The following is a 111,190-nucleotide window of genomic DNA, read 5'->3' as shown; positions in this document are numbered from 1 at the left end:
AGTTGTTATATTCATTTAAGAAACACTTGCCATGGGCCAACAGGGTACTTATGGACATAAAGTTTTAAGAGGTGTCACACACAGCGCTCACTACAGGTCAAGCCCTGCTCCGGATTCATTGGTTCCTCCCAGAAACCCATGATCTCTGCACAAAGTGTCCCCGATTTACAAGCACACAGAGGGTAACGAGCCCAAGATCACGCAGTAGGAACTGGCAGAGCTGGGATTTGAGCCCAGTCACATGGGTGCAGGACCTTAAACTCTGATTGGCATTGATTTGTACCTTATATTCCAGAAAGATAAAGCATCAATATTTTTTGAACACCAACAGTCTGACAAGGTGTCTTATTACCTCTGTTTCATTCCATCTTCAGAGATACTATTACTGTCATCCCCATTTCACAGATGATGAAACTGAAGCACAGAGAGTACATTATATTTTTAACTCAGAGCCACACAGTTACTCCCTGACAGAGTCTGGATTTCAACACGGATCTGTCTCCCCCAGAGTTCAGTAGCTAAAAGAACCTCAGGAAATGCTGAGCCCCTTCCCTCTTCTCTCAGATCCAGAAACCAACCACACAGACAAGGGTCACACGGGTCAGCCATCTGCACCGGCACCCAAGGGAGATAGCCAGGTGCCTGAGACCGCAGGAGGGAATGGCCCCAACTCTCCCCACTCAGAGGACTGAGGAAAGGCAATCCCTGATGTTTCCAAGAAGCTGGTCTAGGAACACAGAATGGAAATATCTGTGTCCCAGGCTCTGTTCTGGATGCGGCTCAGGCCACAGTCTGGAGGGCATCAGCTGGAGTCGTCGTGTGCAGAGGAGCCTCTGGCCACTGCCCCAGGAGACAGGGAGCCCAGGCCAGGCAGGGAGAAAGCAAAGGGCCTGAGGCTTTGGCATCGAAGGGGGCGGCTTCTCCATCACCTGTGTGTGCTAAAGGGCTAGGGGAGGCCCTGGACACTAGGTAGGTTGGTTTGGGAAACACAGCTCACCCTCCCCATCCAAGCTGATTGCATAGCATCACTGACGCAATGGACATGAACTTGAGCAAGCTCCGAGAGTTGGTGATAGACAGGAAAACCTGGCGTGCTGCAGTCCATGGGGGTCTCAAAGAGTCAGACCCCTGAGCCCAAGGTGCCTCCCTTCTCTCTGCCTTTGGAGACAGGGCTGTGTGGGCATCTCTCAGCTCCTCCCCCAGCCTGTCTGCTTTGGAGGCAGAGCAGATGTGACTGTGAATCCAGTCGCAGACCCAGACCTGCCTCCCTTCACTCTGGGCTTCTGTTTCATCTTCCCCTGCTTATGGTCAGCTCTCTGTATGTCCAGCAGGAAGGAATTTACTTTTCCTAATGGAAACACAAGCTCCCTAAATAAGGCAAGAGTATTCTGGCTGCTCAGCTGAATTCTGAAGAAGTGAAAGTCAAGAATGTGCGGAAACAGGGAATCTGGGAGACCTCAGATATGGCCGTGCCTGGAAGCAGTTTGTGTTTTGCATTGAATTGCAGCAACTAGTCACTTGATTCTTATAGAACTGGGTGGTGGGCAACATTCTTTATCACACAATCTATTTGTTTCCATCGTAATTCCAATCAACGTTTGCAGGACTTCCCCACGTCAGGTGAGAATGTCATTCATACGCCGCTCAGTGTGCAACTATTCATCTAGTCCTGGTGACAGCAGCCGAAATCCTCTGGAACAATTGTCTTATTTGTCTGTCAGGCTCTTGGAAATGGCCCCTACCTGTTGCTTCTTCCCATATCTTGAGTCACCTTATTATACTCATGGATCTTATAAAACATATTAGGTCACCTGGTCATTATTGTTTTTATCAGAGGCTCAATGCCACATTTCTTAATGCAGGAAACAATGTTCTTGTAAAATGGCAGACTACAAGTAATACAGCTAGCGACATTACTAAAGTCATAGGGAGACAGTGTCATATAAAGTCACAAGGCTGGGCTTAGAAGAACGAAAATCGATCTTTCTATTGGGTCAGGTATCTGCCCTTCTGAAGGTCTGGTTAACACATACTGCAGACACACACTGCACACTTCAGGGCAGGGTGGAGGTCAAAATAGGCAGAGAGAAACTTTGTTTAAAGTTTTCTTGTCTTGTCTTAAAATATGAATTTTATTTCATTGCTTCTTAAGATTTGCCGGTCATGGGAACCACCTCCTGGAGCCCTGTCCATCCACCCCACCCACCCGCGAGTGAAGAACTCATGCTTCATCCAATATAGGAGCGAGGGGCAGCAGCGGGGGGCCTTCCCTTCCCCTCCCCCACAGCTCTGCTTGCCTGGGGCCCCTCTGGTCCTGCTGACACCATGATGCTGGGCTTTGAGGCTTTGCGGCTGGAAACAGGAGACTGAGAATAGTATTGGTGACTTCCTGGCCGCCAGTTATTATAAAGGCTGCTGGTCCCAATACATGTGTGACCACAGACATACAGGCACACACACAGGCACACGCACACACTGGGCATACACGCAGCGACACACCTTTAAATACAGTTCCGGGGTCAGGTCCTTTAAGAGCTAAAGGGACAGAAAGTCTAGTGTTGGGACACAACTGCTAGTTGTCTTGGGCTGGGCCATGCCCCCAGGACCCAGGGAAAGGTGCGAGTGTGGAGACATTGGGAAGGGATCCCAGAGATGGGGGCTTTCATGAATCTGCTCCATCCTCCCCAGCTCGGAGAAAATTTGAGGCAATTAGCGTATGTCAGGTTTGAGGGTTTTCCCTTTTATCTTTGTGTTGAGGTTAAAAAAGAGCATTACAGTTGTAGGAGAAAGGGCAAGGCTTCATCTATGACTGATAACAGGGTTGATGGTATCCAGAAATTCCAGAGAATCAAAAAATCCATGTATATTTACATTTATCTAGATCATATTATGTGTGGGTCCTGGAGAAGCAGGCACCAGCATTAAAAACAGCTGACACATAGAAACACATGTCTGTGCAGCGCAAATTCAAGCAACACAGTTTCCTCGACTGTGGCATCAGCAATACCCACCCATCCAACACCACCCATCAACAAAGTTTTGAAAAGAAACTTTCCATGTAAAAATATAGTCACCCAGTAATTTTTGTCCTTGAGACAATAAAAATAAAGAAAAATAAAACACCCAGACTAACATCCCCTTTAATGCTGGCAGTGGCGATGCCCTTCTCCCTGCAGAGGCAGGACCTGCTGTTTTGATCATTAAGGCAGGAGGGTCACACCACTGCCCCTCACCAACACTGCAGACAGCAGTCTTCAAGACTCTTAGTCCCTACAATAGCCTACAATAGCCTCACAGGCCAGGTGCTCAGTGTCGGCCTCATCAAGCAGCAGCTGGATAGGACGGCCACAGCCAGCCGCTGGTCCCAGGCGCCCACCGAGCAGGTACGTCTGTTGCTGCAGCTCACGTCACTGGACCGCTGGGGCTGCCCATCCAGCTTCTTGTTGAACTGGTGGAGCTGACAGAGGATCAGAGCACTAGGGCAGAGGAGCACAGAGAGCACCGTCTGCTCAGACAGGATACAGGTAGGGAACAGAGCTTTTTGTCTTTGACTCGATCAAACCCCTTCACTATGAAGTTCACAGCTCCTTCCAGCAGGAAGCATACGAAGTACACAACCACGAATGTAGTGCTGGCTGTTGCTGACACTGGTGGGGGGTGCTGATGAAGGCGATGATGAGCCAGTCAGCATAGTTCTCTGGCCTCCTGAGCAGGCCTGGGAAGGCTGGCTTGAACCGACCATGCCTCCAGGCTGGATATGATGCAGAACGCTTCAGTGGCATAGAGTACAGCTGCCACGAAGGCAAATGCAGTGGCAGTGATGACCCTGTTTCCAGTGGAGCCTGGAGACAAGAACTTGATGTAGGTGGTGCCAATGATGATGGACGTTCAGAGGCAGGAGATGGAGAAGTACAAAGCGTGGGTGCAGAGAAAGCCATCTCAGGAGAAGGGGAGGCGGGAGTGGAGCCCACAAATATCCCCTATGAAGATGGTGAGGGTCACGCTGAAGCAGATGCACCAGATGAACATGCGCCGGTTAATTCTGCCCCCCTCACTGGCCCCCAGCGAGAAGGGCACACTGTGGAGAGCAGCTGCCCCAGTGGAGGCAGAAGCCTCGATGGGCTTGGTGCCCAGGCCTGAGGACGGGCACATGGTGAGCATGGTGGTCAGGCAGGTCACCGGCACCGGATTGTAACCTTGCCTGTTTCTCAACCAAAGGCGTATGAATCCTTACACAGAGTCTGCTGTTCTGGTTTCAGTTTTACTTGGCCAGTTAAGCTCTGTTTCTGCCTCAATTCTTTTTTCTCTAGAAAATATACAACCACTGATCCCTCGAACTGATGTGCTGATCTGAACAAAGTAAGGACCACATTTACGTTCTCACCCTAGAAAGGCTTCTGGTGGTTACTGCAAGGTCCCTCAAAACAAAAGCACAATGCACCCCTGGCATGCAGCCTGCAGCCGTTTCCTGCTTCCCTCCTTGTATTAATTCCGGCTGAGCCTTGCTGTGCTGGGAGTTGAATCTTCTGGGCAGTAAAACACCCTCTTGCCAGCTTCCGTAAGATAAAGCTGCTTTTCTTACACCCAAGACTTAGCTGTCTGTATTGGCTTCTTCAGCAACAAGCAGCTGGGCCTGACTTGAGGGACAATGTTGAGCGTCCAGGCAGGAGTCAGGTCCCCACGTCTCCAGCCCATCCCTCTCTTCCTGGAGAAAGGAGCAGAGTGCCACTGGGAAGATATGGTGGAGTGCCAGCTAGTCCCAGCGAGGATCTATAGGTCTTTTCCAGCAGCTGCCGAACTGCTGGTTTCAGGAACTTGCCCTGTCCCTCCCCACGCCTTGCTACCAGTGTGCTTTCACTTTCTGTTAAAAGATAAAAACTGGCCTCTGAAGGAGCACCGAGCTCTTGACTGAGTGAGTAGAGGGGTGTGGGTCCCTGGAGCCCCCCTTCCCACCTGTTAGTGTATATTCTTTGCTGTTTGGAACTCTGGGGCCAGTTGGAGACTGCAGAAGTGGGAATGGCTTGTTTGTGACTCTGTACCACTCTCTTCCCAAGGAAGAATTGCTTGTTTGTTTTTAAATCTGTTCTGGGGGAGCCACTGAAGTGGGGGGAGGGGACCTACATCCATCCCTTCTACAAGTCCACTGGCACGCGTCTTGGCAGATGGGCAAAACTAGAGGCATTGTTGCAGGAAGAGGGACCCTTTCCAGGGCCCCAAACTGGGCTCTTGTCTAACACTCAGAAATGAATTGCCGAGGAGACACATGTGCTGAGAAAGGAAGAGATTTTTATCGGGAAAGGGTGCCGGGGCGGAGAGCAGGAGGGTAACGGGACCCAGGAGAATAGCTCTGCCACATGGCTCACAGTCTTGGGTTTTATGGTGATGGGATTAGTTTCCCGGTTGTCCGTAGCCAATCAATCTGACTCAGAGTCCTTCCTGGTGGTACACGCCTTGTTCAGCCAAGATGAATGCCACAGAGAAGGATTGCCAAATGTAGTCGGACACGTGGTATCTCCTTTTGACCTTTCACTAACTCTTCTGGTTGGTGGTGGCCTATTAGTTCCGTATTTCTTACCGGGACCTCCTGTCGTAAGACAGCTCATACAAGGGGTTACCGGGGTTCCTGGCCAGGGTGGGTGGTTGTGTCAGTGAGCTTCCCCTAACAGTATGACCCTGGAATCAAGAAAAAAAATGGTTTTCTACTCTTAAACAACCTCACCCGTGTATGCTTTCAGTTGTAAAGACATTGGTTCCTGCATCGATCTCTAAATGATTCCAGTATTTTGCAGTTGGAGCTCTTTTGTCAAGATCTGGTAAGTGGGAGGGAACTCCATGCGCAGGTCTTCCTGTTACTCCATAATAAGGATTCTTCCAACAAGGGCACTAAATTAAAGGCAAAAAGGAAACAAAACTGTGAAAAGCCTGCCGCGTTCACAGAGGAGTCTGCAGGCAAGGGAGGGGGTAGAGGGGGTCAGCTTTCTAGGGAACTGAATCCGCCCCAGCTCTGGGTTCCAGTCCTGATGCCCGAGGCAGGCGCTGCCAGGGCATCTGTGCCCCTCCCCCCACTCCAGTCCCCGGAAGGAGGAGGGGTTCTAGTGTGTTGGGGGACACAGCCTTAGCGTCACCACAGTGTGAGGAAGAAAGAAGGTCTGAAGCAGTCTCTCCTTTTAAGACGCGACAGATCACTGGATTTGGCCAGAGTGTGTCGCCTGGGAGCTGGGTGGGGAGGGGATGCCCCAGGGGTGCATTTCCACTGAGAAGATTCCCTGCAAGAGGTTTCAGTGCAGGAGAAGAGTCAGTGGCTGACTCTTCATACAATCTTTTTCTCACCTCAGACCTACTAAACTGGAAAAAAACAAATCCTCCAAGTTGATCCACAAAAAAAGGTGGAACTGTTCATTAGTATTATTTTCAAACCACCGTCCAACATGGGCTGATGCACAGACGTGAGTGATGATTGTGTTCACAGTGGAGGAGCGGCACCTCGTCCCAGACAAAGCCCAGCACTCATCTCTCGGTATTTGGCTTCTTGAGGGATGACCGGACAAGCCAGAATTCAGTAACATGGGACAAGCTAAAGGGCCTCCAGAAGCTAAAGAGGCAAAGTGGGACGCTCCCCTAGGGCATCAGAGACAGCACTGCCCTGCTGACACCTTGTTTCAAAACGCTGACCTCCAGAACTGTGAGAGAACACATTTCTGCTGTTTTAAGCCACCAGGCTTGTGAGAATTGGTTGCAGATCTAGGAAACCAGATTTAGTTTCCAGATATGAAAAATATATTCTTTGTCATATTTTTTTAAAAAATTCTCAGAAAAACTTGCTGACCTCCTGCCCTAGAGCATGGTGGTCACATGAACCCCAGGATCCATTGTCACATCCTGTGTCCCCCAGTGTCTGAGACTAACAGGAGAGGGTCCACTGATGCCCAGGGAGCCAGGAGGGAGGGAAATAAGGGATTGGAGAGCACCAGGATCCCTGGAGAGGACCAGCTGCACCTGTCTGGGGGGTGGAAAAGCAAGATGCTCTGGGAAGACGTGGTCTCATGTTTACAAAACAGGAAAAACGGTACAGATACTCCCGACAAACATGTATGCATGTATGTACACACATGTATGCATGTGTGTATACACATGTTGACATGTGATTTTACAGCATTTGAAATGAATCGAAGGCTGAGGTTGAGGACATGGATGCTCCCTGCATGGAGGTGTGGACGCTCCTGTGAGTAGGCAGGAAGCTTGGCCATGTCGAAGATGGGAAACCAGTCACAGGAGAGATGATCATAGTCCTGCTTTATGTCAATTATCCATGAGAATGAGAGAAATACAGAGAATATTAAACAGAGATGAGAATGGAAAACAATATAAAGAAAAGAGGCTAGCAGCTGATTATCTCCAGCAACCCCACTGCCAAGGGAACCAAAACAGGCGACAGTGTATCTCAGAGGCTTGAAAAGGAGCTGTAATCCGAATTTTCACGTGAAATTAAAACCATGTGCAGCCACCAAACACTCAGGAGAGAAACAGTAATGCTAGTGATTCTCCATCATTTTTTCATGAAGACACTGATGGAAAACTGAGCACATCGAGAGTCCCCCTGCAGTGCACACTGGCTTGCAGCCCCTGATCTGCAGCAAATCAAGCTGCTCGTGCTGATGTCCAGAGTGCGGCAGGGCCTTTTGGGTCCTCTGTGAGGGGGGCGGTGAGGTAGCTGGCAGGGATTGAGGGTTCCATGTGACAGGCCCTCTGATGAACCCGGCACATGCTTTTATTCATTTAATTGACCCAGAGTAGGTATAGAGACATTGAACAGGGGGGAAACTGAGGTTCTACTGAGTAGCTTGCCATGATCACCCAGCTATGAAGGCTCTACTTCTTGTCACTCTGAGTGTCCATCTCATCTCACCCTTCTCTGCCCTTCTGGCCCCTCGTCCTTCCTTCCTCTGTTCCGGCCATGACCTTCCCGGCTCACCGTCTTCCAGTCCACATGCCTGGCTGCTGGGCAGGCAGGGCTTAGCCACATCCAGGCTGTGCTCTGACAGGGGCACCACGTCCAGGCTCACAGAGAGGAGGAGGGGCTTCTGGGAGACTCAGACAAACTTCCACTTCCTGCTTTCCAGGTGGGGGAACTGAGGCCCAGAGAGGGCACAGGCCTGACCCAGGGTCACGTGGTTGGAACCCCCATGCCTCCTCTTCTCCATATCCTCTCTCTGATGCATTCAATGGGTTCAAAGCATTCAAGTTGTCTCTTAGTCTTAGGTGGAATCTCAGGGTGAGTTCAAGTCATTAAACTGGGATCAAACTAGGGTATAGAGAGCATGACACTCCCTCCCTCCCTCACAGCAGTGCCCCTCCCCACCCTGGCAGTGCCCACTGGGAGGCCCACAGGCTCCAGGGCTCCACTGACAACTGGGGCTCAAGGAGCTTTGTGAGTCCAGGGAGGGTCTCAGGTTTGCTCTGTGCTTCTCTTTCAGCCTCATCTTGTCCCAGGATTTATTACAGCAAAGGTGACAAGGCCCCTGATGGCAGGAAGCTGGCTGGGGCTCAGGGTGCTGGCCCTTCCGCCCTGGGGACCTCTCAGCAAATAGTCCCTTGGAAACAGGGCAGCTGTCCTTGAGGAGGGGGCGGGCTGGGAGAGGCCTCACTCCCCCACACTGGACCCTGGAGGAGCCCCTGAGTGAGCAGGACTTCAGCCCTGGCTGGCGGGACTGTCTTGGGCAGGTGACCTGGGCAATTCCATGGTCTCCAGGGTCCCTGCCACTCTGGCCACGTGTCCCTGTCACAGCCCTGAAGCCCCTTCAGGCCCCTGTTCTCCTGTCTCAGTTCCAGTCCAGGCCCCTCCTCCGTGGGAAGGTTGGCTCCATGCCTGCATCCCTTCTGGGTCAGAAGACCTGTACTGGGCTGCCTCAGGGCCACTGGGACTCTGGAATCCCCGCCCCCCCTGCCCCACTGTCATCTCCACTCTGCCCACCCCACCCAGTCCCGGGAGCATTCTCAGGTCTATCCCCTCCCAGGGGTCCTGCAGGGGCCTCCTCTTTCAGCTCCTGCCCTTAAAAGGGAGCCGATCACCCGTGCATCCTCACCCCCTCCCCGGGATACCCTGCAAGGCCCCCATCAGCATCAAACACAGCATCCTTGTTCATTTCCAATCCCTTGGTTCCCAGGTTGGAAGCTGCTAACCAGTCTCCCAGGCCAGGAAAATCCTCACTCAGGTAGGACTACTTTGTAGATTTTTCTGGCCTCTTACCTGGATGGCAGCTTTGAAGCTAAAAAAAATCAAACATGATGTCATCAGCTTATTCTGTGGTTCTTCATGATACCACCCCAGAGTCATGTTGGGTGAGGGTCTCCTTTCCGCAGTGGGAAAGGGTCACATGTTAAGGCAATATGGGGAGGAGGGGTGGGAATTCAGAACACTTCCTACTTCCCACGTCATCTGGTCCCCACGGCCTTGCTCTCACCCCATGGCTCCTCCCTGTTCACCCTGGAGCTGCCCTCCTCTGGGTGGGGCTGTGTCCCTCAGACGGCAGCTCCTGCTAGTGATGCTGCACGGAGGACAGGCCGGGACTCGCGTGTCTTCAGATGCTGTGGAAGGAGACTGAGGGCCGTGAGGGTGGATCCTGGGTCCCAGAGCCCCAAGCCTTGGTCCTGGCCTCCAACCCATGGACCCTGCTGACATGTGGGCTGTAGAGCAAAGTGCTCAAACCCACAGCTTTAGCTGTGTTTTCTGAGTTCCCTCTTCCTAGTCATGCATGGATCAAATGAAAGCATTTGATTCCTTGAGCCTTAGTTTTCTCATCTATAAAATGGGGTTAACACCAAATCCACAGTCTCTTTTCTGAAACCCTTGGGTCAGATATGCTCCAGAATTCTACATTTTTCAGTTTCAGACAAGTGACATGGAGCATCTATTCTATATGACACAATATCCCACTGGGGTCTCGAAGTTCCTTGTAATCAAATACATTAGTTTTTCTACACTTGCACTTTTGAGCACTCATAATACATAAAATAAATGAAGATCATAAATTATCCCAGATATGTTCAGGTCAAATTCTGCTACCAAATGAATTTTTAAAAATTTTTGTTCAGTTTTCAGAGGCTTGAAGGTTTGGGGTTGCAGATAAGGACCATCCTACCTTGCGTCTCTATGGATAATGGGACACAGCCCAAAGAGATGTAAAAAATGCTCATGGTTGAGGCCTGACCCAACCCAGCTGTGAGGTTTGGGATAAGAGAAGTCTCCTGACAAGGCCAAGGGTGATGGATGGAGAGAACCATTTGGAGCGGCTGTTCTGTTACCCAAGTGTCTGAGCCTTCCAACTCCACAGATCCTGAGCCTCAGCCCTCATGGGGCCCTGAGCCTTTTCCAGGCGTCTGACACAGTCCACCTGCGGAACTGGATCTTTCTCTGGTGGGTCCTCAGGGAAGACCACTGCTGGACTGGTGACCGTGACCTGCCTGACCATCACAGCACCATGTCCACCCGGTGGACATCCCCAGTCGGTGACTTCGTGATTGCCATGTGCTGCCTCTTCCGCCTGCCGCAGCTCTTCTGCACCTGCGTGGCCTTCTCGCTTGTGGCCGACATGGGCTTTCTGAGAGGGGCCATAGGTAACTGGGCCATGTCCTTCTGGTGCGTCTGTTTCGCCGTGACCTTCATGATTGCCGTAGTTCAGTATTGCAGGCGCAGGTCCGGCTTTCCTTTCTTCTGGTACAACATCTGCGTCACCTTCGCCTGCTACGCTGCCCTCATCTGCCTCTCAGCCTCCATCATCTACTCCATCACCTACGTCCAGTTCGTGCCTTATGGTCCTTACCGGGACCGGGCAATCGCCGCCACTGCTTTCTCCTGCATCGCGTCTGTGCTGTATGTTGTAGAAGTGGCCGGGTTGTGGGCTTGGTATGATCTCAAGGAGATCTTCTTCTATGAGCACACCATGCGGGCCCTGCTGAAGGTGCTGGAGACCTTCGTGGCTGGTGTCATCTTCGCCTTCCTCAGCAACACCTCCCTGTACTTGCACCAGCTGGCCCTGGAGTGGTGTGTGGCCATGTACTCCATCTGCTTCATCCTGGCAGCTGTGGTCCTCCTGCTGGACCTGGCTGAATGGGAATACGTGCCACCCAGGCCCTTCTCCATTTTCCAGCTAGTGCTCACCCTGCTCTCCATCCTCCTCTACGTCAGCGCTCTGGTCCTCTGGCCGCTCTATCAGTTCAGCGAGGAGTTCGGCGGACTGCCCCAGCGGTTCATGGACGAGAGCTGCGTTGATGGGCTGTCCTACGACATGTGCGCCTGGGACCAGCGCCTGGCTGTGGCCGTCCTGACAGCCATCAACCTGCTGGTTTACGTGGCCGACCTGGGGTACTGGGCCCGCCAGGTTTCTGTAGGGACTGAGGGTGTCTCCAGTGCTCCTGATTCTGTCCAGTCCCATCCGGTGTCTTCACAGAGTGAAGACATCCTGTGACGTCCTCTTCCTGGCTCCCCTCTCTCCCTCCTCATATCCTTCCCCATTCATCCCACTCTCTTTATGTTTCCTTCCCTCCTTCTGCTGTGTCTCCTTCTTCTTTTGTTGCCCACGTCCTGTTTTGCCTCTTTCTCTTGCTTTTCTCATCTTTTTTATATTTTTTGTTTTTTGCCCCTCTTCCATTTATCTTTGGCTTTCTCATCTCCTGCGTCCTTGCCACCTCCTCGCATCTTCCTTCTTCTGATCCATCAGGACCTGAGACTCCTTCCTTCTCTGCCCACCACCCCCTCTCACCTCCTAAGGTGCTGACTCCGCAGTGCACAGCCCTCTGTGCAGCTGTTCACACCCTGAGCCTCCGGAGGGGCCTCATTGCCAAAGCATGTCTGTCCCCCTGGCAGTGCCTTACTGGTGTGGTTGGGGGAGTTTACGGGGTGTGGGCGGGTAGGAAGGGATTGGGCTTTTTTTCTCCCAGTGGAGCAACTGTATAGCGCACCTCCCCTTTGAGTTAAAAAAAGATCTCTGAAGGTCAATAATCTCTAGTGCGTGAGATTCTTGCATGAGATACTCTGGGTTCCTGGGCCCCACTTGGTGCTCTGTCCTCCAAGAGATTGGCTCCAGGATTTTTGTAAGCTCACAAAACATCCATTGCTTAGAGGGCATCTTAGAGGAAGCCAGGGGTAAATGCCTTCCATCGCAAATACTCTCTGGAAAAAAAAAAAAAAAGAGCTGGTGAGGAACCCCAGGGTCTTGAAGACCCTTGTCTGCAGTGTTTGGGTGGCAGTGATGTGGTCCCCCTGACTCAGGGATCAAAACAGCAGATCCGGCCTCTGCAGGGAGAAGAGCATGGACGCTGCCAACCTTAACGCTGTAGTTTGTCTGGATGTTTTGTTTTCCATTTTTTTCTTCTGGTCTGGACGCCACAAATTACTGAGAGACTGTTCTTCAAGAGAAAGTTTCAAATTTTCTTGGGCAGGTGGTTTGTAGGGGATGGGGTTGCTGCTTCCATTGTCAAAGAAACTATATTGTTTGAACGTGAGGGGACACATACGTGTGTTTTTCTATGTCAGTTGCTTTTTGATGTTGCTTCCTGCTTCTCTGGGACTCAGGCATCATTTGAACTATATAAATGTGCACAATTTAAAAAGATTTTCTGAAGCTTCTTATTCCTATCAGCACTGCTGACAATCATAGAGAATGGCTTTTTCTATTCTCCCACATTCATACTAACCTTTTCAACCTCAATATAAACAGGAAAGAAAAGAAAGCAAGAAAACAAAAGAAAATCCTCATACTCTACTTGCTGCAAATTTGCCTAGAGCTCAGAGGAGTCCAAGTCAATTCCCCCCCTCACCCAAACAGAGGTCTCTGGGCGCCCCTCCCACTGACTCCCCCACCCAGGCCTGGACTAGAGCCTGGGGGTGTGGCCCAGCCTGTGACCCTAGATGTTGGGCACCACCCCAGTGCCCAGTATCCTGTCCCCTAGCTGTTAAAGGGGCCGTGACAGCATCTGGATGCCTCGCTATAAAGGTGTGTGCTTGTGTGCATGCTCAGTGCACATGTGTGTACATGTGTGTGTGCCCTTGTGCTCCCTTGCATTGAGATCAGCAGGCCTTCACAGTAACTGGTGGCTGTGACAGTCCCACAAGTCTCCTGTCATCAATTGCAAAGCTTCAGAGCCCAGCATCCTAGCGTCACCAGGACCAGAGGGCTGGCAAGCAGAGCTGCGGGGGAGGGGAAGGGAAGGAGCCCCTCTGCTGCCACTCACTCCTGTCCTGGGATGAAGCCTGTGACCTTCACCCACTGGTGGTGGGGTGGAGGGGAGGGCTCCCAGAAGGTCATCTTATGGCAGGCAAATCTTAAGAGGGAATGAAATAAAATTCATATTTTAAGGCAAGAGAAGAAAAGTTTGCAAATAAAATGTTTCTCTGTCCATTGGGGCCTCTTCCTTCCTTGCTAGTGTGCATTGTGCATTAATCTGACCTCCTAAAGAGCAGAAATATCTGCTCCACCATAGAGATCAATTTTTCTAGCCCAAACCATGGAACTTCTTAGATGATAACACTGCTTACTTACTTACGACCTTATTAGGGTCACTAGACGTATTGCTTGTGTTCTGCCTATTTTACAAGACTCTTGTTTCTTGAGTCAATGATGAAAAAAATAAGATAACTAGGCTACTTGAACCCGCCTGCAGTGCAGGAAACCCTGGTTCGATTCCTGCGGCGGGAAGACCCCCTGGAGAAGGGAGAGGCTCCCACTCCAGTGCTCTCGGGCTTCCCTGGAGGCTCAGTCGGTAGAGAGTCCACCCGCAATGCGGGAGACCTGGGCTCCATCTCTGGATTGGGAAGATCCCCTGGAGGAGGGCATGGCAACCCACTCCAGGATTCTTGCCTGGAGAATCCCCATGGACAGAGGAGACTGGAGGGCTGCAGTCCATGAGGTCTCAAAGAGCTGGACACAAGTGAGCGACTAAGCATACATGAGCACAGGCTACTTGAAATGAAATGTATAGTTCTCCAAGATCCATGATTGTAGTAGTGTGATTCTAGATATGAGAAGAAGCAACAAGTGGAAACCATCTCCTGGAACTGAGAGACTTGTAAGACAGGTGGTCCAGCCGTCTTTGAGCTACTGTTGCCAGGACAGGGTAATAGCATGGGAGTGGCCTATCAGTGAAATCCCCAGCTGACCTGGGAATGAGCATTCCTAGCACCCTGGGACAAATTGGTGAAAAATGTCTCCTAAACCTTGGCTGAAATTAAGACAGAAATAAAGGGAATTGTGTAATAAAGAACGTTGTCAACTACCCAGTTCTACAAGAATCAAGCCAGGACTTCCTTGGTGATCCATTGCCTAAGACTCTGCACTCCCAACGCAGGGACCCCGGGTTTGATCCCTGGTTGGGCAACTAGATCCCACATACTGCAACTAGGACCCAGCCTAGCCACGTACATACATAAAAATATATGCTTTTGAAAAAGAGAAACAAGTTATTAGCCACTGCAGTCTCTGATCTACAATCCACCCTGGAAGGAATTCAGGGTGAAAATCAGGGTAAAGTACTTTGTGCTCTGGGACAAGTGTGAGAACCAGACCTCAGATAGTTAGATATTTTTAGGAGAAACTTTTTTTTTTTTTACTCTGCCTATTCATTTTATTTATTTATTTTTTTAATTTTTATTTTTACTTTATTTTACTTTACAATACTGTATTGGTTTTGCCATACACTGACATGAATCCACCACGGATGTACATGCGTTCCCAAACATGAATGCCCCTCCCACCACCCTCCCCATAACATCTCTCTGGGTCATCACCGTGCACCAGCCCCAAGCATGGTGTATCCTGCGTCAGAGATAGACTGGTGATTCGATTCTTACATAATAGTATACATGTTTCAATGCCATTCTCCCTAATCATCTCACCCTCTCAGGAGAATTATTTTATGAGCCCAGTTTTTGCATCTTCCCATATTCAGAAAGGCACTAAAACCATTACCATAGATATCTGGTCCTCATGAAGAGCAATAACCTATACCAAGCTGTGTGTCCCCAGATCACATACATCCTGCCCTCCTTCGTACTTCTCCACGACAGGTCTCAGAGCTTCCTGAGAGACTGTCTCCCCAGTTACACTTCTCAGATTGGCTCCAATGAAACATGAGCATGGATGAGTCTCATCACTGATCTGAGCTCCAGTTTCCCATTTATAAAATAGGGAAATTAGGCTAAAGTCATGGTTTTTAAGCTATGTCCTCTGGAGACCTTGGTTTCTAGAGATGGTAGGGTTGCAAGTAGGGTGTTGGCCCACCCCGCATTTCCTCTAACCAGAGCAATCTGGCTTGAATCAAACTCCCGCTCAAGATCTCATTTGAAAATAAGACTGGAAAGATTGGAAGTGGTTCATATGCTCATCTTTAGGGTGGTGGTTAATAAACTATGGTGTAGACAGAAGAAGGAATACTAAACAGCTGGAAAAAAATGAGGATGCTCTCAAATAATGATAAGGAAATAGCTCCAGTATATACAGAATATAAACAGTAAGATATACAGTATGCTATTTTAAAATGTATAATCAGTTCAGTTCACTCGCTCAGTCGTGTCTGACTCTTTGCGACCCCATGAATCGCAGCACGCCAGGCCTCCTTGTCCATCACCAACTCCCGGAGTCCGCTCAGACTCATGTCCATCGAGTCTGTGATGCCATCCAGCCATCTCATCCTCGGTCATCCCCTTCTCCTCCTGCCCCCAATCCCTCCCAGCATCAGAGTCTTTTCCAATGAGTCAACTCTTCGCATGAGGTGGCCAAAGTACTGGAGTTTCAGCTTTAGCATCATTCCTTCCAAAGAAATCCCAGGGTTGATCTTCAGAATGGACTGGTTGGATCTCCTTGCAGTCCAAGGGACTCTCAAGAGTCTTCTCCAACACCACAGTTCAAAAGCATCAATTCTTTGGCGCTCAGCCTTCTTCACAGTCCAAAGCTCACATCCATACATGACCACTGGAAAAACCATAGCCTTGACTAGATGGCCCTTGGTCAGCAAAGTAATGTCTCTGTTTTTGAATATACTCTCTAGGTTGGTCATAACTTTTCTTCCAAGGAGTAAGCATCTTTTAATTTAATGGCTGCAATCACCATCTGCAGTGATTTTGGAGCCCAAAAATATAAAGTCTGACACTGTTTCCCCATCTATTTCCCATGAAGTGATGGGACCGGATGCCATGATCTTCATTTTCTGAATGTTGAGCTTTAACCCAACTTTTTCATTCTCCTCTTTCACTTTCATCAAGAGGCTTTTTAGTTCCTCTTCACTTTCTGCCATAAGGGTGGTGTCATCTGCATATCTGAGGTTATTGAGATTTCTCCCGCCAATCTTGATTCCAGCTTATGTTTCTTCCAGCCCAGCGTTTCTATGATGTACTCTGCATAGAAGTTAAATAAGCAGGGTGACAATATACAGCCTTGACGTACTCCTTTTCCTATTTGGAACCAGTCTGTTGTTCCATGTCCAGTTCTAAGTGTTGCTTCCTGACCTGCATACAGATTTCTCAAGAGGCAGGTTAGGTTGTCTAGTATTCCCGTCTCTTTCAGAATTTTCCACAATTGATTGTGATCCACACAGTCAAGGGCTTTGGCATAGTCAATAAAGCAGAAAGTGATGTATTTCTGGAACTCTCTTGCTTTTTCCATGATCCAGCAGATGTTGGCAATTTGATCTCTGATTCCTCTGCCTTTTCTAAATGCAGCTTGAACATCAGGGAGTTCAGAGAAATACAATACAAATAAAAGTATCTGTAGATGATTGGTTTGCTTCAAGAAACACAGAAAGGACCCCCATGAGTTCAGTGGAGCAGATGCCTGGTCTTAATCAGGAAGAGGAACTGAAGAGAGAGTAGATGGAGCCACAGATAGAAGTGAGGTTTCTCAATCATGGCTTTTAAAAGAATACTTTTATTCTGAACCATATAAATGTATTACCTTTTCAAGAAAATAAAATTTAAGTTAGAAAAATATACCAACTGGAGAAGAAGGGTCAGGGGAGGGATGGTTGGCAGATGGTTTCCATGTTCCCTGCAATTTTGATGGACAGGCTGGGGGAGGAGCTGAGAGACGCCCCCACAAGCCTGCCTCCAAAGGCAGAGGGAAGGGAGGTGCCTTGGGTCCAGGGGCTGGGGAGGGGGAGCTCTGGCCCCCAAGCCCACCTGCTATGATCAGGACTCCCCCAGCCCTTTAGCTCTTGGGCACTGTGGATTCATTTGTTCCTCCCAAATCCAACCCCACCATCTCATAAGAAACCCTTTAGTTGATGGAGAAGCCCCACAGTGCCCAAGCCTCAGGCCCTCCTTGCTCCCTGCCTGGCCTGGGCTCTCTGTCTCCTGAGGCAGTGGCCACAGGCTCCCTCCCCAGCCGGCTGGCCAGAGCCTCCTCCAGGCAGCGTGACTCCAGCTGACGCCCCCACTCCCCAAGACTGTGGCCTGAGCCGCATCCAGAATAGAGCCTGGGGCACAGATGTTCCCATTCTCTGGCTCTGGAGCAGCTTCCTGGAATAATCATGGAGATAGCCTTCCCTAATTTATCTTGGCCTTGGAAATGAAGAGTGATCATTCTGTCGTTTTTGATATTACGTCCAAGTACTGCATTTCAGACTCTTTTGTTGACCATGATGGCTACTCCATTTCTTCTGAGGGATTCCTGCCCGCAGTAGTAGATATAATGGTCATCTGAGTTTAATTCAGCCATTCCAGTCCATTTTAGTTTGCTGATTCCTAGACTGTCAACGTTCATCCTTGCCATCTCCTGTTTGACCACTTCCAATTTGCCTTGATTCATGGACCTGACATTACAGGTTCCTATGCAATATTGCTCTTTACAGCATCGGACCTTGCTTCTATCACCAGTCACATCCACAGCTGGGTATTGTTTTTTCTTTGGCTCCATCCTTTCATTCTTTCTGGAGTTATTTCTCCACTGACCTCCAGTAGCATATTGGACACCTACTGACCTGGGGCATACCTCTTTCAGTATCCTATCATTTTGCCTTTTCATACTGTTCATGGGGCTCTCAAGGCAAGAATACTGAAGTGGTTTGCCATTCCCTTCTCCAGTGGACCACGTTCTGTCAGATCTCTCCACCGTGACCCGCCTGTCTTGGGTTGCCCCGCAGGCATGGCTTAGTTCCATTGAGTTGGACAAGGCCTAACAGAAGCAGAAGATATTAAGAAGAGGTGGCAAGAATACACAGAAGAACTGTACAAAAAAGATCTCCACGACCCAGATAACCATGATGGTGTGATCATTCATCTAGAGCCAGACATCTTGGAATGTGAAGTCAAGTGGGCCTTAGAAAGCATCACTACGAACAAAGCTAGTGGAGGTGATGGAATTCCAGTGGAGCTGTTTCAAATCCTGAAAGATGATGCTGTGAAAGTGCTACATTCAATATACCAGCAAATTTGGAAAACTCAGCAGTGGCCACAGGACTGGAAAAGGTCAGTTTTCATTTCAATCCCAAAGAAAGGCGATGCCAAAGAATGCTCAAACTACCGCACAATTGCACTCATCTCACACACTAGTAAAGTAATGCTCAAAAGTCTCCAAGCCAGGCTTCAACAATATGTGAACCGTGAATTTCCTGATGTTCAAGCTGGTTTTAGAAAAGGCAGAGGAACCAGAGATCAAATTGCCAACATCTGCTGGATCATGGAAAAAGCAAGAGAATTCCAGAAATACATCTCTTTCTGCTTTATTGACTATGCCATCACAATCAACTGTGGAAAATTCTGAAAGAGATGGGAATACCAGACCACCTGACCTGCTTCTTGAGATCTCTGTATGCAGGTCAGGAAGCAACACTTAGAACTGGACATGGAACAACAGACTGGTTCCAAATAGGAAAAGGAGTGCATCAAGGCTGTATATTGTCACCCTGCTTAGATAATTTCTATGTAGAGTACATCATGAGAAATGCTGGACTGGAAGAAACACAAGCTGCAATCAAGATTGGCAGGGGAAATATCAATAACCTCAGATATGCAGACGACACCACCCTTATGGCAGAAAGTGAAGAGGAACTAAAAAGCCTCTTGATGAAAGTGAAAGTGGAGAGTGAAAAAGTTGGGTTAAAGCTCAACATTCAGAAAATGAAGATCATGGCGTCCGGTCCCATCACTTCATGGCAAATAGATGGGGAAACAGTGGACACAGTGTCAGACTTTATTTTTTTGGGCTTCAAAATCACTGCAGATGGTGATTGCAGCCATTAAATTAAAAGATGCTTACTCCTTGGAAGAAAAGTTATGACCAACCTAGAGAGTATATTCAAAAGCAGAGACATTACTTTGCTGACTAAGGTCCATCTAGTCAAGGCTATGGTTTTTCCAGTGGTCATGTATGGATGTGAGCTTTGGACTGTGAAGAAGGCTGAGCGCCAAAGAATTGATGCTTTTGAACCATGGTGTTGGAGAAGACTCTTGAGAGTCCCTTGAACTGCAAGGAGATCCAACCAGTCCATTCTGAAGGAGATCAACCCTGGGATCTCTTTGGGAGGAATGATGCTAAAGCTGAACTCCAGTACTTTGGCCACCTCATGCGAAGAGCTGACTCATTGGAAAAGACTCTGAGCTGGGAGGGATTGGGGGCAGGAGGAGAAGGGGACGACCGAGGATGAGATGGCTGGATGGCATCGCTAACTCAATGGACGTGAGTCTGTGTGAACTTGGGAGTTGGTGATGGACAGGGAGGCCTGGCATGCTGCGATTCATGGTGATGCAAAGATTCAGACACGACTGACCGAGTGAAATGAACTGAACTTAATTTACCTTTGAGTGGAGAGAGGAGGATTTCTTCTCTCCTGGGGCATCAGGCACCTGGTATCTGCCCTGGGAACCAGTGCAGGATGCCAGTCCATGTGGCCCTTGCCTGTGTGTTTTTGTCTCCTGTCTCAAGGTGGCTGTAGGGAGGCACATGAACTGAGGAGAAGGCAGTCTCTAAGGTCTCCATGCTCTCTCTGGCATTTTCTGGCTGGCTTGTCAATAGGAAGTGGTCTGGCTGAGATGAGGGCACTGCTGCAGGACCTCTGCCTGGGGCACTGCAGTTAGACCAGGACAGACAGGAACCCAGAGATTATTCCTGGGCCCAAAAGAAGAGGGAAGGGGCTCAGCCTTTCCTGAGGTTCTAGTACCCGCTGAGTTTTGCAGGAAGCCAAACTTGAATTCCAGGCTCTGACAAGAAGAAACTGTGTAACCTTGAGCAAAAGATATAACGTAGTTTTGGGGCCTCAGTTCAACATCAATAAAATGGGGATGACAATAACTATATCTTTGAAGATGAAATAGAAATAAGTCACCTAGTCAGATTGTTGTTGCTGAAGAAATGGCTATTCCATTCCTCTTGGGTCTAAGGTACAATGCCAAATCCAGGGAGAGTTTAAGATCTTGAACCAAGTATCTAGGTTCAAATCCCAGCTCTGCCACTTCCTCTCTGTGTGATCTTGGCCAGTTGACCTTTCTGTGCCTGTGAAAATGAGGACACTGAGTGCAGAGTTCAGGGGCTGCTGGGAGGAGCAAATGAATCCACAGCAGAGCTCGACCTGCAGTGAGCACGACACATGTGACCTCTTGTACCTGTTGTGTCCACAGCAGCCCCACTGCAGCCCAAGTCCTCAGGGCCCCTTTCTCAGCCGACAGAACCTGAGCTGTAACCTGAAGTCTCTTGTGGAGCCGGGCTGGGCTGGTGAGGGTTTGCTCCAGTTGCTCTTTTCTGAATCTGCTTCTGACCGGGGCTTGGGCAGTGATGACAGGAGCTCCGTTCAAGCCCATCTCCTCACCCCTAATCCAACCAGCGTCTGTTTCCATAAATCTCTCCAGTGCTTTGTCTGGAAGAAGAGTGAGCTTCCTCAGGCAACAAAGTTCTCAGAAACCATCTATCTGGGCAGCTCACGGAGCGGGGCTCCCTCTGGGCCTCCTCCCCTCCCTACATTGGCCCTGACAAACCTTAGGACAAATGACACCCTCTCAGCACTACAGCCAAGGGAAGGCAGTCCCCTGGCCCCAGCTGCAGCCCACCTGCCCCTCCAGCTCCCAGTTGCCCACTGATGCCAGCAGCTCGCCATCCCTCAGGCCACCTGGTGACCGCAGTGGTGCACGTCCCTGCTGAGCCAGGGCCAGCTGCCCATCAGCCCAGACCACCGCCCCCAGTAACACTCTCATTGCTAGTCTGGGACCACTCCTTATGCTAATCCCTAAGAAGAAGGAGCTTGTGTTTCTTTCTGGTGCTTCAGGAGGAAGGAGGGATTCCAGGATATTCTGTTCCTGGACCCTGCAGAGGCTGGCAGAGACCCAGATCCCTCCATCATCTGAATCTCTTCCCCCCACCACAGGACCCTGGCACCCTTGCTTTCTCCTCTTCCTGCTCCACAAACTTCTCTTAAGCTTTGTTCTTGGTGCCAAGAAGTTGCTCCTTATAGGCATGTAAGGAAACAGTATTCTGCATCATCAAGCAAATAGGGGGACAGAGTCCCTAGTCCATTTGTAAGAAGCTATTATTCTTTTGTGGAAACAGGGCTAACATGTTATGTGTATACTATTATGACCTATTGTAAAATAGAATGCAAAACTCTACATTCAGCTTCAAGTAAACTATGAGGCTTCAAACATAAACATTACAATATAGACGCACCAGGTAGAGCATTTGCCTCTTTCACTCATGAGTATATTCCCAGCACTGAACTGGGCTGACACAAGCGGGTATTTGTTGAATGAATATGACTTTATAATATAGCCTTATGAATATTACCTTACAGCCTCACAATCCAGGTTGAACCTCCTGACCAGGTTACATTCTGTCTTTAGTGGAAATGTTACAGGATCACTGGGTTTTGTGTTATCTCATTTAATCTCCTAACAACATCATGGTCATGTATAATGGACTTCTCTGTGAAGGAGAATCACTGAGAATGTGAACTCCCCCCATATTGAGTCTTGGGGGGAGACTGGGCCTGAACTTTAATAAGAAACATAAAAGGGCAGGTAAATAATTAACCTGACACACCTGGGCTTGGACACACACCTAAGGAGCAAGTGACAAACAGACACAGGTCAAATCATCTTCTGCGGGGCCTGCAGCAGCATCCAGCGTGTGCTTCCAATGGCCACGGTGCCTGGTCCAGCTGCCTTTGGCTGTGCCCTAGCTGCCTAGCTCCTGCCTTCCTGGTCTGAGCCTATTTCTGACCTGGTCCCACCCAAATAATTCTCTAAGCTAACCAGGAGCTCTCTAGTACAGTTGTTCTCTGCTTAAGTTTCCAGAGATGTTCTCTGCAGGTCTAATCAAGAGCCCATCATGTCTAAAAGCAGGAGCTAATTATTTCTATTTTCTGGATGATGGAACTGAGACTTAGTGTATCATTGACTGAGCACATGACTGCCATATTCCAGAGCTCTAGTCTCAGTTCAGGGTTGGGGAACGTGTAGACATGTCAGTGGAAAGGCCTTGAGATGACCAAGAGGAATTAGGAGAAGTTTTCAGCAGCTGGAGGGAGGGAGGCAAAGAGGCAGGAGAGGTGAAAGAGGTGTGAGCTTGCAGGGCTTTGGAGGTGATATTTTGGAATGTGTGTTTCATCCTGAGGGAACAAAGAGAAGCCTGAAAAGTGTTCTTAGTTAAGTTCACTCCAAAGCAGACATTGGGGTAAAGAATGGAAACGGAGTCATTAGCAGGAAGCTTATGGCAGAGCAGGTAAGGGGATGGATGGGTCTGGACCAGGTGGTGACTCTAGAGATGAAGAAGAGAGAGGATGGATTCACAAGTATTTTGTGAAGAGCATCTGTGAAGGTACTGCCATTGACTGAATGAGAAAGATGAGGAAGGATCAGCGTGTTTTAGGGGTGGGAGGTTTAAGAGGTGGGATTGGACATGTTGAGTGTGAGGTACCATGCATGATTCAGAGGGAGAATTCAGGAGGTAGCTGGATAAGACTCTAGCACTCAGCAGAGATTAGCTCTGGAGGCAGGAATGAGGAGTTGTCATCATTCAGCCTATTTACTTCATTCAGCATCTTCTTAAATGTCACATCCACGGAGCAGTCTTATCCACTCCCCACATTCCAATAACTGCCTCTTCACCTGTTTTCCCCTTGTCATTATATTTATTACCAGATAACATGCGATTATGTATTGGTTTGCATATTATCCATCTAGATAAGTAGGATTCGTGAGGGAAGAATCTATTGGTTCCATTCTCTGCTCTCTGTCCAGGGCCTAGAACACTTAAAGCCATCTGACTGGATAAGGACTAGAAGGTGCACGGAGAAGAGGTGGTCAAGCCTGGAGTCCTGAGGACCTGAGCCCCTCAGACAATGGGAGAGGAGGAGGAGGAGGGAGAAAAGGAGGGATGGGAGGCTGAGGAGCAGGGGGACCATCACTCCAGAGAACAGGTCCTGACGCAGGTGAATTGCGGGGAGAGATCCATTTCTTAATAAACTTCCTCCCTCTAGAAGCGCACGAGCCGGGCCTCAGGTGCAGGTGGAGGAACAGCACGTGTATCTGGAGGGGCCTCAAGGAAACGAGGAGGCAGGAGCCCAGGCCGCCTCCCTGAGCTCCGGCTGGCTCCCCCTTTCTTAGCCTCCCTTCCCAGAGCTCTCAGTGGGTGGTGCCCAGAGGGAGGGGCGGGGCGCGGGGAGCAGCTGGGACAGAGCCTGAGAGGTCAAGGGAGCAGAAGGGAGAGGTGAGATCACAGCTGCCCCCGGGGCATCGAGTGTCAGTCATCGTGGCCCCTCCCCTCATCAGGACCAGTTGAATGTTTGCTCTCAACTATTTCATAAATCTGCCCCTGCCCTCCACCCCTGAAGTGTCTTTGCTCAAGGCCCATCACCACATACCTGGACTGTGGAATCAACCTCCAAACTGGCCACCCAGCTTCTTGGCCAGCCGCCATTCCATTTTCCTCCTACAGCCAGCGTGTCAGATCCAGGGTAGGTCTCTGATGGATCAGCCCCTCCTTAGAGAATGTCAGTGAGGCCTCCTCACTCACAGCTAAGATCCTACTTGTGTCTCTGGTGTCCAGCTCCATCTACACGGAGCCCTGTCTGCTGCTCCTGCAACACCTCCCTCCCTCCCACCTCACCTGTTGTGCTCACGTGAGACCCAGGAGCTGCCCACTTCAGATTACTTCACAGAAGTGTCACTCTGGAAGCAATCAGAGATGGAGTTGGTGGAATCAAGGAAGACCTCCTGGAGGAGGTGATTAAAAGTCAAGTCTTAAAGGACATAAAAAAGGTTAACAAAGCAAAGAAGTGAGGAGGAGTTTTGGGTTATATGATTTGCTCGAGGATCTCATGAAGTTTCAATGGCAGAGTGGATGTGACTGCTGCTTGTGTGTGGGAGGAGGGAGAAGAGAGAATTGAGCCTGGCCAACTGGAGGCTGGTCTATATGCCCACTTGGGTCAGGAATGAGGTTTGGGGTGGCAGAAAGTAAGGAGTTGGAGCTGAGACACTTCCCTAAAGCCAGGACCACACTGTTCACAACCTCAGAGCTAGAGTAGACAAGGAAAACCATGCCCTTCCGCAAGAGGAAAGGTCAAGGCTAATACCCACCTTGACAGGACTTTTGGATATTTTTTTTAAGTCTCCACAAGAGAAGCAAAATCTAAGTCTTCATTTCTGGTGAAATGGGCCCAAATATACATGACCTCTGAGGTCAAACAATGCCAACCTGGAAATTAACATAATTGGCACCCAACAGGGGTTTGGCCTGGAGGGTCCTGAGCAGAAGCAAATGCAGTTATTCTGGGTGAAGCTTCCAACTAAGGTGTCAGGACCCTCCCAGAAAAGCGAGTCCTGTAAAAGAGGCAGGGGGGTCACAGTTTAGTGACAAAGTACATGAGGGATCAACCTGCTGTGAGTCCCAGGAACTCCAGTGAATACACACCAATATGAAATACTCAGCAAATCAATACACTTTGATAAACAAATACACTAATGATAAACACATTAGAAAAAGACACTGTGAAAAAAAGACAGGAAGATAGGAAAGAGAACTGTAATGGGTTGAAGAGGGTCCTCCTGAAACTCACGTCTACTCAGAACCTCAGAATGTGGCCTTAGATAGAAGCATGGTGAGGCAAACATACTTAATTAAAGATTTGGGGATGGAGATCATCCTGGATGGAGGGTGGGACCACAGTCCAGTGACTGGTGTCTTTACAAGAGAAAGGACGCAGAGATTTACACACACAGAGTTGAGAGAAGATGAGCACAGGAAGACAGAGATGGAGTTAAGCAGGGGCTACCAGACAAGGGGCCTCCAGAAGCTAAAGGAGGCAAGGACGGACCCTCTTGGAGCATCACAGGCAGCACAGCCCTGCTGGCACCTTGATTTCAGACTTCTGACCTCCAGAACTATGAGAGAAGAAATCTCTCTTGTGTTAAACCACCAAGCTCATGGTAACTTTATGCAACAGCCCTAGGAAATAAAAATAAATAAAAAATTGGAGAATATATTCTCTCATATTTTTATAAATTACCAGAAAAGCTAGCTGACCTACTCTAGAGCATGCTGGTCACATGGATTCCAGGTCCCCTTGTCATTTCCTGTGTCCCCCAGTGTCTGAGACTCACAGGGGAGGGTCCACTGATCTAGAGAAGGGGAGTCAGTCCAAATGCCCACAGGAGCCGGGAGGGAAGGAAATAAGTAAAGCGGATGGAGAGGACCAGGGCCCCTGGAGAGGACCAGCTGCACCTGTCGGGGGTGGTGGAAAAGAAGGAGGCCCTGTGCAAGACACACTCTCATGTGTATAAAATGGAAAAACAATACAGATATGCCCTACAAACATGTGCATTTATGTACGCACATGTCTACATATTTCAGAACATGTGAAATGTGTTGAAGACTGTACATGAGGTTGAGGACACAGATGCTCCCTGGATGGAGGGGTGGATGTTCCTGTGAGCAGGCAGGAAGCCTGGTCATGCCCAAGAGAAGAAATCAGGACATGTGGGATGATCATAGACTTGCTTTATGTCAGTCATACAGGAGAATAAGAGAAATATAGAAAACTACACGAAGATATGAATGGAAAACAATATAGAGGGCATAGCCACATCAGCTCCAGCCACCCCCAGCCCCTCAAGGACACACAGCCCAGTGACACCAGACCTCCTGAGGCTTCCAAAGGAGCTGGGAGTCTCAATTTTCATGCGAAATTGAAACACTGCCGCTTCCAAGCCCTTAGGGAAAGAAATAGTAATGCTAGTGATTCTACATCATTTTTTCATGAAAACACTGTGATGGAAAACTGAGCACATCAAGAGTCCACCTGCAGTGCAAACTGGCTTGCAGCCCCTGATCTGGAGCAAATCAAGCTGCATGTGCTGATGTCCAGGTGGGGCAGGGCCTTCGGGATCCTCTGTGAGGTAGAAGGGGAAAGAACAGGTAGGGGACATGGATTGAGAGTGCCCTGTCAGAGACCCTCTGAGGAGCCCTTCACGTGCTTTTATTCATTTAATTGACACATAGTAGGTTATAAGCCCATTGCACAGATGGGGAACCTGAGGCTCTGATGAGTAAATGGTCAGGATCATCCAGTTATGAAATGTCTTATCCTTGTCACTCTGGTGTCCATCATCCCTCTTCCTTCTCTGTCCATCTGGCACCTTACTCCTTCTGGCACCTCCTCCTTCCTTCTTCTGTCCCGGCCATGACCTTCCCGGCTCCCTGTCTTCCAGTCCACACTCCTGGCTGCTGGGCAGGCAGGGCTCAGCCACATCCAGGCTGTGATCTCTCTGGGGCACCATGTCCAGACTCACAGATGAGAGTGGAGGAGGGGCTGCTGGGAGACTCATGCAAACCTCTTGCTTTCCAGGTGGGGAAACACAGGCCAAGAGAAGCACAGGCCTTATCCAGGATCACGCAACAGGAACCTCATCCTCTCCTTCCCCAAGTCCTCTCTCTGTGCTATTAAATGGATCTAAAGAGATGGGAATACCAGGCCACCTGCCCTGCCTCTTGAGTAACCTATATGCAGGTCAGGAAGAAACAGTTAGAACTGAACATGGAACAACAGACTGGTTCCAAATAGGAAAAAGAGTACATCAAGGCTGTATATTGTCACCCTGCATATTTAACTTCTATGCAGAGTACATCATGAGAAACGCTGGGCTGGAGGAAGCACAAGCTGAAATCAAGATTGCTGGGAAAATATCAATAACCTCAGATATGTAGATGACAGCAACCTTATGGCAGAAAGTGAAGAGGAACTAAAAAGCCTCTTGATGAAAGTGGAAGAGGAGAGTGAAAAAGTCGGTTTGAAGCTCAACATTTAGAAAACTAAGATCATGGCATCTGGTCCCATCACTTCATGGGAAATAGATGGGGAAACAGTGGAAACAGTGTCAGACTTTATATTTTTGGGCCCCAAAATCACTGCAGATGGTGATTGCAGCCATGAAATTAAAAGATGCTTACTCCTTGGAAAGAAAATTATGAGCAAATTAGATAGCATATTAAAAAGCAGAGACATTACTTTGCCAACAAAGGTCCATCTATTCAAGGCTATGGTTTTTCCAGTAGTCGTGTATGGATGTGAGAGTTGGACTGTGAAGAAGGCAGAGCGCCGAAAAATTGATGCTTTTGAACTGTGGTGTTGGAGAAGACTCTTGAGAGTCCCTTGGACTGCAAGGAGATCCAACCAGTCCATCCTAAAGGATATCAGCCCTGGGTGTTTTTTGGAAGGACTGATGCTAAAGCTGAAACTCCAATATTTTGGCCACCTCATGTGAAGAGTTGACTCATTGGAAAAAACTCTGATGCTGGGAGGGGATTAGGGGCAGGAGGAGAAGGGGACAACAGAGGATGAGATGGCTGGATGGCATCACCGACTCGATGGGCATGAGTTTGAGTGAACTCCGGGAGTTGGTGATGGACAGGGAGGCCTGGTGTGCTGCGATTCATGAGGTTGCAAAGAGTCGGACATGACTGAGCGACTGAACTGAACTTAAAGTTGTCTTTTAGCCTTAGATGTAAATTGCAGGGTCATTTTGATGAGGTAAGTTGGGAACAGCTTTAAGGACAGATACCCCCATCAGCCCTCACCCCAGTGCCCCTCTCCACCCTGGCAGTGCCCAATGGGAGGCCCGCAGGCTCTGGGCTCCACTGGCAATTGGGGCTCAAGGAGCTTTGTGAGTCCAGGGAGGGTCTCAGTTTTGCTGTGTTTCTCTTTCCGCCTCAGGGTTTATAATCAGCGAAGGTGATATAATAATCCCCTGATGGCAGGAAGCTGGCTGGAGCTCAGGGTGCTGGCCCTTCCACCCTGGGGGCCTCTCAGCAAATAGTCCCTTGGAAACAGGGCAGCTGTCCCTGAGGAGGGGGCGGGCTGGGAGGGGCCTCACTCCCCCACACACTGGACCCTGGAGGAGCCCCTCTGTGAGCAGGACTGCAGCCCTGGCTGGCCGAACTGTCTTGGGCAGGTGACCTGGGCAATTCCATGGTCTCCAGGGTCCCTGCCACTCTGGCCACGTGTCCCTGTCACAGCCTTGAAACCCCTTCAGGCCCCTGTTCTCCTGTCTCAGTTCCAGCCCAGGCCCCTCCTCCATGGGAAGCTTGGCTCCATGCCTGCATCCCTTCTGGGTCAGAAGACCTCTACTGGGCTGCCTCAGGGCCACTGGGACCCTGGAATCCCCCCAGTCATCTCCAGTCTGCCACCCCAGCCCCCACTCCAGTCCATCACCCCAGCTCCCACTCCAGTCCTGGTTGCCCTCTCAGGGCTCTCCCCTCCTAGTGGTCCAGCAGGTGCCTCCTCTTTCAGCTCCTGCCCTTAAAAGGAGGCCAGTCATCCGTCCATCCTCACCCCCTCCCTGGGATGCCCTGAAGGACTTCGCATCAGAATCAGATATCGCATCCTTGTTCATTTCCAATCCCTTCTTCCCAGCTTGGAAGCTGCTCACCAGTCTCCCAGGCCAGGAGAATCCTCACTCAGGTAGGGCTACTTCTAGATATTTCCAGACTCGCCTCTGGATGACAGTTTTGGAGCTTAAAAGCTAAACATTATGTTAGTTTATTCTGTGGTTCCTCCAGGACACTCCACCTTGGAGTCATGCTGGGTTGGAGTCTCCTGCCTCAGTGGGGAAGAGTCACATGGGAAGGCAATATGCAGGGGAGGGGATTCAGAGCAGTTCCTGTTTTCCTTGTCATCTTGTCCCCACACCCCCAGGGCCTTGCTCTCACCCCATGGCTCCTCCCTGTTAAGCTCTCAAGCTGCCCTCGTCCAGGTGGAGCTGTGTCTCCTCAGATGGCAGCTCCTTCTAGTGATGGCTCCTGGGAGGACAGGCCAGCACACGTGTGTCTCCAGGGTGCTGTGGAAGGAGGCCATGGCCCTGAAGGTGTGTCCTGGGTCTCAGAGCCACGAGCTTTCGATCTGGACTCCCACCCACGGCCTGGCTGACCTACTGAACTGTAGAGCAAAGCGCTCAAACCTACAGCTTTGGCATTTTCATCTGATTTCCCACTCCTATCTACGGGGCAACCTCCGGGAAATATTTAACCACCCAGCTTCAGTTTTCTCATCTGTAAAATGTGGTTAGCAGTACAATCCAACATCCCATTTCTGAAACCTTAGGGTCTGCTCCAGAATTCAGAATTTTTCAGCTCCAGATAGGTGGCATGGTGCATCTACTGTGTACGATGTCACATTCACTGGGGTCTGAAAGCACCTTGTAATCAGATACATTAGTGTTTCTGCAACTGAACTTTTGAACGTAAATTGTCGGATGTTTGTTCAGGTCAAAATTTGTTACCAAATTAATTTTTTCAGACTTCTTTTTTCAATTTTCATAGCTTTGAAGGGATGGGATTGCACATAAGGACCAGCCTAACTTCTGTCTCCGTAGATAAAGGTACACAGCTCAGAGAGATAAAATATTCATGGTTTGAGGCCAGACCAAGCATGGCTGTAAGGTTTGGGATAACACAAGTCCCCTGAGAAGGCCAAGGCTGGTAGGCGGGGAGAGTAACTGCAGAGCAGCTGTGCTGTTACCAGGTGTCTGAGTCATTGGTTCACACTGCAAGGATCCTGAGCCTCAGTCCTCACAGGGCCCTGAGCCTCTTCTCGGCATCTAACTCAATCCACCTCTGCAGCTGGATCATTCTCTGGGTGGTCCCAGTGAAGATCACTACCTTACCAGTGTCCGTGAGCTGCCTGACCGGCATAACACCATTCCACCAGGCTGACATCCCCAGACCTTGGACCCCACGTTCCACTTCCTCCGCCTGCTGCACCTGTTCTCCACCAGTGTGGCCTTCTCACTGGGGACCAGCATGGGCACTGGGAAGCGGGGGCCATGGGTAACTGGCCCGTGGCCACCTGGTGCTTTTGTTTGGCCCTGACTCTCATTATCTCCATTGTTGACTTATGTAAGCTCCGGTCCCAGCTTCCTGTCTCTGGTACCACCTCCCCGACACCTACACCAGCTACGTCGCCCTCCTCTGCCTCTCAGCCTGCATCATCTGCTCCATCACCTGCGCCCAGTTCCTGCCTTGTGTCCCTTATCTGGACCAGCTGTCACTGCAGCTCGTTTTTCCTGTCTCGCATCCCTGCTGTATACCATAGATGTGGCTTGGACGTGGGTCTGCTATGCGTCCACGGAGATTTCCAGCTCCGTTCACACTGTGCCAGGCCTGCGGAAGGTGCTGGAGACCTTCGTGGCCTGTATCATCTTCGCCTTCCTCAGCAACACCTCCCTGTACCTGCGCCAGCCGGCCCTGGAGTGGCCGTTTCTCCATCTGCTTCATCCCAGCAGCCGTGGCCACGCTGCTGAAGCTGGATGATGGGAGGACATCTACTCACCCCCTCCGCACCTTCCAGGCTGTGGTGACCCTGCTCTGTCCTTTTCTACATTAGCGCTCTCATCCTCTGGCTGCTCTGTCAGTTCAGTGAGGAGTCTGACGGGCGTGCTCATTGGTCCAGTGACGAGGACGGCACTGATGGCCTCCCCTACAGTCTCCATGCGCTCCTGAGACCAGTGCCTGGCTGTGGCCATCCTGACAGCCGTCAGCCTGCTGGGTTACGTGGCTGAGCTGCTGTACTGGGCCCGCCAGCTTTCTGTAGGGACTGAGGATATCTCCAGGGCTCCAGACTCTGTTTGGTCCCATTCCGTATCTTCACAGAGTTTGGATTCCTCTGGTGCCCTCTTCCTGGCTCCCGCTCTCCCTCCTCACATCCTTCCCCTTTCATCTCACTCTCCTTTCTGTTTCCTTCCCTCCTTCTGCTCTGTCTCCTTCCTGGTTTCTTTGGTTGCCCATATTCTGTTTTGTCTCTTTCTCATCTTTTCTACATTTTCTGCTTTTTGCCCCTTTTCTGGTCATCCTTGGTTTCTCATCTCCTGTGTCCTGACCACCTCTCCCCATTTTCCTTCTTCTGATCCATCAGGACCTGGGACTCCTTTGTCCTCTACCCACTGCCCCCTCCCACCTCCTGAGGTGCTGACTCCACAGCACACAGCCCTCTCTGCAGCTGTTCCCACCCTGGGCCTCTGGAGGGGCCTCCTTGCCAAAGTGTGTCTGTCTCCTAGTGGTGCCATAGTTGTATATGCATTTGGGTGGGAGTGGGTAGCTAGTCATTGGGCCCAGTTTCTCCAGTGGAGAGGGATATATACGCTATATCCCCATTACGTTGAAAAAATTCTCTGGAGGTCAATAATTTCCAGTGGGCAAAAGTCTTGAAGCAGAGAACCTGGATCCCTGGGCCCCACCTGGTGCTAAGCCCCACGTGAGATTGGCTCCAGGATTTTTGCAGGCTCACTGAACACCCACTGCATAGACGGCATCTTAGAGGAAGTCAGGGGTGAATGCCTTCAATCCCAGCTACTGTCTGGGGAATTTAAAAAAAGGAGCTGAGAGAACTGTATGGTCGTGAAGACACCTGTCTGCAGTGCTTGTGAGGGGCAATGATGTGACCTGCTTGCCTCAGTGATAAAACAGCATTTGATCACTGCAGGAACAAGGGCATGGCCACTACCAGCCTCACAGTGATGTTAGCCTCAGTGTTTTATTTATTTACTCCTTTTTACTGTGTTCTGTTCAGGAGAGCAAAAATTACTGAGTGACCCTGTTTTGGGGTCTCTTTGATTAAAGACATTTTTTACATTGGTTTCTTTTTGTAAGGTGTTTTTCTATTGTGGTAAAAGTCACATAGCATAAAACGTGTGACTTTAACCATATTTAACTGTACAGTCCATTGGCACAAGTGCATTCACTGTGCCACCCTCACGATCATCTCTCTCCCAAATTTTTCACCTGCTTAAACTGAAACTCTCCCCCTTAAGCACTAACTCCCATCCGCCTCCTGCTCCTGGCATCTACCTGTACACTTTCTGACTCTAGGAATTTGACTCTTCTAGGTACCAAGTATGAGTGGAATAAAATAGTATTTGTCCGCACCTATTGTACACTGGAAGGCATTTTTAAAGTTAATACATGTGAGTGACTTTGTTTTTAAAGAGGAAGTTTCTTTTCAAATTTTCTTGGGCAGGTGTTCTGGGATGAGATGGTGTTGCTGGTCTCACTGTCCCAGGAAGTGCATTGCCTGAGTGTGTGAGGACACACTCATGTATGTGTGTTTCTGTGTGCCAGTTGCTTTCTGTTGCTGCTTCTTGATTCTCTGGGACTCAGACACAATGTAATCTAATCTACGTACATAATTTAAAAAAAAATTTGTGGGGCTTCTGGTTCCTATTAGTCCCTGCTGTCAATCATAGAGAAGACGGTTCAACATTCTCCACATTGATGTCCTTTTCAATCTCAATTCAAAGATGAAAGAAAAGAAAGAAAGAAACAAACACCCAAAACAAAGTCCACATATTCTAATTGCCCCAATTTGCCTAGCACTCAGGAGAGTCCTCGTCAATTTCCACCCTCACCCAAACCTAGGTTTCTGGGAACCCCTTCCACTGACCCCAATCACACCTGGACCAGAGCCTGGGGGTGCGGCCCAGCCTATGATGCAAGATGTTGGGCACCACCCCAATGCCGGCCTCACAGGATGCTGCAGCCTGCTGCACAGAATGCGCAGGCCATGACAGCACCTGGATGCCTCTCTAGAAAGGTGTGCACTTGTCTGCAAGCTCAGTGCACACGTGTGTGTCCATGTGCACATGCTCACTGCTCCCCTGCACTGAGACCAGCAGCTCTTTACAGTGACCAGTGGCTTGAAGGCCCCACAAGTCTCCCGGTCTCAACCACAAAGCTAGAGTCCAGCATCCTGGTGTCACCAGGGCCAGAAGAACCGGAGAAGCAGAGCTGTGGGAAAGGAGAGGGAAGGCCCCCTCTGCTGCCCCCTCACTCCTGTACTGGCATGAAGCCTGTGATCTTCACCCAGGGGCGGGTGGAATGGAGGAGGAGGGCTCCCAGGAGGTGGTCCTCCTGGAAGGAAGATCTTAAGAAACAATGAAATAAAATTCCTATTTTAAGACAAGAAAAATTTAAATATACCGTTGTTTGTCTGTCTCTTTCAGCCTCTTCCCTCTCCTCTAGTGTGCATATTTCATCTGCACTGTGCTTTAACCAGACCTCTTTGAGGGAAGAAACACCCATTTCACAACAAGGGTGACATTTTCTAGAGGAAGCCCTGTGACGCCTCAGAAGACAGCACTGCTCCCTCACTTAGGACCTGATTCATGTCTCCAGTTGTGTTACTTGTGTTCTGCCTATTGTAAAGATTCCTGCTTTGTTTCTTGTAGTAACAGATCTGTGATTAAGTCTGTGATGAAAAATAATAATGACTAGGCCTCTTGAAATGATTCATATAATATACAGTTTATAAGATCAGGATTGTAATACAGTGACTGTTCCCACATGGCTCAGTGGTAGAGAACCTGCCTGCCAATGCAGGAGGCTCAGGTTTGATCCCTGGGTCTAGAAGATGCCCTGGGGAAGAAAATGGCAACCCACTCCAGTGTTCTTGCCTGGGAAACCCCATGGACAGAGGAGGCTGGCAGGCTACAATCCACTGGGTTGCAAAGAGTCCAAGACGCCTTATCAATTAAAAAGCAACAACTACAGATGTGGGAAGAAGCAACAGGAGGGAATCATTTCTCAGGACTCGGGCCCAGACCGCGTCAAGTCCAGTGACTTTAAGATTCCACTCATCAGTAAACATTCTTGTTCACCAAGTGTGTGTGCACCAGGCCCCATTCTAGACACTGGAGAGAAGGCAGAGAACAGAACCAAGAGTTCTGCCCTCAGAGAGCTTGCTTCTAGTACAGGAGACGTGCACATCAATATATAACATCAAGTCAGTGGGTGATTAATGTCACGATAAAGGAAACACAGAAGAGTTACTGCAGTGTCTATGGTGGGAGGGGGGGCAAGGTTGCTATTTTACGTGGGTGGATGTCAGGCTGCTCCATGGATACGACATTTAAGAAGATACTCAAGGAAGCAAATAGGCTGTGTGATGACAACTCCCCAATTCCTGTCTCTGCAGTTGATCTCTTTTGGGACCCAGAGTCACACCTTACTGCCTCCTGATCTCTCCCTCTGGATGTCTCAGGACAAGTCACACTCAACATGTCCAGTCCCACCTCTCAAACTCCTCAGCCCCCAACACACACTGATCCTTCCTCATCTTTCCCATCTTAGTCAGTGGCACCACCTTCCCAGGTGCTCTTCACAAGCTGCTTGTGAATCCGTCTACCCTTCTTCATCTCTAGACTATGTGGTCCAGATCCATCCACCGCCTCACCTGCTCTCCTGCCATAAGCTTCTAGATGCTTTCTGTGGTTCCATGAGTTCAGTTCAGTTGCTCAGTCATGTCTGCCTCTTTGTGACCCCATGGACTGCAGCATGCCAGGCTTCCTTGTCCATCACCAACTCCCAGGACTTGCTCAAACTCATGTCTATCATGTCGGTGATGCCATCCAACCACCTTAACTTCTGTCATCCCCTTCTCTTCCTGCCTTCAATCTTTCCCAGCATCAGGGTGTTTTCCAATGAGTCAGCTCTTCGCATCAGGTGGCCAAAGTATTAGAGCTTCAACTTCAGCATCAGTCTTTCCAATGAATACTTAGGACTGATTTCCTTTAGAATTTACTGATTTGATCTTGCAGTCTAAGGGACTCTCAAGAGTCTTCTCCAACACCACAATTCAAAAGCATCAATTCTTCGGCACCAGGATTTCTTTGCAGTCCAACTCTCACATCCATACACGACTCCTGGAAAAACCATAGCTTTGACTAGACTGACCTTTGTCAGCAAAGTAATGTCTCTGCTTTTTAATATGCTGTCTAGATTGGTCATTTCCAGCTTTTCCCTCAAAGACTGGTTTAGAGTCAAGTCAAAGTCAGATACGTTGAAGGTTTCTGTTTGCTCCCTTAGGATGGAACACAGATTCCAAAACGTCACCTCCAAAGCCCTGCACGTTCAGACCCCTTGCTGCCTCTCCAGCCTCCTCACTTCCCTCCCTCCAGCCAGTGACAACTGCTCCCAATTCCTCTTGGTCATCTCAGAGCCTTTCTCCTTACCTGTCTACACACCACCCCTCAGTCCTGAACATGGTAGTCCTGTGTCAGTCAATGCCACTCTAAGCCTCAGTTTGCTCATCCAGAAAATGGAGATATAAGCTCCTGCTTTTAGTCATAAAGGCTGTTAACTGCACCCTGAAAGGAACATCTCAGCCACTGAAGCAGGGAACAACTGTACTAGAAGGACGCTGAGTAGCTTGGAGAACCATTAGGGAGGGACCAGCCTGACTACAGGCTGAGACCAGGAGGAGGGGTGCTGGGCAGCCAGGTCACAGCCAAGGGCAGCTGGTCTAGGCACCATGGCCATTGGAAGCACACACTGGATGCTGCTGCAGGCCCCACGGAAGGAATGCTGATCTGTCTTTGTTTCTGTGTATCACCTGTTCTTATGTGTCCAGGCCCTACTTATGGGGCAGGTCCAATATTTATCTGGCCTTTTCTTTCTTAGTGAGGGTCAGGCCCAATCTCTTCCCAGGTCACACACATGATGGGATTGTCCTCAAACATGGCGATGAGTTCACGGCCTCAATGGTTTCCCTCCATGGAGATGTCCCTCACACAAGACCAAGGATTATTAGGATTAAATGGGACAAAACATGGCTCAGTGATTGTCAAAAATTTACCCCAAAGGCTAAAGGGATGCAATGCATTCCAGTCGGTAGATCCAGGCTACAGTCTGAGCTGCTAGCACTTGTTATATTCATTTAAGAAACACTTGCCATGGGCCAACAGGGTACTTATGGACATAAAAGTTTTAAGAGGTGTCACACACAGCGCTCACTACAGGTCAAGCCCTGCTCTGGATTCATTTGTTCCTCCCAGAAACTCATGAACTCTGCACAAAGTATACCCATTTTACAAGCACACAGAGGGTAACGAGCCCAAGATGACACAGTGGGAACTGGCAGAGCTGGGATTTGAGCCCAGTCACATGGGTGCAGGACCTTAAACTCTGATTGGCATTGATTTGTACCTTATATTCCAGAAAGATAAAGCATCAATATTTTTTGAACACCAACAGTCTGACAAGGTGTCTCATTACCTCTGTTTCATTCCATCTTCAGAGATACTATTACTGTCATCCCCAGTTAACAGATGATGAAACTGAAGCACAGAGAGCACATTATGTTTTTAGCTCAGAGCCACACAGTTACTCCCTGACAGAGTCTGGATTTCAACACGGATCTGTCTCCCCCAGAGTTCAGTAGCTAAAAGAACCTCAGGAAATGCTGAGCCCCTTCCCTCTTCTCTCAGATCCAGGAACCAACCACACAGACAAGGGTCACACGGGTCAGCCATCTGCACCGGCACCCAAGGGAGATAGCCAGGTGCCTGAGACCGCAGGAGGGAATGGCCCCAACTCTCCCCACTCAGAGGACTGAGGAAAGGCAATCCCTGATGTTTCCAAGAAGCTGGTCTAGGAACACAGAATGGAAATATCTGTGTCCCAGGCTCTGTTCTGGTTGCGGCTCAGGCCACAGTCTGGAGGGCATCAGCTGGAGTCATCGTGTACAGAAGAGCCTCTGGCCACTGCCCCAGGAGACAGGGAGCCCAGGCCAGCCAGAGAGAAAGCAAAGGGCCTGAGGCTTTGAAATCGAAGGGGGCGGCTTCTCCATCACCTGTGTGTGCTAAAGGGCTAGGGGAGGCCCTGGACACTAGGTAGGTTGGTTTGGGAGACACAGCTCACCATCCCCATCCAAACTGATTGGATAGCATCACCGACGCAATGGACATGAACTTGAGCAAGCTTCGGGAGTTGGTGATAGACAGGAAAACCTGGCGTGCTGCCGTCCATGGCGATCTGAAAGAGTCAGACCCCTGAACCCAAGGCGCCTCCCTTCTCTCTGCCTTTGGAGACAGGCCTGTGTGGGCATCTCTCAGCTCCTCCCCCAGCCTGTCTGCTTTGGAGTCAGAGCAGATGTGACTGTGAATCCAGTCGTGGACCCCAGATCTGCCTCCCTTCACTCTGGGCTTCTGTTTCGTCTTCCCCTGCTTATGGTCAGCTCTCTGTATGTCCAGCAGGAAGGAATTTTTTTTTTTTCCTAAAGGAAACACAAGCTCCCTAAATAAGGCAAGAGCATTCTGGCTGCTGAGCTGGACTCTGAAGAAGGGGAAAGTCAAGAATGTGCAGACACAAGGGAGTCGGGGAGACCTCAGATGTGGGGGCGCCTGGAAGCAGTTTGTGTTTTTGACAAGAATCACTGGAGAGTTGGACCCCTGGGAAGTGACTGAGGAAACTCATGAGAGAGAAACATGGTCCCCACCAAGCAGAGCTTGTGGGGGAGGAGGGTCTGTGTAATCAGGGAGGATGTGACCAATCAACAGGACCCAGCAGCCAAGAGGAAACAAGCAGAGAGGGTGACCAGAGGGGAGGGAGCCAGCTGCCATCTCCAGGTATGAGTTTCCAAGACTGGTAAGTCCAAAGGCCCCTGAAAGAGGCGGGCTGGGAGGGACCATGGGTCTCTGGTACCCCTCCCCCATCCAGCAGATGAGGAAGCTGACTTAGCCGCACTGAGTACACTCCTCATGGGGACAGGGCAGGTTTGTGCAGAACGAGGGTGGACGGGGCAGAATCCCAGCCTGGAGGATGCTGCTGCCACACTTGTCACAAGCAGCGTGGGGCTGTGAACGGACAGCCGGCCTGGGGACAGGACACCTGGTCCTGACTCTGACTCTGCCACACACAGGGTGACTCTGGACAAGTGCTGCCATCCCTGGGGTCCAGCTGCTCCTCCTCTATGATGGGAAGATCAAGTAGATCTCACTCAGTTGTTTTTGACTCTTTGCGACCCCATGGACTGCAGCCCACCAGGCTCCTCTGTCCATGGGATTTCCCAGGTAAGAATACTGGAGTGGGTTGACATTCTCTTCTCCAGGGAATCTTCCCAACCCAGGGATCAAACCCAGATCTTCTGCATTGCAGGAGGATTCTTTACCTTCTGAGCTGCTGGGGAAGCGCCTCTGACGAGAAGTTTGAACTAAATACAGGATCATTACACTTTCTTTTGAGGGCCACAGTGAGGGGCCTGGAGCAGCCTTGGAGTTGTGACAAATGGCCCTTAACCTCTCAACAGGAGGGATGAAGCAGTCTCCCCCATGAACCACGAGGCTTGAACAGTGAGCCCCTCCGGTGAGACCCTCAGGTGAGCCCACTTGGCTTCTGTTCTGGATAATTCTTGTCCTGAAGCACAGAGACATTTCCATCCTCCTGGGAAGTGAGGTCCCAGGGTTGTGCTCGGTTTGATTTAGAAAAATATAAGAATATGAGGTTCCTGCACTGAGATTTGCAGAGGTCAATGCATACTTGCTTTTGTGGATGAAAAATTGGGAAATAGTCAACCCAGGAAAGATTTGGAAACTTTATTGGAACCAATCTGAGAAGTGAAACTGGGGAGACAGTGTCTCCAGCAGCTCTGAGAACTGTTTCAAGGAGGTTAGGGTTGGAGGTCAGTGTGTATGTTATTTGGGGGAAGGACATGAAATCAGTCCATGCCTTGGTAGAAGGTTGCTTCACTCAGGAAGAACAGATATCATGGTTTATGCTTTTCGTGCTCTCTAAGCATGGACAGATGCAAGAAACTGGGTTCATAGAAAAGTCTCCTGAAAATATCCAAGTATGTGACGGCAGGTTCACCAGTTTTCTCAGAGTACAAAGTACAATCCTGACCCTTTTCCGTGTCTTCCTTTCAGAGTGGATTGCAAGTCAGTGAATTGCAGCGGCTAGTGACTTGATTCTTATAGAACTGGGTGGTGGGCAACATTCTTTATCATACAATCTGTTTCCATCTTAATTCCAATCAAGGTTTGGAGGACTTTCCCACGTCAGGTGAGAATGTCATTGATACGCCACTCAATGTGCAATTATTCATCTAGTCCTGGTCAGTTCAGTTCAGTTCAGTGGCTCAGTCATGTCCGACTCTTTGCGACTCCATGAATCGCAGCACACCAGGCCTCCCTGTCCATCACCACCTCCCAGAGTTCACTTAGACCTATGTCCATCAAGTCAGTGATGCCATCCAGCCATCTCATCCTCGGTCATCCCCTTCTCCTCCTGCCCCCAATCCCTCCTGTTATGCACCGAGCCCATATCTCTGAACCGACCGAGAGAGCAAATCCACCAGAGTAATACAAAGGCAAGAAGGGAGTTTATTTCTAGCGCGCTAGGGCCCAAGTCTCATCCGGCACAGCGGAATCCGACAAGAGCCCCGAACAAAGGAGTATGGCGGCTTATATACAGGCAGTTCTTTGTCTCAGTTACAGGAGTAGCTGGCGTTACATGATTGGCCAGGCAGGATGAGCGCATGTCCTGTCTCTTTCTGGTAAACATGACTCAGGTCCTAGAGCCCGTCGTTTGGTCCCTAACATTCCCCTCTGTCCTTAGATCTTATAGAGGAATCTTCCTCTCGGTCTTGAGACACAGTTTGATATTGTTGTCGAAGCATAAACAGCTGTACTGTATTTATGCGTTTTTTTACAAAGGCTACAAGTCTATTGATAATACAGGGGCCAAAGGTAAGCATCAGTAGAAGTACTAGCAAGGGTCCCAGCAAGGTGGAGATTAGGGTGGTCAACCAAGGGGATTGTTGAAACCAAGACTCAGACCATCCTTGTTGAGCCTCACGTTCTCGTTTACGTTGGGCTAGTCCCTCTCTTACTTTGGCCGTAGATTTTTTAACTATTTCTGTGTGATCAGCATAAAAACAACACTCTTTTTTTAGGGCAGCATAAAGTACCCCCTGTATCTCCCCACAGATCTTTTAGTTATGCCTGGGCGCACCTGGACATGCCCAGAATGCATGATTCCGGAGCTTGCCCCTCTTTCAGGGTACATTTACCACCGGCTTAAGGTCAAAGTATAAGTCTGGCCACCAAGTATTTGGTGGATGTATTGCGGTGGTGGAGTTAAGCATCTCACGTGTTAGTCCATTTTGCAGTTTTCAGGTGATTCTGACGGGCTGGTGCAGGTTTACACCGGCAGCTTTGGAGCAGAGTAACATGGTCAACCCTAAGGTGGTCCAGACGAGTTGTCTTGGTCTTGTCGACGACACCGGAGCTTCAGCCTCAGGGGGCTGGATGGGTGCAGGGACGCTTTTCATTTTTTTTTTTTTTTTTAGCGTCTTTTTGCTCTGCTGAAGTAGCTGGGCGTACGTGGTTGCAATGCACCCAAGGCCTGATACCGTCGACCTTTAGGGCAGTTGGGTGGTAAGAAGAACAACATAAGGACCCTTTTATTTGGGTTTTAGTGCCTTGGTTTGGTGTCTTTTGATCCATACCCAATCTCTTGGGCCAATGTCATGTGAGGGAATAGTTCCCTTATTTTGACCCACATGTATTTCCTGGAGCAGTTTTCAGACATGAGAGTGCACCTTGCTTAAGGCCATCAAGGCCTCTTGGAATTGTCCCAACGTGGGAGGCAGTAGCTTTTTCCCTTTAAATATTGGACATACAGGGGGAGGTCTCCCATACAGAATTTTAAATGGGGTCAGATTAAGTTGATAAGGAGTATTACGCGCACAGAAGAGGGCAAAGGGAAGGAGGGTCACCCAGTCTCCGCCAGTCTCTATAGCTAATTTAGTTAAAGTTTTTTTTAGGGTCCGATTCATTCTTTTTACTTGCCCTGAGCTCTGTGGACTGTATTCACAATGTAACTTTTATTTAGTCCCCAGGGCTAGGGCAAGGCTCTGAACTATTTGACTCACAAAAGCAGGTCCATTATCAGAGCTGATGGTCACTGGCAGGCCAAACCTGGGAATTATTTTTTTTTTTTTTAATCTTTTTTGCCACTATCATTGAGGTTTTTTTTTTTTTTTTTTGTAGGAAAAGCCTCCACCCACCCTGAGAAGGTATCTACCAACACTAACAAGTACCGGTAACCATACTTGCCTGGCCTTACCTCGGTGAAATCTATTTTCCAGTGTTGCCCTGGTCTTTTTCCCCGATACCTCAGTCCTGCATGTTGTCCTTTTTCTGGCCTCATCTGTTGACATGCCTTATAAGCATGCACTATGTTTTTTATAGTTGTCTGGTGCCGGGAAAATCGCAGGCCTGCAGTTTGAAAGAGCATCAGAGTCTTTTTTTTTTTTCAGATGAGTAGACAAGTGTAAATGCTCACATAGTTGCCGTCCCAACTGAGCAGGGAGTATCAAGTAGCCATCTGAGTCTCGGTACCATCCATCTTCACCTTTTTGAAGGTTGGTGTGTTCTTGGATCCAAGCAAGGTCTATGGATGAATACTCAGGGGTTGGGGGCAGAGTTTCCATACCTGTAGGTGGAAGTCCGATCACCAACACAGGGGTGATGAAATCTTTATCAGCTACTTTTTGAGCTGCCAGGTCTGCGGCACGATTCCCTCGTGTCGTGGGGCTGTCACCCTTCTGATGTCCAGGTACGTGTATTATTGACACAGCCCGAGGCATCTGTACAGCCTCTAAAAGTCTATGGATTTTAGGCAAATTTTTAATTTTTTTTTTTTTTTTTTAGCTGTCAAAAACCCCCGTTCCCAATATATCGGGCCCTGGATGTGTACCGTGTCAAAAGCATAGCGACTGTCAGTGAAAATAGTTATTTTTTTTTCTTTGGCTCTCTCTAACATTTGAATCAGGGCAATTAACTCTGCCTTTTGTGCTGAGGTATCCGGGGGAAGGGCCTCTGCCCATATCGTCCGTCCAGAGTCACCTACTACTGCGGCTCCCGCCCGTCTCTGTCCATCTTTCACATAACTGCTGCCGTCTGTGAACCATCTTAGCTCACTGTTATCCAGTGGAGTATCGGTTAAGTCCTTTTGTATTGTTGTTACCCCGGCCAGTATCTCATCACAATCATGGAGGGGGCTATTTTTTTCCGGATTGGGCAAAAGAGTGGCCGGATTTAGAGTGCAGGGCATTTGGAAATGAATCCGTGGGGTGTCAAGCAGCAAGGCCTGGTAGTGTGTCAAGTGGGCATTAGAAATCCATTTACCTGGTGGTTGCTTTAAAACTCTCTCTATGGCATGAGGAGTGTAGACCAAGAGTCTCTGTCCATAAGTTAGTTTATCAGCATTGTGGACTAAGAGCGCGGTGGCCGCGATGATACAGAGGCAAGGTGGCCATTCAGCTGCCACTGGGTCCAGTCTCTTGGAAAGGTAAGCTACAGGTCACTTCCATGGTCCCCATCTCTGTGTTAGTATCTTTTTTTTTATCCCCTGCTTTTTATCTATAAATAATTGGAAAGGCTTAGATGGATCAGGGAGGGCAAGGGCAGGAGCTTTTAGCAAGGCTCGCCTGAGCTCTTGGAAGGCCTCTTTTATTGGCTCAGTCCATTTTCAGTCTTTGTTTTTTTTGGTCCCTTTATATAGGGGCCTGGCCTTTTCTGCAAACCCCAAGATCTATAACTGACAATATCTCACAGTTCTCAGAAATTTTTTCACTTGTCTAGGGTTAGCCGGCTCAGGGATCTGGGGGATGGTTTTTTTAATAGCCTGTGTTAGCCACCTCTGGCCCTGTTTTATCTTATAACCGAGGTATGTAACCTCTTGCTTGGCAATCTGGGCCTTTTTGGCACAGGCCCTGTAACCTAAAGTCCCCAAGGTTTGGAGAAGGTCACCTGTTGCCTCTTGGCACTCTTTTTCTGTAGCCGCTGCCAGCATAAGGTCATCAACATATTGTAATAAAACAATGGTAGGGTGTTCAACCCGATACTCACAGAGGTCTTCGTCCAGGGCCTCATTAAATAACGTGGGCAAGTTTTTGAAACCCTGTGGTAAGCGAGTCCATGTCAGCTGTACAGGGGTCTGACCACCGTCTTTCTGCCATTTGAAGGCAAAGATCTCTTGGCTTGCATGGGAAAGAGGCAAACTGAAAAAGGCATCTTTTAAATCTAAAACAGTATACCAAATGTAGTTTGGAGGCAAGTTGCTTAGCAATGTATAAAGGTTAGGAACCGTAGGATGAATATCACTCACCCGTTTGTTGACTTCTCGTAGATCTTGAACCGGTCTAAAATCAGTTCCCCCAGGCTTTTTCACAGGCAACAGGGGAGTGTTCCATGGGGACCGGCACCTTTTCAGGACCCCAGCGTCTATGAGGCGTTGTATATGAGGAGTAATTTCTTGTCGAGCCTCTTGACTCATGGGATACTGCCGTACCCTCACTGGGGAAGCCCTGGATTTTAGTTCCACAATGATAGGGGGCCTCTGTTTAGCCAGTCCCATTTTTGCTGTTTTAGCCCAGGCCTGAGGGTATCTTTGAACCCATGGTTGTACTTCGGGGCTTATTGTCGCTGGGGCCTCTGGCAAGTAGAGTCTGTATTCATCTTTTAATGCCAGAGACAAGACCTGAAGAGGATGCCTGGTCCCATCTAAAACCGACACTTGTCTGTGATGGAAATGAATTTGGACATTCACTTTAGACAGTAAATCCCTTCTCAACAAGGGCGCTGGACACTCAGGTATCACCAGAAAAGAATGGGTCACCTGGTGGGCCCCCAGGTTCACATGCCGTTTTTTAGTCCATCCATATCGTTTAGTCCCGGTTGCTCCCTGCACCCAGCTACTTTTCTTAGACATGGGTCCATCTTTTCGGTTTAAGACTGAGTATTGGGCTCCCGTGTCCACCATGAAGCCAACCGGTTTTTTCTCCACAATTATAGTTACCCAGGACTCGGGGAGGGGCTTTGAGCCTTGACCCCCCCTAGTCGCTATCCTCACCCGCGTAGAGGATATGACTCTCTGGACAGGGAGTCTCGTTTTGGGGGTTTTTGGGCCCCTCTTTTAGATTTTTCTTGGGGCGTTTATCTTTTCAATGTCTAAACTCTTTACAAAACGCACATTGGTTTTTCTCAAGCTTATGCCTTGTTGTTTTTTTTCAGTTTTTGAGTCCAATTTTTTCTTTTTTGGAACCTGTTTTTGTTTTCAACCCCAGCAAAAAATATCTGGGCCAGCTTTTTGATTTTTACGGTTTTTTTTCAGCTCTAAATTCTCTTTCTTCTCTTCTAATGCGGTCCTCTCTCTCTTCTGGAGTCTCTCTATGATTAAAAACTCTTTCAGCTGCCCTCACTAGATCTTGCAAGGATTGTTCATTTAACCTCTCTATATTTTGTAACTTTTTTCTAATATCGGGGGCTGCTTGATTTATAAATGCTAACATAACTGCCGCTCGTGACTCATCTGCCTGTGGGTCCACAGGGGTATACTGTCTAAAAGCTTCCATTATCCTTTCAAGGAAGGCTGCTGGGCTCTCATTTGGCTCCTGCCTCACTGAATTTATTTTGGCCAAATTAGTTGGCTTCCTGGCGGCCGCTCTAAGGCTGGCCATGAGAGTCTGGCAGTACGCTTGGAGACGACCCCCCGGGAAGAGACCCTGGAGTGCCCCCCACGGGGGACGCCCCCCCGCGGGAGCGGCCCCCCGCGGGGGGGAGCGCTGGGAGGGGGGAGAGTGTGGCGACGAGGGCTGGCGAGACGGCGGGGCCCTCCCGAGCTACCTTTTTCACCGGGCCTTTCCAGCCATCCCGGAGCTGGTCATGGCGTACCGCCGCGGTGGAAATGCCCCCGGCAGTGCCCAGTCGCCGGCCGGGGGGTGGTCCCCTGCCGACCCCACCCTTGGCCCCGCCCGCCTACCCCCGCGATCTTCTCCCCCTTCTCCCTCTCCCCTCCCACCCCCGGAGGCGGAGGGAGGAGTGGCGAGGGGTCGAGAGGAACAGGGAGCGGGAAAGATCCGCCGGGCCGCTGGCACGGCCGGGCCCGCTGCCGGGTTGAATCCTCCGGGCGGACCGCGCTGACCCCACCTGTTTACCTCTTAATGGTTTTACTCCCTCTTGAACTCTCTTTAAAGTTTTTTTTTAAACTTTTTCTTATGGTACTTGTTGATTATCGGTCTCGTGCCGGGATTTAGCCTTAGATGGAGTTCACCACCCGCTTTAGGCTGTATTCCCAAGCCACCCGACCCCGGGAAGACCCAAGCCCGGCGTGCCGGGGGCTGCTACTGGCCTCATACTGTCCACGGGCCTTGAACTCTCTCTTTAACTGCCTGGATAATTTGGGGATTGAAGGTTCCCTCTTGTGGCCATCCGACGTCAAAGGTGGGCCACTCGGTGGAACAGAAAGTCACCAGTTTGCTCTTCTTCACCAGTAACGAAAGATTCTGAGCTCTAGACTTGAAATCAGAGAAGTGGTCAGTCATCAGAGATAAAGGAGTAGAAGTTGTTTGTCCCATGATCACAGAAAAGTACACTGGGAGCCAACAGAGCACACAAAGAGCAACACAGACACCACGAATAGACAAACAGATAACAAACGCAAGGTGGCCACCGACAGTGCACTCAATCTTACCTGCAGGATGTTCACAGAGCCAGCCGCCTCCCCAGCACGAAACCGGGCCCCGGCCTTACGCTGGACTTGCCTCTGCACTTTACACCCAGATGCCTCCCCAGTACGATACTGGGCTCCGGACTTAATCTGGGCTTCTGCAAAGTTAGCACTGGTGCTCAGAGCTCTTATCTCTTAACGAGGTTACTCCCTTCTACCAGGAGAGTTGTCCTCCCCAGCGGGACGGAGATCCCGGACGAGCCCCCAAATGTTATGCACTGAGCCCGTATCTCCGAACTGACGGAGAGAGCAAGTCCACCACAGTAATGCAAAGGCAAGAAGGGAGTTTATTTCTAGCGCGCTAGGGCCCAAGTCTCATCCAGCACAGCGGAATCCGACAAGAGCCCCGAACAAAGGAGTATGGTGGCTTATATACAGGCAGTTCTTTGTCTCAGTTACAGGAGTAGCTGGCGTTACATGATTGGCCAGGCAGGATGAGCGCATATCTTGTCTCTTTCTGGTAAACATGACTCAGGTCCTAGAGCCCGTTGTTTGGTCCCTAACACCTCCCAGTAACAGAGTCTTTTCCAATTAGTCAACTCTTCACATGAGGTGGCCAAAGTACTGGAGTTTCAGCATTAGCATCAGTCCTTCCAAAGAAATCCCAGGGCTGATCTCCTTCAGAATGGACTGATTGGATCTCCTTGCAGTCCAAGGGACTCTCAAGAGTCTTCTCCAACCTCACAGTTCAAAAACATCAATTCTTCGGCACCTAGCCTTCTTCACAGTCCAACTCTCACATGCATACATGACCACAGGAAAAACCATAGCCTTGACTAGATGGACCTTAGTCAGCAAAGTAATGTCTCTGCTTTTGAATATGCTATCTAGGTTGGTCATAACTTTTCTTCCAAGGAGAAAGCGTCTTTTAATTTCATGGCTGCAGTCACCATCTCCAGTGATTCTGGAGCCCAGAAAAATAAAGTCTGACAGTTTCTACTATTTGTTTCTACATTGTTTCTATCTATTTCCCATGAAGTGATGGGACTGTGCCAGGGTCCAGCCCCGGTGGATCCAGGGAATTCGAAGGGTGGACGGAGTCGGCGAGAAAATCTTATTTATTTCTTAATATAAGATTAGATTAGGAAGAAATAGTGTAGTAGGAAGATTAAGTGGAGAGAAGAGGCTGATTAACTTGGGTTACGTGGAAAACCAATAAAGCTCCAGACAAGGAGCTTGCACCGTCTACGTTAGGCCGCCTGCGCCAGTTTGAATATCGGAGAGTGCCCCGCCTTGGGCTCTCTCTCTTAGGGATCCTAAAAGCCGGGGCAAGTTAGTAGACACAGTGAGCCTCCATGCCCCAGATGGGAATTCAGCCTGAAATTAGAGTAAAGAGGAGACACGGGGGAAACCAGTCCAGCGACTGGCTCTCCTTCTATTGTCCTTCAAGGCCTTTTATACTTTTGATTATACATAGAGATCAATGGGTAATACAAAATTATGTAGCATTAGCAGCCCAGACTCTTTCTGTATATCTTTTTGTATACAAAAGGTCTCAGGTGTTTTACATTATCTTCTGGCCAGGAGGCTTGTTAACAATTTTTTGGCTCTCTTCCTTAATGAATGTTAATCTCGTTTCCCCTGAAGTGTTTTTCTTTAATCTGCATCTACTTAAATCTACTTAAAGCGTTAAAGTTACATCTCTATAGAGCAAAGGTGCAGTGGGTTATAACAAAGAAGGTACTTAACTCAAAGATCTAATGTTGCTAATACCAGGTCTACTACTTGTTTTTCTATATACCAACTATATCTAAAAATAAAGGATATGAAAATTTGGCAGCAAGTATTGGCTCAACAAATGAAACTTTTAATCAGTCCTATTCTAAAGATTTTGACTCCTCGGAAGCCCCTACATTCCTAGGATGTTTTAAGCTTCCTGTGCCTCCTGCGGTCAGGAGGCCTCAAACAATCACAAGTGCAGCTGTACCAGTCCTGCAGGCAGGCTAGAAAGCCATCAGAGGGGTTTTTGGATTGAAACACTTTCAAATGCAGAAGACTAAAGCCCTGAATTGACTTTTTCCAGAAAATGTCAGAAGAGTGGAAAAGCAGGCAGATTCTTATTTTTGGAGGGTGGATGCTCAGGAAATTCCAGGGGGAAAACCTGAGGTCTGATTAGCCTTGCCATCAGAGCTCTGCCGCATGACCTTGTCACGGGTAGAATTCCTCACGCTGGCTCCCAGCAGGACTGGATGCCATGATCTTCGTTTTCTGAATGTTGAGCTTTAAGCCAACTTTTTCACTCTCCTCTTCCACTTTCATCAAGAGGCTTTTTAGTTCCTCTTCACTTTCTGCCATGAGGGTGGTGTCATCTGTATATCTGAGGTTATTGATATTTCTCCTAGCAATCTTGATTCCAGCTTGTGCTTCTTCCAGCCCAGGGTTTCTCATGATGTACTCTGCATAGAAGTTAAATAAGCAGGGTGACAATATACAGCCTTGACGTACTCCTTTTCCTGTTTGGAACCAGTCTGGTGTTCCATGTCCAGTTCTAAGTGTTGCTTCCTGACCTGCATACAGATTTCTCAAAAGGCAGGTTAGGTGGTCTGGTATTTCCACCTCTTTCAGAATTTTCCACAGTTTATTGTGGTAACAGTAATCATGGTAACATCTAGTCCTGATAACAGTAGCCGAAATCCTCTGGAACAATTGTCTTACTTGTCTGTCAGGCTCTTGGAAATGGTCCCCACCTGTTGCTTCTTCCCATATCTCAAGTCATCTTATTATACTCATGGATCTTATAAAACTCTGTATTAGGTCACCTGGTCATTATTGTTTTTATCAGAGGCTCAATGACACATTTGTTAGTGCAAGAAACAATATGGCTCAGACGGTAAAGCATCTGTCTGCAATGCAGGAGACCCAGGTTCGATCCCTGGGTTGGGAAGATCCCCTGGAGAAGCAAATGGCAGCCCACTCCAGTATTCTTGCCTGGAAAATCCCATAGACCTCGGAGCCTTGTAGGTTACCTTCCATGGGGTCGCAGAGTCGGACACGACTGAGCGACTTCACTTTCACATTTCACAAGTAATATGGCTAGTGACATTACTAAGGTCATAGGGAGGCAGTGTCATATGAAGTCACAAGGCTGGGGTTAGAAGAACGAAAATGGATCTCTCTACTGGGTCAGGTGTTTGTGCCCTTCGGGAGGTCTGGTTGACACATACTGCAGACGCACACTGCACACTTCAGAGCAGGGAGGAGGTCAAAATAGGCAGAGAGAAACTTTGTTTAAAGTTTTCTTGTCTTGCCTTAAAATATGAATTTTATTTCATTGCTTCTTAAGATTTGCCTGTCATGGGAACCACCTCCTGGAGCCCTCTCCATCCACCCCACCCACCCCCAGGTGAAGAACTCATGCTTCATGCAGTACAGGAGTGAGGGGCAGCATTGGGGGCAAGCTTCCCTGTCCCTCCCCCACAGCTCTGCTGGCCTGGGGTCCCTCTGGTCCTGCTGACACCAGGATGCTGGGCTGTGATGCTTTGCAGCTGGGAACAGGAGACTAAGAACAGTCTTGGTGGCTTCCAGGCCACCAGTTATTATAAACGCTGCTGGTCCCAATACATGTGTGAGCACAGACATATAGGCACACACACAGGCAAATGCACACACTGGGCATGCATGTAGGGACACACCTTTAAATACAGTTATCCGGGCTCTGGTCCTTTAAGAGCTAAGGGGACAGAAAGTCTAGTGTTGGGGACACGACTGTTAGTTGTCTTGGGCTGGGCCATGCCCCCAGGGCGCAGGGAAAGGCGCAAGTGGGGAGAGATTGGGAAGGGCTCCCAGAGATTGGGGCTTTCGTGGAAATAAAAATCTGCTCCATCCTTCCCAGCGCGGAAAAATTTGAGGTAATTAGCGTATGTCGGGTTTGTGGGTTTTTTCCTTTTATCTTTGTACTGAGGTTAAAAAAGAGCATTACAGTTGTAGGAGAAAGGGCAAGGCTTCATCTATGGTTGACAGCAGGGTTGATGGTATCCAGAAATTCCAGAGAATTAAAAAATCCATCTATATTGACATTTATCTAGATCATATTATGTGTGGGTCCTGGAGAAGCAGGAAGCAGCATCAGAAAACAGCTGACACATAGAAACACATGTCTGTGCAGCACAAACTCAAGCAACACAGTTTCCTCGACTGTGGCATCAGCAATACACACCCATCCAACACCACCCATCAACAAAACTTTGAAAAGAACTTTCCAAAAATATAGTTGCCCAGTAATTTTTACCCTTGAGACAATAAAAATTAAAGAAAAATAAAACACCCAGACTAACATCAGCTTTAATGCTGGCAGTGGTGATGCCCTTCTCCCTGCCGAGGCAGGACCTGCTGTTTTGATCATTCAGGCAGGAGGGCCTCATCGCTGCCCCTCACCAACACTGCAGACAGCAGTCTTCAAGACTCTTAGTCCCTGCAATAGCCTACAATAGCCTCATAGACCAGGCACCTAGTGTCGGCCACATCAAGCAGCAGCTGGATAGGACGGCCACAGCCAGCCGCTGGTCCCAGGCACACACCGAGCAGGTGCGTCTGTTGCTGCAGCTCACGTCACTGGACCGCTGGGGCTGCCCATCAGCTTCCTGTTGAACTGGTGGAGCTGACAGAGGACCAGAGCACTAGGGCAGAGGAGCACAGAGAGCACCGTCTGCTCAGACAGGACACAGGTAGGGAACAGAGCTTTTTGTCTTTGACTCGATCAAACCCCTTCACTATGAAGTTCACAGCTCCTTCCAGGAGAAAGCATATAAAGTCCACCACCACGAATTAGGGCTGGCTGATGCTGATACTGGTGGGGGCTGCTAATGAAGGCGATGATGAGCCAGTCAGTATAGTTCTCTGGCCTCCTGAGCAGGCCTGGGAAGGCTGGCTTGAGCCAGACCATGCCTCCAGGCTGGATATGATGCAGAACGCTTCAGTGGCATAGAGTACAGCTGCCATGAAGGCGAATGCAGTGTCAGTGATGACCCTGTTTCCGGTGGAGCCTGGAGACAAGAACTTGATGTAGGTGGTGCCGAGGATGATGGATGTTGAGAGGCAGGAGATGGAGAAGTAAAAGGCGTGGGTGCAGAGAAAGGCATCCCAGGAGAAGGGGAGGCGGGACCGGAGCCCACAAAACTCCCCTGTGAAGATGGTGAGGGTCACGCTGAAGCAGATGCACCAGATGAACATCTGCCAGTTAATTACGTCCCCCTTCAGAGTGTCCTCACTGGCCCCCAGCAAGAAGGGCACACTGGTGGAGAGCAGCTGCCCCAGTGGAGGCAGAAGCCTCGATGGGCTTGGTGCCCAGGCCTGAGGACGGGCACATGGTGAGCATGGTGGTCAGGCAAGTCACCAGCACCAGATTGTAACCTTGCCTGTTTCTCAACCAAAGGCGTATGAATCCTTACACAGAGTCTGCTGTTCTGATTTCAGTTTTACTTGGCCAGTTAACCTCTGTTTCTGCCTCAATTCATTTTTTCTAGAAAATATACAACCACTGATCCCTCGAACTGATGTGCTGATCTGAACAAAGTAAGAACCACACTTAGGTTCTTAGCCCACAAAGGCTCCTGGTGATTACTGTAAAGTCCCCCAAAATAGAAGCGCAGTGCACCCCCGGCATGCAGCCTGCAGCCGTTTCCTGCTTCCCTCCTTGTATTAATCCTGGCTGAGGCTTTCTGGGAGTTAATTCTTCTGGGCAGTAAAACACCTTCTTGCTGGCTTCTGTAAGATAAAGCTGCTTTTCTTAAACCCAAGACTTAGCTCTCTGTATTGGCATCTCAGTGACAAGCAGCTGGGCCTGACTTAGGGGACAATGTTGAGCGTCCAGGCAGGAGTCAGGTCCCCACGTCTCCAGCCCATCCCTCTCTTCCTGGAGCAAGGAGCAGAGTGCCACTGGGAAGATATGGTGGAGTGCCAGCTAGTCCCAGCGAGGATCTATAGGTCTTTTCCAGCAGCTGCCGAACTGCTAGTTTCAGGAACTTGCCCGGGCCCTCTCCAGGGATTGCTCACAGAGTGCTTTCACTTTCTATTAAGAGAAGGAAACCGGCTTCTGAAGGAGCACCGAGCTCTTGACTGAGTGAGTAGAGGGGTGTGGGTCCCAGGAGCCCCCCTTCCCACCTGTTAGTGTGTATTCTTTGCTGTTTGGAACTTTGGGGCCAGTTGGAGACTGCAGAAGTGAGAATGGCTTGTTTGTGACTCTGTACCACTCTCTTCCCAAGGCAGAATTGCTTGTTTGTTATAAATCTGTTCTGGATGAGCCAGTGAAGTGGGGGGAGGGGACCTACATCCATCCCTTCTACAAGTCCACTGGCACGTGTCTTGGCAGATTAGCAAAACTAGAGGTATTGTTGCAGGAAGAGGGACCCTTTCCAGGGCCCCAAACTGGGCTCTTGTCTAACACTCGGAAATGAATCATCTGAGGAGACACTTGTGCTGACAAAGCAAGAGATTTTTGTTGGGAAAGGGCCCTGGTGGGGAGAGCAGGAGGCTAAGGGAACCCAGGAGAAGAGCTCTGCCACATGGCTCACAGTCTTGGGTTTTATGGTGATGGGATTAGTTTCCCCATTGTCCGTAGCCACATTCTGACTCAGAGTCCTTCCTGGTGGTGCATGCCTTGTTCAGCCAGGATGGATGCCAGAGAGAAGGATTGCCAAAGGTAGTCAGACACATGGTGTCTCCTTTTGACCTTTCCCAAAAATCTTCCGGTTGGTGGTGGTTTATTAGTTCCGTGTTTCTTACCGGGACCTCCTATCGTAAGACAACTCATGCAAGTGGTTACTAGGGTTCCTGGCCAAGGTGGGTGGTTGTGTCAGTGTGCTTCCCCTAACAGTATGACCCTGGAATCAAGAAAAAAATTGTTTTCTAATTTTAAACAACATCGCCCACATATGTTTTCAGCTGTGAAGAACATTGGTTCCTGCATGGATCTCTAAATGATTCCAGTATTTTGCAGTTGGAGCTCTTTTGTCAAGATCTGGTAAGTGGGAGGGAACTCCATGTGCAGGTCTTCCTGTTACTCCATAATAAGGATTCTTCCAACAAGGGCACTAAATTAAAGGCAAAAAGGAAACGAAACTGTGAAAAGCCTGCCGCGTTCACAGAGGAGTCTGCAGGCAAGGGAGGGGGTAGAGAGGGTCAGCTTTCTACGGAACTGAATCCGCCCCAGCTCTGGGTTCCACTCCTGATGCCCGAGGCAGGCGCTGCCAGGGCATCTGTGCCCCTCCCCCCACTCCAGTCCCCGGAAGGAGGAGAGGTTCTAGCGTGTTGGCGGGACACAGCCTTAGCGTCACCACAGTGAGGGGAAGAAAGAAGGTCTGAAGCTGTCTCTCCTTTTAAGACGCGACAGATCACTCGATTTGGCCAGAGTGTGTCCCCTGGGAGTTGGGTGGGGTGGGGGCGCGCCAGGGGTGGATTTCCACTGAGATGATTCCCTGCAAGAGGTTTCAGTGCAGGAGAAGCGTCGGTGGTTGACTCTTCATATAATCTTTTTCTCACCTCAGACCTACTAAACTGGAAAAAAACAAATCCTCCAAGTTGATCCACAAAAAAAGGTGGAACTGTTCATTAGTATTATTTTCAAACCACTGTCCAACATGGGCTGATGCACAGACGTGAGTGCTGATTATGTTCACAGAGGAGGAGCGGCACCTCGTCCCAGACAAAGCCCAGCACTCCTCTCTCGGTATTTGGCTTCTAGAGGGATGACCAGACAAGCCAGAGTTCAGTAACACGGGACAAGCTAAAGGGCCTCCAGAAGCTAAAGAGGCAAAGTGGGACCCTCCCCTAGGGCATCAGAGACAGCACTGCCCTGCTGACACCTTGTTTCAAAACGCTGACCTCCAGAACTGTGAGAGAACACATTTCTGCTGTTTTAAGCTGCCAGGCTTGTGAGAATTGGTTGCAGATCTAGGAAACCAGATTTAATTTCCAGATATGAAAAAATATATTCTTTGTCATAATTTTTTAAAAAATTCTCAGAAAAACTTGCTGACCTCCTGCCCTAGAGCATGGCGGTCACATGGACCCCAGGATCCATTGTCCCATCCTGTGTCCCCCAGTGTCTGAGACTCACAGGGGAGGGTCCACTGATGCCCAAGGAGCCAGGAGGGAAGGAAATAAGGGGATGGAGAGCACCAGGATCCCTGGAGAGGACCAGCTGCACCTGTCTGGGGTGGTGGAAAAGCGAGATGCTCTGGGAAGATAGGGTCTCATATTTATAAAACACAAAAAAAAGATACAGATACTCCCTACAAACATGTACACACATGTCTACACGTGATTTTACAGCATTTGAAATGTTTCGAAGACTGAGGTTGAGGACATGGATGCTCCCTGGATGGAGGGGTGGATGCTCCTGTGAGTAGGCAGGACGCCTGGCCATGCCGAAGATGGGAAACCAGTCACAGGAGAGATGATCATAATCCTGCTTTATGTCAATTATCCATGAGAATAAGAGAAATATAGAAAATACTGAACAGAGATGAGAATGGAAAACAATATAAAGAAAAGAGGCAAGCAGTTGATTATCTCCAGCAACCCCACCGCCAAGGAAACCAAACCAGGTGACACTGTATCTCCTGAGGCTTGAAAAGAAGCTGTAATCCGAATTTTCACGTGAAATTAAAACCATGTGCAGCCACCAAACACTCAGGAGAGAAACAGTAATGCTAGTGATTCTCCATCATTTTTTCATGAAGACACTGTGATGGAAAACTGAGCACATCGAGAGTCCCCCTGTAGTGCACACTGGCCTGCAGCCCCTGATCTGCAGCAAATCAAGCTGCACGTGCTGATGTCCAAGTGGGGCAGGGCCTTCTGGGTCCTCTGTGAGGGGGGCGGGGAGGTAGCTGGCACGGATTGAGGGTTCCATGTGACAGGCCCTCAGATGAACCCGGCACATGCTTTTATTCATTTAATTGACCCAGAGGAGGTATAGCGACATTGAACAGAAGGGGAAGCTGAGGTTCTATTGAGTAGCTTGCCATGATCATCCAGCTATGAAGGCTCTACTCCTTGTCACTCTGAGTGTCCATCTCATCTCACCCTTCTCTGCCCTTCTGACACCTCCTCCTTCCTTCCTCTGTCCCGGCCATGACCTTCCCGGCTCACCATCTTCCAGTCCACATGCCTGGCTACCGGGCAGGCAGGGCTCAGCCACATCCAGGCTGTGCTCTATCAGGGGCACCACGTCCAGGCTCACAGAGAGGAGGAGGGGCTTCTGGGAGACTCAGACAAACTTCCACTTCCTGCTTTCCAGGTGGGGGAACTGAGGCCCAGAGAGGGCACAGGCCTGGCCCAGGGGCACGTGGTTGGAACCCCCATGCCTCCTCTTCTCCATATCCTCTCTCTGATGCATTCAATGGATTCAAAGCATTCAAAGCATTCAAGTTGTCTCTTAGTCTTAGGTGGAATTTCAGGGTGAGTTCAAGTCATTAAACTGGGATCAAACCGGGGTACAGAGAGCATGACAGTCCCTCCCTCCCTCATAGCAGTGCCCCTCCCCACCCTGGCAGTGCCCACTGGGAGGCCCACAGGCTCCAGGGCTCCACTGACAATTGGGGCTCAAGGAGCTTTGTGAGTCCAGGGAGGGTCTCAGGTTTACTCTGTTTCTCTTTCCTCCTCAGCTTGTCCCAGGGTTTATTATCAGCAAAGGTGATATAATAATCCCCTGATGGCAGGAGGCTGGCTGGGGCTCAGGGTGCTGGCCCTTCCGCCCTGGGGGCCTCTCAGCAAATAGTCCCTTGGAAACAGGGCAGCTGTCCCTGAGGAGGGGGCTGGCTGGGAGGTCCCTCACTCCCCCAACACTGGACCCTGGAGGAGCCCCTGTGTGAGCAGGACTGCAGCCTTGGCTGGCGGGACTGTCTTGGGCAGGTGACCTGGGCAATTCCATGGTCTCCAGGGTCCCTGCCACTCTGGCCACGTATCCCTGTCACAGCCCTGAAGCCCCTTCAGGCCCCTGTTCTCCTGTCTCAGTTCCAGTCCAGGCCCCTCCTCCATGGGAAGGTTGGCTCCATGCCTGCATCCCTTCTGGGTCAGAAGACCCCTACTGGGCTGCCTCAGGGCCACTGGGACCCTGGGATTCCCCCCAGTCATCTCCACTCTGCCCCCAGCCCACCCCAGTCCCGGGTGCATCCTCAGGGTTGTCCCCTCCCAGGGGTCCTGCAGGGGCCTCCTCTTTCAGCCCCTGCCCTTAAAAACGGGTGATCATCCGTCCATCTCCACCCCCTCTCTGGATGCCCTGAAACACTATACATCAGCCTCAGACACAGCAACATTGTTCATTTCCAATCCCTTTTTCCCAGCTTGGAAGCTGCTAAGCAGTCTCCCAGGCCAGGAGAATCCTGCTCAGGTTGGCTTCTAGATCTTTCCTGGGTCCCACCTGGATGGCAGCCTTGGAGACCAACTCTATGTTAATCAATTCTGTGGTTCCTCAATGTCACCCCACCTTGGAGTCATGCTGGGTTGGGGTTTCCATCCTCACCGAGGAAGTGTCACATGTGAAGGCAAAAACGGGTGGAGGGGATTCATAACAGTCCCTACTCCCATGTCATCCTGTCCCCACGGCCTTGCTCTCACCCTGTGGCTCCTCCCTGGTCACCCCTGAAGCTGCCCTCCTCCGGGTCGGGCTGTGTCCCCTCAGACAGCAGCTCCTTCCACTGATGCCTGCAAGGAGGTGAGGCCAGAACACGTGTGCCTTCAGGTTGCTGTAAAAGGAGGCCATGGCCCTGAGGATGTCTCCTTTGTCCCAGAGCCCCGAGTTTGGGTCCTGGAATCCCATCCACAGACCTGGTTGACCTGCTGGGCTTTAGAACAAAGTGCTCAAACCCATGGCTTTTTTATTTTTATCTTGGATTTCCACTGCTACACTTTCAACCTTAGGGAAGGCACTTGATTCCTGGTTTTCCCATCTGTAGAACAGGGTTAGCACAACAATAAACAGTTCTTTTCTGAAAATCCTTGGATTCAGATATTCTCCAGAATTCAGAATTTTTCAGGTTTGACAGGTGACATGATACATATACTCTATAGGATATGACACCCCACTGGGGTCTGAAAGCACTTTGTGATCAAACATGTTACTGTTTCAGCAAATGGACTTTTGAACATTTACACTAAGTGGAATAAGAAAGATGGAAGAAAGTTAAGTCTCTCAGTCGTGTCCTACCCTTGTGACCCCATGGACCATAGCCTACCAGGCTCCTCCATCTGTGGGATTTTCCAGGCAAGAGTACTGGAGTGGGGTGCCATTTCCTTCTCCAGAGGATCTTCCTGACCCAGGGATCAGACTTGGGTCTCCCACATTGTAGGCAGACGCTTTACTGTCTGAGCCATCAGGGAAGTCCAAACAATACTATAAACAGTCTCCTGCCCGTTCAGCTCAGAATTGGTACTAAACAATCTTTTTTTAATTATTTTTCTACCTTGAAGGTTTGTGACTGTAGAAAAAGACCACGGAATACTGTATTTCTGTAGATATTGACGCACAGCAAAAAGACATAAAAACATTGGTAGGTTGAGGCCAGGTCCAACCCAGCTGTGGGATGAGACAAGTCTCCTGACAAGGCCAAAGGTGATGGGCGGGGAGAGTCATTCTGGAGAGGCTGCGCTCTTACCTGAGTGTCTGAGCCACTTGTTCAAACTGCACAGATCCCAAGCCTCAGCCCTCACAGGGCCTGACCCTTTTCTGATCATCTCACTTAATCCACCTTCAGATCTGGATCTTTCTCTGAGGAGTCCTAAGTGAAGGCCACTCCATATTGGTGACTCTAACCTGCCAGACCTTCACAACACCATGTCCACCAAGGGGAGAATACCATGCGAATAGAATGTGGGCAAATGGTTCTGCCTCCTCCGCCTCCCGCAGGCGATCTCCATGTGTGTGCCCTTCTCCCTGGTGGCCAGCATGGGCATCGAGAGGGGGCTATAGGTAACTGGTGCCTCGCCTTCTGGAGCCTCTGTTTCATCGTGACCGTCTTCATCTCTATGTTCGAGTGCTTTTACCACGACGGCAACTTTCCTTTTTTCTGGTACAAATTTCCCATCACCTTTGCCTGCTATGGGGCCCTCCTCTGCCTCTCGACCTCCACCATCTACCCCGTCCTCTACGTCCGGTACCTTCCTGATGGTCCGTCCCAAGACCGGGCCATCGCTGCTTCTGCGTTCCCCTGCATCGCGTGCGTTCTCTGTGCCATAGATGTGGCCTGCACATGGAAACACTACAAGCTGAGGAACATCCCCTGCTATGTGCACACCTTACCAGGCCTGCTAAAGATTCTGGAGAGCGCTGTGGCCTGTGCCATCTTTGTCTTCTTCAGCAACACCTCCCTGTACCTGCACCAGCCGGCCCTGAAGTGGTGTTGGCTGTGTACTCCACCTGCTTCGTCCAGGTAGCCGTGGCCGTGCTGCTGAGGCTGAGTGGCTGGGAGAACAGACTGCCCCTCCGGCTCCCCATTTTCCATCTGGGGCAGACCCTGCTCTCAGTCCTCCTCTATGTCAGCGCTCTGGTCCTCTGGCCACTCTACCAGTTTGACGAGAAGTTAGGTGGACAACCCCACTGGTACAGCGATATGAGCTGCGTTGATGAGCTCAACGACTTAGTCTGTGTCTGGGACCAGCAACGGGCTGTGGCCATCCTGACAGCCGTCAACCTGCTAATTTACGTGGCCGACCTGGTGTACTAGACTCGCCAGGTTTCTGTAGGGACTGAGCACCAGCCCAGTATCCCTTAGTCCCTCCACTCACAGGGGGCTCTTTACAGAGCTCTGTGTCCCCTGATGCCCTCTTCCTGGCTCCCTCTCCCTCCTCATGCCCTTCCCATTCATCTTGCTCTCTTTTTGTTTCCTTCCATCCTTCTGCTCTGTCTCCTTCCTATCTTCCTTGGCTGCCCATGTCCTATTTTGCTTCTTTTTCTTGCTTCTCTCATCTTTTCTGTGTTTTCTGCTTTTTGCCCCTTTTCTGGTCATCCTTGGTTTTCTTGTCTCCTGTGTCCTGACCACCTCTCCCCATCTTCCTTCTTCTGATCCATCAGGACCTGAGACTCCTTCCTTCTCTGTTCACCACCCCCTCCCGCCTCCTAAGGTGCTGACTCCATAGCAAACAGCCCTCTGTGCAGCTGTTCACACCCTGGGCCTCGGGAGGGGCCTCATTGCCAAAGGGTGTTTGTCCCCCAGGTGCCTTAGTTGCTGTATGTTTCTGGGGGTGGGAGTGAGCGTGGGTAGCTAGGCATTGGGCCTCCTTTCTCCCAATAGAAGGGAGTGTATAGTGTACCTCCCCTTTAAGTAAAAAAAAAGAAATAGAATCCTGGACGTCACTGATTCCCAATGGGTGAGAGTCCTGAAGCAGAGATTTTGGATCCCTGGCCCCCACCTGATGCTCAGCCTCACCTGAGGTTGGCTCCAAAATTCTTCCTAGCTTACTAAACACTGGCTGCCCAGAGGGCATTGTGGAGGAGCTGGAAGGCTTTGAGCAAATACACTTAATGAAGGTTGGAAGCTGGAAGGAGCATAACAAAGGGTTATGAGCGTTCACCGAGTGCCTGAGGCTGGGAACGGATAATGAAGGGTTATATGCCCGGCCTTGAGGCATTCGAAGGCTTCCCTCTGACCACCTGTTTCTGAGAGCAAGGACTGTTGTTTTGTGATAAGACTCCCTTTAGAGTTTCGCCAAAGCTATGTTATGGCTTGGGTGGTGGGAACTGTGTTTTATGCTTAAATGCTTTGATGTTTATCTGCAATGGCTACGTGCAAGTCTGTCTTATGCTCTATTCCCTGAAAATCATAAAACTACACAATTGGATAATAGACTTTGTCAGTCCACTAGAGGCTGTCCCTGAGTGTCCTTTTCAGAGTGCGGTTCTCCGAGCCTTACAGGCATCTTAAAGGAATTTGGGGTGACTTCCACGCCCAACCAATCTCTGGAGAATCAAAAAAGGAGCTGGTGAAGAAGCCCAGGGACTTGCAGACACCTGTCTGCGTGTTGGTGAGCGGCAGCGAGGTGGGCCTCCTGCCTCAGTGATCAAAACAAAAGGTCCTGCCTCTGCAGGGAGAAGAGCATGGCCAATGCAGCCTTAAGGTGATGTTAGCCTGCGATTATTTTTTTCTTTCTTTTTGTATCTTCTGGTCAGGAGGCCAAAAATTATTGGGTGACTTGTTCTTAAAGAGAAAATTTCTTTTCAGAATTTCTTAGGCAGGTGGTTTGGGGGTGGGGTTGGGGGTGGTTGTTGCTGCTTCCATTATCAAAGGAATTGCATTGCTTGAGTGTGAGGTCACACGTATGTGGGTTTCTGTGTACCTGTTGCTTTCTGCTGCTGCTTTCTGAGTTTCTGGAATCAGGTAAAATAGATCCATAATTAAAAATTTTCTTCTGGATCTTTTTGTTTCCATCAGCCCCTGCTGTGAATCATCTGGAAAAGGCTTGTACTTTTTCTCACATACATAATGTTCTTTTTAATCTCAGTATAAAGATCAAGAGCATCCTCAAAAGCTCAGCAATAAAGAATCCATGGGCAATGCAGGAGACAATGCAAGAGATGCCAGTTTGATCCCTGGGTAAGGCAGATCCCCTGGAGAAGGGCATGGCCACTCACTCCAGTACACTTGCCTGGAGAATCCCATGGACAGAGGAGCCGGGTGGGCCACAGTCCATGGGGTCACTAAGAGCTGGACATGACCAAAGCCACTTAGCATGCATATAAAGATGAAAGGGAAAAAAAAAAAAAGAAACAAAAACCACAAAACAAAATCCACATATTCTAATACCCCATTACGACCTAGAACTCAAAAGAGTCCTAGTCAGTTTTCACCCTCACCTAAATCTATGTTTTTGAGACTCACTCCCACTGACTCTCCACTTCCACCTGGACCAGAGCCTGGGGATGTGGCCCAACCTGTGAGGCAAGAGGCTGGGCCCCACCCCAATGTCAACATCTTGCCCACTACCTCTTAAAGGGGCCATGACAGCACCTCAAGTCCTCTCTTTAAAGATGTGTACCATTGTGGATGTTCAGTGCACCTGTGTGTGTACATGTGTGCGTGCTCATGTCAGTCAGTTCAGTCGCTCATTAGTGTACGACTCTTTGTGACCCTATGAACCACAGCACGCCAGGCCTCCCTGTCCATCACCAACTCCCTCAGTTTACCAAACTCATTTCCATTGAGTCGGTGATGCCATCTAACCATCTCATCCTCTGTCGCCCCCTTCTCTTCCTGCCTTCAATCTTTCCCAACATCAGGGTCTTTTAAAATGCGTCAGTTCTTCGCATCAGGTGGCCAAAATATTGGAGTTTCAGCTTCAACATCAGTCCTTCCAGTGAACACCCAGGACTGATTTCCTTTAGGATGGACTGGTTGGATCTCCTTGCAGTCCAAGGCACTCTCAAGAGTCTTCTCCAAAAGCATCAATTCTTCGGCCCTCAGCCTTCTTTATAGTCCAACTCTCACATCCATACATGACTACTGGAAAAACCATAGCCTTGACTAGGTGGAACTTTCTTGACAAAGTAATGTCTCTGCCTTTTAATATGCTGTCTAGGTTGGTCATAACTTTCCTTCCAAGGAGCAAGCATCTTTTAATATCATGGCTGCAGTCACCATCTGCAGTGATTTTGGAGCCCCCCAAAATAAAGTCAGCCACTGTTTCCCCGGTTTCCCCATCTATTCGCCATGAAGTGATGGGACCAGATGCCATGATCTTAGTTTTCTGAATGTTCAGTTTTAAGCGAACTTTTTCACTCTCCTCTTTCATTTTCATCAAGAGGCTCTTTAGTTCTTCTTCATTTTCTGCCATAAGGGTAGTGTCATCTGCATATCTGAGGTTATTGATATTTCTCCCAGCAATCTTGATTTCAGCTTGCTTCCTCCAGCTCAGCATTTCTCATGATGTACTCTGCATAAAAGTTCATGTGCCGCCCTGCAATGACACCAACAGCCGTATATAGTATCTGGTGACGAGAAATGCACCACAAGCCTTCTTCTCCCGGTCGCAGCCGCAGAGCCTCAGAGCCCAGCATCCTAGCATCCCCAGGGCCAGAGGGGCCGGACAAGCAGAGCTGCAGGGAGGGGAGGGGAAGGCCACCACTGCTGCCCCTCACTCCTGTCCTGGGAGGAAGCATGTGATCTTCACCCCGGGGCTGGATGGATGAAAGGGAAGGACTTCCAGGAGGTGGTCCCTGTGACAGGAAACTCTGAAGAAACAATGAAATGAAATTCGTATTTTAAGACCAGACAAGAAAAATTTAAATTGAACATTTTTGGTCTGTCTGTTTCAGATTCTTCCCTCTCCTCTCGTGTGCATATTTCATCTGCATTGTGCCTAAACCAGTCCTCTTCACCGGAAGAAACACCCATTTCACCACAAGGGTGACATGTTCTAGAGGAAGCCATGTAACGCCTTAGAAGACAGCACTGCTACCTTCCTTAGGACCTGATTAAGTCTCCAGCTGTATTAGCTGTGCTCTGCCTTTTTTAAAGGTTCCTGCCTTGTTTCTTGTAGTAACAGATGTGTGATTAAGTCTGTGATGAAAAATACTGGTGACTAGGCCTCTTGAAATGATTCCTATAATATATATAGTTTTATAAGGTCCAGGATTGTAATGCAGTGACTGTTCCCATATGGCTCAGTGGTAGAGAACCTGCCTGCTAATGCAGGAGACTCAGGTTTGATCCCTGGGTCTGGAAAATGCCCTGGAGAAGGAAATGGCAACACACTCCAGTATTCTTGCCTGGAAAACCCCGTGGACAGAGGAGAATGGCGGGCTACAGTCCCTTGGTCTCAAAGAGTCAGAGGCAACTTAGCATCTAAACCACAACAACAGCTACAGATATGGGAATAAGCAACAGGAAGGAACCATTTGCTCAGGACTTGGGCCCAGACCACCTCTTTTTTGGGAGCCTTGTGTGTCCTCGTTCGGTCTGATGACTTTAAGATTCCACTCATCAGTAAATATTCTTGTTCACCAAGTGAGTGTGCCAGGCCCTATTCTAGACACTGGATAGAGAGCAGAGAACAGAACCAAGAGTTCCATCCTCATGGAGCTTGCCATCTAGTACAGGAGACATGCACACCAACACATAACACCAAGTCACGGGTAATACACGCCACGTAAAGGGAACACAGGTGAGAGGAGTTATTGGGGTGCCTGTTGGCGGTGGAGGGTTGGGGTAGGTGTGGCAAGGCTGGTCCGTGGGTGTGACGTTTAAGAAGAAACTGAGAGAAGAGTGTAGGCCGAGTGAGGACAACTCCCCAGTTCCTGTCTCCAGAGCTGATCTCTACTGGGATCCAGAGTCATATACACCTGCCTCCTGATCTCTCCCTCCGGATCTCAGGACACATTACACTCAGTATGTCCAGTCCCACCTCCTCAGTCCCCCACTCCCAAGACACGCTGATCCTTCCTCATCTTTCCCATCTCAGCCAATGGCACCACCTTCACAGATGCTCTTCACAATATGCTGCTGAACCCACCCACTCTTCTTCATCTCTAGACCACCTGGTCCAGATCCATCCATCCCCTCACCTGTACTCCTGCCATAAGCTTCTAGGTGCTTCCTCTATTTCCATCTTTTCCCTAAAAACTTGTTTGGAGTAAAGTCAAAGTACGATAGTCTGAAGATTTCTGTTTGCTCCCTTAGGATGGAACACAGACTCCACAACACCACCCACCTGCAAAGCCCTGCAAACTCAGACCCCTTTCTACCTCTCCAGCCTCCTCTCCTCCCTCCAGCCACTGACAACTGTTTCCAGTTCTCTTGGTCATCTCAGAGCCTTTCATCTTATCTGTCTACACACGAACCTCAACCCTGAACTGAGACCTGGGCTCAGCCGGGCTCACAGCAGTCCTGTGCTCAGGCTATGTTACTCTAAGCCTCAGTTTGCTCATCCAGAAAATGGAGATAATAGCTCCTGCTTTTACACATAAAGGCTGTTAACTGCACCTTCCAGAGAACATCTCTGGCAACATAAGCAGAGAACAAATGTACTGGAAGGATACTGAGTATCTTGGAGAACTGCTAGAGGGAGGGACCAGCCTGAGAACAGGCTCAGACCAGCAATGAAGGTGCTGGACAGCCAGCTCACAGCCAAGGGCACTTGGTCCAGGCACCGTGGCCACTGGAAGCACACACTGGATGCTGCTGCAGGCCCTGCAGAAGGAATTCTGGTCTTTTTTTCCATGTATACCTGTTCTTTCTTATTGAGGTTCAGGCCCAGTCTCTCCCGAGGTTGCACACATGATGGGATTGTCTTCAAATATGGTGATGAGGTCAGGTCTTCAGTGATTTCCCTCCATGGAGATATCCATCACAGAAGGTCAAGTGTTGTTAGGAGGATTAAATGGGACAAAACATGACTCAGTGATTCTCAAATATTCACCAAAAGGCAGGAGGGATGGAATGCATCCCAGTTGATAGGTCCAGGCTACAGTCTGAGCTGGAAGCACTTGCTGTATTCATTTAAGAAACACTTGCCGTGGGCCAACAGGGCAGGTATTGACAGAAAAGTTAAGAGAGGTGTCACACACAGCACACACGCACGTTAACCACTGTTCTGGAGTTTTTGTTCCTCCCAGCAGTCCATGAACTATGCACTCAGCGTCCCCACAGACACAGACACACAGCGGATAACTAGACCAAGGTCACACAAGTAGGAAGTGGCAGCGCTGGGCTTTGAACCGTCATGTGGGTGCAGGATCTTATACTCTGAGTGTCATTAATCTGCACCTTGTATTCCAGAAAGATGAAACAGCCAATATGTTTTTTAGCACCAACAGTCCAGCACTTCCTTAGTGGCTCACCTGGTAAAGAATCCACATGCAATGTGGGAGACCTGGGTTCGATTCCTTGGTCGGAAAGATCCCCTGAAGGAGGGCATGATAACCTACTTCAGTATTCTTGCCTGGAAAATCCCCCTGGACAGAGGAGCCTGGAAGGATACAGTCCAAGGGGTCGCACAGAGTCGGACATGACTGAGCGACAAAAGACACCACCAGTCTGACTTATTATCTCTATTTCATTTCATTTTCAGGGATATTATTATTGTCATCCCCATTAACAGATGATGAAACTGAGGCTCAGAGAGCACGTTATGTTTTTTCCTCAAGATCACACAGTTACTCTCTGAGAGAGCCTGGGTTGAATACAGATCTGTCCCCCACAAAGCTCAGCAAGTAAAAGAACCTCCGAAAGTGCTGAGCCCCTTGCCTTTTCTCTCCGATGCGGGTATAACCTCCTGGCTCCTGTCTGTCCCGCTCGGGCTGCAGTACCTCATCCAGAGGTCCTACAGCAGCACCCAATCTCAGCCAGACTACTTCCTGTTGGCAAGCCAGCCAGAAAAGTCCGGAGAGAGCACGGAGACACTTCACAGGGGTTGATTAAAGCCCCCTTGTTTCTCCTCAGCTCACTTGCCTCCCTTCAGGCACCTTTAGACAAGAGCCAACCACACAGACAAGGGCCGCACGATCGGCCGTCTGCACTGGCAGCCGGGGAGATAACCAGGTGCCTGAGACCACAGGAGGGAGTGGCCCCAATTCTCCCCACTCAGAGGAGGACTGAGGAAGGCTGATTCTGTGATTTTTCCAAGAAGCTGGTCCAGGACCTCAGAATGGGAACATCTGTGCCCGGGCTCTGTTCTGGATGCGGCTCAGGCCACAGTCTGGGGAGTCAGCTAGAGTCACCCTGTGCAGAGGAGGCTCGGGCCAGCTGAGGAGGGAGCCTCTGGCCGCTGCCCCAGGAGACAGGGAGCCCAGGACAGGCAGAGAGCAAGGGAAGGGCCTGAGGTTTGGGTACTGGGAGGTCTTCTCCATCAACTGTGTGTGTTGAAGGGCTGGGGGCGGCCCTGGTCACCAAGTGGGTGGATTTCAAGTCCCCAGCTCCCCCTCCCCAGACCTCTGGACCCAAGGCGCCTTCCTTCTCTCTGCCTTTGGAGACAGGCCTGTGTGGGCATCTCTCAGCTCCTCCCCCAGCCTGTCTGCTTTGGAGTCAGAGCAGATGTGACTGTGAATCCAGTCGCGGACCCAGATCTGCCTCCCTGCACTCTGGGCTTCTGTTTCATCTTCCCCTGCTTGTGGTCAGCTCTATATGCCCAGCAGGAAGGAATTTCCTTTTCCTAAGGGAAACAGAAGCTCCCTAAACAGGGCAAGAGCATTCGGGCTGCTGAGTTGGACTCTGAAGAAGTGGAAAGTCAAGAATGTGCAGAAACAAAGGAGTCGGGGAGACCTCTGATGTGGGGGCGCCTGGAAGCAGTTTGTGTTTTTGACAAGAATCACTGGAGAGTTGGACCCCTGGAAAGTGAGTAAGGAAACTCATGTTATGAAAGAGAAACATGTTCCCCACCAAGCAGATGTCGTGGGGAAGGAGGGTCTGTGTAATCAGGGAGGATGTGACCAATAAACAGGACCCAGCAGCCAAGAGGGAACAAGCAGAGAGGGTGGCCAGAGGGGAGGGAGCCGGCTTCCATCTCCACCTCTGAGTCTCCAGGACTGGCAAGTCCAGGCACCCCGGGAAGAGGGGGGCTGGGAGGGACCAGGGGTCTCAGGCACCCCTCCCCCATCTAGCAGATGAGGAAACTGACTTAGCAGCAGTTAGTACCCTCCTCAGGGGGATGGGGCAGGTTTGTGCAGAACGAGGGTGGACGGGGCAGAATCCCAGCCTGGAGGATGCTGCTGCCACACTTGTCACAAGCAGCGTGCGATTGTGGACAGACTGCCAGCCTGGGGACAGGGCACCTAGGTCCTGACTCTGACTCTGCCACACACAGGGTGACTCTGGACAAGTGCTGCCCCTCCCTGGGGTCCAGCTGTTCCTCCTCTATGACGAGAAAACTAAGTGTATCTCAGTCATGTCTGACTCTTTGTGACCCCACGGACTGCAGGCAACCAGGCTCCACTGTCCGTCAGATTTCCCAGACAAGAATACTGGAGTGGGTTGACAACCCGTCTCCAGGGGATCTTGCCAAGCCAGAGATCAAACTCAGGTCAACCTGCGCTGCACGAGGATTCTTTACCATCTGAGCCACCAGGGAATACCCTAAGACTAGAGGGTTGGACTAAATACAGGATCATTACTCTTTGTTTTGAGGGCCACAGCGAGGGGACTGGAGCAGCCTTGGAATTGTGACAAATGGCCCTTAACCTCTCAACAGGAGGAATTAACTAGCTGCCCCCATGAACCACGAGGCTTGGACAGCAAGGCCCTCAGGTGAGCCCAACCTGGACAATTCTTTTACTGAAGCACAGAGTCATTTCCATCCTCTCAGGAAGTTAGGTCCCAGGGTTGTAGTCAATTTGATTTAGCAAAACATAAGAATCTGAGGTTTCTGCACTAAGACTTGCAGAGGTCAATGCATACTTGCTTTTGTGGATAAAAAATTAGCCAATAGTCAGACAACCAAAGAAAGAATTGGAAACTTTATTGGAACCAACTTGAGAAGTTTAACTGGGGAGACAGTCTCTCAAGAAGCTCCAAGAGCTGTTTTGAGGAGATCAGGGTTGGAGGTCAGTGTTTATGTGATTTGGGGAAAGACATGAAACCAGCCCACATCCTGGTAGAAGGTTACTTCACTCAGGAAGAACAGATATCATGGTTCATGCTTTTAGTGCTTCCTAAGCATGGACAGATGCAGGAAACTGGGTTCATAGCAAAGTCTCCTGAAAATATCCAAGTATGTGAGGGCAGGTTCGCCAGTTTTCTCAGAGTACAAAGTACAGTCCTGACCTTTTTCACGACTTCTTTTCAGGGTGGATTGTAGATCAGTGAATTGCAGCAGCTAGTGACTTGATTCTTGTAGAACTGGATGGTGGGCAACATTCTTTATCACACAATCTATTTGTTTCCATCTTAATCTCAATCAAGGTTTGGGAGGAATCTTCCCAGGTCAGGTGAGGATTCCACTGATGGGCCACTCGATGTGCAATTCTTCTTCTAGTTCTGGTAACAGGAGCCCAAATCCCCTGGAACAGTTGTCTTACTTGTCTGTCAGGCTTCAGAAACGGTTCCCTCCTGTTGCTTCTTCCCATATTTCAAGTCATGGATCTTATAAAACTGTAAGGTCACCTGGTCATCATCATGTTTATCAGGGGCTCAATGACACATTTGTTAACGCAAGAGACAACACTCTTGTAAAGTGGTAGACTACGAGTAATATGGCTAATGACATTACTAAGGTCATAGGAGGCAGTGTCATATAACGTCACAAGGCTGGGGTTAGAAGAACGGAAACGGATCTCTCTTATTGGGTCAGGTGTTTGTGCCCTTCGGGACGTCTGGTTGACACATACTGCAGACGCACACTGCACACTTCAGGGCAGGGAGGAGGTCACAAGAGGGAGAGACGAATTATGTTTAAATTTTTCTTGTCTTACCTTAAAAAATGAATTTTATTTCATTGCTTCTTAAGATTTGCCTGCCATGGGAACCACGTCCTGAGCCCTCCCCATCCACCCCACCCACCCCCGGATGAAGAGCTCATGCTTCATCCCAGTACAGGAGCGAGGGGCAGCAGCAGGGGGCCTTCCCCTGCTTCCCCCACCACCAGCCGCCACAGCTCTGATGCCTGACTCCTCCAGTCCCGGTGACTCCAGGATGCTGGGCTCTGGGGTTTGTGGCTGAGAAAGGAGACTGAGCACAATATTGGTGGCTTCCTGTCCGCCAGTTATTATAAAGGCTGCTGGTCCAAATGCACCTGTGAGCACAGACACACAGGCACATACACAGACAAACACGCGCTGGGCGTGTACGCAGGGACACGCCATTACATACAGTCAACCGGGCTCTGGTCCTTTAAGAGCTAAGGGGACAGAAAGTCTAGTGTTGGGGACACAACTGCTTTTTGTCTTGGACTGGGCCATGCCCCAAGGTCCCGGGGAAGGGTGGGAGTGGGGAAACATTGGGAAGGGCTCCCAGAGATGAGCATTTGGGTGAGAATAAAAATCTGCTCCATCCTTCCCAGCTCAGAGAAAATTTGGGGCAATTAGCGTATGTCAGGTTTGTGGGTTTTTTCTTTTATCTTTGTATTGAGGTTAAAAAAGAGCATTACAGCTGTAAGAGAAAGGGCAAGGCGTCATCTATGATTGATAGCAGGGCTGATGGTATTCAGAAATTCCAGACAATTTTAAAAATCCATGTGTATTTACATTTATCTAGATCATATTATGTGTGCGTCCTGGAGAAGCAGGAGGCTGCATCAGAAAACAGCTGACACATAGAAACACATGTCTGTACAACACAAACTCAAGCAACACAGTTTCCTCGACTGTGGCATCAGGAGTGCCCGCCCATCCAACACCACCCATCAACAAGTTTTGAAAAGAAACTTTCTATGGAAAAATATAGTCAACCAGTAATTTTTGCCCTTGAGACAATAAAAGTTAAGAAAAATATAACACCCAGGCTAACATCACCTTTAATGCTGGCAGTGGCGATGCCCTTCTCCCTGCAGAGGCAGGACCTGCGTTTTTGATCCCTAAGGCGGGAGGGCCACATCACTGTCCCTCACCAACTCTGCAGGTAGGTGTCTTCAAGACTCTGGGGTTCATTCACCGGGTCCTACTTTGATTCCCAGAGAGTAGTTGGGATGGGGAGACATTCAGCCTTTGCTTCCTTTAAGATGGCCTCTGCTGGCAGTGGGTTTTCAGTAAGCTTGGAAAAATTCTGGAGCCAATGTCAGACGGGGCCAGCCACCAGCTGGGGCCTAGGGACCAGGGTCTCTGCTTCAAGAATCCCACCCACTGGAAGTTACTGACCTGCAGAGACTTTTGTTTAACTTAAAGGAGTGGTGGGCTGTATACCCCATCCCCTGGGAGAAAGTGGGCCATACCCCTTGGTACTCACCCCCAACCCCCACCTCCTTCCAACACACACACACCAACTAAGGCACCCCCAGGCAGACAGACTTGCTTTGGCAACGAGGCCCCTCTGGAGGCCCAGGGTGTGAACAGCGGCACAAAGGGCTGTATGAGGTGGAGTCAGCACCTTAGGAGGTGGGGCAGAGAAGGAAAGGGTCTCAGGTCCTAATGGATCAGAAGAAGGAAAATGGGGAGAGGTGGTCAGGACACAGGAGATGGGAAAGCCAAGGATAACCAGAAAAGGGGCAAAAAGCAGAAAGTGTAGAATAGATGAGGACAGCAAGAGAAAGGCAAAACAGAAGGTGAGCAAACACACAAAACAGGGCAAAGACAGCAGAAGGAGTGAAGGAACGGAAAAGAGAGTGAGATGCATGGGGAAGGATGTGAGGAGGGAGAGGGGAGCCAGGGAGAGGGCATCAGAGGACGTCAGAGCTCTGTAAAGAACCCCTCTCATTTAGAAAGTGAACTCTTAGTCCCTACAATAGCCTCACAGGCCAGGTGCTCAGTGTCGGCCTCATCAAGCAGCAGCTGGATAGGACGGCCAGAGCCAGCCGCTGGTCCCCGGTACACTCCAAGCAGGTGCATCTGTTGCTGCAGCTCCCGTCACTGGACCACTGGGGCTGCCCATCCAGCCTCCTGTTGAACTGGTGGAGCTGACAGAGGACCAGAGCACTAGGGCAAAGGAGCACAGAGAGCACCCTCTGCTCAGACAGGACACAGGTAGGAAGAAGAGCTTTTCGTCTTTGACTCGATCAAACCCCTTCACTATGAAGTTCATAGCTCCTTCCAGGAGGAAGCATATGAAGCCCACCACCACGAACTAGGGCTGGCTGATGCTGATACTGGTGGGGGCTGTTGATGACGGTGATGAAGAACCAGTTAGCATAGTTCTCTGGGCCTCCTGAGCAGGCCTGGGAAGGCTGGCTTGAGCCAGACCATGCCTCCAGGCTGGATATGATGCAGAACGCTTCAGTGGCATAGAGTGCAGCTGCCACGATGGCGAATGCAGTGGCAGTGATGACCCTGTTTTGGGTGGAGCCTGGAGGCAAGAACTTGATGTATGTGGCGCCGAAGATGATGGACGTTGAGAGGCAGAAGATGGAGAAATAAAAGGCGTGGGCGCAGAGAAAGCCGTCCCAGGAGAAAGGGAGGCGGGACCGGAGCCCACAGAACTCCCCTATGAAGATGGTGAGGGTCACGATGAAGCAGAAGCACCAGATGAACATGCACCAGTTAATTACGTCCCCCTTCAGAGTGTCCTCACTGGCCCCCAGCGAGAAGGGCACACAGGTGGAGAGCAGCTGCCCCAAGTGGAGGAGGAAGCCCACGATGGGCTTGGTGCCCAGGCCTGAGGACGGGCACATGGTGAGCATGGTGGTCAGGCAGGTCACCGGCACCGGATTGTAACCTTGCCTGTTTCTCAACCAAAGGCTTATGAATACTTACACAGAGTCTGCTGTTCTGGTTTCAGTTTTACTTTGCCGATTAAGCGCAATTTCTGTCTCAGTTTTTTTTCTCTAGAAAATATATGACCACTGACCCAGTAGAACTGATGTGCTGATCTGAACAAGTAAGGACCACATTCACCTTCTTAATCCAGCAAGGTGGCCCAGGAGTCTCCCAAAACAGAAGCACAGCGCACCCCTGGCACACAGCCTGAGGCCCCTTAGGTTTCCCTCCTCGTATAAATCCCAGCTGAGACTTGCTGTGCTGGGGGTTGATTCTTCTGGGCAGTAAAACACCCTCTTGCCGGCTTCCATAAGATAAAGCTGCTTTTCTTAAACCCAAGACTTAGCTCTCTGTATTGGCTTTTTCAGCGACAAGCAGCTGGGCCTGACTTGGGGACAATGTTGAGCGTCCAGGCAGGAGCCAGGTCCCCACGTCTCCAGCCCCTCCCTTTCTTCCTGGAGCAAGGAGCAGAGTGCCAGTGGGAAGAGTGCCAGCTAGTCCCAGCGAGGATCTACAGGTCTTTTCCAGCAGCTGCCGAACTGCTAGTTTCAGGAACGTGTCCTGTCCCTCCCCACGCCTTGCTCACAGTGTGCTTTCACTTTCTGTTAAGAGAAGGAAACGGGCCTCTGAAGGAGCACCGAGCTCTTGACTGAGTGAGTAGAGGGGTGTGGGTCCCAGGAGCCCCCCTTCCCACCTGTTTGGGTGTGTTCTTTACTCTTTGAAACTCTGGGGCCAGTTGGACACTGCAGAAGTGGGAAATGGCGTGTTTGTGACTCTGTACCACTCTCTTCCCAAGGCAGAATTGCTTGTTTGCTTTAAATCTGTTCTGGATGAGCCAGTGAAGTGGGGGGAGGGGATCTACAGCCATCGCTTCGACAAGTCCACTGGCACGCATCTTGGCAGATGGGCAAAACTGGAGGTATGGCCCAGTAATCAAGAAAAAAATGGTTTTCTGATTTCAATACAACCTGGCCCATGTATGTTTTCAGTCGTGAAGAGTGTAAGTCCCTGCATGGAGCTCTAAATTATTGCAGTATTTTGCAGGCGGAGCTCTTTTTTCAAGATCTGGAAGTGGGAGGGAACTCCATGCGCAGGTCTTCCTGTTACTCCATAATTAGGATTCTTCCAACAAGGGCACTAAATTACAGGCAAAAAGGAAACTAAACTATGAGAAGCCTGTCGCATTCACAGAGGAGGCTGCAGGCAAGGGAGGGAGAAGAGGGGTCAGCTTCTTAGGGAACTGAATCCAGCCCCGACCTCTGTGATTCCTATGATGCCCCAGGGCAGGGGCTGCCCTGCTCTGCAACCCCTCCCCCTCCCCCGCAACTCCAGTCTCCAGAAGCAGGAGGGGTTCTAGTGTGTTGGCGGGGCACAGCCTCAGTGTCACCACTGCTTGAGGAAGAAAGGAGTTCTGAAGTAGTCTCTCCCTTTAAGACCTGACACGTCACTCAATTTGGCCAGAGTGCATCCCTAATGGCATGGGGTGGGGAGGCGGGGGCAGGCAGTGGGGGTGGATTTCCGCTAAGACAATTCCCTGCAGGAGGTTTCAGTGCAGGAGAAAAGTCTGTGACTCTTATTGGACATATGATCTCCTTCTCAACGTAGACCTGCTAAACTGGAAAAAACCATCCTCCAAGTTGATCCACAAAAAATGGTGGAAACATTCATCGGTATTTTTTTTAACCCACCACCCAACATGGGCTGATGCACAGACGTGCGTGATGATTGTGTTCACAGCAAAGGAGCGGCACCTCGTCCGAGACAAAGCCCGACACTCGTCTCTCAGTGTTTGGCTTCTTGAGGATTGAGTAGACAAGCCTGAGCTCAGTAACACAGCCACGGGCCAAGGCGCCTCCAGAGGCTAAAAGAGACGAGAAGGGACCCTGCCCTGGGGCATCAGAGGCAGAGCAGCCCTGCTGACACCTTGTTTCACAACACTGACCTCCAGAACTGTGACAGAATACATTTCTGTGGTTTTAAGCCATTGGGCTTATGATAATTTGCTGCAGTAGCCCTAGCAGAACAAAATGAATTTCCAGAAATGAAAAATATATTATTAGTCATATTTTTTTAAAGTTTCCAGAAAAGCTTGCCAACCTCCTGCTCTAGAGTATGGTGGTCACATGGATCCCAGGACCCCTCGTCTCAGTGTCTGAGACTCACAGGGGAGGGTCCACTAATCTAGAGAAGGGGGGTCAGTCCAAATGCCCACAGGAGCCAGGAGGAAGCCAGGAGGGAATGAAATAAGTAAAGGGGATGGAGAAGACTAGAGCCCTTGGAGAAGACCAGCTGCACCAGCCAGGGGTGGTGGAAAACAAGATGCCCTGTGCATGACATGGTCTTATGTTTACAAAACAGAAAAAAAAGAAGATACAGATACTCCTTACAGGCATGTGTGCATGTACGCAAACACGTGTCTAAATACAGTTTCAAAGCTTCTGACATGTGATGAAGGCTGTACGAGAGGTTGAGAACACGGATGCTCCCTGGATGAAGGGGTGGTCTCTTCTGTGAGCAGGCAGGAAGCCTGGCCATACCAAAGAGGGGGAAATGGGCACACGTGAGAGGATCATAGACCTGTTTATATAGATTATACAGGAGAATAAGAGGAATATGGAAAACTACACAAAGATATAAATGGAAAACTGTAAAAAGGCCAGAGTACATCATGAGAAACTCTGGGCTGGATGAAGCACAAGCTGGAATCAAGATTGCCGGGAGAAATATCGATAACCTCAGATATGCAGATGACACCACCCTTATGGCAGAAGGTAAAGAAGAACTAAAAAGCCTCTTGATGAAAGTGAAAGAGGAGAGTGAAAAATTTGGCTTAATGCTCAACATTCAGAAAACTAAGATCATGGCATCTGGTCCCATCTCTTCATGGGAAATAGATGGGGAAACAGTGCAAACAGTGTCAGACTTTATTTTGGGGGGCTCCAAAATCACTGCAGATGGTGATTGCAGCCATGAAATTAAAAGACACTTACTCCTTGGAAGGAGGGTTATGAGCAACCTAGATAGCATATTCAAAAGCAGAGACATTACTTTGCCAACAAAGGTCCATCTAGTCAAGGCTATGGTTTTTCCAGTAGTCATGTATGGATGTGAGAGTTGGACTGTGAAGATAGCTGAGCGCCAAAGAATTGATGCTTTTGAACGGTGGTGTTGGAGAAGACTCTTGAGAGTCCCTTGGACTGCAAGGAAATCCAACCAGTCCATTCTGAAGGAGATCAGTCCTGGGTGTTCTTTGGAAGGAATGATGCTAAAGCTGAAACTCCAATACTTTGGCCACCTCATGCGAAGAGTTGACTCATTGGAAAAGACTCTGATGCTGGGAGGGTTGGGGGCAGGAGTAGAAGGGGACGACAGAGGATGAGATGGCTGGATGGCATCACCGAATAGATGGACGTGAGTTTGAGTGAATTCCAGGAGTTGGTGATGGACAGGGAGGCCTGGTGTGCTGCAATTCATGGGGTCGCAGAGTCAGACACCACTGAGTGACTGAACTGAACTAAACTGAAAGAGGCTGTAGCTGCTGTTCTCCTCCAGCTACTCCCCCCACCCCAAGGGAACACAGCCTAGTGACACCAGATCTCCTGAGGTTTCTAAAGGAGCAGGAAATCTGGATTTTCTTGTGAAATTAAACACTGCAGCTTCCAAACCCTTCGGGAAGAAACAACACTGAATCTACACCATGTCTTCCAGAAAACGCCATGAAGAAAAGCAAAACAAATCCTCGGGGCCACCTCCAGTACAAACTGGTTTGTGCCCCTAATCTGGAGCAAACCAAGCTTGCATTAGGGGGCCAGGGCCTTCTGGGTCCTCTCTGAGGGGGAGACGGAGAACCGTGAGACCATGAATTGTCTCATGTACATTCTGCTACCAAATGAAATTTTAAGAAATCGTTTTCAATTTTGAGAGACTTGAAGATTTGAGATTGTACGTAAGGATGATTCTACTTTACAACCCCAAAAGATAGTGGTATCAGCACAAGAGGCCCCAGATGTTCATGGTTTGGGGCCAGACCAAACATGGCTGTGAGATTTGGGGATGACAGTCTCCTGATAAGGCTGAGGTTGATGGGTGGGAGAACCATTCTGGAGCGGCTGTGTTGTTACCCAAGTGTCTGAGCCATTGGTTCCAGCTCCACAGATCCTGAGCCTCAGCCGTCACAGGGCCCTGAGCCTGTTCCAGGCGGCTGACTCGATTCATCACCAGCCAGACCATCGCAACACCACGTGCACTGGGGTGACATCTGAGACAGGGGCTTCTTGGAGGTCACGTGCTGCTGTCTCTGCCTCCGCCCACCACAGCTCTTCCCCACCTGCGTGGCCTTCTCTCTGGTGGCCGACATGGGCATCTGGAGAGGGGCCCCAGGTAACTGGTCCACGTCCTTCTGGTGCGTCTGCTTCGTTGTGACCCTCATCATCTCCATAGTCGGCTACGTGGGCCCTCGTCCTGCTTTCCTTTCTTCCGGTGCAGCTTCTCTGTCACCTACTCCTGTTGCACAACCCTCCTCTGTCTCTCGGCCCCCATCACCTACTCTGTCGCCTTTGTGCAGGTCCTGCCTGATGGTCCTTACCGGGACCGGGCCGTCACTGCCTCTAGGTTCTCCTCTAGTCACATCTGTGCTGTGTGCCATGTAAGCAGCCTGCATGCGGACCACCTATGGGTTTAAAGAGACCTCCAGTTATGTGCTCACCATGCCAGGCCTGCTGAAGGTGCTGGAGACCTTTATGGCTGGTTTCATCTTCGCCTTCATCAGCAACACCTCCCTGTACCTGCACCATCCAGCGCTGGAGTGGAGTGTGGCGGTGTACTCCATCTGCTTCATCCCAGCAGCCCGGCCATCCTGCTGAACCTGGGCGAATGAGAATGCAGGCTGCCCGGGCCCTTCCCCCTCTTCCAGCTTGTGCTCAGCCTGCTCTCCGTCCTGCTCTATGTCAGCGCTCTGGTCCTCTGGCCGCTCTGCCAGTTCAATGAGGAGCTTGGCAGACAGCCCCAGCAGTCCAGTGATATGGGCTGCATCAATGGGCTCAACTACGACATGTGCTTCTGGGACCAGCAACTGGCTGTGGCCATCCCAACAGCCGTCAACCTGCTGATTTACGTGGCTGACCTGGTGTACTGGACCTGCCAGGTTTCTGTAGGGACTGAGGTCCAGCCCAGTGTTCCTGACCTCCCTGCTCACAGGAGGTATCCTCACTGAACTCTGACATCCTCTGATGGCCTCTTCCTGGCTCTCCTCTCTCCCTCCTCGCATACTTCTCCACTCATCTCACTCTAGTTTCTATTTCCTTCCCTCCTTCTGCTCTGTCTCCTCCTTATCTTGTGTGGTTGCCCACATTCTGTTTTGCTTCTTTCTCTTGCTTCTCTCATTTCTTCTACATTTTTCTACCTTTTGCCCCTTTCCCAGTCATCCTTGCTTTTCTCATTTCCTGTGTCCTGACCACCTCTCCCCATTTACCTTCTCCTGATCAGAGCAGTCTGGCATAAATCAAGCTCCCACTCAAGATCAAATTCAAAAGAAAGATAGAAAAGATTGAAAATAACCCAGGTGTTCATCTTTAGGATGTGGATTAATAAACAATGATGTAGTGCAAGAGGGATACTCTGCAACAGTGACAGGGAAATATCTCCAGGAGACATGAAATAAAGATAGCTAAGACATAAGTCAACATGGAGCATACTATATTTTATATAATAAAAATGAGGGGAAGTAATATTAAATACAGCTGTATGTGCTTGACTTGCATCAAGAAGCACAGGAAGGACTCCCCTGAGTGCACGGGAATTGTTACCTGGTCCGGGTTGGGGAGGGAAACTGAGGAGAGAGTGGATGGAGCCACAGGTAGAAGTGAGGTTTCTCAGAGTATGGCTTTTTCAGAATATTTTTATTTGGAACCATGTAAAGATTCCCTTCTTAAAAAAATAAAATTTATTTTTGAAAAATATACCAACTGGAGAAGAAGGGTCAGGGGAGGGATAGTCGGCAGACGGTCTCCATGCTCCCTGCAGCCTTGCCGGATAGGCTGCAGGAGGAGCTGAGAGATGCCCGCACAGGCCTGTCTCCAAAGCAGGCAGAAGGGAGGCACCTTGGTCCAGGGGTCTGGGGAGGGGGAGCTGTGGTCCCCAGTCCCCCCTGCTGAGTGGCTAGGGCCTCCCCAAGCCCTTCAGCACACACAGGTGATGTAAAAGACCTCCCGTTGCCCAAGCCTCAAGCCCTTCTCTTGCTCCCTGCCTGCCCTGGGCTCCCTGTCTCCTGGGGCAGCGGCCAGAGGCTCGCTTCTCGAAGGCCTGCCAGAGCCTCCCCCAGGCAGGGTGACTCCAGATGACGTCCTCCAGACTGTGTCCTGAGCCGCATCCAGAACACAGCCCTGTGCACAGATGTTCCCATTCTCTGCCCAGTTTCTTGGAAAAATCACAGAATCAACCTTCCATAGTCCACCTTTGAGTGGAGAGAAAAGGGACTCTGCTCTCGGGTGGCCTCAGGCACCTACTCGGGAGCCAGGCATCGACTGCCAATCCATGTGACCCTTGTGTGTGTGGCTGTTCTGTGGAAAAGTCTCTAGGAAGACTGATGGGCCGAGGAGATTCGGGCCAGGCTCCAATCAGTCCCTCCCTAGGGTCTGGACCCTCTCTGTCATGTTCTGGCTGGCTTGCCAACAGGAAGTGGTCTGGTTGGGATGGGAACTCGGCCACAGGACCTCTGGGTGGGGCACTAGAGCCAGACCAGGACACATGGGAGCCAGGAGATGAATCCTGGACCCAAGAGAAGAGGGAAGGGGCTCAGCACTTGCTGCGGTTCTGTTACCTGTTGGGGCTTCCTTGGCAGCTCAGATGGTAAAGAATCTGCCTGCAATGCAGGAGACTCATGTTTTATCCCTGGGTTGGGAAGATCTTCTGGAGAAGGAAATGGCTGCCCACTCTAGTATTCTTGCCTGGACAATTCCATGGACAGAAGGAGCCTGGGGGGGCTACAGTCTGTGGGGTCGCAAAGAGTCAAACATGACGGAGCGATTAACACGTTTTTCCTTTTCTGCGTATGACTTGCTGAGCTTTGCAGGGAGACAGACCTATATTCACATCTGGGCTCTGACAGGAAGTAACTGTGTGAACTTGAGCAAAAAACATAACACACTCTCTGAGCCTCAGAATCATCATCTGTACAGTGGGGATGACATTAATAATAGCCCTGAAGATGAATGAAATGGAGGTTTTGTCACTGAGTCAGTCTGTTGGCACTGAAAAGCATATTGGCCACTCTCTCCCTTTGGGTCTAAGGTACAAATCAAATCCAAGCAGATTTTAAGGTCCTAAACCCACATGACTGGGTTCAAATCTCAGCTCTGACACCTAAACATCTCTAATCATGATCGGTTGACCTCTCTGTGCCTGTGAAAATGGGGACACTGAGTGCATAGCTCAGGGGCTGCTGGAAGGAACAAATGAATCCGCAGCAGAGCCCGACCTGCAGTGAGCACGACACATACGACCTCTGGTAACTGTTGTGTCCACAGCAGCCCCGCTGCAGCCCAAGTCCTCAGGGCCCCTTTCTCAGCAGACAGAACCTGTGAGCTGTCATCCAAGGTCTCTTCTGGGGCCAGGCTGGGCTGGTGAGTGTTTGCCAAGTTGGTCTTTTCTGGGTCTGCTTCTGACCAGGGATGCAGAAGTGGTGGGGGTGGGGGAGCTTAGTTCAAGCCCATCTCCTCACCCTCCAACTCCAACCAGCATCTGTTTCCATAAATCCCTCCAGTGCTCTGCCCATCAGCCCGACCACTGACTCCAGGCACACTCCCACTGCTAGTGCGGGACCACTGCTTATGCAAAACCCTTAAAAGAGAGCCTGCTGTGCTTTCTGCTACACCAGGCAGGAAGTGCTTCCTGAACACTCCGTTCCCGGACCTTGTCAGAGGCTGGCAGGACCCCAGAACCCTTCATCATCTCTCTGACCCTCTGACCCTCTCCCACAGGGTCTTGGCACACCAGGCAGGAAGTGCTTCCTGAACACTCTGTTCCCGGACCTTGTCAGAGGCTGGCAGGACCCCAGAACCCTTCATCATCTCTCTGACCCTCTGACCCTCTCCTACAGGGTCTTGGCTCCCCAGGTTTTTACTCCCCATCACACGAACTCAGATCCAGTTTTGTTCATGTGTCAACCACAATGTGCTTAACTATAGGCACATAAAGCCTCCGTTTTCTGTATCTTCAAGCAAATAGGATGGCTCAGCCACCAGCCCATTCATAGGAAGTTGTTACTTTTGTATTGAAACAAGTCTGATATGTTAAGAGTATATTATTATGGGGTATTATAGAAAGGAATGCAATATCCCACGTTTGCTTTCATGGAAAACATGAGGCTTCAAAGATAAACTCTAGAATAGAGATCCACAAAGTAGAGATATCTTGTCTTTTGTTCACTGAATTTTTTTTCCCAGTGCTGAGAAGAAGGCCTGGTACCTTGCAGGAGTTTATTGAATAAGTGTTAACACGAGCTTATGACCTCAGGCTCCTTCCTGCCTGGACCTCCTGACCAGGATACATTCCATCCCTTCTGCCTTTAGGGGAAATGTTTAAGAATCAGTGATTCCTTTGTTTTCTCTTTTAATTCTCCCAACTTTCCCATGGCCTTGTATGATGAACATCGCCAGGGAGAAGAACAATTGAAAACCTGAACTTCCCCCCACCTCATATTTGAGGATGTCCCCATCGTGAAAATCTCGATGAGAAACTGGGCCTCACTCTCAATAAGAAACTCAAAGTTCAGGTAAATATTTGACCTGCCCCCATGTGAAGTCTGGACATACACCTAAGGAGCAGGTGATACGCAGACACCAGGTCAGGTCAGAATTCCTTCTGCTGGGGCCTGCAGTGGCATCCAGAGTCTGCGGCCAGTGGCCATGGTGCCTGGACCAGCTGCCCTTCCCTGTGCCCCAGCTGCCCAGCACCCCCCACTCGCCCCTGGTCTAAGCCTGCTCTCAGGCCCGTCTCTCCCTAATAATTCTCTACCAGCCTTCTAGTAGAGTCATTCTCTGCCTAAGTTGCTAGAGGTGTTTTCTGCAGGAGGCGATCAAGAATCTTCACCTTTAAAAACCGGTGCTGTCTGTAAAGCAATTATCTTTTAATAAAAAATAAATAAATTTTTAAAAACTGGTGCTATTATCTCCATTTTCTGGATGAGGAAACTGAGGCTCAGAGTGACATTGACTGAACACAGGACTACTATGTTCCAGGCTGAGTTCTGGTCTCCGTTCAGGGTTCGGGTGTGTGTAGACATGTAGCAGGGAAGGCCCTCAGATGACCAGTGGAACTGGAAGTCATTCTCAGTGACTGGAGGGAGGGAGGGAGGCGATGAAGCTGGAGAGGTAGAAAGGGGTGAGAACCTACAGGGTTTTGGAGGTGACATTGTGCGACTTGAGATAGCAAAGAAAAACCGGCAAAGGTAACTTAGTTTGAGTTCAGCCCAAGCCGACTTTGACGGGAAGAATGGAAATAGAGGAAGCAGTGAGAAGCTTATGAGGGGAGCACAGGTGAGAGGGCTGGATGGATCTGGGTCAAGATCAAGTGGATGCTCTAGGGAGGGGGAAGAGTGTGTGTGTGTGTGTGTGTGTGTGTGGATTCACAGTATTTTGTGAAGAGCATATGTGAAGGTGGTGCCATCAACTGAGATGGGAAAGACAAGGAAGGGTCTGCGTGTGCTGGAGCCAGGGGGCTTCAGGAGATGGGACCAGACATGGTGAGTGTGAGTGTCCTGAGACATCCGGAGGGAGTGATCAGGAGGCAATTGCATATGACTCAGGGTCCCTGTAGAGATCAGCTCTGGAGGCCAGGATTGGCGAGTTATCATCATACAACCAATTCACTTCACTCAGCTCCAATGAATCAGAATCTCTTGATGAGGGGTGGGTCACATCCATAGAGTGGCCTGACCTCCAACCACCTAAAACAGCAGCCTTGCCAATCCCCACATTCCAATAACTCTCTTTTTCACCTGTTTTTCCCTTTATCATAGTATTTATCACCCACGGACCTGATGTTACCCATTGGTTCTCAGATTTTCCATCTTGTGTCCTAGAGGATAAGCTCCATGACAGGGGACCTACTGTTTATCTTCTCAGCTCTCTGTCCAGTGTCTAGAAAAACTGCCGGGCACACACTTGGTGCACAGGCGTATTTGTCAACTGAGTGGAATCTTAAAGCCATCAGACTGGATGAGGACGAGAAGGAGTGAGGGTGGGTAGCTAGGCATCGGGCCTCCTTTCTCCCAGTAGGAGGGAGTGTATAGTGTACCTCCCCTTTAAGTAAAAAAAAAAAAATCTGGAGGTCACTGATTCCCAATGGGCAAGAGTCCTGAAGCAGAGATTTTGGATCCCTGGACCCCACAGATGCTCAGCCTCACACTGGCTGCCTAGAGGGCATCTTAAAGAAATTTGGGATAACTTCCACCCCCAACCAATCTCTGGAGAGTCAGAAAAGGAGCTGGTGAAGAACCCCAGGGACTTGCAAACACCTGACTGCAGTGTTGGAGAGGGGCAGCGATGTGGGCCTCCTGCCTCAGTGATCAAAACAGCAGGTCCTGCCTCTGCAGGGAGAAGAGCGTGGCCACTGCAGCCTTAAGGTGATGTTAGCCTGGATTTTTTTTTTTCTTTCTTTCTTTTTATATCTTCTGCTTAGGAGACCAAAACTTATTGGGTGACTTGTTCTTAAAGAGAAAGTTTCTTTTCAGAATTTCTTGGGTAGGTGGTTTGGGGGGTGGGGGTGGGGTGGTTGTTGCTGCCTCCATTGTGAGAGGAACTGCATTGTTTGAGTGTGAGGTGACACGTATGTGTGTTTCTGTGCACCTGTTGCTTTCTGCAGCCGCTTCCTGATTTTCTGGAATCAGGTAAAATAAGTAGATAACTAAGAATTTTCTTCTACATCTTTTTGTTCCCATCAGCCCCTGCTGTCAATCATCAGGGAAAGCCTTGTTGATGGAGGTCTTCTCCATCAACTGTGTGTGCTGAAGGGCGGGGGAGGCCCTGGTCACCAAGTAGGTGGGTTTGGGGGCCCCAGCTTCCCCTCCCCAGACCTCTGGACCCAAGGTGTCTCCCTTCTCTCTGCCTTTGGAGACAGGGCTGTGTGGGCATCTCTCAGCTCCTCCCCCAGCCTGTCTGCTTTGGAGTCAGAGCAGATGTGATTGAATCCAGTCACGGACCCCAGACCTGCCTCCCTTCACTCTGGGCTTCTGTTTCATCTTCCCCTGCTTATGGTCAGCTCTCTATATGCCCAGCAGGAAGGAATTTCCTTTTCCTAAAGGAAACACGAGTTTCCTAAACAGGGCAAGAGCATTCGGGCTGCTGAGCTGGACTCTGAAGAAGTGGAAAGTCCAGAACGTGAAGGAACAAGGGAGTCTGGGAGACCTCAGACTGTGGGGGTGCCTGGACGTAGATTCTCATTTTGACAAGAATCACTGGAGAGTTGGACCCCTGGGAAGTGACTGAGGAAACTCAGGTTGTGAGAGAGAAACCTGGTCCCCACCAAGCAGAGGTCATGGGGAAGGAGGGTCTGTGTAATCAGGGAGGATGGGACCAATCGCAGGGCCCAGCAGCCAAGAGGAAAGAAGCAGAGAGGGTGGCCAGAGGGGAGGGAGCCGGCTGCCATCTCCACGTCTGAGTCTCCAGGACTGGCAAGTCCAGAAACCCAGGAAAAGGGGGGCTGGGAGGGACCAGGGGTCTCTGGCACCCCTCCCCCATCTAGCAGATGAGGAAGCTGACTCAGCAGCAGTGAGTGCCCTCCTCTGGGGACGGGGCAGGTTTGTGCAGAATGAGGGTGGACGCGGCAGAGTCCCAGCCTGAAGGATGCTGCCGCCACACTTGTCACAAGCAGCGTGAGGCTGTGGACAGCCGGCCTGGGGATAGGACACCTGGTCCTGACTCTGACTCTGCCACACACAGGTGACTCTGGACAGGTGCTGCCATCCCTGGGGTCCAGCTGTACCTCCTCTATGACGAGAAAACTAAGGGGATCTCACTCAGTTGTGTCTGACTCTTTGTGACCACATGGACTGCAGCCCACCCTGCTCATCTGTCATGGGATTTCCCAGGCAAGACTACTGGGTTGGGTTGCCATTTCCTTCTCCAAGGAATCTTCCCAACCCAGGGATCAAACCTGGGTCTCCTGCATTGCAGGAGGAGTCTTTACCATCTGAGCATCAGGGAAGACCCTGTGATGAGAAGCTTGAACTAAATACAGGATGATTACGCTTTCTTTTGGGTGCCACAGTGAGGGGACTGGAGCGGCCTTGGAATTGTGACAAATGGCCCTTAACCTCTCAGTTCAGCTCAGTTCAGTCACTCAGTCAAGTCCGACTCTCTGTGACCCCATGGACTGCAGGACGCCAGGCTTCCCTGTCCATCACCAACTCGCAGCTGCTGCTACTGAGTCACTTCAGTTGTGTCCGACTCTGTGCAACTCCATAGACAGCAGCCAACCAGGCTCCCCCGTCCCTGGGATTCTCCAGGCAAGAACACTGGAGTGGGTTGCCATTTCCTTCTCCAATGCATGAAAATGAAAGTGAAGTCGCTGAGTCATGTCTGACTCTTTGGGACCCCATGGACTGCAGCCTACCAGGCTCCTCCACCCAGGGGATTTTCCAGGCAAGAGTACTGGAGTGGGGTGCCATTGCCTTCTCTGACCAACTCTCGGAGCTTGCTCAAACTCACATCCATTGAGTCAATGATGCCATCCAACCATCTCATCCTCTGTCATCCGCTTCTCCTCACACCTTCAATCTTTCCCAGCATCGGGGTCTTTTCCAATGAGTCAGGTGTTGGAGCTTCAGCTTCAGCATCAGTCCTTCCAAAGAACACTAAGGACTGATCTCCTTTAGGATGGACTGGTTGGATCCTTGCTGTCCAAGGACTCTCCAGAGTCTTCTCCAACACCACAGTTCAAAAGCATCAATTCTTCAATGCTCAGCTTTCATTATAATCCAACTCTCACATCCGTACACGACTACTGGAAAAACCATATCTTTGACTAGATGGACCTTTGTCGACAAGGAATTTCTCTACTTTTTAATATTCTGTCTAGGTTGGTCATAGCTTTTCTTGCAAGGAGCAAACGTCTTTTAATTCCTTGGCTGCAGTCACCATTTGCAGTAACTTTGGAGCCCCAGAAAATAAAGTCTCTTCCTGTTTCCTTTGTTTCCCCATCTATTTGCCATGAGGGAATGGGACCAGTTGCCATGATCTCAGGTTTCTGAACGTGGAGTTTAAGCCAACTTTTTCACTGTCCTCTTTCACTTTCATCAAGAGGCTCTTAGGATCTTCTTCACTTTTGGCCATAAGAGTGTTGTCATCTGCATACCTGAGGTTATTGATATTTGTCCTGCCAGTCTTGATTCCAGCTTGTGCTTCATCCAGCACAGCAGTTTGCATGATCTACTCTGCATTAAAGTTAAATTAGCATGGTGACAGTATACAACCTTGATGTACTTCTTTCTCGATTTGGAAATCTTTTCCCAATTTCTCAACAGGAGGAATTGAGCAGCCATCCCATGAACCATGAGGCTTGGTCAGGGAGCCCCTCATGTGAGCCCACCCTGGGCAATTCTTTTATTGAAGCACAGAGACATTTCCAGAGAAGGCGATGGCACCCCACTCCAGTACTCTTGCCTGGAAAATCCCATGGATGGAGGAGCCTGGAAGGCTGCAGTCCATGGGGTCCCAAAGATTCGGACACGACTGCACGACTTCACTTTCACTTTTCACTTTCATGCATTGGAGAAGGAAATGTCAACCCACTCCAGCGTTCTTGCCTGGAGAATCCCAGGGAGGGGGGAGCTTGGTAGGCTGCCATTTATGGAGTTGCACAGAGTCGGACACGACTGAAGCGACTTAGCAGCAGCAGCAGCAGCAGAGACATTTCCAACCTCCTGGGAAGTGAGGTCCCAGGGTTGTGTTCAATTTGATTTAGAAAAATATAAGAATATGAGGTTCTTGCACTGAGACTTGAAGAGGCCAATGCACACTTGCTTTTATGGATAAAAAATTAGCCAATAGTCAGACAACCGAAGAAAGAATTGGAAACTTTATTGGAACCAACCTGAGAAGTTTAACTGGGGAGACAGTCTCTCAAGAAGCTCCAAGAGCTGTTTTGAGAAGATCAGGGTTAGAGGTCAGTGTTTATGTGATTTGGGGAAGGACATGAAACCAGCCCCCGTCCTGGTAGAAGGTTGCTTCACTCAGGAAGAACAGATATCATGTTTAATGCTATTGACTATGCCAAAGCCTTTGACTGTGTGGATCACAATAAACTGTGGAAAATTCTGAAAGAGATGGGAATACCAGACCACCTAACCTGCCTCTTGAGAAATCTGTATGCAGGTCAGGAAGCGACAGATAGAACTGAACATGGAACAACAGACTGGTTCCAAATAGGAAAAGGAGTACGTCAAGGCTGTATATTGTCACCCTGCTTATTTAACTTCTATGCAGAGTACATCATGAGAAACGCTGGACTGGAAGAAGCAAAAGCTGGAATCAAGATTAATGGGAGAAATATCAATAACCTCAGATATGCAGATGACAGCACTCTTATGGCAGAAAGTGAGGAGGAACTAAAAAGCCTCTTGATGAAAGTAAAAGAGGAGAGTGAAAAAGTTGGCTTAAAGCTCAACATTCAGAAAACGAAGATCATGGCATCTGGTCCCATCACTCCATGGGAAATAGATGGGGAAACAGTGGAAAAAGTGTCAGACTTTATTTTTGGGGGCTCCAAAATCACTGCAGATGGTGATTGCAGCCATGAAATTAAAAGATGCTTACTCTTTGGAAGAAAAGTTATGACCAACCTAGATAGTATATTCAAAAGCAGAGACATTACTTTGCCGACTAAGGTCTGTCTAGTCAAGGCTATGGTTTTTCCTGTGGTCATGTATGGATGTGAGATTTGGACTGTGAAGAAAGCTGAGTGCCGAAGAATTGATGCTTTTGAACTGTGGTGTTGGGGAAGACTCCTGAGAGTCCCTTGGACTGCAAGGAGATCCAACCAGTCCATTCTGAAGGAGATCAGCCCTGAGATTTCTTTGGAAGGAATGATGCTAAAGCTGAAGCTCCAGTACTTTGGCCACCTCATGCGAAGAGTTGACTCATTGGAAAACACCCTGATGCTGGGAGGGATTGGGGGCAGGAGGAGAAGGGGACGACAGAGGATGAGATGGCTGGATGGACTCGATGGACGTGAGTCTGAGTGAACAGGGAGGCTTGGCGTGCTGCGCTTCATGGGGTTGCGAAGAGTCGGACACGACTGAGCGACTGAACTGAACTGAATTGAACCAAATATTTAACAAATCAGTTCTAACTGCAAGAGAGTGGAGGAATTTAGAGACCCATTCAGGGGGCACACTGTTCTTTAGACTAGAAAACATACATGGGTTAGGATGTATGAAAATTTAAAACTCATTTTTCTTCTTGGTTACAGAGTCATACTCTAGTTTTGCCAATCGGCCAACATGCGTCCCAGTGGACTTCTAGAAGGGATAGATATGGCCCCCTCGCTTCACTTTGCTTGCTCCCCCAGAACATATTTCAAATAAACAAATTCTTCTCCAAGAAGAGGCACACACAGAGTCATAAACAAGCCATGTCCTGTGGTGTCCAGACTGCGGGGGACCGCCCGTGAAGGGTTAAGTCTTGGGAGCTGCTCCGCAGGTATGCAGAGCCTTAGGCATTGTTCCTAAGCTCCCTGCCCCGCCACCCTTGAAGAGTTTTTACAGCCCTTAAGGTCAGGGTGTCCTGCAACATGTCATAGAAGATAGATTACTTAGTATACTCTGTACACAATGGTAAGGGTCTAGTGATTGTATCCTGAGGTTAAAAAATAATCTTGTACATGTCTTAAGTCACGTACATTATCCTATAAATACTATAGCCTAATAAAGAAAGGCATCAGCCAATTGTGGTCTGATCCTCTCAACCCCATCTTTTGTCTCTCTCTTATTTTTCTTAGCGGGGACGCTCCGTTCTCTCCCTGTGCAGGTGCAACTCTTGCTTGTGCTGGCCGCGGCACAGACTGACCACAAAGTTCCAAAGGGCAAATGATTTGCCCAAACAGGAGGGAATGGGGGGCTTCCAGGGCGCATACCCTCCACTCACTCAGTCAAGAGCTCAGCTGCTCCTTCAGAGGCCAGTTTGCAGTCTCTCAACAGAAAGTGAAAGCAGGCTGTGAGCAAGCAGTGGGGAGGGACAGAGGAAATTCTGGAAACTAACAAATTCAGCAGCTGCTGGCTCAACCCTGTAGATCCTCCCTGGCCTTCCCAGGTACACTCCTCTGCTCGTCACAGAGGGAGCTGGAAGGGCTGGAGCCCCAGGGACCTGATTCCTGCCTGCATGCCCAACACTGTCCCCCGGCTCAGGCTCAGGCTGCTCTTCGCTGAAGAAGCCAATACAGAGAAAAGCACTGGGTAGAAGAAAAGTCGCTTTACATTAAGGAAGCCAGCCACCAGGGGAGAAGGCGGATCACTGTGCAAGAGAACCAACCCCCAGCACTGCAAGGCTCAGCCCACATTTATACAAGGAGGGGGGCAGGAAACGGATGTGGGCTACACGCTGAGAGTATTGGAGACTTGACATTAAATACCAGGCGCCTTGCTGGGGACTAAGAACACGCATGTGGCCCTTACTTTGTTAAGATCAGTGCATTGTTCTAAAGATCAGCGGTTGTATCCTTCTGAAAAATCAAGGACAGAGGGAGAGCTGAACCGGCCCAGTGAAAGAGGAAACAGAATATCCAATTCCGGAGCTGCATTTACCTATTTACAAGACTTTGGGTGGAAAGCAAACAAGGTTCCATACAGCACCGCAGCCCGTGACCTGCCTGACCGACAGGAGCACTATGAGCTCGTTCTCTGGCTGGAGCCTCTTCCTCCGCATGGGGCAGCTGCTCTCCACCCTCGTGCCCATCTGGCTGACCAGTAAGGACACTCTGGAGGTGGGTGTAATCAACTGGTGCCTGTTCATCTGGTCCATCTGCTTCGGCCTGACCTTTCTCGGCTTCATAGTGGAGTTGGGCAGTCTCTTCAAACTGCCGTTAGGTAACTTCCAGTGCCTCCTCCGCTTGTATGATAAGTTCCAGTCCCTCCTCCGCTTGTATCGGGATGGCGTTCTCCACGCCTTTGGCTCTTACTTTGCCGTCGTCTGCCTCTCGGCTGCCGTCATCTTCGGCCCCACCTACATCCAGTTCTATGATCCAGGCCCCGCCAGAAACCGCGCCATCACCGCCACTGCCTTCTCCTGTGCGGCTGGTCTGCTTTACGCCATCGAAGTGGCCTGGGTCTGTCACCGACCCGGTAGAATAAATTGCTTTTGGCCAACATTCCCAGGTGTGCTCAGGAGGCTGGAGAACTATGCGGCCAACATCATCTTCGCCTTCATCTGCAACGCTGAACTGTACCTGCACCAGCTGGCCCTGGTGTGGTGTGTGGCCGTGTACTCCAGCTGCTTCGTCCTGGGGGTCATGAACTTCCTTATGAATGGGTGTGACTGTGACAACAACATAAAGCTTCCCCTCCGCTTCCATTTGCTGTGGGTGCAGACTGTGCTCCCTGTCTTCCTCTATGTCACGGCAGCGATCCTCTGGCCCCTCTACCAGTTCCACGAGAAGCTGGGGGGGCAGCCCCAGCGGTCCAGCGATATGAGCTGCAGTGATCAGCTCAACATCTTTGTCTGCATCTGGGACCAACGACTGGCTGTGGCCATCCTGACAGGCATCAACCTGCTGGTTTACACGGCTGACATGGTGTATCTAGTCCGAGAAGCTTTTGTAGGTGGCTCAGACCGTAGAGAATCTGCCTGCAATGCAGCAGACTTGAGTTCGCTCCCTTAGGCATGAAGATCCCTGTGAGAAGGAAATGGCAACCACTCCAGCTTTTCGCCTAGGAAATCCAATGGACAAAGGAGTCTAGCAGGCTCCAGTCCGTGGGCTCGCAAACAGTCAGGCACAACTGAGCTACTAACACCTTCACTTTTACACAGGCTAGCCCGGGGACACTTAATTCTCTTCACTGCACTTTCCCCACCAATTTCTGACATCCCCTAACATCCTCTTCCTGGCTCCCTCCCTCCTCTCACATCCTTCCCCATTCATCTCACTCTCTTTTCTCTTTCTTTCCCCTCCCAGCCCTGCCAGTGCCCCTGGACTTGTTGGTCTTAGAGATTCAGACGTGGAAATGGCAGCCGGCTCCCTTCCCTCTGTCCACCTTCTCTGCTTGTTTCCTTTTGGCTGCTGGGTCCTGTTTATTAGTCACACCCTCCTGATTATAAAACAGACTGGGACCTGAGACCCTTTGCTGCAATGCTTGCACATGGACACATGTCTCCTCCAGCAACAAAATGCAAAGAAATTGCATGGGCCCCAAAAATAATTTTGTGCTTGTGCAGTGGGGCCAACTCCAGACAAAGATAAAAAGAGACCAAAAAAGAGAAAAGAAAAACCCAGCTGCCACTTGTAAAGAGCCTGGAGCAAAAAGGAGGACTTGGGAGAAAAGCAGGGTATTGAGCATGCCCCCCGCACACACCATCACCCAAGGGGTGAGCAAACCACCTCCGCCACCCCTCCATCCTGACCCCTGGACATACCTCCTACCCTCACCGTGTATAAGCAGCACGCTTTCTTACATCCTCTGCCTCATGGGGCGAGCAAGGGAATCTGTTACTTGTTCTCACTTCCCCCTGTTTCTACAGGGGCCCCAATAAAGTCTTGCCTGAATTTCTTGTCTGGCTTCTAGTCAGTCTCCATTGACTGAGGGGGCCAAGAACCCTGGTTGGTATATATTTTGTGGCCCCCAACGTGGGGCATTTGTCCTCTTCCGGGGAGATGATTTGGCACCTCGTAGACCACCGAAAGCAGCTTCCTTATGGGTGACAAGTGGCCGTCTGACCCTCCTGTTTCAACGTCACCGCGTTTGGTAAGTCTGTCCCTGGCCCTGGCGGCCCTGAGTCCCCTCATTCAGGCAACTCTCTCCCCCTCCCCTTTCCCTTTCCCTCTTTTGAGATCTCTCCACTTTTCTCTCTGCCCTCTCCCCTCTCTGTCCTCTCTCATTTCTGTCCTTTCTTCCAAGAGAGAGGACATCAGGCAGCTACAGCTGCCTCAGCCCCTCTCAGTCATGAGACCCGCTCCCTTCGGCCGGCAATGGCTCACCTTGACAGGTGACAGGAGGAAGTGGGAGAGGCTTGCCGCACACCGTGCAGACGGTGGTGCACGGGCTCTGCCTGACCGGAGGCTGCTCGGGGAGAGAGAGGTTCGCCCACACGTGTGTCGCGGCTGGAAGTCTGATCATCTCACTCTTCTCCCCTGTATTGTCCTGCTGAGGCAGGAGAGAGATAGGCATTTATGATTGGTCTCTGGTTTTCACTTCTTAAGGATGAGAACAAGTTGAACTTCAGGCTGGACACTTACAACTGGCCTCCTGTTTGCATTTCCTGAGACGGGCGTTAGGTGGGCTCCAGGCTGGCATTTACCATCAGCCTCCTATTTGCTTTCTGAAATGAGAGTAACAGAAACAGTTCAAGCAGCCTTGTCTCCGTGGACACCTGAAGGGAATAGTCACGGCAGGAACAGAGAGGGGCTAAACCTTGTTCGAGTAAAGGATCAAGAGATTTTCCCCCTCTTTGGGGCAAGAGAGACCCTACACATGTGCAGAAAGGCTCCTTGGGGGCCGAAAGTCAGGGGACAATGCCAGGCCATAAAGAGTCTTGCTTCTCCCAGAAGCCTTTGTAGCAAGATCCCTCTTGGTTGAGAGGTGTGTGCACACCTAGGGGCAAGGTTCTGAGACAAATCAGGCAGGGGTCAAAGCAGGATGTCTGGCCAGAGGGAAGACAAAGAACTGCCCTACAGAACTGATTTAACCGCCTCTTTCCTGAGCTCCTCCTCACTAGGGGGCACGCCGACACCCTTTTTCTCCGAGTGTTCATCTCTCCCTTGCTTCTGTCTTAGCTCAACTAAGTTTCTCAGCGTCCTCTTCCACTTCTTGCTCTGCTGTGTCTCTGATAATAAACTTTGTACCTGCATTTAAGGTTTTTGCTTCCATGAGAAATGCATTTTTCAGTCCGGGCAAGAGTCAGGGGGAAATAGCTTTTAGCCTCTGGCCCTTGCTGGTCTGGTGGCTAGGATTCCTGGCTTTCATCCAGGCTGTGTGTGTGTGTTCAGTTGCTTAGACATGTCCAGCTCTTTGCAACCCCATGGACTGTAGCCGCCAGGCTCCTCTGTCCATGAGATTGTCCAGGCAAGACTATTGGAGTGGGGTGCCATTTTCTACTTCAGGGGAACTTCTAGGGGATCGAACCAGTGTCGCTTTCATCTCCTGCATTGGCTGGTGGATTCTTTACCACAGGGAAGCCAGGCTGCTCAGGTTCAATTCCTGGGCAGGGAATTAAGATCTCACTTCACACCGCTTCTCACTACTGCCTCACTGAGATCAGAATCGTGTGACAGGCTGACTGTGAGGTTCCTGAGGATAGTCCAGCGGGACAGGTTAGGCGTTTAAGAAGAGGCTAGTGAATCATGAGGCTTCCCAGGTGACGCTAGTGGTAAAGAACCTGCCTGCCAATGCAGGTAGACGTAAGAGACGCAGGTTCAATCCCTGGGTAGGAAAGATCCCCTGGAGGAGGCATGGCAACCCACTGCAGTATCCTTGCCTGGAGAATCGGATGGACAGAGGAGCCTGGTGGGCTACTGTCTGTAGGGTTGCACAGAGTCAGACACGACTTAACCGACTTAGCACGCACGCATGCAGTTCGTCATCTCCTAAGGAAATAATTGAAGTTACCAACATGAGTACAATTTCCCAGAAAGACTAGGCAGTGTGGGAAGCAGAGATGGCTGAGAGGGGAGACCTGAGAAAACACTGATATTTAAGCAGCAGGCAGAGGAAGAATCTGCCAAGAAGTAGGCAGGATCAAGAGGAAAAGATCAAGAGGCTCCTGTCATTTAAATAATAATAATAGAGAAGAGAGTGTCAGGAGGATGTGGTCAACATGGTTACATGTGCAGAGGCAAGCAGAGTTCATGTGGGATCAGCACTGAAAAGTGTTCATTGGATGTGACAATTTGAAAATCTTTGAGAGCCTCAGGACAGAAGCCAGTGCATTTGAGACTGAGAAAGAGAAGGAAAGACTGTAACTACAGGTTTCTCCTGGGGCAGCTAGTGTCTGTGAGGGGAAGGAGAGATAGGGTCATAGTGGAGATGAGCCGAGGATCAAGGGAACCTACATGATACGTTTGCAGAAGGACATTTACTACAGGTTAACTTCAACCCAGTGGAACATCCAAATATTGATCCAAGGTCAAAACATGATAAAACATGAATCATAAGGAGAGTGGATGAAATCTGCTAGTAAATAAAGAATATGTTGTTGAATAGTGTGAGCATTCAACTATCTTCAAGTCAAAACAGGAAATGAGAAAGAAGATGGTAAAAGTTATTACTGTGGCGAGACCCGTGGCCACCACCTCAGAGTCACCCTCTTGTTTCCTTCATAAACCCGGTTCTGAGTGGAGCACATTACTATTTCCAGATGCTGTCACTGCTATCGTATGTCGCCTCACAGTTCTTCCAGTTCTTGTTTTATCCACATTGTCCAATATGTTAATAGCAGCCAGTAGATATGTTTGGCTACTTCATTTTTAATTAATTAAAATTAGGCAGAATTAAAAATTCAACCCCTCAGTCCTACCAGCCACATTTCAGCACCTATTCCCACATGTTGTTAGCAGTTTCTATATGGGACTGGAGGAGGAAATGGCAACCCACTCCAGTGTTCTTGCCTGAAAAATTTCATAGACAGAGGCCTGGACGGCTACAGTCCAAAGGTTCGCAAAAAGTCGGACACGACTGAGCTGCTGAAGACGCCCTGTGTTGGACAGGGCAGGTATTGAACTCTTCCATCACTGTAGAAAGTTCTCCTGGGCTGCCCTGCTGCGTCTATCCCGAGGCTATGTTGTCAGATGCATATATGTGTGTGCTTGTCATGTCTTCTTCATTATGTTCATTTTATCAATTCATAAAATAGTTCCTTATCCCATATGATGTTTGTGACCTTAAATTCTATTTTCAAAATTTAAATCTGTAACCCAGGCTTTAGTCAATTTACACTTATCCAAAGAATCGTCTCTGCATTGCTTTATTCCCTGCCACATCGGAAATTTTCATAATCTACACACATGTTCCAGGTTTCTGGCCAATTGAAGTGATAAGGGAATCACAGAAAATGAGGGGTTTATTCACACAAAATGGAGCCCATCAACTTTGTTGAACATGTCCACTAAGAAATTCATGCTTGTTGATTCAAGTCAGTTTCACTTTCAGATTTGTTCAGCAATTTCTTTCCTGCTCCGGCTGATTTCTTACTGAATGTCCCCATCTACTGGTGAATAGTGGGAAAATATACTGTTTTCTTAAATCCCATCAGTCCCTCTTGTAGGCTGAAAAAAAAAAAAAAAATTCTCTAGAGAGATTTCCATGTCAAATTCCTGTACCTTACGAAAGTTACTTCATTTGGGGGAAAGAACATTGCAGATCTGATTAAGATAAAAATCGTGAGCTAAGAAGCTAATCCTGGATTTCTGGGTGAGCCCTAAATGCGATAATAGGTGTTCTTATGAAAGAGATGTAGGGCTGTCCCTGGTGGTCCAGCGGTTAAGACTCTGCGCGTCCACTTCAGGAGGCGCGGGTTCAGTCCCTGATTGGTGAGCTAAGATCCCGCCTGCCTCAAGGTGTGGCCAGTAAAGAAGGAGGTCAGCCCAGCACACACGGAGGAGGCGGCAGTGTGAAGATGGAAGCAGAGATAGGAGTGATGCTGTCAGGAGCCCCGGAGCACTGCGGAAGACCAGCAGCTACCAGCAGCTGGACGGCAAGGAATGGGCTCTTCCTCAGGTCTTCCAGAGGAGTGGGGCCCTGCTGACATCTTGAGTCCAGATATCTGGCCTCCTGAACGGTGAAAGAATAACTTTCTGCTATTTTAAGCCATCAAGGTTACGGTGACTTGTTTCAGCAGCCCGAGGAGACTACAGTAAGTCCCTACATATAAATGAATTCTGCTCTGAGAGCACATTTGTAAGTCCAATTTTTTCATGAGTCCAGCAAAGTTAGCCTAGGTACCCAACTAACACAATCAGCTATATAGTACTGTACGGTAACAGGTTTATAATACTTGCCACATAATCATACATAAAAAGCAAACATAAACATTTTTAACCTTACAGTACAGTATCTTGACAAGCACTGTAAAACTTGAAAAGTTCAGTACAAGGCTGGCATTAGAGAGGCTGGCATCGACTGAATAGTCAACTACCGGCTGCATCTGTGCTGCCTTTATGCTTGCTTCTGGACATCCTGGACTTGAAATAAAGGTAATGCACTACCGTACCTTGGGCTTCCCTGGTGGCTCAGCAACAAAGAATCCACCTGCAATGCTGGAGACCAGATTCCATCCCTGGGTCGGGTAAATCCCTGGAGAAGGAAATGGCAACCCACTTCAGGATTCTTGCCTGGGAAATCCCATGGACAGAGGAGTCTGGCAGGCTATGGTCCCTGGGGCCGCTAGAGTCTGACACGACTCAGCGACTAAACCACCTCCGACACCACTACTGCACCCTATGCAGCACTATACGGTAAAGCACACAGAGCTCAAGCCCTCGGAGAGGATGCAAGCACGTGACACTGTACGCCAGACATGAAGTAACTTTTGTAAACGTGCATTCGTATCTTTGAGTTCACAGCATAAAGCTTCATCTGTAGGGGACTTCCTATAATATACTCCCATGACTCTCCTATCTTCTGCTGAAACCCAGAACTACAGCTGTATTCCTGCAGCAGGGTTTCTAATTCCTCAACTTCTCCCAACTATATTTCAAAATATCTCTGTATCTCTGCCTTTTCTAACAACAACAATTCAAGGGCATCTGCCATCTGCCTCTGGGGAGGCTGAATCCTGTGCTGCGGCAGCTGCTGACCTTTGACACTCCCTGGTGAAGGACAGGAAAGCCTGACATGCTGCAGTACATGGGATCACAAAGAGTTTGACACGACTTAGCAACTGAACAATAAAAATGACCCTGCAATCCCACTCCTGGGCATATATGCAGAACTGGCTCACTGGAAAAGAACCTGATGCTGGGAAAGATTTAAGGCAGGAGGAGAAGGGGACGACAGAGGATGAGGTGGTTGGATGGCACCACCGACTCAATGGACATGAGTTGGAGCAAGCTCTGGGAGTTGGTGATGGACAGGGAAGCCTGGCATGCTGAAGTCCATGGGGTCGCAAAGAGTCAGACAGGACTGAATGACTGAACTGAATATTCACTGCAGCACTGTTTACAGTAGCCAAGATATGGACGCAGCCTAAGGTGTCCCTGTCACAGCCCTGGAACCCCTTCAGGCCCCTGTTCTTCTCTCTCAGTTCCAGTCCAGGCCCCTCCTCCATGGGAAGGTTGGCTCCATGCCTGCATCTCTTCTGGGTCAGAAGACCCCTACTGGGCTGCCTCAGGGCCACTGGGAACCTGGGATCCCCCTCCCCCCGCCCGTCATCTCCACTCTGCCCCACCCCCACCCCAGTCTGGGGTGCATCCTCAGGGCTGTCGCTTCCCAGGCGTCCTGCAGGGGCCTCCTCTTTCAGCTCCTGCCCTTAAAAGGGGGTGATCATCCATCCTCACACCCTCCCTGGGATGCCCTGAAAGGCTCCATTCAGCATCAGACACAGCATCCTTGTTCATTTTCAGTCCCTTCTTTCCTGGCTTGGAAGCTGCTGACCAGTCTCCCAGGCCAGGAATATCCTCATCAGGTAGGATTTCTAGATCTTTCCAGACTCCCACCTGGATGGCAGCTTTGGAGCCCAGCACTGTGTTAATCTATTCTGTGCTTGCTCAGTGTGGCCCCACCTTGGAGTCATGCTGGCTTGGGGTCTCCCTTCCTCAATGAGGAAGAGTCACATGTGAAGGCAACACTGGGGGAGGGGACTCACTACAGTCCCTACTTCCACGTCCCCACAGCCTTGCTCTCACCCCAGGGCTCCTCCCTGTGCGCCCCTGAAGCCGCCCTCCTCTGCTGGGGGCTGTGTCCCCTCAGATGGCAGCTCCTTCTCGTGATGGCTGCAGCGAGGAGAGGCCAGGACACATGTGTCTTCAGGGGCTGTGGAAGGAGGTCGTGGCCCTGAAGGCATGTCCTGCATCCCGGAGCTCAGGGCTCCCACCCACGGGCCCTGCTGATGTGTGGGCTGTAAAGCAAAGCGTTCAAACTCACAGCTTTGGCATTTCCATAAGGGGTTCCCCTTACAATCTTCTGACCTTAGGGAAGGCACTTGATTCCCCAAGCCTTAGTTTTCTCATCTGTAAAATGGAGTTAGCAGCACAATCCACAGTCCCTTTTCTGAAACCCTTGGGGTCAGATATTCTTTAGAATTCGGAATTTTTCAGCTTCAGACAGGTGACATGGTACATCTACTCTCTATGACATCAGACCCCCCTTGTAATCAGACACATTCGTGTTTCTGCAACTGAACTTTTGAATAGTCACAAGTGAAATAACAAAGGTCATAACATGTCTCATGTGTCTTCAGGTCAGATTTTGTTAAAAAAGAATTGGCAAATATTTGTTTTCAATTTTGAAATATTGAAGGTTGAGATTTTTAAATAACTCTTTTCAGTTTTGAAACATTGAGGGTTGAGACTTGAAGGGTTGGGATTAAAGATAAGGACCGTACTACCCTGTGTCTGCGTAGTTAATGGCACTCACAGCCCAGAGAGATACAAAAGGTTCGTGTTTGAGGCCAGACCCAGCCCAGCTGTGAGGTTTGGGATAAGACAAGTCTCCTGATGAGGTCAAGGGTGGTGGGCGGGGAGAATCATTCTGGAGTGGCTGTGGTCACGGTGTGGTTTAGTCACTCAGTGGTGTCCAAGTCCTGAGACCCTATGGACTGCCGCCTGCCAGGCTCCTCTGTCCATGGGATTTCCCAGGCAAGAATACTGGAGTGGGTTGCCATTTCATTCTCCCAGGGATCTTTCTGACCCAGGGGTCAAACCAGCATCTCTTGCGTCCCCTTCCCTCCTTCTGCTCTGTCTCCTTCCTGCTTAGTGTGGTTGCCCAAGTCCTATTTTGCTTCTTTCTCTTGCTTCTTTCTTCTTTTCTGCATTTTCTGCTTTTTGCCCCTTTTCTGGTCATCCTTGGTTTTCTCCTCTCCTGTGTCCTGACCACCTGTCCCCATCTTCCTTCTTCTGATCCATCAGGACCTGAGACTCCTCCCTTCTCTGCCCACCACTCCCTCCTGCCTCCTAAGGTGCTGACTGCACAGCACACAGCCCTCTGTGTGATTCGGCCCCCCATCTCCCATGGGAGGGGAGTGTACAGGGCACCTGCCCTTTAACTTCAACTAAAATCTCTGGAGGTCTATAATTTTCAGTGGCAGGAGTCTTGAACCAGAGACCCTGGGCCCTGGGCCCCACCTGGGTGTTCCAGCCCCACCTGAGATTGGCTCCAGAATTTGTGCAGGCTCACTAAACACCCGCTGCCTAGAGGCCATCTTAGAGGAAGCCAGGGGTAGATACTGCCCATCCCAGCTACTCTCTGGGGAATCCAAGTAGGAGTGGTGAAGCAACACAAAAACTGTGAGACCCCTGTCTGCAGTGTGGGAGAGGGGCAGCGGTGTGGGCCTGCTGCCTCAGTGATCAGCACAGCAGGTCCTGCCTCTGCAGGGAGAGGAGCAGAGCCCCTGCAGCCTTAGGGTGTGTTAGCCTGGGATTTCTTTTTTCTTTCTTCTGGTCAGGAGGACAAAACTTATTGGGTGACTTGTTCTTAAAGAGAAAGTTCCTTTTCAGAATTTCTTGGGCAGGTGGTTTGGGGTTGGGGGTGGGGTGGTTGTTGCTGCCTCCATTGTGAAAGGAATTGCATTGTTTGAGTGTGAAGTGACACGTATGTGTGTTTCTGTGTACCTGTTGCTTTCTGAGGCCGCTTCCTGATTTTCTGGAATCAGGTAAAATAAGTAGATAAGTAGATAGATACGTCTTTTTGTTTCCATCAGGCCCTGCTGTCAATCATCAGGAAAAGACTTGTTGATGGAGGTCTTCTCCATCAACTGTGTGTGCTGAAGGGCTGGCCCTGGTCACCAAGTAGGTGGGTTTGGGGGTCCCAGCTTCCCCTCCACAGACCTCTGGACCCAAGGCGCCTCCCTTCTCTCTGCCTTTGGAGACAGGCCTGTGTGGGCATCTCTCAGCTCCTCCCCCAGCCTGTCTGCTTTGGAGTCAGAGCAGATGTGACTGTGAATCCAGTCGCGGACCCAGATCTGCCTCCCTTCACTCTGGGCTTCTGTTTCATCTTCCCCTGCTTGTGGTCAGCCCTCTATATGCCCAGCAGGAAGGAATTTCTTTTTGCTAAAGGAAACAGAAGCTCCCTAAACAGGGCAAGAGCATTCGGGCTGCTGAGCTGGACTCTGAAGAAGTGGAAAGTCCAGAACGTGAAGGAACAAGGGAGTCTGGGAGACCTCAGACTGTGGGGGCGCCTGGATGTAGATTCTCGTTTTAACAAGAATCACTGGAGAGTTGGACCCCTGGGAAGTGACTGAGGAAACTCAGGTTGTGAGAGAGAAACCTGGTCCCCACCAAGTAGAGGTCGTGGGGAAGGAGGGTCTGTGTAATCAGGGAGGATGTGACCAATAAACAGGGCCCAGCAGCCAAGAGGAAAGAAGCAGAGAGGGTGGACAGAGGGGAGGGAGCCGGTTGCCATCTCCACGTCTGAGTCTCCAGGACTGGTAAGTCCAGAAACCCGGGTAAAGGGGGGCTGGGAGGGACCAGGGGTCTCTGGCACCCCTCCCCCCTCTAGCAGATGAGGAAACTGACTCAGCATCAGTGAGTGCCCTCCTCTGGGGACGGGGCAGGTTTGTGCAGAATGAGGGTGGACGCGGCAGAGTCCCAGCCTGGAGGATGCTGCTGCCACACTTGTCACAAGCAGTGTGGGGCTGTGGACAGCCGGCCTGGGGATAGGACACCTGGTCCTGACTCTGACTCTGCCCCACACAGGTGACTCTGGACAGGTGCTGCCATCCCTGGGGTCCAGCTGTACCTCCTCTATGACGAGAAGACTAAGGGAATCCCACTCAGTTGTGTCTGACTCTTTGTGACCACATGGACTGCAGCCCACCCCGCTCATCTGTCATGGGATTTCCCAGGCAAGACTACTGGGTTGGGTTGCCATTCCCTTCTCCAGGGAATCTTCCCAACCCAGGGATCTAACCTGGGTCTCCTGCATTGCAGGAGGAGTCTTTACCATCTGAGCATCAGGGAAGACCCTGTGATGAGAAGCTTGAACTAAATACAGGATGATTACGCTTTCTTTTGGGTGCCACAGTGAGGGGACTGGAGCGGCCTTGGAATTGTGACAAATAGCCCTTAACCTCTCAGTTCAGCTCAGTTCAGTCACTCAGTTGAGTCCAACTCTGTAACCCCATGGACTGCAGGACGCCAGGCTTCCCTGTCCATCACCAACTCACAGCTGCTGCTACTGAGTCACTTTAGTCATGTCCGACTCTGTGCAACCCCATAGACAGCAACCCACCAGGCTCCCCCGTCCCTGGGATTCTCCAGGCAATAACACTAGAGTGGATTGCCATTTCCTTCTCCAATGAATGAAAGTGAAAAGTGAAAGTGAAGTCGTTCAGTCGTGTCTGACTCTAGCGACCCCATGGACTGCAGCCTACCAGGCTCCTCTATTCATGGGATTTTCCAGGCAAGAGTACTGGAGTGGGGTGCCATTGCCTTCTCTGACCTACTCACGGAACTTGCTCAAACTCACGTCCATTGAGTCAGTGATGCCATCCAACCATCTCATCCTCTGTCATCCCCTTCTCCTCACACCTTCAATCTTTCCCAGCATCGGGGTCTTTTCCAATGAGTCAGGTATTGGAGCTTCAGCTTCAGCATCAGTCCTTCCAAAGAACACCAAGGACTGATCTCCTTTAGGATGGACTGGTTGGATCTCCAGAGTCTTCTCCAACACCACAGTTCAAAAGCATTGATTCTTCAGCGCTCAGCTTTCATTATAATCCAACTCTTACATCCGTACACGACTACTGGAAAAAGCATATCTTTGACCAGATGGACCTATGTTGACAAGGAATGTCTCTGCTTTTTAATATTCTGTCTAGGTTGGTCATAGATTTCTTGCAAGGAGCAAATGTCTTTTAATTCCTTGGCTGCAGTCACCATCTGCAGTAACTTTGGAGCCCCAGAAAATAAAGTCTCTTTCTGTTTCCTTTGTTTCCCCATCTATTTGCCATGAGGGAATAGGACCAGTTGCCATGATCTCAGGTTTCTGAACGTTGAGTTTAAGCCAACTTTTTCACTGTCCTCTTTCACTTTCATCAAGAGGCTCTTAGGATCTTCTTCATTTTTGGCCATAAGGGTGTTGTCTTCTGCACACCTGAGGTTATTGACATTTCTCCCGGCAATCTTGATTCCAGCTTGTGCTTCATCCAGCCCGGCATTTCACATGATCTCTTCTGCATTAAAGGTTGTATACTTTAATATACAACCTTCATGTATACAACCTTGATGTACTTCTTTCCCGATTTCTCAACAGGAGGAATTGAGCAGCCATCCCATGAACCATGAGGCTTGAACAGCGAGCCCCTCAAGTGAGCCTGCCCTGAACAATTCTCTTACTGAAGCACAGAGACATTTCCATCTCCTGGGAAGTGAGGTCCCAGGGTTGTGTTCAATTTGATTTAGAAAAATATAAGAATACGAGGTTCCTGCACTGAGACTTGCAAAGATCAACGCATACTTGCTTTTGTGGATAAAAAATTAGCCAATAGTCAGTCAGACAATCTAAGAAAGAATTGGAAATTTTATTGAAACCAACCTGAGAAGTTTAACTGGGGAGACAGTCTCTCAAGAAGCTCCAAGAGCTGTCTTGAAGAGATCAGGGTTGGAGGTCAGTGTTTATGTGATTTGGGGAAGGACATGAAACCAGCCCATGCCTTGGTAGAAGGTTGCTTCACTCAGGAAGAACAGATATCATGGTTCATGCTTTTAGTGCTTCCTATCAGCATGGACAGATGCAGGAAACGTGGGTTCAGAGAAAAGTCTCCTGAAGATATCCAAGTATGTGAAGGCAGGTTCTGCCAGTTTTCTGAGTACAAAGTACAGTCCTGACCTTTTTCCCGACTTCCTTTCAAAGTGGATTGTAGGTCAGTGAATTGCAGCAGCTAGTGACTTGATCTTGTAGAACTGGGTGGTGGGCAACATTCTTTATCCCACAATCTATTTGTTTCCATCTTAATCTCCATCAAGGTTTGGGAGGAATCTTCCCAGGTCAGGTGAGGATTCCACTGATGGGCCACTCGATGTGCAATTCTTCTTCTAGTTCTGGTAACAGGAGCCCAAATCCCCTGAAACAATTGTCTTACTTGTCTGTCAGGCTTCAGAAACGGTCCCTCCTATTGCTTCTTCCCATATTTCGAGTCATGGATCTTATAAAACTGTAAGGTCACCTGGTCATCATCATGTTTATCAGGGGCTCAATGACACATTTGTTGATGCAAGAAACAACACTCTTGTAAAGGGCTAGACACGAGTAATATGGCTAGCGACATTACTAAGGTCATAGGAGGCAGTGTCATATAAAGTCACAAGCCTGGGGTTAGAAGAACAAAAATGGATCTTTCTGTTGGGTCAGGTATTTCTGCCCTTCGGAAAGTCTGGTTAACACATACTGCGGACGCACACTGCACACTTCAGGGCAGGGAGGAGGTCAAAACAGGCAGAGAAGAACTTTGTTTAAATTTTTCTTGTCTTGCCTTAAAATATGAATGTTATTTCATTGCTCCTTAAGATTTGCCTGCCATGGGAACCATGTCCTGGAGCCCTCCCCATCCAGCCCACCTACCCACGGGTGAAGACTCATGCTTCCTCCCAGTACAGGAGCCAGGGGCAGCAGGGTGGGGGGGCCTTCCCCTGTCCCACCCCCTCCCCTGCCACCACAGCTCTGATGCCTGACTCCTCCAGTCCTGGTGACTCCAGGATGCTGGACTCTGGGGTTTGTGGCTGAGAAAGGAGACTAAACACAATAATGGTGGCTTCCTGTCCGCCAGTTATTATAAAGGCTGCTGGTCTAAATGCACCTGTGAGCACAGACATACAGGCACATACACACACAAACACACACACTGGGCATGCACGCAGGGACACACCTTTAAATACAGTCAACCAGGCTCTGGTCCTTTAAGAGCTAAGGGGACAGAAAGTCTAGTGTTGGGGACACAACTGCTTTTTGTAGTGGGCTGGGCCTTGCCCCCAGGTCCTGGGGAAAGGTGGAAGTGTGGAGACATTTTTAAGGGCTCCAAGAGATGGGGGCTTGGGTGAGAATAAAAATCTGTTCCATTCTTCCCAGCTCTGAGAAAATTTGGGGCAATTAGTGTTATGTCGGGTTTGTGGGTTTTTCCCTTTTATCTTTGTATTGAGGTTAAATAAGAATATTACAGTTGTAGGAGAAAGGGCAAGGCTTCATCTATGACTGACAGCAGGGTTGGTGGTATCCAGAAATTCCAGAGAATTAAAAAATTCATGTATATTTACATCTATTTAGATCATATTATGTGTGGGTCCTGGAGAAGCAGGAGGCAGCATCAGAAAACAGCCGACACATAGAAACACACGTTTGTGCAGCGCAAACTCAAGCAACACAGTTTCCTCGACTGTGGCATCAGCAGTGCCCACCCATCCAACACCACCCATCGACAAACTTTGAAAAGAAACTTTTCATGTAAAAATATAGTCACCCAGTAATTTTTGTCCTTGAGACAATAAAAATTAAAGAAAAATAAAACACCCAGGCTAACATCACCTCTAATGCTGGCAGTGGCGATGCCCTTCTCCCTGCAGAGGCAGGACCTGCTGTTTTGATTACTGAGGCGGGAGGGCCCCATCACTGCCCCTCACCAACACTGCAGGCAGCTCTCTTCAAGACCCTGAAGTTCGTCACAGTCCATTGTTTATTCCTCAGAGAGTGACTGGGATCACAAACACTGGCCAAGGCCACCCGAGATCAATACCATTAATTTAGTCCCCTTGTTGGAAGAACCTTTATTATAGAGTAACAGGAAAGCTGCCACTTACCAGATCTTTAAAAATCAGTTCTAATTGCCAAAGAGTGGAGGAATTTAGAGACCCATTCAGGGGGTACACTGTTCTTTACACTAGAAAACATACATGGGTTAGGATGTATGAAAATTTAAAACTCATTTTTCTTCTTGGTTACAGAGTCATACTCTAGTTTTGCCAATCGGCCAACATGCGTCCCAGTGGACTTCTAGAAGGGATAGATATGGCCCCTCACTTCACTTTACTTGCTCCCCCAAGACATATTTCAAATAAACAAATCTTCTTCCGGGACAGGCACACACAGAGTCATAAACAAGTCATGTCCCACTCTTGCAGTGTCCAAGCTGACCCCAAATTTCCAAAGGGCAAACAATTTGCCCAAACAGGAGGGAATGGGGGGCTCCCAGGGCGCACACCCTCTACTCACTCAGTCAAGAGCTCAGCCGCTCCTTCAGAGGTCAGTTTGCTTCTCTAAATAAAAAGTGAAAGTAGGCTATGAGCAAGGAGGGAAGCAGGAAACAGCTGCAGGCTACCTGCTGTGGGTATAGGAGACCTGACAAAACCACCAGGCGCCTTACTGGGGACTGAGAACCTGAGTGTGGCCCTTACTTTGTAAAGATCAGCACATCTGTTCTAAAGATCAGTGGTTGTATCCTTCTGAAAAATCAAGGACAGACAGAGGGAGAGCTGAACCGGCTGAGTGAAACAGGAAACAACATCCAACTCCGGAGCCGTGTTTACCTATCCACAAGACATTGCGTGGAAAACAAGCAAGGTTACAAACAACGCTGCTGCCCGTGACCTACCTGACCGTCACGAACACTATGAGCTTGTTCTCAGGTCTGGACGGCAAGACCATCATGAACCTCTTCCTCCGCGTGGGGCAGCTGCTCTCCACCCTCGTGCCCATCTGGCTGACCAGTGAGGACACTCTGAAGGTGGGTGTAATCAACTGGTGCCTGTACATCTGGTGCATCTGCTTTGGCCTGACCTTTCTCGGCTTCGTACTGGAGTTGGGCAGTCTCTTCAAACTGCCGTTATGTAACATCCAGTCTCTCCTCCACCTGTCTGATAAGTTCCAGTACCACCTCCCCTTGTCTTGGGATGGCGTTCTCCACGCCTTTGGCTCTTATTTTGCAGTGTTCTGCCTCTCAGCTGCCGTCATCTTTGGCCCCACCTACATCCAGTTCTTTTCTCCAGGCCCCGCCCGAAATCGCGTCATCACCGCCACCACCTGCTCCTGCGTGGCTGCTCTGCTTTATGCCATCGAAGTGGCCTGGGTCTGTCGCCGACCCAGTAGAGTGTCCTGCTTTTGGCCGACCTTCCCAGGTGTGCTCAGGAGGCTGGAGAACTATGTGGCCAACATCATCTTTGCCTTCATCAGCAACACTGACCTGTCCCTGCACCAGCCAGCCCTGGTGTGGTGTGTGGCTGTGTACCTCATCTGCTTTCTCCTGGGGGCCGTGAACTACTTTGTGAATGGGTGTGACTGTGACAATGACAAAAGGCTGCCTCTCCGTGTCCCCCGTTTGCTGTGGGTGCAGACTGTGGTCTCTGTCCTCCTCTACGCTACCGCAGTGATCCTCTGGCCCCTCTACCAGTTCCAGGAGAAGTTGGGGGAGCAGCCCCAGCGATCCAGCGATATGAGCTGCAGTGATCAACTCAACATCTTTGTCTGCGTCTGGGACCAGCGACTGGCTGTGGCCATCCTGACAGTCATCAACCTGCTGGTTTATGTGGCTGACCTGGTGTATTTAGTCCGAGAAGCTTTTGTAGGTGGCTCAAATGGTAAAGAATCTGCCTGCAATGAGGAAGACCTTTCACTCACTGAATCAGGAAGATCCCTTAGAGAAGACACTGGCAACCACTCCAGTGTTTTGCCTAGGAAATCCCATGGAAAAGGAATCTCAGTTCAGTTCAGTTCAGTTCAGTCACTCGGTCGTGCCTGACTCTGCGACCCCATGAATCGCAGCACGCCAGGCCTCCCTGTCCATCACCAACTCCCGGAGTTCACTCAGACTCACATTCATCGAGTCCCTGATGCCATCCAGCCATCTCATCCTCTGTCATCCCCTTCTCCTCCTGCCCCCAATCCTTCCCAGCATCAGAGTCTTTTCCAATGAGTCAACTCTTCGCATGAGGTGGCCAAAGTATTGGAGTTTCAGCTTTAGCATCATTCCTTCCAAAGAACACCCAGGACTGATCTCCTTTAGAACAGACTGGTTGGATCTCCTTGCAGTCCAAGGGACTCTCAAGAGTCTTCTCCAACACCACACTTCAAAAGCATCAATTCTTCAGTGCTCGGCCTTCTTCACAGTCCAACTCTCACATCCATACATGACCACAGGAAAAACTATAGCCTTGACTAGACGGACCTTAGTCAGCAAAGTAATGTCTCTGCTTTTGAATATGCTATCTAGGTTGGTCATAATTTTTCTTCCCAGGAGTAAGCGTCTTTTAATTTCATGGCTGCAGTCACCATCTACAGTGATTTTGGAGCCCAAAAAAATAAAGTCTGACACTGTTTCTACTGTTTCCCCATCTATTTCCCCATGAAGTGATGGGACCAGATGCCATGATCTTCGTTTTCTGAATGTTGAGCTTTAAGCCAACTTTTTCGCTTTCCTCTTTCACTTCCATCAAGAGGCTTTTTAGTTCCTCTTCACTTTCTGCCATAAGGGTGGTGTCATCTGCATATCTGAGGTTGTTGATATTTCTCCCAGCAATCTTGATTCCAGCTTGTGTTTCTTCCAGTCCAGCGTTTCTCATGATGTACTCTGCATATAAGTTAAATAAGCAGGGTGACAGTATACAGCCTTGATGTACTCCTTTTCCTATTTGGAACTAGTCTGTTGTTCCATGTCCAATTCTAACTGTTGCTTCCTGACCTGCATACAGATTTCTCAAGAGACAGGTCAGGTGGTCTGTTATTCCCATCTCTTTCAGAGTTTTCCACAGTTTATTGTGATCCACACAGTCAAAGGCTATGGCATAGTCAATAAAGCAGAAATAGATGTTTTTCTGGAACTCTCTTGCTTTTTTCATGATCCAGCGGATGTTGGCAATTTGATCTCTGGTTCCTCTGCCTTTTCTAAAACCAGCTTGAACATCAGGAAGTTCACGGTTCACGTATTGCTGAAGCCTGGCTTGGAGAATTTTGAGCATTACTTTACTAGCATGTGAGATGAATGCAATTGTGTGGCAGTTTGAGCATTCCTTGGCATTGCCTTTCTTTGGAATTGGAATGAAAACTGACCTTTTCCAGTCCTGTGGCCACTACTGAGTTTTCCAAAGTTGCTGGCATAGTGAGTGCAGCACTTTCACAGCATCATCTTTCAGGATTTGAAACAGCTCCACTGGAATTCCATCACCTCCACTAGCTTTGTTCGTAGTGATGCTTTCTAAGGCCCACTTGACTTCACATTCCAAGATGTCTGGCTCTAGATTAGTGATCACATCATCATGATTATCTGGGTCGTGAAGATCTTTTTTGTGAGCCTAGCAGGCTACCGGCCATGGGCTGTAGTCAGCCACAACTGAGCATGAACACCTTCCCTTTCACACAAGGCTAGCCGAGGACACTTAATTCTCTTCACTGCAGTTTCCCCACCAATTTCTGACATCCCCTAACATCCTCTTCCTGGTTCCCTCTCTCCTCTCAGATCCTTCCCCATTCATCTCACTCTCTTTTCTCTTTCCTTCCCCTCCCCACTCTTCCAGTGCCCTGGACTTGTCGGTCTTGGAGATTCAGACGTGGAGATGGCAGCTGGTTCCCTCCCCTCTGTCCACCCTCTCTGCTTGTTTCCTTTTGGCTGCTGGGTCCTGTTTATTGGTCACATCCCTCCTGATTATGAAACAGTCTGGAACCTGAGACCCTTTGCTGCAATGCTTGTATACGGACACATGTCTCCTACAGCAACAAAATGCAAAGAAGTTGTGTGGGCCCCCAAAATAATTCTGTGCACGTGCTGCTGCTGCTGCTGCTAAGTCGCTTCAGGCGTGTCCGACTCTGTGCGACCCCACAGACGGCAGCCCACCAGGCTCCCCCGTCCCTGGGATTCTCCAGGCAAGAGCACTGGAGTGGGTGGCCATTTCCTTCTCCAATGCATGGAAGTGAAAAGTGAAAGTAAAGTAGCTCAGTTGTGTCCGACTCTTAGCGACCCCATGGACGGCAGCCCACCAGGCAGGCTCCTCTGTCTGGGGGATTTTGCATGTGCAGTTGGGGCCAATTCCAGACAATATACAAAGAGAACAACAATTCTGAGCGGAGCACAGCACTATTTCCCGATGCTGTCATTGCTATTGTATCTCGCCTCACAGTTCTTCCAGTTCTTGTTTTATCCACATTGTCCAACATGTTAATAGCAGCCAGTAGATACGTTTGGCTACTTCATTTTTAGTTAATTAAAATTAAGCAGAATTTAAGCCCTCAGTCCTACCAGCCACATTTCAGCACCTATTCCCACATGTTGTTAGCAGTTTCTATATGGGACTGGAGGAGGAAATGGCAACCCACTCCAGTGTTCTTGCCTGAAAAATTCCATGGACAGAGGCCTGGACAGCTACAGTCCTAAGGTTCGCAAAAAGTCGGACACGGCTGAGCTGCTGAAGACGCCCTGTGTTGGACAGGGCAGGTATTGAACTCTTCCGTCACTGTAGAAAGCTCTCCTGGGCTGCCCTGCTGCGTCTATCCCGAGGCTATGTTGTCAGATGCATATATGTGTGTGCTTGTCATGTCTTCTTCACTATGTTCATTTCATCAATTCATAAAATAGTTCCTTATCCCATATGATGTTTGTGACCTTAAATTCTGCTTGTCAAAATTTAAATTTGTAACCCAGGCTTTAGTCGATTTACATTGACCCAAAGAATCATCTCTGCATTGCTTTATTCCCTGCCACATCGGAAATTTTCATATCTACACAAATGTTCCAGGTTTCTGGCCAATTGAAGTGATAACAGAACCACAGAAAAGGAGGGGTTTATTCACACAAAATGGAGCCTATCAACTTTGTTGAACATGTCCACCAGGAAATTCATGTTTATTGATTCCAGTCAGTTTCACTTTCAGATTTATTCAGCAATTTCTTTCCTGCTCCAGCTGATTTCTTACTGAATGTCCCCATCTACTGGTAAATAGTGGGAAAATATACTGTTTCCTTAAATCCCATCAGTCCCTCTTATAGGCTGAAAAAAAAAAAATTCTCTAGAGAAATTTCTGTGACAAATTCCTGAACCTTGTGAAAGTTACTTCATTTGGGGGAAAGAACATTGCAGATCTGATTAAGATAAAAATCTTGAGCTAAAAAGCTAATCCTGGATTTCTGGGTGAGCCCTGAATGCGATAATAGGTGTTCTCATGAAAGAGATGTAGGGCTGTCCCTGGTGGTCCAGCGGTTAAGACTCTGTGCGTCCACTTCAGGAGGCGCGGGTTCAGTCCCTGATTGGTGAGCTAAGATCCCGCCTGCCTCAAGGTGTGGCCAGTAAAGGAGGAGGTCAGCCCAGCACACACGGAGGAGACGGTGGTGTGAAGATGGAAGCAGAGATAGGAGTGATGTTGCCAGGAGCCCCGGAACACTGTGGAAGACCAGCAGCTACCAGCAGCTGGACGGCAAGGAATGGGCTCTTCCTCAGGTCTTCCAGAGGAGTGGGGCCCTGCTGACATCTTGAGTCCAGATATCTGGCCTCCTGAACGGTGAAAGAATAACTTTCTGCTATTTTAAGCCATCAAGGTTACGGTGACTTGTTTCAGCAGCCCGAGGAGACTACAATAAGTCCCTACATATAAATGAATTCTGTTCTGAGAGCACATTTGTAAGTCCAATTTTTTCATGAGTCCAGCAAAGTTAGCCTAGGTACCCAACTAACACAATCAGCTATATAGTACTGTACGGTAACAGGTTTATAATACTTGCCACATAATCATACATAAAAAGCAAACATGAAAGTAAACATTTTTAGCCTTACAGTACAGTATCTTGACAAGCACTGTAAAACTTGAAAAGTTCAGTACAAGGCTGGCATTAGAGAGGCTGGCATCGACGGGTGAACAGTCAAGTACCAGCTGCATCTGTGCTGCCTTTATGCTTGCTTCTGGACGTCCTGGACTTGAAATAAAGGTAATGCACTACCGTACCTTGGGCTTCCCTGGTGGCTCAGCAACAAAGAACCCACCTGCAATGCTGGAGACCAGATTCCATCCCTGGGTCGGGTAAATCCCTGGAGAAGGAAATGGCAACCCACTTCAGGATTCTTGCCTGGGAAATCCCATGGACAGAGGAGTCTGGCAGGCAACGGTCCCTGGGGCCACAAGAGTCTGACACGACTCAGCGACTAAACCACCTCCGACACCACCGCTGCACCCTATGCAGCACTATACGGTAAAGTACACAAAACTCAAGGCCTCGGAGAGGATGCAAGCACATGACGCTGTACGCCAGACAATGAACTAACTTTTGTAAATGGGCATTCGTATCTTTGAGTTCACAGCATAAAGCTTCATCTGTAGGGGGCTTCCTATGATATACCCCCATGACTCTCCTATCTTCTGCTGAAACCCAGAACTACAGCTGTATTCCTGCAGCGGGGTTTCTAATTTCTCAACTTCTCCAGCTATAATTCAAAATATCTCCGTATCTCCGCCTGTTCTAACTCCTCTTCTTCTGGCGTGGTCGTCACTGTCCCTCCTTCTGTCCATGATTGACTTCTGTGTTTTTATGCTCTTCCCCGTCTCCTACACTCCACAACCCTGGACCTTCAGTTACCCTCTCCGAACAGCACCGCTTTCCTGTTGCTGTTTAATAATAATTATAAAATATTTTAGATATTCAGAAGCATATAAATAATATAACAATCACTTGTGTACCTGTCACCTTACAAAGGTGAAGCTCCCTGTGTCTCTCTTTCCGATCCAATTTACCCATCTGCCCCACTGCACTTTAAGTTCTTCTAAAATAACACCCGAACCATTTTTTTTAAAGTAAATAATGTACCAAAGCTTATAATAGGAAACCATTGTTCCCCTGGCCAAATCGCCCTGTCCTTAACAATTGCTACCCAAATGCAGGCAGTTTCAGCTCACTTAGCTCTCTTTTATGGTTGTCACCACTATATTTCAATATAGCAGGCTTCTGTTGGTGCTTGTTTCTTTTCTTATTTGGAATATTTTTTACTGACTCCTTCCGAAGAAATGTAAAGATAAGAAGTAAGGACTTCCCTGGTGGTCCAGGGACTAAGACGCCACACACCCAACGCAGGGGCCCAGGTTCGATCCCTGGTCAGGAAACGAGATCCCACACGCTGCAACTAAAATTCTCAGGCTGCAATGGAAATCTCCTGGAGATGCGGTAGAGCTCCATGGCTACCCTGGCGTCTTCCACCGAGTTGTGTCCCAGGACACTGTACCGCACACACGGCACAGAGAGGGGCTGGGGGCTGAATCTAGGCGCCAGGTGACCCGGGCCTTCCCTGCTCACACCATGACATCCAGGGCTGAAGTGGGTGAGGGGTGAGTCTCCCAGGCCCCTGACACCCTGGACTCGGCAGGTGTCTGGAGCAGGCCGGGCTTCACCCACGAGCCCGGGGCCCAGGCAGGGCCAGGCAAGGAATCCAGGTCCTGAGGCCACGTGTGCCCTCTAGGGCCTCCCATCTGCTGGGTGGGGGCGCGGCGCTGCAGGCTTGGCCTCAGACCCAGAGGGGCTGGAGCAGTTCCCACAGGAGCCCAGGGCCCAGGAAACGTGGACACAGATGTTTCTAGAAAGCTGCTTGCTCAGCATGTTGAGAACAGGGTGCTTCAGTGAGTCTAGGAGCTGACATTCTGTTCTGGGTCCCTGGTCCCCCAAGCCCTACAGAGGGGCCCAAACTCAGCCCCGTCCCCACATCCTGCACATTCCTGCTCCCCAGACAAGCTGCCCCCAACTCCTTGGGCTGGGGCTCCAGGTCTCCCCTCCTCGGCTCCCATCTCGTGTCCTTTCCGCTAAGACACACCCTTCAC

General features: G+C 49.6%; 2 protein-coding genes and 2 pseudogenes across 2 annotated transcripts; all 4 read left to right on the top strand.

Annotated features, from left to right (window-relative positions):
* Nucleotides 1-10,275: 10,275 nt before the first annotated feature.
* On the top strand, nucleotides 10,276-11,648 carry LOC138095359 (myeloid-associated differentiation marker-like). The gene has a single exon (XM_068991412.1). It carries the CDS (start codon nucleotides 10,479-10,481, stop codon nucleotides 11,463-11,465), a length of 987 nt encoding a protein of 328 aa, XP_068847513.1. The 5' UTR covers nucleotides 10,276-10,478; the 3' UTR covers nucleotides 11,466-11,648.
* Nucleotides 11,649-57,579: 45,931 nt separating this feature from the next.
* LOC138095542 (myeloid-associated differentiation marker-like) lies at nucleotides 57,580-58,468 on the top strand (annotated as a pseudogene).
* Nucleotides 58,469-75,104: 16,636 nt separating this feature from the next.
* Nucleotides 75,105-76,282, top strand: LOC138095467 (myeloid-associated differentiation marker-like; annotated as a pseudogene).
* Nucleotides 76,283-87,484: 11,202 nt separating this feature from the next.
* Nucleotides 87,485-100,693, top strand: LOC138095160 (myeloid-associated differentiation marker-like). The gene is made up of 2 exons (XM_068991149.1): nucleotides 87,485-90,019; nucleotides 100,676-100,693. The coding sequence occupies exon 1, from the start codon at nucleotides 87,949-87,951 to the stop codon at nucleotides 88,936-88,938; it is 990 nt and encodes a 329-aa protein (XP_068847250.1). The 5' UTR covers nucleotides 87,485-87,948; the 3' UTR covers nucleotides 88,939-90,019; nucleotides 100,676-100,693.
* Nucleotides 100,694-111,190: the final 10,497 nt, after the last annotated feature.

The sequence above is a fragment of the Capricornis sumatraensis genome, chromosome 19, assembly GCF_032405125.1.
Source record: "Capricornis sumatraensis isolate serow.1 chromosome 19, serow.2, whole genome shotgun sequence".
Classification (NCBI taxonomy): domain Eukaryota; kingdom Metazoa; phylum Chordata; class Mammalia; order Artiodactyla; family Bovidae; genus Capricornis; species Capricornis sumatraensis.
This window is presented reverse-complemented; position numbering and strand designations above follow the sequence as displayed.

What these genes read in the sequence shown, in the direction of transcription:
- LOC138095359 (XM_068991412.1), top strand. Translation starts at nt 10,479, where the DNA reads ATGTCCACCCGGTGGACATCCCCAGTCGGTGACTTCGTGATTGCCATG.
- LOC138095160 (XM_068991149.1), top strand. Translation starts at nt 87,949, where the DNA reads ATGAGCTCGTTCTCTGGCTGGAGCCTCTTCCTCCGCATGGGGCAGCTG.